This window comes from Notechis scutatus, chromosome 2, assembly GCF_049901735.1.
Source record: "Notechis scutatus isolate UNSWTSFEM ecotype Mainland chromosome 2, rNotScu1.2, whole genome shotgun sequence".
NCBI classification, from domain to species: domain Eukaryota; kingdom Metazoa; phylum Chordata; class Lepidosauria; order Squamata; family Elapidae; genus Notechis; species Notechis scutatus.
In genome coordinates this window covers 73,685,928-73,824,664 of record NC_142010.1, presented here as the reverse complement: position 1 = coordinate 73,824,664, position 138,737 = coordinate 73,685,928, and the positions used below count along the sequence as shown (strand labels likewise).

General features: G+C 37.8%; 3 protein-coding genes across 6 annotated transcripts; 1 reads left to right on the top strand and 2 right to left on the bottom strand.

The window, feature by feature from the left end:
* Positions 1-24,380: 24,380 nt before the first annotated feature.
* LOC113424230 (LON peptidase N-terminal domain and RING finger protein 1-like) lies at positions 24,381-60,401 on the bottom strand. The gene is made up of 12 exons (XM_087955117.1): positions 59,143-60,401; positions 56,079-56,197; positions 53,015-53,137; positions 47,810-47,944; positions 47,224-47,317; positions 45,522-45,654; positions 42,045-42,159; positions 39,604-39,725; positions 38,681-38,839; positions 33,675-33,837; positions 31,925-32,071; positions 24,381-26,538 (listed from the first exon to the last, which is right to left on the bottom strand). The coding sequence occupies exons 1-12, from the start codon at positions 59,447-59,449 to the stop codon at positions 26,374-26,376; spliced, it is 1,782 nt and encodes a 593-aa protein (XP_087811243.1). The 5' UTR covers positions 59,450-60,401; the 3' UTR covers positions 24,381-26,373.
* A 7,482-nt stretch (positions 60,402-67,883) lies between these two features.
* On the bottom strand, positions 67,884-107,702 carry FAM114A2 (family with sequence similarity 114 member A2). 3 transcript variants are annotated; one of them, XM_087955115.1, is made up of 21 exons: positions 107,578-107,702; positions 107,111-107,219; positions 104,546-104,739; positions 103,393-103,492; positions 101,892-101,987; positions 101,337-101,449; positions 99,593-99,727; positions 99,241-99,399; positions 98,675-98,804; positions 97,336-97,415; positions 95,307-95,441; positions 94,968-95,107; positions 93,070-93,142; positions 92,485-92,538; positions 89,064-91,305; positions 86,846-86,942; positions 85,589-85,680; positions 84,751-84,888; positions 80,832-80,950; positions 68,533-68,592; positions 67,884-68,045 (listed from the first exon to the last, which is right to left on the bottom strand). In XM_087955115.1, the coding sequence occupies exons 3-15, from the start codon at positions 104,723-104,725 to the stop codon at positions 91,204-91,206; spliced, it is 1,497 nt and encodes a 498-aa protein (XP_087811241.1). In that variant the 5' UTR covers positions 104,726-104,739; positions 107,111-107,219; positions 107,578-107,702; the 3' UTR covers positions 67,884-68,045; positions 68,533-68,592; positions 80,832-80,950; positions 84,751-84,888; positions 85,589-85,680; positions 86,846-86,942; positions 89,064-91,203. The 3 variants fall into 3 exon arrangements, with proteins under 3 accessions (XP_087811241.1, XP_026541594.2, XP_026541586.2); XM_026685809.2 differs by lacking the exon at positions 86,846-86,942; XM_026685801.2 differs by lacking the exon at positions 86,846-86,942 and having other exon boundaries at positions 107,596-107,702.
* Positions 107,703-107,774: 72 nt separating this feature from the next.
* MFAP3 (microfibril associated protein 3) lies at positions 107,775-115,178 on the top strand. Of its 2 annotated transcripts, none has more exons than XM_026685791.2 (3): positions 107,775-107,833; positions 110,476-110,879; positions 111,594-115,178. In XM_026685791.2, exons 2-3 carry the CDS (start codon positions 110,597-110,599, stop codon positions 112,349-112,351), a joined length of 1,041 nt encoding a protein of 346 aa, XP_026541576.1. In that variant the 5' UTR covers positions 107,775-107,833; positions 110,476-110,596; the 3' UTR covers positions 112,352-115,178. The 2 variants fall into 2 exon arrangements, with proteins under 2 accessions (XP_026541576.1, XP_087811242.1); XM_087955116.1 differs by lacking the exon at positions 107,775-107,833 and adding an exon at positions 108,708-108,908.
* The last annotated feature ends 23,559 nt before the right edge of the window (positions 115,179-138,737 follow it).

Genomic DNA, 138,737 nt, shown 5'->3' with positions numbered 1-138,737 from the left:
TTTAATATAGGCCTTAATTTGGGGAGAGGGGCTTAATTTCATTTCATGCCTATAAAACATGCTGGGACTTCCTATTGGGGGAGGCCATATTGTTGGAGAAACAGGGTATTATTATTGTTGTTGTTATCATTATCATTATCATCCTCTCCTCTCCTCTCTTCTCCTCTTTCTCCCCAGATTTAGTTAGCCAATATTGCAAAACCAATCCTAAAACAAGAATGGCAGCAAGGCACACAAAATGAGGAAGCAAAATGGATCAGGCATTCTCTGATTGGAACTATGAAATGTTATTGGAAACTAATTAAGGCAAGTGTCAATCTCCAAACTAGGCAGCCCATCTTCCCCTTTTCAAAGATATTTGAGTTCTGTAAGAAGGTTTAAATAGTCAACCTTGCAAGGTGGGCTGATGTCCTACATTAGAAAAACAGAAGGAGAACTAAAAGGTTGAAATTTATTTATTTATTTATTTATTTATATGTTTATTTGATTTGTATCCTGCCTTTATTATATTTACAAATAACTCATAGCAGCAAACATACCCAATATTCCTTCCTTTTCCTATTTTCCCCACAATAATAACCCTGTGGAGTGGGTTGGGCTAAGAGAGAGTGGCTGGCCCAAGGTTACCCAGCTGGATTTCATGGCTACAGCAGGACTAAAACTCATGGTATTCTCTTTCAGATCCTAAAGGAATTAAATGTTTTGACTGGCATGTCAGGGAAGTGTCTTAGTTGAAAAGTTTCTCGCTATCATCTAGTTTTCTATTTCTCTCCAGAGAATTTGAAAGACACTGAACATTTCATCATATGAATGTAGTAATGTAGTTTATATTAGACATAGATCCAACTTTTAATGAGTAAAATTCATCAATTGGTTAAAGCAGAGAGCCAATAACAATTAGTGGCAGCTGCAGTTAGGTACTCAGGGGAACTCTAAGCAAATAAAGATATTTCTATTCTCTGTGAATTCCTTTATGTAAGTTCTTTTAAAGTACTCTGAGTTTTGTACATATCAGTGCTCCTTGCTATCTATTTTTTTTTATTTATTGATTGATTGATTGATTGATTGATTGATTGATTGATTGATTGATTTGATTTGATTTGATTTGATTTGCTTTGCTTTGTCTTGATTTGATTTGATTTGTCAATCGCTTACAAGGTAATAGATATAAGTATAAACATGAGTAAGGATACAGGAAATAGGTATGAATAAATGGGGACAATAGGACAGGGGCGGTAGGCACGATGGTGCACTTATGCACGCCCCTTACAGACCTCTTAGGAATGGGGTGAGGTCAATAGTAGATAGTTTGAGGTTATGCTATCCATGCTTCTGGGATGCTCCCTTGAAGTCTGATTTACCAGCTTAAATGTTTCCTTCACTGTTTACTTCTGCATTTAGCAAAAGCAACTGAAGTCACAAAATATCCTCATTAATTATTAATCAAGACATTGTTTTCTCAATGTGATTTTTCTGGATTTGTGAAGCTCCAAAAGCAAGAATCACATAAATTACAGAAAGGCACCTTAAACAATAACCACAAGCTATCTGAATCTAGCCAACCAGAGTTCTGGGGCCAGTGTTTGTAATGTTGGTTCTTCCCACAATATTGTATTTGAAATACATCCTGTCAGAGGGAAAGAGAGATTCAAGCTGTTGTTTGCACTTTGTCAAAGTATCAGACAAAGCTTATGCATTAAAGTTAATTTTGTAGGGAGTTTTTTCAAGTAGCTCCACTTTTTGAGGTAAAGCAGGTAGTAACCTGAGAGAAGGATTCCCTGTAGTAATGAAAAACTGAAAATGGAAAATTCCTTTTCCCTTATGGGCTTCTAGTGCCATGACAATTACTAACACTAATTAGTGTCGATTAGGTTAGGCACATTTTTATTTTATTGCAAGATAACACATATTTTTCCCTTAAGTAATTCCCCAATCTTTATTCAAAAAATAAATTTATTGAATATTTATTCAATATTTACTCACAGTCTTACAAATTTGCTAAAAGTGCACATTTAATTTTTATCTTCAGCCAGTTATCTGCAATATATTTTCCAGCTATTTTTAAGGGGCCCTCTTCATATTTTGAATCAGAAGAGGGAAAAAGAAAAAATCCAGCTCATGATCTAGAACTAATTTTTATAGCTTTCTTAAATATTTAGGAAAATGTGTACCCTCCAATAATGGTCTCTAGAGAAATTCTATCCCAACTACTTTCAAATATCTTTAATTTCCTTGAGCATATGTTTTACAAGCATTTGTGAACTTGATAGTTGATGCTTGAGTTCATAAAAAAGTTTATGAAATGAACTGGGACAATAAATACATTGTTGAGAAAGTTGTAGTCAGCTCTGTCAATTTATTGATCTATCTTTCTACCCCAATCAAACCATGCAAAGAAGTTCCATCTGAGAGGCTACATAGCCAATTCTTTAACTTTAAAATTGATACCTCTTCCATTTGTCTTCATGCTCACTATGTAAGGCATCCAGAAAGTATCCATGATATCAATCACTCCGAGACATTTTCTCTCCAATTGATTTATTTAGAAACAGATCTGGCATGTCAAAGGCAATTTCCCAAAGTGAAAAAATTTTTGCGTGTTACACAGAATCCACCTTCTCTCCTCTCACTTCTACACTTCATAAATCATGAGAACCAATTAACTGCCACTGGAATTTCCTAATACGCCATACAGAATTACCTTGAACTTTTCAACTCCTCCAACTCTCTTAAGAAAAATATGGCAGCTGAATTTCAAAGCTGACACACTAGTCTGATTTCTTCATCTTCTGTAATGCTCAGCAATCCTTTCTGATTGAGTCCCTGTTGATTTCATCTTCGGCCTGACAAGCTACTGTCTTCATTCTGTCAATCAAGCAAATGACTGCTTTGTCAAAAGCAGATATATGGCAACGGGGTGGGGACAAATGTGGAATCTTCTAATTCATTTTTATGTATTTATTTCATACTCTTATACAGAGGTGTCAAACTGGTGGCCCACAGGCCAGATGCGTCACACACAGGCCACGCTCACCCCAGCTCCACAAATGGGAAAATGTCATGAAACGTCACATGATGGCAACATGATGCGGTGAGTTTGACACCTGTATTCTTATATCTGCCTTTTCCCTTCTCCTCCTGGATGTCTGTTTCTACCTTGCCTTTATATCTTCTGCCTCTAAGATTCTACAAAGTCTTCTTATAATTTTCCTCAGTTTTAAATTTTAATTTCAATTTATCTCCTGAAGGTTACTGGTTATGTGAAATATTGATGCCTCCTTAACACCCACTCCAAATCTTTTAAAGGAAGTCTGTCAGTTTTGAGAACAAAGACATCTAAACAATGGTAAAGGAATGAATAAATCAAAGCTTTAAGAAAAAGACATTAAAAAACAACAATCACCATTTTCTGCCTAGGACGGTAATGCAGCATATATAGACATATCACAGCTAGAACTCTTTGGAGATAAATTCCTATGTAGCCTGTTGCTATAGAATCTGATGAAGGCTCATATCAGTCTAATGTTCAATTTCTAGTAGTAACCAGACTAAACTAGAATCCTGTGATCTTTGCTCTCTATATTTTTTCCTTGCAAATAGCATTCTTGACAATACAGTATGAATATACTGTATCACTAATAGCTACTAAAAAGATTGTCACTCTGAAATTGGTTTAATCGTCACTTCAGTCATCTAAGTTGGTGATCACACAAATCTTCCAGATTGTATTCTATTCATTATAAAGGCTGTTTTTTTTTTAAAAGGTCCACATTTGACTTCTTTTGAAACTTTTATTGGATCATGCTGACATGGATGCATATGCACTGTAAGGAGAGAGGACAAGAGAGAGAAAAAACCTCCCACAATGTCATTTATTTTAATATCTCCTATTGTTATTCCTTTTCTAACACGAAGCAATCCAAATACTATCTCTTCATTTTCATCAGAAGAGGAAAACAGAGCAATTTCCAATTTTTAGGCTTTTATCCTCACCTCTAATACAAATCTCATACATATATGTTCCTACTGATTGATTAGCAGGAGATGGGGTGAGGACAGGAGCTCACTCTATCACATGGTGCTCCAATCACATGAGTTCCTGTCCTCACCCCAGCGCCTGTCAACCTAGCAGTTCAAAAGCATACAAATGCAAGTAGATTAATAAGTACCACTTTGTTGCGAAGGTAATAGCATTCCGCCACATTGACCACAGAAATATTTTCAAACAACTCTGGCTCAATGGCCTTGAAACAGAGATGAGCACCACCCTTACAGTTGGCAACAACTAGCAGAGTAAAGTCCGCAGGGACTCCTCTCCTTATATGTACCTACATACCAAATAGATTCACAAACATATACTCGAACAACAAAGACATGAATCTTTTACATCATTTGTAAATCTTGGTTCACATATTTGTCAAGCGTTGTTACATATTTTTCTAAATTTCGTATGTGCCCCTTGTCCTTCCAAAAATTTTCATGACATTTTCTCCCATATAAGACTCATTAAAGTTGACCTTCAGCTTACAAACTTATGAAATTGCCACACTTTTCAAATAAAGTACAGTAAAAAGCGCACACACACAAAAGAAGGGTGATAAAATATTATTCCCTTTTGTTTTAAATGGGATGTTCTTTTTTAACTTTATAAAAACTCCTGGACAAAGATAGTCTTAATAACATCAATTCAATCCTGCTTAAATGTTCAACTGTTAAAGTCCCTTTTCAGATTAATTGGCTATATTTTCACTCAGAAATACACCTCTTAATTCTCTTATCTTTCTGGGAGCACCTGGCACTGTGTCCTATTTAAATTTACCTACCCAGAGCTCATCTTAAATAAATAATACTCAGATTTCAGTCATCCATACCCCGACACATAAAAAGGTCTATATTTGGTCCATGTCGTTTCCATTTCCCATGGCATTTGTGAGAGAAATCCTGGGCGAGTATAAAAGCTTTTTAGATAAATTGAAAAAAATGTGACCTTGTCCAGTAATCTTCATAGCTATGAATTTAAGAAAAAATTAAGTTCGTCACTGTTTTCTTAAATGCTTTCTATAATATATTTAGGCAAAGCATTGGGAGGGTTTGGGGCAGTAAATCATTTCTAATGGTATTTGCTAGGACTAGAATGGTATGAAAGCACCTTAAACTAAGTAACTCTGGTACTTACTGGCTAGCAAGTGTTTTCTTCCCAGTTTCTTTTCTTTTGCACCACTTTTTGCCATTTCTCCCCCCCTTCCAGAATAGGTAAAATAATTATTAGACTAAATAAGACTAGCAGTTATACAAAAGGTTAAGTGTATTGCCTCAAAACTTCCTCTTACTGTCTTTGCACAAATACACTCTAGCCACAAGTCTATGGAGATTCTGAGTCATCCATGTCATGGTTGTCCCAAAGGTCCTTTTTCAGGAGGCAACTAGACTTTGATTTTTTTTTTCTTAGAAGATGTTTTGCTTCTCATCCAAGAAGCTTCTTCAGCTCTGACAGGATAGCGGGGAATGGAAGGATTTATATTCCTTGCAGACAGCTCCTCACTTGCATCCTTTTAGAGGGTTGTTGAAGAATTTTATCTGTGTCCTCAAGGTCACCTGAGTAGTGCTCCTGGTTCCCGTCATCTGCAATTTTTTCTCTCTCTGGAAATCCAATCCTACTCCCACACCATTCAAAGGGTGTTCGTTCCAAATTATATAGCTAAAAGTCTGTAGAGATTCTCAGTCATCCAGGTCATGGTTATCCCAAAGGTGCTTTTTCAGGAGACAACTGGACATTCTTGTTTTTTCTTTGAAGACATTTTGCTTCTCATCCAAGCAGTTTCTTCAGCTCTGACTGAATGGTGGGGAATGGAAAGATTTATATTCTTTATATAGCTCTGGCCACAACTTCTTATGATTTTATTTATTATTTATTTATTTATTAAACTTTTATGCCATCCATCTCCCCAACAAGGTGACTCTGGATGGTTTTAAAGCCCTCTTATGGAGCCCCAGCTTATTCCAGCCCATGACCACCATAAGTTGCATTGGTACAAAAGAAGCACTCTTTCTCCTATTCTGACAACATTCAAAAGCAGAATCCAGGTTTTATAATCTGTTAGGCTTTGTCACCTTTAGAAGGCAGCTGGGTAGCTGAAAGCCTTTGGAAGAGAGACAATGGAGACAGGATAGAAGTTGGTAATGGAGATAGCAAACTTTATGGTAGTACAACTCTTCCCAACTGATAAAGAAGTGGGCAGCAGTTCATCTCAGCAGTGAGGAAAAGTCCTTGGTCTCATGAAGACCTAACCTTGCACATCGTACTAGGTTTATTAGTGTAAAGAAGAAAATCTCTTGTCTATAATGTCAGTGTTCCAACCAAACTCTCCATCCCAAATTCAGCACTCAGAGACAAAGTCCATTTAAGTAAGAATTTATTAGAGAAGTCATATTGGCACATCTGGGAAAACCCGAATCTGAATTTCCACATTTTCCCAGCTACACTAAAACTCACACCCAGCCCCTTACTGATGACCCTCATTCTGAACTCCCACCAAGTCCTGTCACTCCACCCTCAACTCCAGAGACTCGACCTTGAGTTCTGGCAAAAGAATGTTGTTGTGGCTATCCTCCCTTCTCACTTCTCTCTCATTCCCAAAGTTACCCCCCGCCACTTGTGGCAGCCCTAAATCTGAATCAAGATGGATCCAGGGCTGACATATAATAGATTAGAGTCACTTTTTGTGAAATTGAAACCATACAAATATGACTGATACAGTAGACTGATACAGTAGAACCTTTGGTCATGCTTCTGACCATGACCAAATCAGGTTCTGACCAAAAAATTGACAAAATTTTTGAATCTGATCATGAACACATACTTGGGTGGTGATCAAACATGACCCCTGACCCAGAAATTCCTGTAGAATTAGAAGATGAAGAAATTGCCAAAGTTATGGAATAAATTATGGTTCTATTGTAAATGAAAAAAATAAATATCAGTTCCTTTTTCACTGCATGCTAGATATCCACTTTGCTGATTTCTACTACTAACAGTGCCTTTTTTTAATATGCCCCAGGGATGTTTTTTTTCTGCATAAGTGCCTTCTCCCAAACCTACAAAATAGATTCAGTTTGCATAGCAAAATGAGACAAGGAAACCACAATAAAGTTTTCAGGAATGAGATATTACAGTTCCAGGAGGTCACCCTGCTCTGTTCAACATGCTTTGTATTGGATTGCTTGGGTTGCTTTGGGAAGATGAAAAAGCATCCCCTAAGGAGGAACAATAAAACATTTCTATATTGTTGCCACTAAAATTCCACAGACATATCTATGAAGTCATTACAAATAAAGCATCTTGAAGAAGATTTTGTAGCCTGCTGATGCTGTCACTCACTGTGGTAGAACCACTGATAATTGTATTCTCAATGCAAAAGTCTCATGGCAAATTTGGAGGGAAAAGGGGGGAGGGGTTCCATCAAAGATAGTTGGAATATTTATATAGAGGCATAGTCAAGATTATTTTAATTCCATGCCATGTTTCCTGTATATTTTTCAAAGATAAACAAAATAGAGAAATCAATCTGTCCAAAACATCAAAGCTATTGACACAAAATGATGCCTAAGGCAGTTGGAAGTTTTTTTATTCCTCTGCATTAATCAAGAAGCTTTGAAAAGTCACACATGGCTTCACATGTAGAGTTCTTGTCTCTAATTGTCTTGGTTTGCCCAGATTGTGAACAACCACTGAATTACCAGGCTCTTCCAAGAGCATCCTTAAGGATATGTCCAAGTTACAATAAATGCCCTGCTGGAATTGTGCTTCCACACACACACACACACACACACACACACACACACCCCTTTCTCCTTTCACAAAGGAATCAAACTTCTTCAGCCAAATAGTTTCAGATTCCATTCATGTTAAGAATGGTTTAAATGGTTTTCATAAATTGATAAATATTCAACATAACAGAATAACAGAGTTGCAAGGGACCTTGGAGGTCTTCTATCTAGTCCAATCAAGCAGGATCCCTATATCATTTCAGACAAATGTTTATCCAATCTCTTCTTTAAAAAATTGTTTTGATTCTTATTTGTTTTGCTGCTAACATCCATAAGTGCTCAATGAATGAAAGAGATGACTCAAAAGTTGTTTAAGTAAAATTCACAGTGCTGGTATTCCCACCTTGAATAGTAAATTTAAGGTTATACTTGCCCTATAAACTGCTCATAGTAAAAAAAAAAAAAAAAAACCACTAACTTTCCTGCAGCCAAATCTGCTAATGCAATCTGTGGCAAGACTCCTTTGAAATGTCCATCTTATCAGTATTTATGTTACAACAGAATATTGAAAAAACTCAAGGAAGAATTTGAAAGGGTCCAAATAATTGGCTGTCCAGTTTCCAACTACACCTACCAACTACAGTCAGATTTGATCTAGTATGACTTTGGATATTCTTGTTCTGCCTCCATCACCACATGCTGCTCCCAACCAATTTCTGAAGGAATGTATTCTTATTTATAAAATTTATTTGCCACCCATCTCACCACAAGATGATTCTCAGAAATTCTTAGAAAATGAAGGCTCACTTTGGCACAATTAGACATTACAGATAGTCTGCATTTACTGATCACAATTGGGACTAACAATTCTGACACTAAGCTGCACCATTTTGAGTGTGATGTCATATGGCTGCACTGACTTACAATGTCAATTCCAGATGTGATCATTAAGTGAATCATTGCAGGTTGTTAAGCGCAATGTCACATGACCACAACTTGTGATTTCCTGCCAGCTTCCCCATTGACTTAGTTTGGCAGAAACCAGTTGTGAAGGTCATCAATAGTGATCATGTGACCAGGGGATACAGTAATAAATGTGCACTGATTTCCATGCACCCGAATCATGGTCATGTGACTGTTGAGATGCTGCAACAACTGAGCAAGTGGCCACTGAACAAGTAAGGAGAATCTGTATTTGCCTTCAACTTAAAGCCATATTTCACTCCTATAGAAAAATATAGGAAAGCATTTTCTTAGCTCAGAATAATAATAGATCACCTGCTTGTAGACCTGGGAACATTTAATGCTGTCCCTCAATTTCATCTTTTCCATTAATTTAGTTTCAGGGATGGGATCTAGGGGGTATGGGTGATTGATGCTCAGAAGAACATGAACTTGATGTGAGGGACCATCTAAATGATTCCTCTGGAATTATGGGACTGGCATCAAAAAAAGTATGTTGGGGTTGAATGAAATGTCCTACTATCAACCAAAGGGAATAAATGAAATCCTGTGAAAACTGGTTCATTTTCTTAATATTTTACTTCAGTTCCTGACAGATCTTTGATCTTAGTGCCTGTGTTGCATATGTATTGCTGAGGTATTTCATTTTGGAAATATGGGGGTCAGCAGGAAGCTAAACTCAGGTCATATTGTGTTCTGCTACAGTCAGCTATAACTGGCTTTATTTGCTTTATGTCTGCTTTATACTAGGTTGCCTCTTGATTCATTTGTTTCTTACTGTCAACTAGAAACTAATTTCTGCTTAAGCATCCTTATTTTCCCACATGTTCTGCTATTAGAATCTCTATATTTCCCAAGAAACCTATATATCCAAGAATAAACAACATTAACTTTCTGCCTGGGTTGCATTCTTTTGTCAAAGAAGTTCTGTATTTTGTCCTCATCTTTCTTAGCAAAGATGTCTGCAGGGTATGGTTAAAGAAATATCAAGATGGCAGTCACAATACTGCTGTTGAAGAACCATCTGTTTTTATGTGCATTGCTACTAACTTGATTTAAAAATTGTAGCTGATTGTATGTCTTTTTTTAGTTCGGTGCACCATCTAGAGTCCACTGGCAGTCAATTATAAATAAACAAGTAAATAAATAAGTAAATAAATACATAAATAAATAAACAAGCAAACCAGTGGTGGGATTCAATTTTTTCTTACTACCAGTTCTATGGTCATGGCAGGGGAAGGATCTCCAGTCAGAGGTGGTATTTGCCGGTTCTCCAAAGTACTCAAAATTTCCTCTAGCAGATCTCCAGAACTGGTCAGAACCTGGTGGATACCATCTCTGAAGCAAACCCTTTTTATCATAATCTGAGGACATCCCTGATCCTTAGTGGGACTCTCATTTCTTCGGCACTATGGCAGAGACTCTAGAGAGCTGATTAACATAACAGAAAGCAAACACTGAATATTCCTATGATGTGGAGAAAGTGATGAAGTTTCTTCTAGCCAGTCCCTTGAGCATTCAGGAATAGGGGTTGACAACAAAAGCAGACTCGTGGGACTTCAGCAGTCCAAAACAAGAGTTCAAAAGTAATTCTCAAAATATCTAATCAAGCAGTGTTATATGACAGTAGCAATTTGAGACTTCTGCTTTTCCACTAAATGGACTCAATATGTCTTCCAGCCTCAGCTATGCATATATAGGCAATTTCCTACTTAGGAAGTCTTGACTCTGACCCTTTACTTTTCTGTAAGAAAGCCTTTCTAGTATGAGGAATTAGCTCTATTCTGTGAAAATGAGCCAAATCTCAGCCAGTCAACTCAGAATTATAGGAGTTAGACCTTAAGCTTAGAACTTAAAGGAGTCGTTTATAGAGCACTGATAAGAGTGATCCACCAAGCGCTTTCTTTGCAGGGTTCTTTTTATTGTCCTCTTCCAGTAAAGACATCTGTCATCTTTCTCAACATTTTCTCCAACCCCCAGACCTGTCTTTTCCTTCAGAGCAGCCTTAAATGCTCATCAGGCATTGAATCTTCAGGCATTTATATTCTGCTGCTTTGGCTTACTCATAAGTCTCTTCACGAGGCTGGTCTTTTCCCTTCAACACAAGCACAGAAAATGCCTCCATTTTATAAAGTACATTTTAAAAAATCATCCTAGAAGGTTCTAAAGAGCGCCCTCACTTTGTTAACATCTTGTTCACAGCATTGTAGATGTGTGACATGTTTCAAGGCCTAAGGTTCAAGTGGTTAGATGGCCCATTGAGCAACCTTTAATTGTTTGGTTTGGTTTGGTAGCTATTGGAGGTTTTTTTTAAAAAAAATCTTTATGATTTTTTGTTTGTTTGTTTAACATGTATTTAGCTGCCCGGAATTGCATTTGTGAGATGGGAAGTCATATAAATTAACTAAATAAATTTTTTATTTTTTCTTTTCTTTTTTTTTTTTATAAAAAAATTATTTCTGTTTTCACAAAACATAATACAAGTAAAATTTCTTTTTTGAGTATAGCATGGTCCCGGGTTATCACTTCTCCATACAGACACAAATTCAGTTTCATATTCATCATTGTGTTCTATTCCATATCTTATTACTATTTTAACATTTTCTCAATAATTTTTCCCTTCCCTTAGTTTTCTCAATCTTACTTTTAATCATCTCATTCCTTTCTAAATTCAATTATATATATCTTTTTCTAATTCAATACCTTTCTAGTCATCATATTTATACTTTTGTCTGTCCTGTTTCAATTTCATATTTTCTTTTCTCATTAAACAAAATTTTCCCCTGCAGTTACTAATTGGAGTATGACACCCTTGTATCTTTTAATTTTTATCCATTCAACTCTTTTATCCATTCAACTCTTATTTAAACTTCAATTTATGCCTTTACAGTTATAACATTCAATATAACACATAACTTCCAGTCGAATTCTACTTGGTACATTCTTAAAATACACACTAAGTTCTTAAAGAGAAAATATATATATATAACAATAATAAATAAAATACTTATTCTATTCCAATTCAGCTCTATCATTAATGTTAGCTATAATCTTTGACATCTTTAACATTCCTTTTCAATAGGATATCATACTTCTAGGAACACTTATAATATTTCCATAATTTTTTCATGTTTCTTTCATATTTCTCTTCACTTAATTTTTATAACACATTTATAATAATTAAAATGTTCCCCTCCTTTCCTAATTTCATTCTCTCATTCTCTTTATTTCATTTATTTATTAAACATTCCATTATATTATGAGTATTTTATCTATCATTTTAATCACACTTGTTTGATATTTTCAAAGTTCATTTCTATTTCTAATATAACAATACTATCTTATGTACCCTTGCAGAATCCCCCTTTCAATTAAGTTTTCACCCATTATCTCTGTGTCTTGTACATTTTCCCTGTTTCTCTATGCCCTGGTTCTGTCCTTTATAATTTCTTTTCCTTTCCCTCTTCTCCCTCTTCTTCTCCCTTCCCTTTTTGACCCCTTCTATCTCTAATTCTGATTCTTTCTTCTGTAATCCTCTCTTCTGTTTCTTCCTAATGTTATAATTACTTTTCAAACTATTCTTTTTTGGGGTTGTTTTTTCAGATCTTAAATTTTTCACTCTCTTTCCCCACTTTCCTTTCTTTTCCCCACACAGAAATACTTGGTCATTGAAGATGGCTTCTTCTTTGTCCCGCCCTTCTTGTTCTACAGGCATTTCTTGTTGTTTCTCATAGTTCAGGATCTCCATTTCTAAAAATTGAAATATGAAGCCAAAAGAACCTCTTCCTTCTTGTGCATCTTCTTTCTGTTTTTTAAGTTCCATTCTCAATTCTTCCAAGAGTGATACCATTTTAAAAACTTTTAAACAACCATCCGATTAATTTTAGTCTTTTAGATCCAATAGCCAAAAATCCAAAAATCACCAAGTAATCCAAATAATCCAAAGCTGTTTCTTCTTGCTTCTTTTTCCACTTTCTCTTCCTGGGGTTCTCTTATCTTGTTACAAAGTTTCAGTTAAAATGTATCTTTTAGGAATCTTGTTAAAGTTTCACTGTTAATTCCTTTCACTTCCAGCTGGTCTCCTCCCTTTTTCCAGATCCCACCCTTTTGTTTTTTTTCCTTCTTTTAAAAGTTTTTGAGAATCCAGAAATCTTTATTATCCCTTTGACATTTTATTTTCAGCTTAAATACCTGTTACTGTCAAAGTGGATTTTTGCCAATTTCATGCTTAAATCTCTTAGTTGTCAATATAGGGAAGGAAAGAAAAAAACCAAATCCTTTCCCTTCCCTCTCTCATTTGCAGCTTCAAAGTCTTCTTTGGGAGCTATGTTGTTCTTTATAATTCAAATTCCAGGGTACTTTGTATTGTTGTTTTTCCAGTTTGACCCGGTCAGCTAAAAACTTTCTATTCTTATCTTCCTCCTGCACATTCTTTTCATGTTGAGTTCTTCTTTGAGGTGGCCATTTCTGATCACCGCTGCAACCGCCTTCGGGAAAAGGATTAATGGCCAGCTGGGGAGGAGCTCGACCCTGCTGGCAGTCTCCCCCCTCTTCACCACCTCTATGGGGTGGCTTAGCCCCGAAACCAGCCAGCTCGGGGCGCTCCAGCGGCGAGCACAGATCAAAACTGTGCACAATCACAGATTTTGGTCTGTCGCAGAAGAAGCTCAAACCACATCTCAAATTTTCTATTTTTTCTAAAGGAGGATACTAAATTTTCAAACCAATAAGGACCTAACAAATGATTATAGCAAAGTAATTGGCACTCCTGAGGAAAACTTGCTTTTTCATTCAAATTGCAGAGGGGTGAGGAAAATTCAGCTCCATTGGGGTATGCCAGGAAGTTCAAAATCTTGCTGAAATCAGACCAGAAAGGGACTCTGCATACCACCATTAATTCTTGATACCAGTGGGAGCCATAAAGATGTGGATGCAAAACCCTCTAACCAGGGGTGGGATTCAAATTTTTAACAACCGGTTCTGTGGGCATGGCTTAGGTGGTAGGCATGGCTTGGTGGTCATGTGACTGGCTGGGTGTGGCCAACTCAGCATCACTCACATTGAGGCACGCAACTCCTTGCCTGGCCTCTCATGACTGTGGGGATGCTGCAACAGTTGTAAGTGTGAAAAATGGTCACAAGTCACTTTTTTCAGTGCCATTGTAACTTTGAATGGTCACTCCCCACAAGCAAAGTACCAGCAAAGGAAGGGAAAAAAACTCCAGAGACATCCCTGAGACAGGAAGTCTAGTCCTGCCAAGAATGTAGTAAGGGTTAAGGCAATTTCTGTAAGCAACACCAGAATGTTGCCTTCCTTACAGGATTAGGCCAGTAATTTCTTCTAACAACCAGTTCTCCAAACTGCTTAGAATGTTAACAACCGGTTCTAGCGAATAGGTGCGAACTGGTAGAATCCCACCTCTGCCTCTAACCTCTCTCTCACACACACCGCATGTCATAAACTGAGACCAAAAAGCATGACCCAAAATTCAAAAAAAGAAAGAAAAAAAGAAAAAAGAGGGCAAGTTTGATAAGTCAATCTGCTACATAGGCTTGTCAGGGGCAAGTGGTTTATATCTTTTCTGTTCCCCCATCTATCTCCAGCTGCTCTCCCTTCAGTCTCCTACTTTGTGACATGCAGTAATAAATTAGCTTCAATAGTTTCGGTACATACCAGGCCTCAAGGCTGAAGGCGTGTACCAGGAACATCAATCAACAACACGTCACCATGGGCTAATAACTGGACTGCAAATGCTAATTGGCTACTTTGTACCCTCTAAACTGACCTTATGCACTGTAATTGGATGCAACTATGTGTCCACTAATATCTCTGCTCATGTAACAGAATGATTGGATAGAATTCACCGCTTATGACGTATCAGTATGTGTTTTTAATAAAAGAGCTTCCCGAACTTGTGATCGGGGCAGCTCACCCAAGATAGAGCCGGCTTGGTGTCTTTCTTGATGCATTCGACCACCCAGTGAGAAGCCTTCCTAATGCGGAGCAAAGCCGCAGTGACAGAACAAGAAATAGCTGGGATTGAGAAGAATCATAACATTAGCTGTCCCTCCATACCAACTCTATCCCTGATGTTAGGGTGGTCAATTACAAATTGGAAATGGTGACATTTGATCATAAGAAGCCTGGGCTTTTGTCTTTTTCTGTATAATGTAATTGCCTTTCTCTTCAAAGTTTGCTTATTCTGTCCATTGTGCTTGGCTTTAATCACCAGCATTTATAGGTTGGATGCTGCGTCCCCCATGCTGATATGAATGTATTCATTTATTGGGTACTATATTCATTTCATCTCAAAGTAGTTTTCAGCATGCTGTTAGTGATTTCCATACTCTCATACCTGCTTGCTTTGTTTGGATAATGTTTTTTTTCCCCTTCACTTTCTATTCAGATTAGTAATTCAGCTGTCTGGATGACTATTTCATGCATCTGATGAAATGAGTCACGGAGGACACAAGATTCATTCATCATGAGAATATCCTTTAGGATAGCTCAATACAACGGCACAGTTCACTATATGTAGTTAGGTCCAGAAATCCAAAATGATAGACACAAATAAATCCCTTCCTTCTTTAGTGCTGTTACCATTCCTACTGTGAAGTTTGTCGTTGTCATCTAAATGCATATCTCAGCCTGAGAAAAGATAGCTTTCCCAAGTTGCTATCATAAATCTACTTTTTAGGAAAGTTCCTAATTTTCCCCAGGCCAATTATAGTTTGCCAGCCATTAGGATGTGAAATTGAACTCTATCCCTTTCCAAAATCTGCTCATGTGCAACTTTCATTTGAGTTTTACTATACATAATTTATAACCTGTAATGATGATTTATACTGACAAAAGAACAAAAAAGGTAACTGATGAAAATGTTTTTCTGACAACTGATTCTCATACATTTGTGCCCTTCTGTTGTCCCTGCTTTTTTCCCCTTTCTATCTGGGAAATATAACCTCATCATCCAGATATCTGTGATTAGTTCAGTTCCTTAGAAGCCATCAACATAAAAGCTTCAAAAACAGATTAATTTATTTTGATTTATATATTTCTTCCCAAACTATAATTAATGGAGAGAAAACAAAATAAACCAAGCAACACTGAGATTACTAACTTTTCTAAGGGTAGAGTCACATTTTTTTAAAAAAAACTTTTTTAAAATTTAGATCTTAAAACAATCATACATACACTTTCTATTTTTTTTTCTATTAGTCATGTAAACATTACCTGTCTTTTGCTCACTTGGGCATATTTTGGAATAAACATCCCTAGAATGAATTGAGGATATATTTTACAAAGTACTCCAGGGGGTTCTTAAGGAAAAAATATAGATCATGCAATATAGATTGCTTCATTAGCAAAGGCTAATCCTGCAATAGTTTTAAGAAATGGTTGGAAGATTACAGATCAGTTCTGAAATTGATAATAACTTTCCCAAGATGGAAAAAGCTTGGGAAGACAATTACAATAGATACGTGCAGTCTGGTTCCCACATCACGTTAGATTAGTCTAATATTTTTTTATATAGGTTTTTATTTTTAGTCTAATATTGAAGTTGGGTAAACTATGGGTTTTTTATTGTGATCATCTAGTAATTGTTTTATGTTACATAAACCATGTTACTCAGGGGTGGGATTCTACCAGTTTGCACCTATTCGCTAGAACCGGTTGTTAACATTCTAAGCAGTTCGGAGAACCGGTTGTTAGAAGAAATTACTGGCCTAATCCTGTAAGGAAGGCAGGAAAGAAACATTCTGGTGTTGCTTACAGAAACTGCCTCTCCGTTAACCCTTATTACATTCTTGGCAGGACTAGACTTCCTGTCTCAGGAACTTCTCTGGAGTTTTTTTCCCCTCCTTTGCTGGTACTTTGCTTGTGTGGAGTGACCATTTAAAGTTACAATGGCACTGAAAAAAGTGACTTATGACCATTTTTCACACTTACAACTGTTGCAGCATCCCCACAGTCATGAGAGGCCAGGCGAGGAGTTGCGTGCCTCGATATGAGTGATATTGAGTTGGCCACGCCCAGCCAATAACATGACCACCAAGCCATGACCACCAACTAAGCCACGCCAACAGAACCACCCCTGATGTTACTACATTAAGCCATAATATGATTTTTGAGGGAGAAGGACCAGTCAGCTGCCCTTTATGCCCTTCCTTTTGCTTGCAGAAATGAAGCCATTCTTTCTAAGAAAGATCTATAATCTTAATTTCCATGTTAGTTATGGAACACTATAAACAAAAAGTGATTTCCCCTTATTTAGGACAATGGTTCCCTAAAAGGGTGAGAGAATACTTCCAGCTTCTTGGTTTATGGGTATTTGTTTGCTGGTGGTGTTGAGCTAACATTTCAAAAGGAAGAGGTGCACTGGAAGTTTAGAAATTCAATCAAACTGATTAAGAAGAATTGACAGGCCAATAGTGTCTATTGCAGGGATCTCCAACCTTGGCAACTTTAAGACTTGTGAACTTCAACTCCCAGAGTTCCTCAGCCAGCTTTACTGGCTGAGGAACTCTGGGAACTGAAGTCCACAAGTCTTAAAGTTGCCAAGGTTGGAGACTTTTGGTCTATTGGACTTCATGTGGACAGCTGATGCTAATAGAAGTGTGATTTATATAACATTGTGAGTTTGGTGCAGCTGAGATTCCTGGTCTCTTATATTAATATGATGCTGGGATTATAAATTGTAAAAATCCAAAATAAAAGATGTCTTCTTGTTATTTGGAATTTGGTCAATGGAGGGAGAGTTCAATTGAGACAATAGATTGTCACTGTAGTGACCCAGCAAAACCAAGAAACATTATCTTTGAAAAATGGCAGACTAGAGTAATTAACAGTAGCTCAGTTCATTCTTCAAATCTGATGAATATCAAATAATGAAGCCATCCTACACTGCAATTGATTGATTTGACCTTCATACTATGCCATAAACTATATTTTGGAAGCCACAAGAGAGTTTTTGCATAGCATGGTAAACCAAAATTTAAAAAATCACCTTATGGCTTAGTGTGATGCTTGGACCATGCCAAATGAGTTTATATTCAGCCTTGGAACAAAAGAGGCAATGCTAAAAATACAATATGGGAAGGAAAAGATGCTGAAGGCAAACCCTTGTTGTATCCCTGCATGGGAGACTACTTGGAAATCCCACACAGCTTAGAAACTCTGCAATCAGAGGGGCTGCATATAGCTGCCCCAACCCACCCCCACATATACACACACATTTATGTAAGTGCTCTTTCTTACTGATTTGTCATTATGAGTTAAAGTACTCAAGTGCTCCCCAGCAATTAGGCCCTGCTTCTCCCCCTGATTTTTTTCAGGGAAGGTGAAAGGAAGGTAAAATTCTCTGCCTCTGCCCACTGTTATCTCCTCAGCACAGCTCAAAGAAACATGAGTTGTTTTGTTCCCATCTGGAATGAAAGTGGGGGCGGGAAGGTTTTGGAATTAAGTAATTTATTTGGAGTTGTGATGAGGAAAGAAGAAGAGGCCTCTCTGTAATTATAGATAAGCAACCAAGCATACCATGCTATTAATGTCTGCTTGGTTCTAATGGGGGGAAAGAATGGGGAAACGTTATTTTTCTTTTAATTCTTTTCACTGGCATTTTTCAAGCCCCTGGCATTTAAAAAAAAAATCTAAACTCAGCCTTTTCTGTTGACCTCAGTAGAACAGAGCTGAGAGCATTATTTTAAAGACTATTGAAGAACAAAGCAGTGGTTCCTAGGCAGGCTGCATGTTTTCCTTTTCATGGTTGCCTCACTCCTGGCTTTCAAGCAGCAGCTAGAGATGAAAACCTTTGATGGTGGCAACATCTGGAAATACAGAGCCTCCAAAGACCTGAAAGGACAGCTTCAAGCACTGAGGCAGAATGTCAGCCCCCGGAAATAAGTGAATTTTAGCACCAAAACATTACAAGTGAAGATTGTGTGCTTTAATTGGCCAGAAGGGCAATGCATGACTTTAAGAGATTGTTAACTTTAATTTCTCACAAGGTGGCCATTCGAAGCAGGGGCCATTCAATACATTCAGTGTATTTTTTTTCTTTAAGTACACTGAGAGCTTATGCACCAAAGACAAATTCCTTGTCTGTCCAATCACACTTGGCCAATATAGTCTTCTATTCTATTCTATTCTATTCTATTCTATTCTATTCTATTCTATTCTATTCTATTCTATTCTATTCTATTCTATTCTATTCTATTCTATTCTATTCTATTCTATTCTATTCTATTCTATTCTATTCCTATTCCTATTCCTATTCCATTCCATTCCATTCTATTCTATTCTATTCTCTGGAAATTACCCTTTCCATATTGAATTATGTCCCTGTAGTTTCCAGAGTTGATTTGTCTAATGGGCTTTAGATGGGCAGTCTTCACTGGTTGTAACTTCAGCTGGGGTGAAAGGAGACTGGTCAGCATCTGACAGAAGAAAAATGTTTCCATGGTATTCCCAGTCTAGGATCATTCCAGATCCTAAAGTTATCAGATTTATATATCTGGAGGGCACTCAGTTTAGGAAGGTTGCCCCATAGCAACTTATGCATGGAATATCTTATGGCTAGTCTAAAAAAAAAGAAGAACTAGCGGGGATACGATAGAAGTATTCATATTTGAGAGGCTGCCACTCTCTTGGTTTATTGTCTGTATATTCCTATTAATTATTAAAACATCAGCCAGTTTCTTTTGTGTATCCAGTACATGTTTTTCAATATTATTCTGGTAGCCTATAATTTGTATATCCACTTTCAACTCAGCCTCCATCTAGGTAAAAGTTAGGTAAGACTTGTTCCTCTTCCATAATGTATTTTAGGCATAGTTTCCCCATAGAGATACTGCAGATATCTCTTTTGATACTATTAACCTCTGGGTCCATTCTTTAAAAAAAAAAAACCTTTAATATGTCCAATGTTAGAATATCTTGTTTCATTCTGTAAGCATAAATCAAGTTTATGTGTGTGTCTCCTTTGTGATTTTTAGTTACATTTTATTTGAAACCTATCTGGATCCCTTAGTCTGTCTGCAACTTTCTAAGATCAAAAACTTAACCACCCTTTTGCTGTTTATTAAAAAAAAATAAGTCCTTAAATTTGTAATTAAAATATTATTTCGCTAAAGATTGAAGGAAACTCACCTGGTGCCGTGAAGCCTGTCAATCCAAAGGTTTCTAATAGCTGCAAAGCAGTTAATACCTAATTTCCAAAAGTGATTAGAAAAAGAAGTTTGCAAAGTTAGCGTTGATTGAAAGATTCTGACTGCAGTTTGAGGAAGACTATTCCCTTGCCTTCCAGCATTAAACCTTCCAGAGAGTGCTATCTTGTGGTTTCAACATGAGAAAAAGCTGCCTGGAGTATGTGTGGGTGATCTCAAGTCCTGTCCTTGTCTAAAGAGGTGTTGAAGAGCCGCTCTACTCACCACTGTTCATTCTGCACTTCTTGCACTGCAGTATCTGCTCTACTTCATTCTATATACTCTTTTGAAAGCCAAGCTCACATTAAAATAGTAACTACATGAAATCCTTTCTCTATTCCCAGTCAGAGCTAACTTTCTCCATTTGTTTCAATGCCTTTATACAAAGAATGGCTACATCCAGAACTAACCAAGTATGATGTACAAGTAATCCTCAGTTAATGACCATAATTGGGACCAGGAACTCTATCACTAAGCAATACAGTCATGTTAACATTCACATGACTGCACCAATTTATATCAGAAGTTCCAGTTGTATCTGTAAGCAAATCATTAATGATGAACAAGTGTCACTAAGTAAGGACTATCTGTATTGCATTAAGTACTCAACGTTAAATAACTGCAAATTGTTAAATTAAGGGCATGCAGACAGCATTGTTGCCATAGGCTTTGAAGTCTGTGAAATCTGAGAACTTCCAAATGTTGCGGAACAACAATTTTATCTCCCTGAATCAGCAAAGTCAAAGGTGAAAGAAGATGAAAAGAGCAATACCGTAATACCAAGTTCTTCTTATCTCTCTTAGAAGGAGCTTCATGATTTTTGATTCGCAGTACGCTTAATTTTTCTTTGTTTTTGTCTCTGATCATCTTTGTTTTATATTGACACCTAGTGGAAAGAATTTTCATTGCCAAAAGCTAACAAATTCCCAAAACACAATCCTGTATTCGTATTTAATTTACTATTGTAGTTCTTTTCTCGATACATATTTACATTTGTTTTCTTCCCATATGAAAACACTGCAGAAGGTGATTTCTCTGTTCTTGCTGTTTGTCATAATTAAAACACTACTAATATATAAATATTAGAATCTATCCCAGGGCAGTAGCTCTTTTGAATTCTGCTGTATAGTGCAGTGTTGGTGTGGTGTCAGGGGTTTCCGGTTCAATGTGTGAAGGGTGAAGGATGTGTGTTTGTGTTTATTTTCATGGTCGTGGTCATGATGTGCACTGAAGATTGTGTTTGATTTCGTTGTATGAGGTGCAATAAAGTAAAGTAAACTAAATAAAGGAGCATACTGCTCTTCTAAGGCACGGGTGTCAAACTTGCAGACATGTGACTTTTCGTGACATTTTTTCTATTTGTGAAGCTGGGGTGAGCGTGGCCTGCACGTGATGCATCTAGCCCATAGGCCGCCATTTTGACACCACTGCTCTAAGATACTGTCTGTTCTAAGATGTACATCTTTCTGAGAACCAACAAATGGTTTGCTCAAACGACGTTCATTAGTTTGACAAAAAAACAGCAACCCAGAATTGGAAGTCTTCTAGTCCAACCTCCTGCTCAAGCAAGAAACCCTTTACCATTTTGGAGAAATGATTGTCCAATCTCTACTAAAAATCCTCCAGTGATGAACCACCCACAACCTCTGGAGTTAATCTTCTACTGATTTATTGTTCTTATTGTTGGGAACTTTCTCCTTAGTTCTAAGTTGGATCTCTCCTCAATAAGTTTCCATCTTTTACTTCTTATCCTGTCTTCAAGTCCATTGGAGAATATGTTGACCTGCAGTTCTTTGAGAGCCCTTTAGATATTGGAAGATTGTTATCGTGTCACCCCTAGTCCTTCTTTCCACCAGACTAGACAAATCCAATTCCTGCAGCCGATCTTCACGTTTTAGCCTCCAGCCCTAATAATCTTTGATGCTCTTTTCTGTATACTTTCTATAGCCTCAACATATTTTTTATAACGTGATGACCAATGCAATATTCTAAGTGTGGTCTTACCAAAGCGGTATAAAGCAGTACTAACAGTTCATGTAATCTTGATTCTGTCCCTGTTTATGCAGCCTAGGACTAAATTAGCTTTTTGGGCAACTGCTCTTATTTTTTTACTTTTCAAAATTCTTATCTTTTAAAACTAGGAACAGCCAGGAAGTCTGTGGAATAAACAAAACAACCAAAGTTTGCTTATTTGTCTAGGCAATTCAAGTAATACCAATTACTAAAACTTAATAATTAAAATTTAAAATTAAGCTTCTCAAATCACCTTGGCCGTCTGACAACACCAAAGCAAAATTTATAAGTTATCAGTAGGGAATTCTTTCCTAAATTGTATTTCAACAGTCATGTTGCAAAGAAAAGTATTTTCCTAAATGTGGTATATATTTACACAAATATATACCGCCACCCATTTACTGAGGAAGCCAGAATTTTCTGAATCCAGGATTCCAGAGACATATATTGTCCAAGCAGTTATAAAAGTTGAATGGTTAACAGATTGCTTTCATCATCATTGTGCAATCTTGCATAGCTACATTTGCAGGTACTAAAGTTTCAGACCAGACAAACAAGGGTATTTAATTCCAACCAGTATTTTATTTCATAACACATGAAGGAGCGCAACTTGCAAACATGCAATTTTGCTCCACCCCTTCAACACCATTTTATATCCTTAACTTAGAGAAGCTTATTATTCTGAGGAGGCATACTATACAAAAGAATGAGTTCAACACAAGTGGGTTAAAAAGATATTTGGAAGCAAGCAGAGAAATAAGCAGCTGGTGGTAGCATTACAAAATAGCCCAAAGGACTATTAAATCTCTACCATGTTCTATAAATATCAGGTGCCTTTTATTATCACTTTCCCTAAGATAAGGACTTAAGTGTAAGATATAAAAGTTGAAACTAAGCCTAAATTTTATTAAACATTTAGAATCTATCCTAATAGTTCCAAATAAATATAGAAAAATGGGGAAAAGCATACGGACAAAATGCCCCTATTTGGCAGTTGAATTCCTCTTCCCTTGTAGTACACAAAAGAACAGCAAGGTAATTTAAAGCAAGCAAAAGACCTTAATTAGAGAAATTATATTGTTTCCATTTCTCCATCCCAGCTTTACATTTTTTTAAAAAAACAACAACATGAAACTATATACATTATTCCTCCCTATGACAGTTCGATTGCTCCTTGCTGTCAGGGCTCCAACAAATCCACCCCCATTCAAATCAAAAGTCTCTAGCCGCATCTCAGAGAAAAGAACACTGATTTATTAGAAGTGGCCATGTTGGCATTTAGCTGAGTGCAACCAATACTAAATTACATCATACATTTCCCCCTTGACCCTGGTCTTCCCCCCACCCTCTGGATGTGACTTCTCCAATGGGACGCATCCATCTCCATCATGCTCTCCAATAACTTTCTTACGGCTCTGACAGGGCTGCCGGGGTGATTATCTAGGGCCTAGGCATTTAAGGAATGTCGTTTCCCCCCACTCCCCTTTTCTGGCAGCTAAAAAGACCAAAGGAGTATCTTTTTAGTTGACACTTTCTATTTGTGCCAAGATGCTTTTATTTTGCTGCAGCTGAAGGTCAACTGGATACTCTGCAGAAGAAGGGCCATTTCTTCAATTGAACCAATCCTTAGCATTAGTTCTAATAGCTTTTAAAGCTTTCTTATCTTGTTACAACAGTATAATCAGTGAAACAATTGTCTTGTTCACTCAGAATTCTGGTTTGACACCCCAAAGAAAACTGCTCTTTTAAAAAGTTTTTCCAGGTTTGCCTCATTTCCATTTATTTATCCGTTCTCATTAATAATTCCACCATTTCATTAATTTGTCATTTGAAGTAGAAAACCTTCACACTCAGCAATTAAGCAGCCAAAATAATCTACAAGGCCATTGAGAGGCTGCAGTGAAAGCCTTCCTCCTTTTATGTTTTAGGATGTTTGTTTGTGTATGTGTGTGCATTATTATCCCAAAGCAATTCATTGCAGAATGAAGCTCTCTTCATTAAAGGTTGTTGGTCACCATACCAGCCATTGTGCATTGGTGGATAAATGTTTTCAACTTCCTGAGTGAGCTGACAGTGACTAGCCCAAAGACACTGATCCAGTTTTTATATCTAAGGAAGCATTAAAATCTGGCTCTCCTCTGTCCAAGTCCAGTTTTTTAACTCTCTCTCCAAGTTATATTTTTAACATATCTCTTTAAGACGATCCATCCAGAGAAAAGAAAATGTCTGGCCATTGTTTGCCTGATACAGAATGGTAGGCAGGCACAAGAGGAATTGTCCAATGGGAGGACATGATAACCTATAGTCCAGATTGAATACTTTGCAATTTGTTGACAAAGTATCTGAGTCTGAACAGAATTTTCTTAAACCACTTAACAGTCAAACCAGAAGAAGCACAAGAGTGGAGCAGCTTCAATGATAATGTAGCATATGCCCTTCATCTACAGTGTTTTAATTCTTTTTGGCAAGCCAATTTTAAATTACATAAACACATTGTTATAAGGAGTGTACGTTTAAGTGCAACTAAAAGCAAACACAGCTATATATCACAGCAGGCTTAAAATCTGCCAAAAAAACAACAACATAGAGTTAGTCCTCAACTTAGAACTATTCCTTTAGGAACCATCTGAAGTTACAACCGTATTGGGGAAAAAAGTGGTTTATGGCTGATCCTTATGTTATAACCATAAGTTTCCCCAGTCATATGATTGTAATTTTGGAGCTGGAGAGCCAGCATTTATTTATCACAATTCCAGGATCCCAGGGTCATGGGATCAGCACTTGCAACCTTCCCAGTCAGCTTCTGGTAAGCAAAGTCAATGGGGGAAGCTGGATACATTTAACAATTGCTGCAAAAAAGATCATAAAATTGGGTAATTTTATGACATCACTTTAGCGACAGAAGTTCCAGTCCCAATTATGGTCATAAATTGAGGCCTACCTGTATTGTACAGTGCTGTTCATTCTCAGAATCCATATTCTTGAGGCTGGAGCACAAAAACATTTTATCTAAAAATAATTCTAATCTTTGGCAAATTTTACAAACCAATCGCTTAGCAGCTGTTTTAAAAATCCCATGACTTCTTAAACGTGAACGAATGATTGACTTTTCATGAACTATTCAGACATTCCCTATACTATGTGTACATGTTCAGTTAATATTACATACATGCATATCAAACTTTATATATTCACAGTAATTTGTCTAATAGTATGTACAATTATGCAGCAGATTGGTTCAGCTAAATACTCTGCCACCTTAGTGTCTTGAAACCTAGATTAATTCCTGAATTATACATTTTAGGTCGTAGTTACTTCTCTAGCTATTCACTTCATCCCATGAGAATTGTCTACAATTAAATTTTCATTTTCAGGTTTCCTTTTAGGCATTTTCTGTAAATTAAATCTTTAAAACGGCCTGCTTCAGACTGATGGGAAAGTATAGCTCTCCAAATGGTAAGAAATCATTGTACTTCCTGAACATCTGGGTAACTACACATTATCTGTCCCAATCAGCTTTTAAATCTTTTTTCTCTTATAGAAGTATTCTAATCTACCTTTTTCAACAGCATGTCATTGTATCTGATCCCTTTTGAAATTCGTCATTAAATAGCAATCAGAATAAAATACAGGAAAGAAAACCAGCCCTTCTGTCATGTTCCTCATTTCTGAGTTGGCTTTTACCCTACAATCAATAGCAGTGAGTTACGTAACTTAGAAAGAAAGAACATCATACATTATGAAAAATATGTTGAAGAGTCCCATGCAAACATCAATATATGATATAAGGCAAATTTCCTCAGGAAGTCCCAGCGTTTGTAGTTTTATTTCCTATTCTCATGGTGTAAGGTGCTTTGAAATATGTTCACTTGAATACAATTCACATCTTACTACTGAATCTTTTATCCCCGTCGGTCCAAAACCCATTCAAAAAAATCTTGCTACTACTACATACCATTGTAGTAAATCTTGCTACAACTGCAGACCAGTTTCAGGGTCCTCATTCAAGGACTACAACTGAAGTCAGTTTTAAAGTAACAAAATAATCACAATAAAGAGGGAAATAAAGATGTTAAGGCTTTGACCACCCTAACTTAGCATCCACTTGATGTGCTGGGATCACAACTTGTAGAATTTCCCAGTCAACCATGCTGGCTAGAAGTTCTAGGAATTGCAGTCCCAGGACCTCTGGAGGGCACCAGATTGGCATTATGAGGCGCAACTGTATAGAGCACTTATGGGCAATCTCAAATCTCTCCTTGGCTGGAGAAGAATTATGAAGAGCTGGTCTATTCGCCAGTTCATTCCTCTGTGGTTGTCAGTTCCATTTTTTGCCAAGCCATCTGCAGTTTGTCATTTCTTCTCCAGAAGTCCCACTTCCCTGCCTTCTATGTTATGTAAAACTTCCTTGTGACAAGTCTGAGTATTAATTGCTGTAGTCACGACTTTCCAGAATGATGTTCAGAATATGTTTTAGTTGGGTGAGGCGTGCCTTCAAGGAGGTTTCAGAAAAAATGGTCAACTTGTGGGTCAAGTCAAGGGGCAAGACAGATATAAGCCACCAACACCAAACTGGTCCATCTGGCGATGCCTAGTGAAAAGATAATAGAAAATATATCAATGCGTTTTGCATAATAAATAAATTAGGACCCTACTAGAGCTACTTGAGTGGATCCATCTTGATGACATCAAGATTCATCGTTGAAGTGTTACAGGAAATTTCCTTTATCAGCTGAAGACTTAATTCTTGCACTGTCTACTGAGCATGTGATCTTTTCAATATAATAGAAATCATTTTTTAAAACTCCTACAAGAAAGACTAAGGAGTAGGAAGAAAACAATGCCCCAAATGTTACATTGATAGATGTTATGTGACAGCATATATTTAACGATACAAGGTAAATTAAGTACCAAAGCAACCACCGTACTGGTGCATTTATATCAGCTGCATTCACAAACCATGCTTAATTGGGTTAGTTCAAAATCCAGTGTCTGAATTCACAACATGGTAAGTTTGGTTTGTTGTTGTTTTTAACAAATTGGTTGAGCAAATCTGGTCTGTTTGCCTGATTTGTGGCTTAATCCATTTTGTGAACCCAGAAAATGGATTCTGTCTTTGATCTTTCATGCTGATCATAGAAATATATCTGTGGGAGTGCCTCATTTCCCCTCATTATCATGAGACAGGTCACTGTGATCCTAAGATCAAGATCTTATTTAAGGCCACTGGAGCTGTTAGGATGATCTGGCCCCAAAAGCTATTGAATCCAGTTATATATGCAACTGAAGAGGTTATTTTTGCCTGCACAACCCTAACCTATTATTGCTTTGGCTGTATGAGACCCCCTGGCACCTTCTCTCAAAGCTTGATTACAGGATTCTGGAGCTCACTGTGATTGTTTTACTGGGTTTTTTTAAAGCTGGTCAAAAACTTGCATAGTTTGAGGTACTCTTGATGACACCACAGATGCAGAATTAATGCTGCTTGATAGCTTCTTTTTTGGATGCATTTCAATTCATAGCACAGGACATGAACAGACTTGCTGGAGTAGTTTGGTGTAAAGGTTAAGGTGCTGGACTGGAAACCTGAATGCCACCAATTCTAGCCCTTCCTTAGGCATGGTAACTGGTAACTCTGGGACAAGTCATTCTCTCTCAACCCAAACATTCCACAAGATTGTTATAGGGAAAACAGGAGGGAACATTATCTATTCTACCATGATTTGCACAAAATATATATCTACCACTTTGTCCTTGAATCCTTGCTCAAATTGTTTTGTAGCTTATAGCCAGGAATTATTAGATCATTGTAAATGTCTGCCAGGAGGAGAAGGCAGCAATGATTAGACTACTTGTATCTTTTGGCGATTACCAATTATAGGTTAATCTCTAATGTGACTGAGAAAACGAGTAGCCCTAAAAAAGCAGATTAATGCTGACTTATTAGCCTACTAGTTAAGCAGCTTCTTTAGATAGACATGTGATACTGTTGGTTCTTCTTGATCTTCCAGATAAACCAGTTAGGAAACACAAATAGGCAAATTAATTCTACTTTAAGGCTTATAACAGATTCTTGCATGTCTAAAAGTACAAACTTCCTGCCAACACTTTAAACTGCTTAACCATTGGAAACAGTCCTTTCTAAGTTTCTTTCTCCTGATAGTTAAGTCACTGGGGGCTTCTGCCTCTCTTGTTTGATTGCTTCCTAGCAAGCATCTCTTTATCTCTTTCCTCAAGGTCATATACATGTTCCATTATACCCAGTAACTTTCAATACATTGATCAATTTTAGATTGCCTAGGAAAGCTGGGAATAAAAAGCACTGTTTGACATGGGATTCCATCAGGTTGATCTCAAATGGTCCCTTGAAGATGCTTGAATTGCTCCTAGAAATGGAGTTATTACATGTGCTCTATTCTGTCTTTTTTCAGTATCTACATGAAATTATGACAAAGTATGGAGTTGAGTTCTCTCCATGTTTGCTGAGATCTAAATCTATTTCTTTAAAGCTGAAGAGACTGAGTGTCAAATAATGTTTGAAGATGCTCAATGTAGATGGTCACAGTTTCAGAGAGGTGGAAGACAATTCCATTCAGAAGCGTCCTGGGTGGAATCGTATTCTAAATGAGAATATACATGAGAATACTGCTGAATTCAAACTCGTTCTCTGTTTTCCTAAAATGAAGCCATGATCCAAAGTATCTTTTATCAGCTTGGTACATCAACTCCATCATTTCCTAGAAGAAAATGACTATGCAACTATGATACACATTGTAATAGCCTTCAAGTTTGATTTTTATAATATTTATTATAGTCGATGGGCTGCCTTTGTGTCTAGTTTTGAAAAAACAAAACAAAATTCAACATGTAGGCTGGTCTTTTGCAGAATTTGAGGTCATATTATACTTAACCAACACATTTCAATGGCTCTCATTCTGAGTGTTGAATTTTAATAGCCTAAATCCAGGTTATTTGAAAGTATACTTTTTTCTATATTTAGGATCCCCATGGTAAAAGTCATTAGAGGAAATGTGATTATTGTTGCCATAAACAACAAGTGCCCAGAATGTTGGAATATTCCAATTATTTGTTAAAACCCTAATTGCTTTGCAAATTTTTTTTAGAAAAAAGATCCTAAGCAAGCTTTTTAAAATAGCCCTTAACTATTTGATCTAATTACAGCTTTGTTTTTTAAATAATACTGGTTTAAATCAGATTTTGATTTTATTTCTTATTTTAAAGACTGAGATTTTGGAAAACAATAATATAACCATAGTTAAGGAATAATGAACTGAAACAATCAAGCATTGGGGATACCATAGATGCCTTAGAAGGAACATTTTTAAGAGGTGAAACGGCAAGTAATTAGAAATGAAAAGGAGTTAAGATTTGATTCAGTTTTTCACAGACAGGAAATTAAATGCTTGAGTAAAACGTATTTCTAGGCAGGAATAGATACATGATTTGCCATTACTTTCTTCTAGAATTTTTCAACTTCTCAATCCAGTTGCAGCCCTGGAATTTTACAGAGTCACATAGTTTGAAGGAGAGGTCGTCTCATCTAAAAACATTTCCCCGTGTAAAGCTTATCTCATAGATGATCATCTAGATTCTAGCCTCTTTGTAGACTTCTAATGAAGAAGGATTCAAACTTTCATATGGCAGTCAACATATTTACAATTGTTCTAGCCTACAACTGTTGTTCTGTTCCTCTCCCCTGTGGTAAATATGTCTACCCCCAAGGACAAGCCAGGAGCAACACTGCTTATAATTTTTGAAGGTCAGCTAAATACTGCCATCTTCATCAAGGTTACTTGGGTGATGACTGAAGTTAAGAAGCTTTCACCATGGCACTTCTGCGTAAGATACTGGATAAAACACGGCCGAGGTTAATTTTGTTATTTTTTTTGGTCAAACTCAAGACTGTTCTCCAGTTGTCCAGGCATTTTGCTCCACATTATAAGTTGCTTTAATTTAACCTTACGGCTCTATAGATGTTGCCAGTTTTATGGCCATCCATTCTGTGTGCCTCATTTCTTTTTATGGGTTATTAATTTAATATTCTTCAGTGTATGCCATTCTAAGAATTTTATAGCAATGACAATTCCTTAAATTATTCATGCAACTAATAAATGATATGGTGTAATATTAATACAGCCTACTAATATTTTAAATTAATATCGCTAATGTAATAGTAACTTAATACTGAAATATTTAGAATAGTCACCATGGCAAAATTGTACAAACTAGGATATCCTTTCTAGTCTTTAAAACAGAACCCAAACTTCCTATTTTAAAAAGCCCCAAAGACACAATCTTTCTTTTAGAGCTGTTAAGTCTCACTTATTAAAGGAGAAAGGTTTGCAGATTGCAGCAACTGAAGATCATAATTCTTATAATTAATTTATTTAGACAGAAAAGTGAGATTAATAGGCTAATTAATTCTAAACTAAATTTACTTTGCCACTGAACTTTGTTTATTACTACACTCCTGGAAAACTATGATTTTCAGGTACAAAATTCTCTTAAGGCCATCTAACTGCTTGTAGAAAGAAAAACATTTAGGGATAGTTATGATAATGCAGTATCTCTAATATTATTTACTTGGGAAGGCTGCATTTCTAAGATATGGATGGTTTGAGCCTTATAGTAACCTAATACCATGGACTTCATTTAAAGGGCATTACCTAATCAAATAGCTAAAATTACATTTTAAAAATTATATGAATGTACAAAATGCAAAATTTTAAACTGCTAACTTATTTTGCTAAAGCTGCTGCAAGTTCTTATCTGCCTTTGGCTGATCTTGAAAAAATATGTAATGATAGACCTGCATAGTACTGGATACTACTGGAAATCCCAGGGCAATAGGCAAATCTAACAAATCAACACACATCCTAAAAGATAATAGAAAATGACTTCCATTCCTGCCAGGGAAACTTCATGGATTCCATAGGTCCATATAATCATCGGATGTTGAGTTTGATTCCAGGGAATTGTTGTTTTAACAATTGCTGTTTCAACTTATAATGTACAAAATGCATTTATATACATGAACCTAAATCTGAAATTCAAGGCAATCTAGTACCTGGAAAATAACTTAAAAATGGCTTCTATGTTATCTACTAAGAAATGTAGGATTAAGATCCTGGAAAAGACAAATGAATGACAAGTTTCGATTGGCTGCATAGCATTTATTTATCTGTTGTGATATGGTTATTCTCAGGGATGGGATGCGACTGGTATAACTACCGGTTCTGTCTATTAGTGTCATGCGCGCATGCGTGAGTCACGTGAGTCGCGCAAGTGCAATTTACAACCTGCTGAGCTGCCCGGACAGCTGAGCAGCGCTGCGTGCAAGTGTGCAGCAGTTGGAAAAGCCCTTTTTTCCTGCTTTTTCAACTGCAGCTGTGTCACGCAAAGCAGCTGCGGTTGAAAAAGCAGGAAATAAAAGTCAGGTAAGAGCCCAGGCAAGTGTGTGGGCCACAACAGCAGCAGACATAGAACTGGTTCTATGTCTACTACTCTTCGGAGCAACCAGTTCTACAGAGGTGGACAGAACCAGTAGAATCCCACCCCTGCTTATTCTTTTTTTTTTAAACTTAAGAGTGTGAACACAAGATTATTTTTAAAAACCTTGTGTGTGCCATAGAAAGCCACCAAATATGACATGACTCATGTATCTAAGAAACAGTCTATCCATTTGACTACTAGTCAACACCAATTTGACGGCACATAATCAACAAATGGTCAACAAGGCTGTGGACACCTAATTTATCTAATGTACCACAATAGGCTATCAGAATATAGAATCCATGCCAGGACCAGATAATTAACAAATTGTTTATTCTCCTCCAAATTAGAATGGAATCTGAGTATTTTTATTGTTATTCTATATGACAGTCATATATCCCTTTTATCAGATCTTATTCCCCTGCAGATTACTTTATATTCCTGGTGAGAACAAGTCTCAATACCTGTATGTCTTCCTCTTTTTCTGGAAGTGGTCCATGATGCATCACAAGCTGTCGGAAAGTCCTGCCCCCATGTTCATAAAATCTCTGGGTTAGCTCATAGGTACAATCATGCAAATTCTGGAGCTCAGTCTGTTCTTCTCCTTCCATCTAGATCACAAGGTCAGAAGTTGAAAACAAGCAAAGGGAAGCACATTGAAAATAAAAAATGAAAGAATCTGAACAACAGTTGAGATCAAAAGAGAGCGTGAGAGAGAAAACATAACTACTAAGTAGAACGCAGATGTTGTTGCCATATAGTAGGGATTTGTAAAATATTGCATGCTTCAAAAGCCTGGTTTTGAGTGGTCTGTGCCAAAACTGAAACGTGTGCTTGGATGTTTTGCTCTACACACAGAATTGGTTTGGGCTGGGAGAAAAGAGAAGGAAATGCTCTTGAGGAAACTCCTCAGCCTAGTGGGAAAGGAAGGTGCTGGGACAATAGGGACCGGTCAAATGTTGAGACCTTCTTCCCTACCACCGAGTTGTAAAATTGCAAAAAGGAAAGGTACAAGTCCTTTTTATTGGCAAGAGTGACAGCTGAGCAGATGGGATGGGATAGAAGGCAAATTATGAAGCAGGTAGGCTGGTGCACAGACCATTAAGGGGAGCAAGAGGAGGAGATACGGTAGAAAGATGCATTTCAATTACCAAGGCTTCTTTAAAGAAAAGAGAGTCTTCTTAAGGCAGACATGCACTCATTTGAGAGCTGCCAGAAGAACAGTCTCACTTACTAAAAGGAGCAAGGTGAATAGAAGCTATGCATTAGTACGTTATCAAAGAAAGTTCCAGCTTGACAAGCGACTATTTTAACCAATGAATCAAAGAATTAATGCTGTAGTTGGGTGGGGGTGCAGTGATTATCCTGGCTTTGCTGCAATGTACTAAGAACAGGGAAGACATTTAAAAAGTGCTTTTCCTTCTAACAGTGGACAGCTGTTGACTCATAAATTGAAAGCGCAGACCCATAAATCAATATGATAGGTTTTTCTACTTGTTTTATACATTTATTGTACCAAAGTATCAATGAAAAAAAAACAGCAGAGGGCTAAGTTGAATATTCTATCTCCAATCATTACCATCTGTCCTATAAGATTCAAAAGAGTAGGCATGGTTCAAGTTATTATTTTGTAGCTCAGCTGTCTTAAATTTATTCATTTTAATATGTGTTTACTGATTACCACCTTGAATGCCATCTTTTGGTGGAAAAGTGAAAGATAAACTCAGGAACACCTGTAAATTACACATAGTCCTCAACTTACAACATTTCACTTAGTGACCATTCCAAGTTACAACAGCACTGAAAAAAGTGACTTATGATCGTTTTTCACACAACCGTTGCAGCATCTCCATGGTCACATGATCAAAATTCAGATGCTTGGCAACTGACTCTATTTATGATGGTTGCAGTGTCCCAGGGTCATGTGATCACCTGTTACCTTCCTGCAAGCTAAGTCAATAGGAAAGGCAGGTTCACTTAACAACTGTGTGATTAACTTAAGAACTGTAGTGATTCACTTAACAACTGTGGCAAGAAAAGTCTAAAATGGGGCAAAGCTCATTTAACAACTGTCTTGATGAGCAACAAAAAATTGGGGGCTCAATTGTGGTCATAAGTCAAGTATTACCTATATCAAGTGACACCCAATGCATAATATTCCTTTTGTTTTAGCCAGATCTTTAAGACTTTATTATTCACATAAGGACTACTCACCTTCTCGTCTTCCAAGTATTCAACATCTGCAGTGTGGTAGCCATCTCTGTGCCCTCGTCTCAAAACTCGAAACCTCCTCTTGCCGATAGTGTCCACCAATGATCGTCCATCAGGGAAAAATGCTATTTTCTGAATCTCCAGTATGCAGCCATAGTCAGCAAAGCTGAAAAGAGACAAGGCTTTTAATACAGGATAGAAAGAAGATTCATCTTTACAATTCTGCTTTTCTAATTCTGGTATGCTATGTAACCTGTGGGAAACGAAACAAACAAAATTTTAAAAAGTTACAATATTTATCAACAGTATCAACAGTAGAGACCTTCAAATTTCTAGGTTCTATCATATCACAAAACCTAAAATGGACACCTAACATCAAAAATGTCATCAAAAAAGCACAACAAAGAATGTTCTTTCTGCGCCAACTCAGAAAGCTCAAATTGCCCAAGGAGCTGCTGATACAGTTTTACAGAGGAATTATTGAGTCTGTCATATGCATCTATATAACTTGTTTGGTTCTGCAACCCAACAGGACAGGCACAGACTTCAGAGGATAATTAGGACTGCAGAAAAAACAATTACTACCAACCTGCGTTCAATCAAGGACCTGTATACTGCACGAGTCAAAAAAAAGGGCTGTGAAAATATTTAGACCCCTCACATCCCGGACACAAACTGTTTCAACTCCTACCCTCAAAACGATGTTATAGAGCAGTGGTCCCCAACCTTTTTTGTACCAGGGACCAGTTTCAAGCACAAACACTTTTTCAAGGACCGGGGGAATCCGAGTTTGGTGGTTTGCTTGCAGACGTTTCATTACCTGACTAGGTAACATCTGATGTTGTTACCTAGTCGGGTAATAAAACGCATCTGCCAGCAAACCACCAGGTCAGGGCGCCTCGGCCCTGCCTCCCTCAGCCCCTCAGGTGTCTCCCTCCCTCCCTCAGGTGTCTGCCTCGTTCCTCTCTCAGTCGCTCTCTCGCTGCTCCACCAGCCCAGGAAGAAACTGATTCAAAGAAGCGGGGGGTGGCTTTCCTGTCGCCGCAGCTCCTCCGAGCGCCCGTTTACCCCCACCCCACCCCGCCCGCCCGCCCGCCCGCAGTTCAATCCACAGTGCTCCGTTCTGCCTGCCTGCCTGCCTTCTTCGTTTCGGAGCTGCTTCGGCTGATAAAAAGAGGCAAATAGTTATTATTCTCAGCCGAAGCTGCTCCCAAACAACCAAACAGGCAGTCAGGCAGAACGGGGCACTGAATTGAACCGCGGGCGGGCGGGCGGGGTGGGGGTGAACGGGCGCTTCGGAGGCGCTGCGGCGACAGGAAAAGCCACACCACCACCCCGGCTTCTTTGAAGCAGTTTCTTCCTGGGCTGGTGGAGCAGCGAGAGAGCGACTGAGAGAGGAACGAGGCGGGAGGAAACCGAAGCCGCTGAGCCAGAGAGCAGGACAGGCTTTGGTTGCTTTCTCCCTCCCCTTCTCTCATTTGTGTCCTTGATCCCCGATCCCAGCAGCATTCACCGAAGGCGAAGAAAGCCACCATTTTTTTATTTTTTTTTCTTTGCGGCCCGGTATAGAGTGCTCCACGGACCGGTACCGGTCCGCGGCCTGGTGGTTGAGGACCCCTGTTATAGAGCACTGCACACCAGAACAACTAGAAACAAGGAGTTTTTCCCCAAATGCCATCACTCTGCTAAACAAATAATTCCCTCAACACTGTCCAACTATTTAGAAAGTCTGCACTACTATTAATCTTCTCATCACTCCTTATCACCCATCCCCTCCCATTTGTGACTATATGACTGTAACTTTGCCACTTGTATCCTTACTATTTATATTGACTGTTTCCTAGTATGATTTGATTGCTTATTGTACCCTATGACTATTTTATTAAGTGTTGTACCTTATGATTCTTGACTCTTGATGGATGTATCTTCTTTTATGTATGCTGAGAGTATTTGCATCAAGACAAATTCCTTGTGTGTCCAATCACACTTGACCAATAAAGAATTCTATTGTATCTATTTATGTAATTACTTGCCAAGCACATCTAAATTAAAGTAACTAAAATATCTTTACAATCCCCAAGGCATGTCACAGCTTTGAGCACCCCTAATATTTGGAAATTGAAAGTTGAAAAATTTGACCCACCCTACGATGGATGCTATTATGCAAATGCTTTGAATTGAATGGCTTGGGATGGAAGGATTCAGAATCAAAAAGAATGCAATTTAAATGTACTTAAATTAAAATTCAATCACTATCAAATACTGGAATAGCTTTCTAATACAGATTCACTTTCATTTGTACCAATTTAACTCTAGCATTTCACACCCAAGAAAAACTTCCTTATACCTTTTAGGTTTTACATTTACAGCATATCCAGCAAATGTATATAAAGGACACGCTTTTTTTAAATAAAAGTTTTATTTAAGTTTTCACAAAACATACAAATACAAATAAAATATGTTTTTTTGAGAACAGCGTGGCCCCTGGTTATCACTTCTCCATACAGACATAAACTCAATACATATTTATCTTATACATTGTAATCCATATCTTATAACTATTTTCACAATTTTTTCAATAGCTTTTCCCTTTCTTTGCTTCCTATAGCCTTATTTTAAATTATCTCATTCCTTTCTTAATTCAATTACATATCTTTTTCTAATTTTTAAAATCTTTCTAGTCAATGTTTTTATACTTTCGTCTGTCCTGTTTACAATTTCATATTATCTTTTCTCAAAAAAAATTTTTTCCCCTGTAATTACTAGACTGGAGTGTAACACTTTTGTATCTTTTTTTCAAATCTTATTTAAAAATTTAAGTTACATCTTTACAGTTATACCATTCATTTTCTAACCTCTATTTTATAACACATACCTATTTTCAATCAAATTCTGCTTGGTACATTCCCTTAAAATACACACTAAATTCTTAAAAGAAAAAAGTATATATGTATATATATATATATATCTATGTATATATGTATAATAATAGTAAATGGAATAATTGTTCTATTCAAGTACAGCTCTGCCATTAATGTTAATAACAATGTTTTACATTTCTATTTCTTTTAACAAACATTACCTAGTAATATCAGTTGTCTTTCATTTTAATCATCTATATTTCATATTTTATTTATTACTGTCTTTAAATAAAAAGCCAAACAATAGTTATTAACAGTAGTCAATAAAGTTATTATTCTTATTCAAGTTCATCTTATCAACTGATAAAAATCTTCCATGTTTCTTTTCATTTTTTTAAAACATTCTTTTTAAATCATTGAGAGCCTTATTCTCTTTACAAACAAATATTCCACTACACATCAATAGAAATTTTTTCTATCACTTTAATCATTTAACATATTATATAACAATGCTATTCCATGCACCTTTGCAGAATCCTCTCTTTAAGTTAAATTTTAACCATTGTCTCTGTGTCTTTTAAATAGGTTTATACATTTAATTCTTGTACGTTTTTCCTGTACCTCTATATCTTGTTTCTGTCTTTTGTAGCTTCTTTTCCTTTCTCTCTTCCCTCTCTTCTTCTCCCTCTTCTTTTTATTGCCTTTTCTATCTGATTCTCCCTTCTGTGATCCTCCCTTCTGCTTCTTCCTGATATTATGATTACTTTTCAAATTATTCTTTTTTTGGTTGTTGCTTCAGTACTTAAGTTTTTAACTCCTTTTCCCCCCTTTCCCTTTTTTACACCATTTAAAATTGCTTGGTCATTAAAGATGGCTTCTTCATTGTCCCGCCCTTCTTGTTCTGCCAGAATTTCTTGTTTTTCATAGTTCAAGATCTCCATTTCTAAAAATTGAAATACGAAGCCAAAAGATCCTCTTCTGTCTTGTGCTTCTTCTTTTTGTTCTTTAAGTCTCATTTTTAACTCTTCAAGGAGTGATGCCATTTTTTAAAAAAATTAAACAATTTTAAACAACCCCCAATTGATTTTATTTTATTTCATTAGGATCCTCCATCCAAAGTTCCAGGAATCATCCAATAATCCAAAACTGTTTCTTGCTTCTTTTCTCACTTTCTCTTTCCAAGGGCTTTGTTCTCTTGTAACAAAGTTTCAGCTACAATGTATCTTTTGCAAGCCTTGTTAAAATTCCACTATCAATTTTTTTTCCAGGTGGTCTCCTCCATTTTCCAGATTCCACCCTCTTTTTTCCTTTTTCCCTCCGCTGCTTTCTTTCTTTTTTTAAAGAAAGTTTTTAAATTATCCACCTCTACAGGGTGGCTTCAGCCCTGAGTCCGGGCGGCTTGGGGCGCTCCAGCGGCAAGCATGGATCAAAATCGTGGACGATTGTGACTTCAGTCCGTCGCCGAAGAAGCCCAAACCAGAAGTCTCCAAAAAGGACACGCTTTTAACGTATTTCTGGAATTCCTGCATAGTCCCAAATAATGCCATTTTCAACCAGATGCAGATGTTCCCTCTTTTTACACTGCAAACTCATAAAACACTACAAAAAGTCACCCTGCACGAGCAATAGACTGCATTCAATATGCAGATGTTAGAGCCAGAGCTGGCATAGTAAACAATATCTAGGAAAAGACCAGGTGACAATCTCTATTCTACCTACCATAGATAAGCACTCAGTGCAGGCTAACATGTAAAGAAGTATCAGTAAAAAAAACCAGATCAATATCCATTCATCTATTTGTTTATTTAGATTCTGATTATGTTCCTCCTGTTCATTGGTATCTAACACTGAAAGCTGATTTGCAACCATGGAGCTCAGTGGAGTTTTCTTCTTCACTTCTCTAAAATCTAAGTTTTGTAGGAGAGGGGGAAGAGGAAGAGAGCATTCAGTTACAATTCAAAAGATGACATTCTGCCTCAAAATACCAAGCAGAACCCATGTATAGAATTTCAGAAAAACAAAAATTACATTTATTCTTTTTAGTATGGTTTCATCTGTTGGTTCAATCAGCCCAAAATTGTGGGATTCAACCTCTACTGTAGAACCAAGTTTTAAAAAGTCGCAGCCTCAGTCTTCTGTGTAACTTACTTTTTTCCATTTTCATACATGCACATGCCAAACATCTTTGTGCCAGTCTCATGACATCTTCGCATCATGAGTCGATAGCGAGGTTCAAACACATGAAGAGGACAGACGAGACCTGGAAATGACATGGTGCACACAAAGATGGGGATATTCTTGTTTAGGCTGTAAAAGAAAGGGGGGAACTATAATCAACAAAAGGACTACTAGGAACTTGAAAAATAAACAGGAGGATTTCAGAGTAGAATATACCACTGGGTAACTTTTATGCGTGCACACAAGGACATCCAAATGAACTTTCCATGCCTGCCCAAAAAGATAAAAATGCATGTGGACTATTGAACCTACCAAGAAGCCAGTCATTGATTAGATTTACATGCCCATTTTACTCCATGAACTCTACAGAACTGCCAAAGAACTCTAAAGAAAAGTCATGTTCTATAAACCCACTATCTAGCTCATTTGTCCCTTCTAGCATTGCTAGGGACATTAATCAACACTGGGACCCTACACTGATAGAAAGCAAGCTGCATTTCTCTGAATGTGGAATAAGGCATAGGGAGACATTGCCATTACAGCCTTGATGTCAGATTACAGAAGACACAGAGAGAAAAAGGTTTGAAGACATGATGATGTGAGGCACTCATTATGAAGCAAGGGTGGCCAAGGAATAAATAAATAACTCAGGGTCACCATGATTAGTCATCAAAAGCTTACCTTGTATAGGGAGAAAGAAAGAGAGAGAGAGAGACAGAGACAGAGACAGAAGATAGAGAGATAGAGACAGAGAGAGACAGAGAGACAGAGACAAACAGAGAGAGAGAAGAACTGGATAAAACCGTCAAATATACTTTCCAATTCCTGTACAATATGTTTTCTGCTTCTGGGATTGTACACATAGAATATGCAGCCAAAAGGTTCATATTTACTTTGAAAGTTCTACCATTTCAGCTTGGTGGACTAGTTTCCTTTCTGCCAGTTGTGAAGGGAAGACTGTCGTCATCAGCTCTTCAAGCAGAATGGTAGTATTGTATTTTCCAGCTTTCAGATACTGGAAGGAACCAAACATTCATAATTATATCACCTTGATATATTTTACACATATTTACAGATATGTCTTATATATTCTAGTCTCGCAAAGCACATCTTTTGCAGAATGGAAGTTTGAAAGCCTTCAGCAAAAGACATTCTGTTCTCTGAGTTCCTCTTCTGGACCTAGCCAGTTTTTTTCAATATCCACTTCTGAATTGCACAGAACTGAAATCTCTTTTCAACAATGTCTTTTTCCAAAGAATAAAACTTTGGCTCAGGAGACCCAATGATGCAGTGGTGGGATTCAAAACGTTTTACTACCGGTTCTGTGGGCGTGGCTTGGTGGGCATGGAAGGGAAAGGATACTGTAAAATCTCCCGTCAGAGGTGGCATTTGCCAGTTCTCTGAACTACTCAAAATTTCTATTACCGGTTTTCCAGAACTGGTCAGAACCTGCTGAATACCATCTCTGCTCCGATGGCCTTTGCAAATATTTTACTCTGATAATCCCATACTCAGCACCTGTCAATATTTAATATTCACTATCTAATGCCTAATGCAAAAACAGTTTTGTACTAATTATAGCAAATACCTGGCAATAATTAATAAAACTATTTGATTTAGCACTTGGTAAGGAGCCTAGTATTTTTATGAGATAGTCTAAACCAGTGATGGCTAACCTTACTTAGCAGCGGTATCCCCAACCTTTCTCGGTGCGAAGCTGGGCGATTCTTTATGAAAGGGGAGTGTTTGCTAGCCTTCTCCGAAAAGCCACGGGACTCATCAAAAAGATGTGGCGCCACAACGTCAAGTAGGACTGTTCACGCTACCGGTCCGCGGAGGTGGTGGGGCCCTGGTCAAATTGCTCTTTATGACTTACTATACAAAATCATTCTCAGTGCTGAAGCTAAATTATTTTCTTTATTAAACTTGTTTGCTAGCCATCTCCATGCCAGGTGACTCTGGGTGGCTTACAACATCAAGATAAAACCGTGTGTGTGTGTGTGTGTGGTATTCAGCTTTGTTCGGGTATTTTCCCACGTCATTATAGTTGTACTTTTAAAGTTGTAGTGACGTTTCGGCAGAATCTCATCTGCCATCATCAGGCTTGTGTATTGTGTTCGTCTGTGAGTCAGGCTTTTTGTTGTAAAAAAAAAAAAGCTTTTTTGTTGTTGTAAAAAAGCTGGAACACACTTCTTCACTAGTCCAACACATGAAAGCCACAGGTCATAGCAACCCCTAGCCACTATAGCTAACCCCAGTTACAGAATTATCAGAGAAGCCATAGAGATTGAAAAAAGACCTGAAAGCATGAACAGAAGAGATGACTCCACCAGACTGTCAATTATCTGGAAGCCTGCACTCACAAACAAAAAAATCTCCACACCACAAGCCAAGCAAACACCTGGGTACAAACAGATTCCCCCCGATACCTCCAGCTCAAACACACCCCAACCAAGCACCCAGATGAAACTTAGCTTCATAATAAATGATAGCCGTCCATTTACTCGGAGCCAAGCCTCACTAAAAGCCTCCAATACAGGAACACAGTTGCCAGTCAATCAAGACAAAAAAAAAAAGCCACAAAACAGACAGAAGATATTAGAAACACCAATCAGGCAGAACACAGCAAACTCCAAGATCAATATACACAGACCAAGACTCCCAACCAATCAGGATGAAAAAAAAAACATTCTGGCACAGCAGTAGGCTAGCACCAAATTTAAAACAGAAACGGCTGTGAAAGTCAGACTCACAGACGAACACAATACAGAAGCCTGATGATGGCAAAGTTGTAGCAACGTTTCTGCAGAATCTCATCTGCCATCATCAGGCTTCTGTATAGTGTTCGTCTGACGAACACTATACAGATGAACAGTATACAGAAGCCTGATGATGGCAGATAAGATTCTGCCGAAACGTTGCTACAACTTTAAAAGCACAACTATAATGACGTGGGAAAATACCCGAACAAAGCTGAATACCATACATATAGATACCTGCGAAAACTTAAGAAAACAGATACACACACACACACACACACACACACACACCCAAATGTATAAAACCACAATAAAATTGTAGTAAAAATAAAAAAATTTACCTGCCAGGAGATGGAGAACCCCACTTTTATTACACAAAAAAATTCCATTCAATAGTAAAAGTCAAGGCTAAAGAACATGCCAACCTGCAAATCCAAAATCTGAAAATATTACCTAATTTAATATTCTTCAGATGCATTGGAATGACAGAACTCATGTACCATCTCCTTTTTTTGACTACATAAAGAAAAGCACCCAGCAGTTGAAAGCAACCAAGAGAAAATTGTCCCTCTTACCTCTTGCAGGCTTTGCTTGCAAAGTGGGCAGTTGGGTCGGTGGTCTAAGCAACGCTCCATACACTCTTTGCAGAAGGTGTGGCCACATGGTGTCGTGACAGGTTCATAAAACATACTGCAGAGAAAAAGACCATCTCTCGTTGGGCACTGACATGTTCATTGTTAGGGAGTTACTTAAGTTACTTACTATTAGGTGGTTGGAAAGAATATCTAACAAGACAGCAGTACATTTCTGAATAATCTTAAGAGGTTACAGAAATGAATAGAAAATGGCAGCATAACATTTAACTGAGGCAAAGGTTGAGTTTTTCACTTAGATCTCACATGCATAGGTTGAGTTATTGCCTAGTTTGGTAATGATACTTGCAAAAATGGTGACTACAAGCTAAATATGAATTAGTTTTTTGACAGGAGTAAAAAAGGGTAAACGCAGGAAGCTTAGGTTCAAAATGACAGAAGATCCCGCTCTGTTCAGATCCCATTTTAAAGACAGTCTGCAATTCCTCATTTAAGATAAAATGGAAACAATTCAGAGAAGAGCAATAAGATCATTAAGCAACTAGTAACTAAGTCCTAGGAAAAGAAACTGAGGAACCTGAACTTGTTTAGTTTGAAAGAAAATTATGATCAGAGGGAAATATTATTGTGTGTCTCATCATCCTTCAGAAGAATGGTTTGTATTCCACTATCCCGGAGAAAAGAAGATGGAATAATTGATAAATGGCAGGAAGAAAGATTCTGGTTGAATACAATGTTAAGAGCAAAACTAAGAGGAAGATAATGGACCGCATTTTGCAGGACAGTCATAGATGCTTTTTATTTGGATTTTTGAATATTCATGAGATTGATTTAATAGTATAAATCAGGTTTTTCTTAGCCTTTTCAGGCCATGGAGCCTGTTAGTTAAAATTATTGTGTTGTTATTATTTCTGGAACCCCATATCCAGAGGCAAAGTTCTAGTAATAAAGTGGCTGCATTCAAGTGAACTTTATTCTTAATCTCTCATGGAATCCCCATCAAGGATTTTGCAGAAGAGAGTTTAAAAACCCCAGTCCATATAGGCCATTCCAATTGCATCATAATTCAGTAATATCAAGAGAAATGTGCTGCTTTCTTGGGAAATATATGATGGAAAACATAATAATCAGTTCACAGGATCAGAAGAAAAAATTTGCAATGGTTTTGTAAACAGCCACCAGCAAGTTCTTGTGTTAACTTGAGATAAATGCCCTCTTCCGAGTTCACAAGAGAGAAGTTGCAAAGAAATAGAAAAAGTGTCCACCACAATGTAAGGTAAGATAAATCGGTTCTAAAGTGATAAGTGTTGAGTGCTCAAATTCTTGTAAGTCTAAATCTTTTCTTTCAATACAGCCAGTTAAAGACTTTGTGAATCTTTCTTGAAGATTGACTTTTAACTGAATCAGCTGCCAAGGCGCTAACACTAAGATTCCTATGACACCTGACGATTATAAGTAGTCCTCGGATTATAGCCACTTGTTCAACAACCATTCAAAGTTATGATGTAACTTTTACAATCAGTCCACAAAATTGTGGCAGTTGCAGGCCTGGCTCACAATTATGACATTGCAGCGAGCCATGGTCATGATTGCAATTTCCAATGCTCTCATTAAAATACTACAATACTTATATGAAGAAAAATATTGTTCTACAATTTCTCTATTTTTTTTTCCAACACCAGTCCCGAAATTGCTGCACTCCAATTCCATCACACTGGACCATTGTACGATACAGCCAGTATTTCTATTTTCCACATAAAAACATATTCTGCAAAAGATATTAGAATCTATTAAGGTTAACTGCCGAAGAGCCCTCCTTTCTTACTTTCTTTGAAATATTCATCTTCAGATGAAACAAACTTCAGTTCATTACAAAGTAGTACCACTCTGCAATGAATTGGATAACAATTTCAGAGGTCAAAGATGTCCTCTATTAAGTTCTGCCTGGACTTATTTTCCAGGCATTCCGTCCCTTTATTGTATTGAATACTGTCATGACATTCTAACCCAGTTTTAATTTTTGCTCATAGCCTTTCCACAGTAAATGTTCAGGCACTGAGGTCTGCACATCCATTTACTATCTTCCATTCCCAGCTCTGCGTTTCAGACCAGGCAGCATTTCTTTGCCCATGTCTCAAGGTTTTTCTCACTTACAACTGAGAAGAGGATTTAAATGGCAAGAACTACACTGAACCCAGAGGTGGAGAGTTTTGCAAGCAAGTTCACTTTGCCTTCTAGCAATAATTCATTATATGAGATCCATAAACTTCATGGTTGGGCTAGTCTTATATAAAGCATGCCTCAATGTTTAACTCTTTAGATTGTTAAAATTATTATTTTAAATTCTAATGACGAACAAAAACTTCGGTGTGTAATCATCACTATTTTTCTCCTCTTTTTTAACAGTCAAAAAAGATTTTCTGATATCATGCCATGCAATAGTGTACCACTTCATGTTTCATATGAGGACTGTCTCATTTCTGATTGGTGAAAACCTGACCATGCTTTTTTGCACATCATTAGGAAGCAGTCCTACAATATACACTGGATTTTAGTGCATGTAAGAATATTCGGGTTACAGCAATAGCAATAAGCACTTAGACTTATATACTGCTTTGACAGTGCTTTATAGCCCTCTCTAAGCAGTTTACAGAGTCAGCATATTGCCCCCAACAACTTGGGTCCTCATTTTACCCACCTCAAAAGGATGGAAGGCTGAGTCAACCTTGACCTTGGTGGGATTTGAACTGCCAAATTGCAAGCAGCCGGTAGGCAGCAGAAGTGGCCTGCAGTACAGCACTCTAAACCACTGCTCCACCGAGGGTTATCATGGATGTAGGTTTTTTTCTATTTACAAAAAATATATATAATTTTGAATAGTACTTTAAATAGAATAGATGTATTGAAAATATCAAGAGGAAGTTCAAATATGTTTCAAAACCTTTTCTTTATTCTTCAACGAATAAGGAGAGGGTTTATCCCCATGGCTTTTTCAGAAATCCATTGGCTAGAACATGGGTGTCAAATTTGGGGCATCACATTGCTGTCACATGACATATCATGATGTTTTTTTCCCTTCCCGGAGCTGGGGTAGGCGTGGCCACTGCATGATGCATCTGGCCCACGGGCTGCCAGTTTGACATCCCTGGGCTAAGAAGACACCCCGTGCTCAATTTGCATAGCACTTCAAAATCCTTTTCCTAGCAGCTCTTAACAGAATAACAGAGTTGGAAGGGACCTTGGAAGTCTTCTAGTTAACTCCCTGCTTAGGCAGGAAACCCTACACCACTTCAGACAAATGGTTGCCCAATCTCTTCCTAAAAACTTCCAATGTTGAAGCATTCACAACTTCTGGGGGCAAATTGTTCCACTGATTAATTGTTCTAGCTGTCAGGAAATTTCTCCTTAGTTCTAGGTTTCTTCTCTCCTTGATTATTCCTGTGCTGTTAATTAACTGACCGTATACAAAGGGAACATTCCAAGTCTGATGTAGTCAGGAAGCCCATGAAGTCTGGATAATAGTCTTTCACAGATTTTGTTTCTGGTGATCTAGTTCCTGAAGTCTCTGGTGAGGCCTCCTCTTCATCCAAATCTGGTTCACAAAAGGAAAGAGCAAAAGTCAGATTATGAACATTACACACTGACCAACTCCTCACTGAACCTCACTTTGAACATTTTTATCACATTTATTTTATTGGCGGGTCACATACTTGCAAGAAGCTATTTTGTGGAGTTCCCCTCCCCCGTAAGACCAAGAGTCTATTATGGTGTCATGCCAAGTGGCAATTGATTTCACACGAGCACTGGCTATTTATATCTATTCAGGGCTCTATTCCTACAGCCCAAACATGTTACTTTAAGTCTATAACCCTTTTCAGTGATGAAAAGAAGAGTCCTTCAGCCACTGTCTTCATTTTTTATATGCACTCCTGTCTCCCAGTAAAATTCATAAAATTTTCCAATTAGACTATAAATCAAAACTGGAAAAAATTTGTCCAGCAATAAAAGAAATTGAGCCACCATATCCTAGGCCAAAAATTGTGCGTGTGCTAGCACACTCGCATTCGCGTGCCAGCACCCAGAAGGCAATGTACGCCCCCCTATGTCCCCTACGCATGTGCGCACAATCCCCCCCACCCCGCCACCCCCTTACCTGAACTGCACCTCACAGCTGATTTTTGGCCAGTTTGAGGCCTTTTTTGGTCTCCCAAAGGCTTGAGAAAGGCTTCTGCAGGCTTCTACAAGCTTTGTACACCAAAATTTAGCCCTGTTTCATCACTTCCTGTTTTTCCGAAAAAAACAGAAGTAATGAAACGGGACTAGATTTCAGCCTGCAAAGCTTGTAGAAGCCTGAAGAAGCCTTCCTCAAGCCTTTGGGAAGCCGAAAAAGGCTTCAAACCAGCCAAAAATCAACTGTGAGGTGTACACATGTGCAGCGAGGTAAGTCTGCCTGCAGCTTGCGTGCCGGCACAAATGGCTCTGCGTGCCACCTGTGGCACATGTGCCATAGGTTCGCCATCACGGTCCTAGGCCATTAAACTCTATTCAGAGTAGGTTCAGATGGATATTATTATATTTATCTCCAGCTGGGGCCCCAAACCTCTAGAAAGATCTAGTATATACAGAAGCAGGACTCTTCTGTAAATCATGCTGGACTGAATGTAATGTAGCTAATTTGAACATTAAACTGGGCTGCCCTTCTCTACCCTATTATTTGATCAGCTGTCAGGATTCCAGCGATCACCCTAATTAAATCATGAATCTCGAGCCAAACTTGAAAAAACTTCAAAGGATTTATTAGGAGCAATATGCTGGCAGGACTTTATTGCCATCAGCATTAAAACAGCACAATCTAATCAGACCCTATTGATATACAACAGGCATGATTCCTTGGGGTTTCTTGTGATGGAACTTGGTCTTGAGAACAGACCAAGGTTTTGGGAGCATACTCAAAGTACCTGCTTAAGGTGATCCTGCTGGGCGTGTGTGTGTGTGTGTGTGTGTGTGTGTGTGGAGAAATAGTGATCAAATGACAGAGCAAGATTTTAAAGCACAGGCCAAAATAATTTATCATAATTAGGGCATCAATTATTTCTCCCAGCCAGAGACAAGAGGCTTATTAAAAAAACATGGACTCATAAACATTTACTGATATACTCGCCTTTCTTCCTCATCCATTGAGGCATGGGAAGTGCTGCCTGGCTATGATCAGGCATAGTTTCTTCCAGCCAATTTTCTTTTTGCATCTTCATATCCTATTTAATAAAGAAAAGTAAGATGTTAAACATGAAACCAAGGGTCACAAGTACAGATAGGAAAACAAAAAGATAACACTACATATTGTTATTGTTGCATTGTTTTTCCTACACTTTAATTATTTCTTGATTTATCTTTGTTTTGCTTTTTGTGCTATAATACATTATGGTACTTAACGTTTATTTTTAATTCTTGTATTTTTATTATTATAGATTAAAAGCAGATATTGTTTAAAAGGAAAGGAATTAATGCAACTCTGTGAAAGGTAAGTTCCCAATCCCTACAAATGTTAGCTGGTTCTTTTGTTTACAGGTGAATGTACAAGAACTTCTTTAAGTAAGAAAAACTAGAGGTGAGTGGACAGTCTTGATGTGGTTGAACATATGAAAGGGTTCACATGGAAATCCCTTTACCAATGTTCCACTACATACAAATACATATTTTTGTTACATCATCTCTAAATTTGGAACTGGTAAGACATCATCCCATACCGGTAGGGTTTCGCCTTCAAAACTCCCAAGAAAAGTCAACTGTTCCCTTGAATTACAACCTTCCAAATTCTGACTGCCATTGTTCTTTAACTCCATAACAGTACCAGGAGTAGGGGAGGCATCATTTGTGAGAATCTGCAACAGAAAAGATTTTACATTAGTTTATTTTGAAAGAGAACACAGTCCCAAAGGTAGTTTTTCAAGAAGCAACTAGACTTTCTTATTTTTCTTTAAATATGTTTTGCTTCTCATCCAAGAAGCTTCTTCAGCTCTTAGAGGTTTCTTGGATGAGAAGCAAAATGTCTTCAGAGAAAAACAAGGAAGACCAGTTGCCTCTTGAAAAACCACCTCTGGGACAATTATGACCTGGATGACTGAGAATCTCCAGAGACAATAGAATCTGACTTCTGAGAAATCTGCAAGGCTCATGTCTCTCAATTGGTTAAATATGAAGTTAGTCAGATACAGGCTTCACTTTCTTCGTGCTATACTTGACACAGCATCACATCAATATGATTTTTTTAAAAAAAAACTCTTTGCCAAGGCAGTATTTCTCAATCTTAGAAACATTAAAACATGTGAACTTCAATTCTCAGAATTCCCAGCCAGTCGGTTTAGACCAGTGGTTCCCAAACTTTTTCAGTCCACCGCCCCCTTGGTGCTACAAACTCATCCTCGGTGCCCCCCACCCAGGGGTGGGATTCAAATTTCTGTGGGCGTGGCCTAATTTGAGGGTGTGGCTTGCTGGTCATGTGACTGGGTGGGCGTGGCTTGCTGGTCGTGTGACTGGGTGGGCGTGGCTTACTCGTCATGTGACTGGCTGGCGTGGCTTGCTGGCTGGGCATGGCTTGCTAGTCACATGACGGGGTAGGTGTGATTTGGTGGTCATGTGACTGGGTGGGCGTGGCCAGGTGACTGGCAAACCAAATACAAGTGGTCCTCATTTAATGGCTGGTTGTTTAGCAAGTGTTCTAATTTATGACTGGCTTCCTCAGAGATCCTTGACCCGTTTTTGGAGTTTTCACAGCCATGCACACACATACACACACACTCCCTTCTAACCCTGCTGGAGCAGGTCATTGCACTAGAATCGGCAAAGCATCTCTGATTAGATTCTAGCAGTGAATAAAATCTAATCAGAGATGCTTTGCCGATTCTTGTTGATTTGCTTTATTTGTATCTCTTTATTTTATGTTGCTGAATTGCATTGACATGTGTGTCCCTTGTTGTGCACAACCCAGAAGCTTTTGTGATTCTTTGCAGCAAAAATTACCGACCTCTGGCTTTGCTCTACTTTTCAAACATGCCGACATTGCCGTGTTCTAGGTGCCGGCCCCACAGGTCCCCCCCCGTTGAGCCCACTGCATTGGAGGGACCTGCCCAAGCAAGTCAAGTCAATGGGATGAGCCTGAGAGAGGGAAAGAGAGAGAAAGAAAAGAGAGAGAGAGAGAGAAAGAGAAAAGGGAAAGAAAGAAGAAAGGACAAAGAAAGAGAGGGGATGGAAGGAAGGGATAGAAAGAAAAAGAAATAAAGAAGGAGGGAGGGAGGAGAAAGATAATGAGATATATATTCTAGTCCAATCACCTGCTCCAGCAGGGTTAGAAGGGGGTGTGTGTGTGTGTTCTCCTTGTAATTTATCAATACATTTTGGTTTTGCCTTCTTCAGAATTGGCACTGTAATACATTGGGGAAAAGTAATTTTTAGAATGGAGATCTGGTCCAATGGATCCTGTTTAAAGCCTCAACAAAATGTGAGAGCTTCCTGATAGTCTTGACCATGTTTTGTCCACAAAACCTTTAATTATAGAAGCCAAAGATGTTTCAATGTGCTGGCAAAGATGTTTCAATGTGGAAAAGGGCCTCAGTCTAACCTAGGCCTCATTTCAATCTGATGCATCAGGTCTCTCTCTCTCTCTCTCTCTCTCTCCCCCCCCCTCTCTCTCCCTCCCTCCCTCCCTCCCAGAATGGCTTTGGTCTACTTTCCCAATGTGCCTGCAGCGCTGGCGCTTCGAACATGGATAGATTGATGGATAGAGAGACAGACAGACAGACAGAGACAGGTAGGTAGGTAGGTAGATTGGTAGATAGGCAGGCAGACAGGCAGACCTTTTGGATGAATGTATGGATAGGTAGGTAGGTAGGTAAGTAGATTGGTAGATAAGTAGGTAGGTAGGTACCATGTTTCTCCAACAATACACCCCCCAATAGGAAGACTCAGCATGTTTTCTAGGCATAAAATGAAATTAAACCCCTCCCCCCAAATTTAGGCCGAGTTTAAAACATGCAAAATTGGGGGGTAGGGGAAGGCAGGGGGGTAACTTGCCATTAGGAGTGCCCTGTGGGCAGCTACGCCTCACCATCAGCCGCTCCTAACAGCCAATCATGGTGTAGCATGGAGGGCTCTCTTACTCCTTCCTTACCCGGGTCAGCAGGTGGGCAGCATCGGCATGGATGTCGGGCAGCATTTCAGCCGCTTCTCAGGCCTCTGTAGCTTCCATGGTTCTCACCCAGTGGCTGGGAGGGCATGAGAAGAGCCGAGTGAGCGTCTCTGCTGCTGCTACCCTTGGTGCTCCAGCCTCGGGCTCTGCAAGTTTGCAAAAGTCCTGGTGTGCAGCCCATTCCTGCATTCCAAGCGTCCAGACCGAGCTGCAGCTGTCCCTCTCTCGCCAGGGCTGTCTCCAACAACAGCAGCAGCAGCGGCGGGAACCGTGGAAGCGTTTCAGCTGCTTCTCGGGTGGGGGAGCCGCCTCTGTAACTTCCACGGTTCCTGCTGCTGCTGCCGCTGTTGTTGGAGATGCCTCTGGCGAGAGAGGGACAGCTGCAGCTCGGCCTGGGCGCTTGGAATGCAGGAACGGGCTGCGCACCGGGACTTTTGCAAACTTGCAGAGCCCGAGGCTGGAGCACCAAGGGTAGCAGCAGCAGAGACGCTCACTCGGCTCTTCTCATGCCCACCCAGCCGCTCGGGATTAAACCAAAACGCAGCGCACGGTGCTCCCAGATACCTCAAAATGTTTTTTTCCCCTCTTGTTACAGGGACGGGGGAAAAGTGGGAGCGACTCAGATGCTGTTGTTGGAGACAGCGCTGGTGCACGGGGGTGGGAAGAAATTAATTCACCCCTGAAAAGACGTCCTAGGCCTGGCCTTATTTTGTGAGAAACACGGTAGGTAGGTAGATCTATATTGGTACATAGGTAGATAGGTAGACAGTCAGAAAGACACGTAGGCAGGCAGGTAGGTATGTAGGTAGGTAGGCAGGAAGGCAGGCAGGCAGGCAGAGAGGCATTTTGGATGGATGGATGGATGGATGGATGGATGGATGGATAGATGGATAGATGGATAGATAGATAGATAGATAGATAGATAGATAGATAGATAGATAGATAGATAGATAGATAGATAGATAGATAGATAGATAGGTAGGTAGGTAGATAGGTAGATGGTAGGTAGACAGAAGGCAGGCAGACAGGCAGGCTCAACTTTTGGATGGATGGATGGATGGATGGATGGATGGACAGATGGACAGACAGAAAGAACGAATGTGACAGCAGTGGCACTTTGAGAAAGTAGAGCAAAGCCAGAGTGGGAATTGAAGTCCACATAAGTTGCCAAGGTTGAGAAACACGGGCTGAATATATCAACCCAGCCATTCTGGTTTAGAGTTTAGCATGCTGTTTGATTCCGGCTTAGTCAATGAATAAACCATGGCTAAGATCTTCCTGCTCCTTAATGCAGCTGCCCCTCTGACCCTTCTGCAGCCCCCTGCAGCTGCCCCTTCTCCAGCCCCCTGCAGCTGCCCGTCTGCGCCTGCTCCAGCCCCCTGCAGCTGCCCCTCTGCCCCTTCTCCAGCCTCCTGCAGCTGCCTTCTCCAGCCCTCTTTGGCATCTAATTTTGCAATGCCAACCTCCCCGGGGCAGCGATGCAACCGACCTCACTCTCTTTGCTTCAACCCAAGGTCTACTTCCATCATGCCAAGCAAGGGGAGGTACTATGCACACGCAGTGAAACATTCTGCCCATCTTTATGCTCCACCCGGGAGAAGGAAGGCGTGCAGAAGCAGCCCAGACTAGGGGAGGCGGAGGGAACGATCACTTGGAACCTAAGCAAGCAAGCAAGCAAGTGCAGGGCTCGGTTGGAAGAACCGGGCTGCAGAGGGAGGCTAGGTTCTAGGTTCAGGACAGCCACACAGAGCCGAAGCGAACCGAGCCACGCGCCTTGGAGAGCCGCAGCTGCACCCACCTGCTTCCTGCGCGCAAGCCTGGCTGGCTGGAGAGGCAGAGACCGGGTGGGTGCTGCGTGCTCCCTTGTTCTCCTCCGGGGAAGGGGGCCCTAACGCCGGACCACCCACCCCTTCCACTGCGCGCCTTGCGAGGGTTTTGCTTTCGGGCCCTCTGGCATGCCTCCGCCCCTTCCACCAGAGAGGGAAGCCTGCAAGCTAAGGCGCCCTCTTTCCACCACCTCCCACCTCTCCCCCCAGGCTTGGCAAGGCTCACCACGTGTGGGTTCCACATTCGAGGCGCCGGCTACGGAGCGATGAAACAGTCAATGGGCTGCGTGGCTGGCAATCAGTGAACCTGCGGGGCCGGCACCTCGAACGCCCCCCTGCCACCTCTTAGCGCCCCCCTGCCGGCCCCCTTGCCTCTTACCGCCCCCTAAGGCATCCCACCGCCCCCCAGGGGGTGGTATCGCCCACTTTGGGAACCACTGGTTTAGACCACGACACTACAGTACAGAGAGAAATGATTTCTGATAACTCTTACCAATACAGAAGCAACCTGCCTAACAATATATTTATTAGGGCTGAGCAAATACTATGGCCAAAATGTGATTCAGGCCACTGTGAACATGCCCCATACTTATTAGGAATGTCATAAACCTTTGCCAGCATCACACAAAAATGGCAAACTGTGTGCAACCATAGACACATCAATTCATATTTTGCCATTTAAATCTTAATTTCTGTGTAGCTTAACAATTCTGTATCCTTAACAATTCTCAAACAAAACACTTTTCTTAAAACAACAACAGTGTGATACCCAATTGGAGAAGCATGAGTAGATACAACTTCATCAATTCCATCATGTACAGCACAAGAATCTCATCTTCCTTTATTGAAATCTCAAAAATAAACCGCTGCTTCTTCCTATGCGAATCAATTAAGTTTCCAACATTTAATCTCAAGGTTCTTAGTCATAATAGTGCATTTACCTTTTCTATCTCATTTTGAGCAGCATGGAAACTGGAGTCCAGTTTAAGGCAATGTTGAAACTGCAGCAGGGCTTCTGATTGGTTCCCTAAATCCAAGAGCACTTTCCCTTTTCTAAAAAAGCCCTGAAAAGAAACACAAAACACATTTCAGTTGCCTTCCTGAAGTGTCACAACATTCTGCAGCAGCTGCAAATTGCTTTGCATAATGCCAAAGGCCGCAGGTTTAGTCAATCGATCAGTCAATCAAGTATATAGTCCTCAGGGTACCAGGGGTGTCAAAATGGCGGGCTGGAGGCCAAATGCATCATGTGCAGACCACGGCCCCCCACCTCCGCAAAGGCAAAAAATGTTGTGATACATCATGTGATGTCACATGATGCGATCGAGTTTGACACTTGTGATGTATCAGCAGGCAAGCTTTACTTAAATCCTCCTTCCTATGATTAGCAGAATCAAAGAATCACCCAGCTATATTCCTTCTAGCCTAGGTTGCCATTTTTCAACAGGGCAACAGTGAAAGATATTGCTGGAGCAATAAAATGGCAATTAGGATAGGGATCATTCTCCCCATCAACTTCCACAATCCCTGTGAAGCAAGAAAACTAAGAGCACGAAAACAGTCACTCATAAAATCTGTGAAACCAATGGTAAGGTCTCTCTTTCCCACCAACATTTCTGAGAATGGATGCTATATGGAGTTAATACATTCCCAGTTGCAAAACAAAAAGTATATCAAAAGTGTAGACTCTTAATACATCTAGCTCATACTAAGGATATGTAATGTCCTGTGTGTGTGTGTGTGTGTGTGTGTGTGTGTGTGTGTGTATTACAGAGATACTAAGAATGCTACTTAGGTATAATATTAGAATAGAACTGGGGAGACCCAAGAAAATTTCATGAATACATTCATTAACGTTGTGAGTAGGACTCAAAGAAAACTTAATTTTTAGTCTCAACAAGTGGCAGTACCTGATTAACCTACTCTGAGCACAGAACTTGGGAACTTAAAACAAAAAAAAATCTACTATAAAACAGGATGAAGGGGGAAAGCATATTTATGACGGAAGTATGAAATAACTTCAATTATTGCAACAATACAACTTCCCCACTTCTTTAATATAAAAAAGGGCTAAAACAAAAGAAAGCTATCTGAAAATGCAAATAAAATTGGCCTTACTCAAAATAAAAATATTCCACACCTATTACCATAAACCTTTCTTCAAAATGTTCATACCAAAAATGTAGCAAAATGACAATCGCACAGATTCTGTTCTTGCTTTGTTACCCTCATAGGCTGAAGAGCTTTTTCAACAGAGCCTAAAACAACAAGTCTGGCAAGTCTTAAAACATAATCCTTACTTCTAAAATTGTGATCAAATACAAAAATTCAGTGCTTTGTTGTAAAATGTGGTTAGCAACTGTCATAGTTGTGCATGTACCTTCAGGTAAGGTCAAAGAAATTATTTGGGAATACACAAATATCAAAAGACAGAAAAGAAGTTTTAAGAAATTAGGAGAACATATGAGACCAAGTTTGAACATACGATCAACTGAAGAATGTTAAGCACTCCAAAACATTTTCAAATTACTAATCATGATGATGCCAAACTAGCAAAACATTAATCATAGCCCCACAATGCAAGCTCTCCCTTTTAAACCTGCATTGTAACATCCCTCCGCACAAAATATGCAAGGGGAGGAGTTTGGTTTATTAAAAATATACAATCATAGACCAAATATACAGAAGTTAAAAAACAGAGTTACATAGCATCCAATAAAAACCTATTCATACTTGCACTAATTATATCTGGGGAAGCAATTAGGTCCACAAACCTGAAACTATCATAGCAATGGTACAAAGTTTGACTACAATTCTAGAGACATCTTAATCATTTAGTAGATAGCACACAGTCCCTATGTGAGGTTGGTCTGAATAGTTTGTAATTAAGATGAAAGGTTATCTCTAATGTAGATATTTCAAAAGCATGTAGACTATGATCTCAGTTTCAAAGTCTATGGAAATACACAAATGGTCCTGGAAAGGAATATTATTATATTTACCCACAAGTGCCATTGTGGGAAGTAGATGTATACATGCCAAAGTAAAAGACCCTCCTGTGAGATGGAATTAATTAATGATACAGATATTGTGGAACTGTAAAAGGGGACTGTCAGTAGATATGAGAAGTGTTGGTTCAGTCTCTATGTAAATCAAGATTTCAAATTCTCTGCTTGAACTCTCCATTCAAGCCTAGCACAGATACAGGTTGAGGGAATAAGCCACAATAAATCAGTTATCCAATATTTTTTTCTTCAAAGTAGTCTGGTATCTGTCAGAACAGGTTGGGCTAGAGATTTGCTTCCCTGACCATGATGTTACCATACAGTTTCATTATTCGTTCCTCCCTGTAGATATATAGAGTAGAAATTTTCTGGACAGCTCACTAGCACTTGTCTTTTAAAATATTATGCTGATTGGATGTGCAAACTCAAATGACCTATTCTTTCAAATTTACCGAGTGTTCCAAATAGTAAAGAACCTCTATTATCTAACTTTTGTGGAGAAATTTATTGTTAGGGAGCATAACATAAACATAGGGAAATTTTTCAAGGCAGCCTTGTAAAATTCACTAAGACCTCTCTGGTTCTCCACTATCAAAGCTCAAACATTCAGTATTTCTCAGAAATTCTCCAGACTGCAAATTTAGCCTACAGTTGGGTATTAATTGAAACATTGGTAAATTCCTCTTTGACTACAAGAGAAATCTGTGAATCTTCCAGAAGTAATTCAAGTTTTTCTTTCTGTGGATTTTAGCAGGAGAATGTCTTTTAATCATTCTGTTAGAGCATATGAGTCAATACTGGTTTGTACAGAACCAGGGAAAGCCTACCTTGTATTTAAATAAGCAACTATATGAAGGAACATGCTCCCTTTCTATACTACTATTGCAACTGAGTTCAAATGTAGCCTTGTCCAGAAAAGCTACTTCATCTCACCACTTAAAAGTTGGAAAGGACATATGCTTATTCTGGATCACAACACCCAGCTTTACACTCAACTCACTTCACATTCTTCTGGCTTCTGCTTGCATAGAACCTCCAAATCCTCAAGAGCCCCTTCATACTCCTGTAAAGCCACATAAAGCTCTGATCTGCACAGCCTTAATGTAAGATCATCTGGAGCTGTAGGAGGAAGCAGAACATTTCACTGTTGTTCCTAAGAAATAATAAAAACAAACATGGTACAGTTATACACACCAAAGTACTATAAGAAAATCTCCAAGAAAGGGACTTATTGACTAGAATCAGCTATGTTCATTTCCAATAAGTTTAGCCAGATTTTTTTTAAAAGTCACTAATTCTACTTTATTGACAAGAAAGTTGGCCTTAAGTATTATCCATCAATTAAATGGCCAGATGCAATCATCCAAAGGTAGCTTATTCTGATACTGTCAAAAACAATTCTCTGCTTAAGGAAAAGTTCTATTGTTTTTTAGTTGGAAATATACAGTCATACTTGTATCATTTGAGGATGGGGGATTATAGGAGTGAATGGTAAGAGAGAACTCGCCTCATCCACTGACAAGAATTAAAAAAGTTGTTCAATGGCAGAAAGCTCCTGTCAAAGAAGTTTCCAATACGGAGATGTTAAAAGAATGAGGAATAAAGAACAAGAGAAACAATTCAGTCGGCTATCTTTCACCTGCTGTGGATCACATACTCTAGTAGTATTTTTATGACCCTGTACAGGTAGTCCTTAACTTATGACTGACCACAACAGAGTTCTTTTTTTAATGTTTTCCCCCTATCTAGCAATGTATAATGGATGTTAAGGTACATCCATTGGTGAGAAAAAATAGGAAATCACAGCTAATTAGATTTTAACAAATTTTATCATCACCTTAAACAAGAATTTGGTCCAAAATCTTTCTTATATTATCACTGTTTTCAATTAAAAGAATTGAAAAAGGCCTATGTGTCAATTAATACAAAATGAGCAGGACTTACTCAAGATTAAAGTTTATAGATATTTATAAATGGTAATAGGTAAAGTCTGGTTTTAGAATGTATTAACACCTCAGTATTTCACAATTTGAGTAACATAATGTTGTAAATATTTTTAATCTCCAAAAAACTTTTCATGGATGTTAAAGTTTTTTTAAAAAGTGATTTTTTAAAAAGCCAAATCCAAGATTAATATTTGTAAGATTTGACAGCACATTTTCACCTCACCTGCTTTGGTGTTTATAAAGAAAAGTATAGTACAAATGGTAAAAAGCTGAAATGACGAAGCATTGTTTAATATTGCTTAATCATTCAGTTCTGACAGTCCATGTTATAAATGCACCTGGATTAAATTCAAGGATTGCTAGATTTGAGTTAGATCCCTATTAATTGAAGAAATCCTCCAACTGAAGTAAAAAAAAAATTCATCTAAAAAAAGTAGATGAAAATATTCCTGTATAAGTTCACTTGTTGATGGAAACACCTGTACTGACACTTGTGTCTGACTCATTGCAAAACAAGAGCTAGCATTTTATAACAGCACTATAAATGAGAGGGGTGTGTCAGCTTCCACGCACAGGAAAGTCTGAATCAGTAAAGAAAAGCCTGGTTCCTAATTACTCATTCCTAAATCCTAAAGTTTAAGTAGCATCAGCTTACCAGGTCCAAAGCTGATTTTAATGTAAGTTTTAAGATTAAAGATGAAATGAGATTATTTCCCCTGGGTAATAACAGATCATCTTTTCTTCCCTAACAAAGGCACTATGTGTTTAATGAGAGCATGTTAAAAAAATGGTATATCTGTCATCGTAACATCAACATAATAGGAAAGCAGCATCTGTTGAATGTCTGCCTCTTCAGTAAATGGTAAAGAAATAAAGACTCCACACAGCATACAAAAAAATTCAACATTGAGAATGGTGATCTGGAGGGTTAAGATTTCCACATCATTTGGGAAAAGTCACAACTGCTCATCGTTGTTACTTCAAAAATACTTTCAAGCCCTCAAATTATAGAAACATTATAAAAATCTGCTCTATTTTTTTATTAAATTTTTATTGGTTTTAAGACGAACATAGACAAACAAAACATAAAAACATCAAGCCATCTTCCATATATATACATACAGTATGCCGGTTGGTTTACAAATTGTTTTGTGCTTCCATTTCGTAGTCTTCAATTACAATTACATTATATATATTCTCATATTTTCAATCAAGTATTAAATACATTAATATCATTGTTAATCAATCATTTGACTATACTTTTATTCATTCATGTTTCACGAAATAATCATATTTTACTTAATTTGTTTTATAACAGTTCATGTAATCATCTCAAATCTATCCTACAATCGTTTTGTAGATATAAGAAAAGAATACATCTTTATATATTTATTATTTTCTAAGAATCTACATATTTCATTACCATGTTTTATTGTCTAACCATTGACAGAATAGATCCCAAATTTTATAAAATTGTTTATCATCTTGTTCTCTGATTTCAAATGTCAATCTACTCATTTCAGCACATTCCAATATTTAAGATCTGCTCTATTTTATTCCTGCTCTCCATGAACAGTTAAAGATGGCCCCATGGCCTTCCAAGGAAGTCAGCAAAGTTACATAACTCCTTTTTTAAAGGCTCCTAAGGAATAAGTCCAAAAACAACACAGTCCTATCATCATACACACTTCAGATTTAATATTTAATTTTCTGATGTGACCATTACCATTGGCAGCATTTGGTTTCACTTCTGTGGACAAAACTAACTAAAGTAAGCCCTTTTTTTACTTAAAAGAGAAGGAAATCACAAGATCTAGCAGCAAAGGCACAAATGGGAGATACCCTACACCCAAATACTTATATGGCCATAAAATCGCCAGCCTTTTAAGGAAGAGGAAACCCATAGCTGAAGTTAGTGAAAAGGGCTACCAAGAATTGTCCCTCGCCTGCTTACACAACGAGATGGTGGCAAGTTGCATAACCAGGGAGCACCTGGCGGTCAGTTCCGCGCATATCACCCAGCCTTCCCGTCGTTCAACCTCGCAACACTCTCCCCACCCCCCCCCCCGCCCCGCCACAAAAAATAAGCATCCTCTCTGGATAGCACGCAAACCTTACCCAAGCCGATTCCCTTCTGAAGCGTCCTGATCGCTTCCTGGAAGTCCCCGTTGCTCACCAGCTCCCGCAGGTCCCTTTTCAACCGGGCCACCTTGGCGGCCGTATCCAAGCCCTTTTCGAGCAAGTTCCCGAGCAGGACGTTCGAGCTCGGCTTCCGCGAGCCCAGGAGGCCGAGTTTCTCCCCGCAGAGGCAGCACTCGGAAGGCGAGGTTTCGCCCAGGCATCTCCTGCAGAAGGAATGGCCGCAGGAGACAGTCACCGGGTCCCGGAGGATCATGCGACACGAGGGACAGAGAACAAGCTCCATGCTTCTGCTCCGTCAGAGGAGAGGGGACGGGAAATCGCGGCCTAGACGAGAAGTTAGGAGGGCACCGGGCAAAGGTCGGCGGCTGCCGAAGAGCAGCAAAGAAAAGTGGCCGAAAGAGCCAGTGGGACACTTTGACAAAGCTGGAACTTTATTTCCCCCCCCCCTTTTTTTTTTGGTTTTGTGTCCTGTCCAACCAGCAAAGACGGAGCAAATCGCCGGCTCTTCAAGTCACAAACCTCCCTCGCGGTTCCCGATTGTTTGCCCCTTGGAGGAATTCTTCAATTTCCGAAGGAAAAGAGCTGCTCGCTCGCTCTCTCGCTCTCTCTCTCTCTCTCTCTCTCCAGGCACTGGAGCAAAAAGCAAACGCGCAGCTTCCTACCAACTTCGCGCGAAGCAAGCCGGGGTTGCTTTCCATGCAACGACCACTAAATCGACCGCTTCATGCTTTTGTTGTTGTGTTTTTTTTTTTCCTTCTTCTTTTAAAAGACCCCGGTGCTTGCTCGGTCTGAGCATCTAAAGCGCCCTCTCCGCCCACAGCTCCCTGGTTTCCTCCGAGGCTTAAAACTGTTGCAACTCAACGACGTTCTCGCGCCAATCAATCCATCCATCAATCAATCAATGGGCAATCGCTGGAGAAGACTTGATTCCCCTTCAGGGTGGTGGGCCCCCTTCCTGTCGCCCGGGGCGATCTCTCAGCCTGGGCAGGAGACGGCATCCTTTTTCTAGTTAGCGACAAGGAGGCGGGGCGGAGTGGGGAAGGTGTCTCGGCGTGGGACGAATAAAAGGAGGAGGAGGGGCCTCCAAACCAGTAACTTTTCAGCCTCCTTGCAGTATCGTCTCATTTATGCCGGATCGGTTTCAGCCCCCGGATTTCTCTGATAACCAACACACAAGCGTGTAAATTACCCTCATTCACCACCCCCAGGCCGGAATATTACATAAAATCGGGAGCAGCCCCGTGTGATGGCGTCGGAGAGCCAGCCGATTGGCTGCCGGCTTTGGCCGGCCCCCACTGCGAAACAGACGTAGCGAAGTGCGTTTCATAACCTCCGAGAGGGATGAAAGTTGGGAATCGCGAACCGGTCGGCTAAAGAAAAGGGGAGGGGAAGGGTGGGGTGGCGTCTTGCCTCCTGCTCCGGTTCTGCCCTTGACGTCCCAAAGAAGTTGCTTTCCTAAAGGGAGAAGTGTAAGCGAGAACGTTCCGCTTCCCGCTGCGTCGTTCTGAAATTAAAAGCAGCTCGTGGTTTTTTTTTTCTCCCTGTCATTGCCTTGGTCATATTATTATTCATTCCTCTGATGGAACGATGACATAAGAGGAATTTACTTGAATGCAAAACAGAATGCCACCGATGTGCAAGGATGGTCCATAAGAGCACAGCCCTATACAGAAAGAGCTGTACACTTGTTACCCTCGGGTACTGCCCTAGATGTAAACACTATTGCAATTGTGAAGGTTTTCGCTGGGTTTCATTTGGTCAGCTCGGTGGAAAAAAAGAAAGAAAAGAAAACACTTTGCTTCTAGGGTAACTTACAAGAATATTGTTCTCTGGAACAGCAATCCTTCGTATATTGCATAATGTGCGACAGGCATAAAGTGGTGGGCAGCAAAATTGACATTTCCAATCAATGTCTGTGGAGATTCTCATGGTTGTCCCAAAGTTGCTTTTTCAAAAGACAACTAGACTTTTGTTTTCTCCTTGAAGACTGAAGACGTTTCGCTTCTCATCCAAGAAACTTCTTCAGTTCTGAGTCAGAAGCTTCTTGGATGAGAAGCAAAACATCTTCAAGGAAAAAACGCCTTTGGGATTTCCAACCAATGCACACAGACATACGGGTACACACTAAACTAAAAGAGAGTTTTTTTCCTAAAACAATTGAGATTTAGTTTATCTTATGGTTTATGCTAGTTTTTGTCAACCTCAGCAACTTTAGGATATGTGGATGTCAACTCTCAAACTTTGCTCAGCCAGAATGATGGGAAGTTAAAAGTCCATCCATCTTGAAGTTGCTGTGGTTGAGAAGCATTAATTTATGCTATGAGCCGGTGAAAGTAAATCCTAGTCGATGAGTTGAGACAAGATTGATTTGGGTTGTTTTAAAACATGGGAAAAGTTAATGCTATTTATTATCATTATTAACTATTTAACTTTCAGGGATCCACACAATAATCCAGACAACAGTGTGGTTTAATATGCCATCAGAATGTGATCATGGTGATTTGCAATCTTTGAAGCCACCATTTAGAAGCTAGATTACTTGTCATCCTTCCCAAAGCTGCTATTTAGATCAGATATTGGACGAAATCTCCCAAATTTCTCTGAATTTGTCTTAGTTTGTGTAGAAAGTGATTGAGACTACAGAGTAAACCACCATTTCAAACAACAAAAACAACTTTGGAGTCATGATTATATCACCAGAGGGGAAAAAATACTTGGTAGGGTAAAAAAAATCCAACAAGAATACATCATAAAAATAGTTGAGGGAGCAGAATATTGAAGGAACATAGCAATTTAATTTGGGAGAATGGACCATACCCCCTTGTATTCAGTAATGAGATAAATAGATCATATGGCCTGAACCAATGCTCAGTAATGAGATAAATATTCTACAGATTGACCCCCTTTCTAAACAGCTCCCTTTCATAAAGAGGCTTCTGTGATAAACAATATAATCCTATCATTCATATTCTTTCGCTTAGCTAAAAACATGACAAAATGGCTAACACGTGTTGATCAACTTTCACAATATCATTATAGCCAGTGGTAATTGCCAAAATATTAGGAAATCATCATAGGTTGGTTACAACATCCCTGTAGAAGCAACCACAGCAAATCTTAGATTATGAAATCCGGTTTGGAAATCAAGAGTTACCCTGTTGTTTTCCTGCAGAATAATCTTTACCTCACAACTGCTGCTTTTCATTTTAATAAGTACGGTAAATGTCCCCCCAATTGCCATTTTACACATTACATTTTAGTTTAAGAGGTATTTATGAGATGTAATTTCAAAGAAAATCTGAAGAGCTGGTTGTCATGGCAATATACACACATCTTCCTGCAAATTAAGAACTCAAGATTTTTAAGAATCCCACAAATCCAATCATTTCATTTAGCCAGAGAGGTCAAATATAAGATAAACCATACATTACATGTTCCTTTGGTCCTGTCTTTTTCATTGCTTTTATAAGGCAGCATTCTTCATAATAATATCTAAATTATATGCAGGCAGTCCTTGCTTAGAAACCACAATTGGGATGGGCAACTCCATTGTTGAAAATCATGGTCAATATCATGTAACCACAATGGACTTATGATCTGCTGCAATAATTAAGTGAGACCTTATGTGATCATAACTTCCAATTTTATTGCCACCTTCTCCATTCTGCTCGTTGAATACCAGTTACAAAGCACACAAATGGCAATTATAGGAACACAGAGACACTGTGCAGATCATAAATGCAATGATTGGTTAAAAAGGTAATTTTTCACCCCATAATAAGTTTGAAGAGTTGCTAAACAAGATGGTTGACAAGCGAGATTTACCTATAATTCCATCTTCATGGAGATTGATTTGATATATTTTTCTGCCTGCTTTTTGACAAGCTTTTAAACAGGGAAAAACATGAGTTTCTAATTTGAAACAATTCGAGTTAACAAATGGCTGCTGTATTTCAAAATGGGGACCAGCCCTCAGGACAGCATTGTGCCATCAAATATCATCCTGACACTTGATATAAACATAGGTAAAATTATATAGTCAGCAGAGACTTAATATTAAAAAGCATTTGAATTTCAATTGCAGTCAATATAATGGCATGTCCTATTTCATTCTCACCCAATCCTGAGGATGTCTAAGTCATTATTTCTCATATTCTATCAATGTTGAAAATATGGGAATTGCCAAAACCCAATTTTTTCAGGAAATGTGTTTCCAATGAAGAAATCCAGGACAAATTCAGGCTGCATTCCCAAGTCAGCACAGGCCACAGTAGTTGCTGCTTGGACTGTTAAGTTCCACTTTACAGTTTGGTAAAATATATCTAATGTGCAAGATTTATTTAAAAATATGTTCTACCTCAAATGAAATAATGCTTTTATTTATTAGAGTAATTACAGCATTAAAATATAATACAAATAATCCTTGTTTAGCAATTGCCTCAGATAGTTGGCAATTATGAGTGTTTAAAAAAAAGTAACTTTGTGACCAATCCCTGAAACTGATTAAGGTCTGCTCAGTTTCCAGCAACTAGCAGTCTACCATCAAATAATTAAGATCAGAGCTGAGCTTGTTGACTTACCCTTAGCTTTTTAGGGAAGTGCAATCAGTCTATGGAAAAAAAGCACCTCAGGAAGAGATAGCTTGTGAGAGGGTAAAAAAGGTAAAGAAACCAGGTCAGACATAGAAGGTTGTATGAGAGGGCTTTATCTGAATGAGACAGAAGCAATTAGCAATTTTCCCAGCATCTTTGTCTCTCAGTCATGTGGTTCCATGTGGATCATTTTGCTAGAACCATTTTCAGTCACTAATTGAGGACTACATGTAGTTTAACCAGTGGCAGGAGCAGGATGATAGTGCAGATAGTGCAGATGTGAGACTTGCTGGAAAGAGCTACTCCAAAGAGCCAGAACAGAAGCTGCAATGTGCCAGTGGAAGCAGTAGATGGCAATCTTCCCTCAGTGTTGTAGACCAGTGTTTCTCCACTTGGCAACTTTTTAAGATTTGCAGACCTCAACCCCCTAAATTCACTAGCCAGCATGCTAGAGAATTCTGGGAATTAAAGCTCACACATCATAAAGTTGTCATGATTGAGAAGTTATAGACTGATTCTCTCATATACACAAAGAAATTCTATCATACCAGAGTACTCCATACCAAGAAGCCCTCCTTAAAAAGGTAAACTGTATCCTCACATCAACCTCTATTACCAATAACTACATAGATACAACTTTGCAGCTTTCTTGCCTAAAACTGACAACTGCCTTAATCAATCCATTCTCTTTCTGGAAAGGACAAGAGATTGACCACAACCAGTCTTCTATATACATTCTTACTACAGCAGCTTAAGGCTAGTGAAAACACACCTAGGAAACAGACAGGAATCTTTTTTTAAAATAGACTTTATTGAATTTTATTACATTAAAAACATAAAAAATATATCACTCAATAACAACAATTTGTAGTGCTTATCATATAACAATAATTCGTGCTCTACAGGTATTGATTTATGCATAATTACATTCTTGTTTTATCTGTTACTTATATTTGATAACTATCTATCTTTAATCTATCTCCATTCTATCCAGCTATACCATTGTTTCCACACCTTATAAAATATTGAAGCTTCTTTATCTTTTGAACTCAGCGTTAATTTGTCCATTTCAGCACAGTTCATAACTTTTTGTATGACCAGTTTCTCTGAAGGTATATCTGGTTGTTTCCAACATTGGGCAAAGGCAATTCTAGCAGCAGTCAATATATGTAATAATAAGTATTTTGTGCTCTTTGCATATTTTTTTTGAAGATCCCCAATAGGAAGAGTTCCGGTTCTAGGTCTAGTTGTTCATTAGTAATTTCCTGTAGCCAATCTTTGATTTTAAGCCAGTATTTTCGAGCCTCTGGGCAAGACCACCACATATGGTAATATGTTCCCTCTTTTTTTTTTTTTGCATTTCCAACACATGGGACTCATTTTGGGATACATTTTCGCTAATCTCAAAGGGGGTAAGTGCTACCTATAGAACATTTTGTGTGCATTTTCTTTGTATGCTACTGATTTTGTTAATTTGTGATTTCTATTCCATATGGTGGACAGGAATCTTTTAAAAGGGCAATTGATAAATAGTACTGTATATGGTTTAAAGGCAGAAAGTCCCTACGGCAGAACAATCTGCTATGATAGCTGATTGAAAAATGTGTAAATCAAAATGAGTACCAAGCGTTGTTGTTGACATGGCCAATCACAGCCTTATCATAAGGGTTACTTTTACTTGAGGAGATATCTGCCAACCATTGGACAAGATTTCTCCTCACATTATCATGGCAGTGTTTTTTTATTTAATTCACCTTGCTTGGGCAAAATTGTCTCTGTGTGTGTATCTGTGTGTATTTATGTGTTGATAAGGTGGACTGGTAGCCTTGATTGTTAAATATAAGGTTAAGACAGCTAAAGTTTAAAATAAGATGAGATAAGTGAAGAATGCTAAGAATAATGCTTCTTATTCAAAAATAGAAAGAAAAAAATAGTATATCATTAGTTCAGTATATCATTATATCATTATATAAAATAGTATATCATTAGTTCAGTGAGAGTGACAAAGTGGTACCATATAGCAAAGAATAGAGAAAAATAGTCTTTTCCTGCATCTGTCCTCCACCAGCAGGTTTTAGCTAGGTTTGCATACTCTGAAGCAGAATTAGGTAGTTAATATGAGTTTGCAAATCCAGTCAATGTGATTACTTTACTGCACAGTGTACTATATAAAGCAATTGAATTAATGGTGTTAACTGTAAAGGATGTAGGGAATGGCCTAGAACAGGGTCCCAACCTGCAACAAGACTAGTGGACACGACTCAGCCAGCATAGCTGGCTATCTGGGTTCCAAAGTCTAAAGGCCAGGTGAGACCTCGCCTAGACAAGGCTGTCAAACTCATGTCATCACGGCAGCGTCATGTGATGTATTGGGACTTTTTTCCCCTTTGCTAAACCGGGCATGGGTGTGGTCAGCATGTGATGCAAGGGTCTTGAGTTTGACAGCCCTGGCCTAGAAGGAGAAAGAGCCACTACCAAGGCAATGATGAGATAAGCACAGATTGAGTCCTAAATTCACACAAGGGAGAAGGAGGGAAAGACATCCAAACTTGCAAGGTTCTGATAATGCAGGTATTCTTCAGGTTACAGCTACTTGTTCAGCAATGACTTATGATGGTTCTAAATCAGGGGGAACTTATGACCAGTCCTTGGAGTTCAGGCCATTGCAGCATCCCTACATTCAGATGATCACTAATCATGTTTGGTGCCTAGCTGGCAATTACAATATTGCAACAAACAGCAATTATGTGAACAAGATTTCCCATGTTCTTTGCCAGCTTCCCACAAGCAAAATCAATGGTGAAGCTGACAGGAAAACAGAAGTCAATCAATTATGTGAGGTCCCTGCTTAACAACAACAGCAACCAGGACTGCCAGGACTGCTCTCACTAAACAACACTGCCACATGAACCATGCTGTATAACTATGTCACTTAATGATGGTAATTCCGGTCCTAATTGCCATTGTAACCTGGCTATAGAATTATTCCAATAAAAGCAGTTTCATACTTATATGGCTTTGATTTCTTAGTCTGGCCTATCTTACAAGGCTGATTTTAACCACGACTTCATATACTTATTTGATCATGGACCTACCATATTGCCATCAATACATTGTTCACACTGGTTATATGAGTGGTTCCACTGATCTGATTTTAAAACCATTTAAATGGCTGCCACCATATTTTGTAGCACCCAGTCCCCATATAAGATTACTTGTTCATGTAATCGCCAGGTTTAATACAGCCAACTGCAATTGCTATTTCAGTTCCTTACTTAAACTTCTCCTCATAAATAATGACATCACTGGTTCATTCAACACCGAGTTTTTATTTTAAGTAAATGTAATGTCCTGCCCCTGAATAAAGTCATCCTCAGAGGTCATGTCCTGCAGATCAACTATTCCTAGAGTAGAGCAGACTGAATATGATCATTAATGACAGACTATTATTAAATGGCAGAATAACCGATTTGGAAGGGACCTTGGAGATCTTCTAGTCTATGGGTGTCAAACGCAAGGCCTGCGGCCTGCAATATGGTTGTATCCAGTCTGCAGTGCATCCTGGAAAATGTAAGAGGCCAGCCCGCATCACTTTGGCCCTGTCTACCCAATGCGAACAGTCAATATTGGGCCAGCATGGCTTTGGCCCGGTCTGCCCAATGCAAAGAGGAAACATCGGGTCAGTGTGGCTTCAGCCTGGTCTATCCAACGCAAAGAGGAAACATATCAGCAGTTTGCAGAGTGGCATCAAGCTGGCCACACCTATCCTGTTGGTCACACCCACCTGGCTCCCTGAGGTCAACCACAGCTCTGACGCACCCCTCAATGAAATTGAGTTTGACACCCCTGTTCTAGCCCAACCTCCTGCTGAAGCAAGAAACCCTATACTATTTCTGATGGTATATGTCTATTGGGTAGAGGATGAAAAAGTAAATATGGAATTGGAATGCAATGACCTATATGAAGACAAGATTAGTTGGCTAACCTATTACAGTAGTACACTGAACAAGAGCATAAGTGTGTATCTTTCATTATAGGTTCCATTCATTTATTGATCATTCCTAACACAAAGCCTCAGTCAAACGAGCAAAAATGAAAAAATAAAAATAAAACAAGCACCTCATGTTAAGGTAAACCAAAATAAAGACATTTTATTTTGAAGAAAATGAACATAATTTTTGTTTCTCCGTCAAATTCCCTTCACTAGTTGAACTTCAATTCAGTTAGAAGGTGTGGGCTGCCTCAAAGTCATTTCTTTTCCTTTTTCTTCTTATCACCACTGTGAGTCTATATGATTAAAAGAAAAGCATCATTTGACCTTAAATCATTTATCCTTTCAATATGATACTCCTGCAGGGATGGAGGGAGGGAAGCACAAAAGCAAAACAGCCCTGACTCTGCTTTAGTGAGAATGGCTCACTTCAATTTAGATTTCTGGAAGTCAGAATCTGGATTTTGGAATGAGAGATGTTTCAGAGTTGGGACTTTTGCAACTTCAAATGTTTCTACACCGCTAGAGGAAAGTTGTTTTCTAGCAGGACTGCTGAAAGGCTATTAATAGTAGTAGCTAAAAACAGCCTTTTTCAACCGATAACATTTTATATTGATAATCCATCTTCAACTCTAATAATTCCACAAATCGCCCATCCTTGCTGTCTGGGAGTTGATGAAATCCCACACCTCTGGGAATACCAAGCTGGTGAAAATAACTGGCAACTCTAATTATTTATATATTTCTCTTCGATCTATCAAGTACCTATTCAAATTTGTTTACCTTGCCAGAATCACTGTCAGAGCTGCTGCTGCTGCTGGAGCTGTCATCATCTTGCCCATGCTAGAAAACAAAACCCAAGAGATTAGGCCAGCAGCAGGATAAAACATGGAATTTGCAAGTCAGCTTACACTGTATGTAGCAGCCTGCGCCTAAATGGTAGAGTCCTTATTTTTCACACAGAAAGTCAGATATTCAGGCACTGCCATCTACACTTATGATGGGAAAATAATCCTTCTTACAAATTTAGAGGGTTGATCACAGTAAAACTGGCAGTAATGAGCTTGGTGGAGAGAGAATCAGAGAGTTGGAAGGGGTCATTTAGGTCATCTAGTCCAACCCCTATTCAGTACAGGGATCCATATGAAAACATCCCTGATTTTCAGTCACTACCTGAATATATCTAGTGAAAGAAAACTCATGTTCTCTTCCAACTGTAAAACTACTCTTACTGCTGCGATTACTTTGTCTCTTGAAATAAAGCAGAAATTGCTCTCTGCTAATGTAGATCTATTATTCAGTTTCTTATGCTTTGGGGGTCAGTACAAACCATGCCTTGATTAAATTTAAGATACTTGAAGAATGCTGTTATACCATGTTCAGTTTTTCTTAAACATTTTCAGTTACTTCTATCTCTTGGGATAGAACTTAATTTCCAGGCCCCAGATTATACTCTTCTCTAAGCCTGTCCCGATTTATCTGAGTCATCTTAAAATTTGATGCTTAACACTGGAACCAACATTTCATAGAAGGATAAAGTAAGATAATTACTGCCTCCAATAGGACAGCTATACTCTGCAGCAACCTAAAATTGCTATGAATTGTTTTTCGGCACCCACACAACTCGCATTCAGTTTGTAACCAGTTACTTTTCCAAGATCTTTTTCTAGTATGGCTAAGCTAGGCACACCTCTTCTATATTTGTGCATTTCATTCTGACTCCTAAATGACGAACTCAAGAAACCATTTTATTAAGAAGTTCAGAAAAATGTGGAACATTTGAAGGTTTGGGTAATCTGATGATCTGGTGACACTCTGCCAAACAGCCTTTCAGTTTGATAAGGAACAATTAACATTCCTTCAGAATTTGAACACACACACACACACACACACACACACACAGAGAGAGAGAGAGAGATGCTGGGCTTGTCAATGAGAAGATTGACAATTTGAGACCCAACTGCCAACCTAGCAGTTCAAAAGCATGCAAATGCAAGTAGATAAACAGGTACCACTTTGGTCAGAAGATAACAGCCTTCCGTGTGCTTTGGCATACAGCCTTGCTGGCTACATGACCACAGAAGCATCTTTGAACAATGCTGGATCCTTCTCTTAAGAAACAGAGATGATCACCACCTCTTTGAATTGGACACAACTGGACAAGGGAAACCTTTATCTTTACCTTTTGTATCCATTTAACATTCATGAGCATTAAAAGAAGGCAAGGGGAACATTATGGCATCATGCAGATGATACAACCTAATAATAGAAAGAGATGTCATAATAACAACTATGTGAACATGTAATATGCAATGTTTCCATGATGAACGAGAGAGAGAGAGAGAGAGAGAGAGAGAGAGAGAGAGAGAGAGAGAGAGAGAGAGAGAGAATATAATTCCCTTGATTTTCAGTTACAGAATTGGCAATCTTCTGTCCAAATTAGACCTTAGGTGAGGCCAACACACTGTAATCTTTTCACAGAACAACATTGATGTAGCTAAACTTTGAATATATTATAATTTTCCTATGGCTCTTCTGTTCTTGTTCTATGATGTTATATTTTGCTGTAAGCCATTCTATTATCAGCCTACATGTATTTTACTTTTTACATGGGGAAATGCTAAATTTTAGCCCAGTATATCATCTCAGCCATTAGGCAAGAAGAATAAAGGACAAAAAAGTGTTGTTGTTTTTTTTGAAGTGCTATAATGGATCTTTCTTTCTTTTAAGAGGGAAAGCAATGACATTCTTGCCAGATAGTAATAAAAAAAGAAGAATATCCTGTCTCTGCTCTTTATATTAAAGATCTATTAGACTGTAGCATTAAGTGTCCCATAATCATTCAGTGTAAGTCTCGCTATTGAACTGTGAAGTGCAATAAATTAAGAGAGGGCAGATGTCACATTTATAGAAGCTATTACATGTATGTGTATGTAGTGACCCTCTTAAGATCCATTAAAGAGTCTGGTTATCCAAGTTGACAATGATAATGATTGGTTGTTGTATTATATATCAAGATAATATATTGATATTAATCATTAATTAATACTGTTTTTGGAATTATGAAGTAATTAAGAGTGAGAAATCCTTACCAATTTGTCACAAAACAACCAGAGAAGTACTGACTGTTGGGTTGAATCATGGCATGCTATTTTAGTTCAACTGAAAGATACAAACTGCATTAGCTCTTCAGCCCATTAGATCAGAAATAATTTAAAAAGAGATGGAGAAAAAACAATCTATAGAGTGTAAAAGAATTATGTTAGTTTCTTGAAACACTAAAGAAAGAGATTTTTTTAAGTTAATGATTTGCATATGTATAATACAGTATAATAAAATAGGCAAATAGAAATAAATTCTAATGGCTTCCGGTTTGAAGTTTCTTCGGCAACAGACAGAAATCCGCGATCGTGCGCGGTTTCGGTCTGGGCTCGCCACTGGAGCGCCCCAAGCCGGCTGGTTTCGGGCCTAAGCCACCCCGTAGAGGTGGTGAAGAGGGGGGAAACTGCGAGCAGGGTTGAGGAGAGCCGCATCTCTCCTCCTCAGCTGGCCATTACTCCCTTTCCCAAAGGCGGTTGCAGCGGTGGTCAGAAATGGCCACCTCAAAGAAGAACTCGACCGGAAAAGAATGTGCAGGAGGAAGATAAGAAGTGAAAGTTTTGGCTGACCGGGTTAAATTGTAAAAGCAACAACTAAGGTACCCTGGAATTTAAACTTACAAAAAAATAACATCGCTCCCAAAGAAGAGTTGGAAGCAGCGAAGGAAAGTGAAAAGGGAAAGGTTTGGGGTTTTTTTCTTCTCTCCCCTTCCCTATACTGACAACTAAGAGACTTAAATAAGAAATCGGAAAAATCCGCTTTGACATCAACAGGCAATTAAGCTGAAAATAAAACAAAATGTCAAAGGGATAATAAAGATTTCTGGACACTAAATTTTTTTTTTCATAAGCAGGAAGGGAGAGAAAAAGAATAAGGGCAGGATCTGGAAAGAGGGAGGAGACTGCCTGGAATTAAAAAGAATCTACAGTAAAACTTCAACAATACTTCTAAAACATACATTTTAACTGAAACTTTGTAACTAAACAGTAACCCCAGGAAGAGAAAGTGAAAAAAAGAGCAAAAAGAAACAGCTTGGGTGTATTTGGATTATTTGGTGATCTTTGGATTCTTGGTAATTACATTTGAATGACTAAAATTAATCGGGTGGTTGTTTAAAAATTTATACAATGGCACTACTTCTGGATGAATTGAAAATGGAACTTAAAAAGTACAAAGAAGATGCACAAGAAGGGAAGGGTTCTTTTGGCTTCGTTTTTCAATTCTTAGAAATGGAGATTTGGAATTAAGAAACAACAAGAAACGTCTGCAAAACAAGAAGACTGGGACAAAGAAGAAGCCATCTTTAATGAACAAGTAATTTTATGTGGGGAAGAAAAAGGAAAGGGGGGAAAGAGAATGGAGAATTTAAGACTTAAAAAAACAACCAAAGAAAAGAAAAATAATTCAAAAAATAAGTATAATACTGGAAAGCAACAGAAGAGGGGAATACAGAAGAGAGAAATAGAGGTAGAGAGACAAGGAGGTAAAAAGGGGAGAGAGAAGAAGAGAGGGAAGAAGGAAAGGAAAAGAAGTTACAAAGGACCAAGATATAGAGAAACAGGACCTATTTAGAGATAATGGGTGAAAAGTTAACTGAAAAAGGGATTCTGTAAAGGTACATAAGATTGTATTGTTATATTAGTAATAGAAATAACTTTAGAAAATTGGAAACAATGTATGATTAAAATGAGGGATAAAATAGTTAGTGTAATTTAGTGAAATGTTTGTGAATAAAATAAGTGAAATAAAATAAATGAGAAAATTGAACTAGGAAAGAATGGGAACATCTTAATTAGTTAATGATTATAAAATATAAGTGAAGAGAGGGGGATTAATTATGGAAAGCTTATAATTGTTCCCATAGAAGTATGATATTTAATTGAAAAGTAATGTTAAAGAAGTTACAATTTTAATGAATATTAATATTAATGATAGAATTGAATTAGAATGGAATGTGTTGTTTTAATTACATACATTTATAACTTTTTCTTTGTTTAAGAATATAGTGTGTATTTTAAGAATGTACCAAGCAGAATCCGAATGGAAGTTATGTATTATATTGAATGTTATAACTTTAGGGTATATATTGAAGCCTAAATAAGAGTTAAATGGATAAACTTAAAAGATATAAAGGCGTCATACTCCAATCAGTAACTACAGGAGAAATTTTGTTTAATGAGAAAAGATAATAGATAATTGAAACAGGACAGACAAAAAATATAAATATAATGATTTGAATTGAGATGAGATAATTATGAGATAATTAAAATAAAATTGAGAAAATTAAAAGAGGGGAGAAGCTATGTAGAAAATGTAAAACAGTAATAAGATATGGAATAGAACATAAAAATGAGCATGAAGTTGAATTTGTGTCTGTACGAAGAAATGTAACCCGGGATTACGCTACTTTCAAAAAAGATGTTTTATTTGTATTTTTTTTGTGAAAACTCAAATAAAATTTACACAAAAAAAATAAATAAATTCTAACTAAAATGTATAAAACTAAGCCACATGCCTGGGTTTCTAATTCTGTAAAAGACTTTTAATCTACAAAAATGAGCAGAACATAAAATCTGTTAAACCTATCTACAAGACTAAATCAATCAAACTTTTAAAGGAAATCAGTTCTCTTATACTGTATATTGGAACTAACATTTATGTCACAATACAATAAAATATTGTGCATAATTCATAAAATCTGTTCAAGTGATGTCTAATAAAGATAAATGCGACACACAGATTTTATATTCTTACAATTATATTTGAAAGTCTATTCCAAAGCAGAATCCCTCAAATAAAATCTATGTAATCCTTGCTTTCTCATGGAAGGCTTAAAATTCAGTTTGTGGGACAATACAACTCACACCACAGAGAGAGTCACAGTATGCATAGTAACAAATACATCGATCTACTGGCAAACTGCTTATAGTTTTCTTGTTCCCACAATAAGAAATTAGGGATTTGTACATGTAAGGATGAAGGTTAAGAAGCCCAGTTTGCTCCTTTCCCTAAAAGGTACTCTCTGTTCCCCAGCTCCACTTAGTAACCCTGAGTTTCAAATGAATCACATGGACCTCTTCCCACAATTCCCTACCTTTGAAAGAACACTGGGCAAAGAGCAACTATTTATGAAATAAATATTTCATACACATAAACAGTAAAAAAAATATAGGGAGGAGACAGAGACAATCCCTGTTATAACAAGCTCTATGTTTGTTCCCCACCTCATTTAAAAATAAAACCATCTCAGTGTATTGTCCCTGTTTTGTTTTTTGTTTTGTTTTTCTGGTTGCTTTTGCTTTACCCATCCTTAAGTCAGGTGGATGGGTAGACAAGATGGAGACTGGAGCCGGGGGAACAGTGCTGGAGTGGAAAAGTAAGTAGGGAAAGAAAAAGTAGAGCGAGGGAAGATAAAAGCAGTAGAAGGGGATAAAGATTGGATGAGAGACAGGAGTGGCTGGAGTAGAATAGGTAGAAAATGGCGCCAGAGCCACAAATGCAATAAAAATTGAGAAGAAGGGAGCCTGGTACAGACGGCAACAGCAGCAGCAGGAAGCAAAATAGGGACAAATGGAGATGAGCCAAATGAGTAGATATGAATCAACAGAGGTGAGAAGGGGAACCAGGACTATCGCTGGTATCAGTGAAAAAAGAGGCATAAACATTTAATAAATAAATAAATATAGTTCACCAGAGGAAATTGCTCGTGCCTGTTGGCAGATATTGTAGGACAGGACACACAGTCAGGTTTAGAAGGTGGCTCATCCTGTCCCATGTTTGACTTACCCAATTTTGTTCTCTAGCCCAGTATGCAGCTGGTTTAGGGAAGGGTAGAATGAGGTGGTGGCAGCAAAAATATAGGATAGCAATAGCAATAGCACTTTGACTTATATACCGCTTCACAGTGCTTTACAGCCCTCTCTAAACAGTTTGCAGAGTCAGCATACTGCTCCCAACAATCTGGGTCCTCATTTTACCGACCTCAGAAGGATGGAAGGCTGAGTCAACCTTGAGTCGGTGAGAATCGAACTGTCAAACTGTAGTCAACTGGCAGTCAGCAGAAGTAGCCTGCAGTACTGCACTCTAACCACTACGCCATCACGGCTCTTACATAGGATAACATGGAGCAGATGGCAAAGAAAAAAGAAAGATGCAGGTCAGAGAAATGGTTATGCCAGGTTGGAAAAACAATGTCATACTGTGCTACTTTAGCAGAAGCTGGGGAAGGGGATTAGGGAGCTGCATGGTTAGAAAAACAAGTAAGAACTAAAGTAGAACCACAATGAACTCTTAAGTAATTGTCAGCAGAAAAGAACAGGTTGGTAGTGCAACAGAGAACAGAGAATGGAAAGGCTTAACATCCAACTCTGAAAATAACTTAATGGCAGAGACAAACCTATAAACAGTGCATCCTGTGCTAAAGGAAACAAGAATGTTATTAAAAATAGAATCAAGAAGCTTGCTGGAACACATGTGAGGTTCTGCATCTGTCTCCCCAAGACTAAAGCTTGGCCAACCTAGTAGTGGGATGGCATGAAGGTTTGAATGTGTGATGAAATAAGTGTGAGCTGATTACTGAAGCTGCTTAAATGACTCTTTTACTACTTGGTTTTGTGTTTAAGGTCTCAAATTACTATTGTACAAGAAGCCAAAGCTCTTGGTATTAATCTTGGAATACAGCTGTCCCAACCTCTTGCTATAGAAAGCAATGCAATTCCAGTTACAGCCCTCAAATTCTTTATTAGCACTTTGGGAGGAGCAAAAGTGGTCCATGGACTTTGGATGGCATCTTTCTGTATTAAATAATACTCAGATATTATCCATATTTTGAATCCCAGACTGAACATAGGCATGGGTTACCCAACTTTACCTTCAGAACAAGTTTATAAGCTGATCTAGACTCGTTGGCTGGATTCACACGGCTCCTAAACTTTAAGTCTCAGTTAATAAACTACAATGACTGCATACATAGCACAAGTTGTATCCAAAGAAACAAATCACATCATGGCTTAATGTGAGGGCCTAGTTGTTCACACAAATTGTTAAAACAATAACTGGATTCCTGAAAAAGCAAAATCAGAAATTACCTAGAGCACTTAACACTGCTGAGCATGTCATGCAAACCTGCCAGACAATGACCTGCCCACGCCCACATGTACTGACCCTTTGTGATTATAGAAGTTAATCTAGGACTCCCCAGCCAAAGTTCAAAGTCCCTTTTTTCAATGTCCCTTTTTGCCAGCTCACACTATTATAGTAATTAGCTAATTTAAAGGGAGGGGTACCTGTGGAGAGTTGTAATTATGGGACTTTCCTTGTGACAGGATGATGCTGGCTATCATGAGGAGCTCCTGTATGCTAGAATTTATCACTACTAAGTTGTTAAATGGGTGTGATCCTTTTCTCAGCATTTTTTCCATGTACTTCATGTACAATAAATAGAAAGTTATGTGACAGTTATTAAATGCAGTGACTAATGAATATATCTCACTGAGCATTTGTTAAATAAACCAAAGTTGCCACACCCCTTCAGAGGAAAAAAAAGGAACTGAAGCAAGCCATCCAGTACCTTTTTTCCCCATACCTTCAATACATATTAGCATGCCCTAGGCCATAAAATGCTGTGGTATAAGAAGGTGAATGTTTAAAAGGCAAATTTTCTATCTCACTCTTACTCTACTCTGAAAGCTCATTTACAACGTATCCTTTGAATGACTTCCTTCTTTAATCCATGTTTTGCAAAGGAAATTTTTACATTGCCTCTTCCTACTTAACTTTTTGTTTTAGTTAACTTGGCTGGGTCCAGGCTGACTCATATTCATAACAGAGAAGAAAGAGCCAACTGAACTTGAATTGTTCATACAAGATTTAAAACAATTCAATGCTGAGTCATGGCTAAGATTAATGCTTGGCTTGTTATCACAGTACATAAAAATTCAATACAAAAGTCAGGCTTCGGATTAGATTAGCACACACTTCTTCTCCACCCCTACCAAGAATCTGTCTTCACTAACTGATTTTAGATGCATTATTCTAAAAGGGTTTCTGCATGATGCCTACTGCACTTAGACAATTTTAGGCAGTTTTCCTCCTACTCTAATATCTGAGGCATGTTTCATATACCCTCAAATATGCACACAAAAGGGATCACAGTAGGAAACAGATCCAGATGTGCTTGTCTGTTGAGCTTTCTTCCTGCCAGAACCTGATCTGGAAAGTTAAAGGATCCTATGGAAAGATTTTGGGGGATTCATGGGTGGAGGGCAGGTGGAGTGAATATTAATCAGTCAATATCGGAGGCAGTTTGTCTTGCACGTTCTCTTCCACCATAATACCCAAGCATTAATGTGAATTGAATATGAGAGGTTGATCCGCACATTAGTTATTAAATCTGCTTACCAATGCAGTCTTCCACGTTTTTGGAAAATGATATGTGACAATTGGGGAAAATTTGCTGACCGCAACTATCACACTGCACACACTTTCCATTGTTTCAAATTCCCACAGTGTATTCCTTCCATACATATTGAAAACACAGAAGTTTTAGTTCTCCACAATTCAGAACATGTCTAATATTTAGCCCCAAAAACATATTCCTGAGCGTCACAGATTTCATGAAAACATTGAGGAGAACTGAGACAATCAGGAGAAATAGAAGAGAAACTCTACCTTGATCTAAACATGAAAAAGCATGGAAAATATACTTTTTAAAAAGATATTGATGTTTCTGGTGTTTTGAAGCACCCTTGCTGATGATCTGCCTTTTTCTCAAGGTCTCTAGTCATCTTCATTTATCTTAAACTTTCACTGATTTTTCACCTTTCAATCCTTTCTCCTTGCCACCCAGGACAATTTTGAGTAAGAAATATTAAACTGTCTCAGAGAGAAACCGCTGCATTGACAGCATTGGTCTCAGACATATTTATCTGCATATATTTACTCCTTGTAGAAGATACTTGCTGCCTCAAATATGAAAGTTCTGGAGGCATGAAGATTAAGTGAAAATTTCAGTAAAACCTTGCCACTGTGGCTGATTTAGAATGTAATTATTGGGCTGGAAGAGGTCCTTCAGATTGAGCCCAACTTTCCCTGCTCAGTGTAGGAATGCAAAATATTAGTTTCCCAGACAAATGGTTGTCTAAACTTCCACTTGACAACATCCAGTGAAGAGGTATCCATCATCTCTCTGGGCAATTGGTTCACCTGTCAGAATGCTCTTACTATTAGGAATGGGCCCCCCTCCCACCTAACATTCAACCAGAATCTGTCTTCTACTAACTGAAATTCATTATTCTGTCTCCTACAGTCTGGAATGAGGGAGAGCAAGTTTTGATCTTTTGCTATGAGATATTTCTTCAAGTATTTGAAGAATACTATTTTATCTCCCTCAGTTCAGGATTACATAAAGCCAGCTCCAATCTCTCTTCACTAGTTTTAATTTCTACTCCAATCACCTTTGTTACCCTTCATTTATCCCATTCCATTTTCTGAATTCTACAGGTATAATGTCCAGAACCAAGGCAATAAAAATGGGCTAAAGCAGCACAGATTAAAATGAGTACTTGGAATGGAAATTTATACTTTCGTTGATGCAGTCAAAAAATTGAATTTTCTTTTCTTTGCAGGTCTCATATTCAGTTTGCATCCAACTGTAATTCCCAAATCTTTTCTGCAAGCACTGTTATTGTGATAGGTATATTTATGCATTTGATCTAAACTTTGCACTTGTCTTTGTTTGCAGCTTTCCATTTTTTATCCGTATTACTACTTCTTGCTTTTTACCTGCTTTTTATCTGCTTCTTCACTAATTCTTATTTTTCTACCAGCCCATTTCTCTTGCTTGACATCAGTTTATTCCTTTTTTTCTGAAGTCCATGTTACTGTGGACTTCACTTGGAGTTTCCTTTAAAACCAAGAACTACAAGCATTACATGGCTGCTTTCCTCCAATGTTCCTCCTACTTCCACTACCCAACTAATTATTTTCTATTGATTAGATCAAAACAAAGATAGTTTATTCTCTTTTTCCTCTTTTACTCTGTCAAGGAGAAGACAAAAGGGAAAGTGCCCATGCTTAGCAGGGTTTTTTTCCCAACAGATGCCAGAGCAATTTCCCCATCATTACTAACTTCAGGTCTCTCTGAACTTTTTTTTTTTTTTTTGGAAGACATCATCAATATTACCTTCTTCGTTGGCTAGATAGACATAACAACAGTGTTGCCTTTACTTGTCCTTCCATTCAGGTATTTTCCCACATCTTTATAGTTGTGCTTTTAAAGTTGTAGCAACGTTTCGGCAGAATCTCATCTGCCATCATCAGGCTTCTGTATTGTGTTCGTCTGTGAGTCAGACTTTCACAGCCGTTTCTGTTTTAAATTTGGTGCTAGCCTACTGCTGTGCCAGAATGGTTTTTTTTCATCCTGATTGGTTGGCAGTCTTGGTCTGTGTTTATTGGTCTTGGAGTTTGCTGTGTTCTGCTTGATTGGTGTTTCTAATATCTTCTGTCTGTTTTGTAGCTTTTTTTGTCTTGATTGGCTGGCAACATTGTGTTTCCTGTATTGGAGGCTTTTAGTGCAGCTTGGCTCCGAGTAAATGGACGGCTATCTTTTATTAGGAAGCTAAGTTTCATCTGGGTGCCTGGTTGGGGTGTGTTTGAGCTGGAGGTATCAGGGGGGATTTGTTTGTGCCCAGGTGTTTGCCTGGCTAGTGGTGTGGAGATTTTTTTGTTTGTGAGTGCAGGCTTCCAAATGATAGACAGTCTAGTGGAATCATCTATTCTATTCAAGATTTTAGGTCTTTTTTCAATCTCTATGGCTTCTCTGATGATTCTGTGGCTGGGGTTTTCTATAGTGGCTAGGGTTTTGGTGCCATTGAAGTTGATGCTATGACCTGTGGCTTCCATGTGGTGCTGCTGATTCTTTTGAACAAATGGTCAGCTCTATCAAGTTGACAATTTAGCATGGCTAAGAGCCAAATAGGAGGAAAACAGACAACAAAAAAAGTGAATTAAAGACAAAAGATTTTCCTGCCACTTCTATAGGTATTTGTATTTGTAACATGGTATGCTTTTATACTGTCTTCTACTTCACCAGAGGAAATTGACTAACAGTGAGGAGTGTAACTATGATTTAACAAAATTCACATTCATTTGAACACAAATGAATTAAACATGGCCCGTGAACCCATAAAATCCCTTCCAGTCCTTAAGATATTTGTGAAAACTACCAATATTGTAGTTTTAAGACATGTCATGTAATTTGTTTTGTTTGATATACAGTATATCCTCGGGGCAACATTCCTTCCTTCAGTCTTTCCTACAAGAAGGAAATTATGTGAGCTGAGGTCAGAGTTGATGGCTAGATCAAAAGGCAGTCCTTGACTTACGACAACAATTGAGCCCAAAATTTCTGTTGCTAAGCAAGGCAGTCATTAAGTGAATTTTGCCCCTTTTTATGACCTTATCTGCCAAAGTTTTTAAATGAATCACTCTATTTGTTAAGTTACTAACATGGTTATTAAGTGAATCTGGCTTCCCTTTGAATTTGTTTGTTAGAAGGTCTTACATGACCATGGGATATTGCAACTGTCATGAATAAATGCCAATTGCTAAGCATCCAAATGTGTATCATGTGGCCATGGGGCTGCTGCAATGGTCATAAGTGTGAAAAACAGTCATAAGTCACTTTTTTTCAGTGCCTCTGTAATTACAAATGGTCACTGAATAAATTTTTGTAAGTTGAGAACTACCTGTAACCAGGGAGTTTGCATAATAGTGAATTTGAACAATACAAAATTTTAATTTACATTTTTATTCTTAATACAACACCTTCACCTATACATTACATTATAATGAAAGGAGATAAAGAGCTGAATGAGGTCTACAGAAAATGTTATGCATTAAAAGGTCACCCTCAAAAAGTAATGGAAGGCATGGACATTTTTTTTTTACCTGGAGCCATTTCTATTCCTCCATTCTCATCTTACCTTTTTCTCCTTTTTCTCTTTTTTCTTTTTCTTGTCCTTTTTGTCTCCATCTTTATGGCCTTTATGTTCTTTTCCTTTATCTTTTTCATCCTTCTTGTCTTTGTCTTCTCTCCCAAATGCTGGCAATGAGATTTCAGAATATAAGGAAATCAGCTGGGACATTCACAGATCAGAAAAGTAGAGAACTAAGGGAATAATCTATCATATGCCTTGATTTCCTAACAAGGACATTTTCAAAGGCTTTTTCAGTGCAAGCCAACATTTTACTGCACGCTATAGTGTTGTAGTGCTGAACAGCTATTCACACTTCATAGGACGGATACAGCTCAAGGGAAAGCTTTGAGGACAGAAGACCACCAACTATGATTAATTTGGTAGATGTAACTATTGCTTGTGGGAAACAGGTTAGTGGCAATTGAAATGAAAAAAAGATTACTCTTTGATGGAAAAATAAGCTTTATCTAAGATCTCTAGTTAGGCCCAGCATTGCACAAAATCATTATTATATTGAAGGACAATGCTTTCTCCAGGTACAATATAATCTCATGCATTAAAATAGCTTTAAAGTACATACAGATAGGGTTTTTAAAGGACCACAGTCCCTATTTCCATGGACTTATAAATGGGAAATTTACACTACATTGGAGACTAGTCTAGGTGGAAAATATGGCATAAGTCATTCTACCTAATAAAGACACAGCCCTGAAACTGGTGTATGAAAGGCATTCAGTATTATTAACTATGTAGCTGAACTTATCTCAAAAGTCCTTACCTTCTAGAATGACTTCTATTCCAAATGTCAAAGTTAAGTAAACCTGCTGAACCATGAAAGAGGAGCAAGCAAGAACTTGGCCAAGTTTGGCTAAGCTACTGTATATTCAGCATGAAAGCAGCATGTGGTTTTATGGTCAGACTCTGAATATCTCTGAGTACCCTTATCCTGAGTAGAATATACTCAACTGGCAGGAAAGAGGGTTTGCTGAAGGTCCCAGTACTAAAGGAAGGCTACCTCTAATGAGATCCTTCTCATTAGAATTATTTACTTCCTGGATATTCAATGGTCTCTCTCCAAGAAAGAGAGCATAGAGTGTAATAACATAGCTCTACAGAAAGGTATTCCATGGGTCTATAGATTAACCTACTGCAAATTTATGTATGTATTTGAAATGTTTGTATGTATTGTATAAAATATTTGTAAATATTTGTGCTCATCTTGAAACAACAGTCCTACACTTAGGCAAGAAAAACCAAAAGTACACATATAGACTGGGTGAAACCAGGCTCAATAGCAATAACTGTGAGAGGGATCTTGGAGTCTTAGTGGACAACCAGCTAAATATGAGCCAGCAGTGTACAGCAGCAGCCAAAAAAGCTAATGCAATCCTAAATTGTATTAACAGAGGGATACAATCAAGATCAAGGGAAGTACTAATACCACTCTATAAAGCCTTAATAAGACCACACCTAGAGTACTCCATCCAGTTTTAGTCACCACACTATAAAAATGTTGAGACTCTAGAAAAAGTACAGAGAAGAGCAACCAGGATGATTAGGGGACTGGAGGAACTGGGCTTGGCTAGTCTAGTAAAGAGAAGGACCAGGGGCGACATGATAGCAGTCTTCCAATATCTGAGGGGCTGCCACAGAGAGGAAGGGGTCAAGCTATTTTCTAAAGCGCCTGTAGGCCAGACAAGGAATAATGGATGGAAACTGAACAAGGAGAGATTTGACCTGGAAATAAGGAGAAACTTTCTGACAGTGAGAACAATCAACCAATGGAACAGAAGTTGCCCTCAGAAGTTCTGGGAGTGCCATCACTTGAGACTTTCAAGGAGAGATTGGACTGCCATCTGTCAGAAATGGTGTAGGGTCTCCCGCTTGGGCAGGGGGTTGGACTAAATGACCTACAAGGTCCCTTCCAATTCTGATTATTTGTTAACTAAAAATAATTTAAACAATACAAACAGTAACAACCAATAGCAATAAAACTAAAACAGAAAAACCTGGCACCATAACCACACTTCTCTGATGCACCTGTATTCTTATTCCACCCCGATGCCTGAGGCGAGCCAGGTTTTAAGTGTTCTCCAAAAAGATGGAAGAATAGGGGCCTTTCAAATCTCAGTGAGGTGGGTGTTCCACATGCAGAGGCTGCCACAGAAAAGGCAAACTTCTGAGGACCCACAAGATGGCAATGTTTAAGGGAAGCATGCCCAACTTATCAATTCTGGTGGGGCGGGCAGATGTTCTCAGGGAGAGGTGGTCCCAAAGATATCCTGGTCCCATGCCATACAGAGCTTTGAACATAATAACCAGCACTTTGAATTGTACACAGAAGATAACTAGGAACCAATGCAGGGTAACTGGTATAACAGGTGTATAATATGATCAAACTTAGAGATGCCCAACACTGCATACTGCTGCATTCAGAACCAATTGTAAATTCTGGGGCAGCCCCAGATAAGCAGATGGCAAGAATCCAAATGACAAGTGTCCGTGGTGCAGAGTTACTATGATCAAAGCTTCCCAGCCCAGGACGGAAAGAGCAAAATTGGTGCATAAGACAAATGTGCGCAAAGGCCCCCAAAGTCATGGTGGCTCATCAGATTGATTGGTTATTGTTGTATTAATTGGTTTAGGTTTTTAATCCTATTATATTAAACTTGTAAGACACTTAGCGTTAATGGAGTGGCATGTAAGTTAAATGAATAAATAATATAAAAACTAAAATGTTAACAGGGACAAAATCCATTCTTCGTTTTGTTTTTCTATAAGGATCTAGATTAAAAGCAAAAAGAAACTAGTAGAACAGAAGTTAATCTGTTATAAGAAGTAAATTACCAGAGGCTCCAAAAAGTCAAATGTAACTGTATCTTTGTCTCCAGCACATTTTGTTGGTTGATTGGTGGGTTGGGTTTGTGAACCTCATTACTTTTTTATACTGAGGATAAGCTTATTTCATATAGAATAGATTACACCTCACTTTCTCTAAGATTCTCATTTTCTCTAAGAACCTCGCTTTCTCTAAGAACTTGTGCTTAGAAGTCTATCCATTCTGAGATATTATAGTAACAAAAATTAAATTTAAAAAATAAAGGAACAGAACCTCAAAAAAGGTGCGACAAAGTATTACTTTGTATATTTATGGGACTTTCTAGACACGTAAAAGACACCCATATTTTATCCTTGAAATTTCCACAATCCTTCCTTGGGAAAGAACAAAAATGGATGAAATGATGAAAAAACATAGGATTTATATCACTGGACCATGAAATCAGTGAATAAAACTAAGGTGACTACTGTTTAACCTTTACTACTATTGCTCTATTATCTGTTAATTGCTGAAGTCCAGTTTAATGATTAACTTTGTTTTTTCATCTGCAAAGAAATTACAGTATTCTGATGGAGACTAAATGTCTACTGAAAGTAGTGTCTTTTGCTAATGATTTGGGAAGAATGTTGAAACCAGCTTATCAGTAGAAAAATAGAGATACAACAAAATGAAACACAAAACTAAAACAAAGAAAAAAAATTACCCTCTGAATAAGACAAGAAAATAGAAGATGAGTTCCAAATCAAATTATATGGGTCTCCAAAGATTATAAGATATAGAACTAGCTCAAGTGAGATAGGAAGGAACTGAGGAATTCAAAACTGAAAACTCCCACTGAATAATGATGCTATTTTTATTCTTTAGAAACATTCACATTAACAACTGCCCATTTTCAGCATATCATATAGTAGTTCATGCATAGTTACATATATAGAATGCAAGGGAAGACAAAAACACAATAAAATTCAGTATCAGTGCTAAGAAATAAAAGGATTGTTTATTTACATCTCATATGACACAAATAGACTCCTAGATTGATTTGTTTTCTTTCATTTTCTTTTTCCAAATGAAAAAAAGGGAACCTACCTTTTAAAATTGAAGACATTGTTCGGTAAAAGTACAGTTATTACAAAATATACAATTAATTTGTCAAGGCTTGACACTAAGTTTCTTAGGTCAGATCAGTATTAAATTAAGATGTATCTAAGAAGGACGGGAAGATACCTAGGATAAAAGGAGTAAAAATGGTTATGGACTTATTTTTTGTCTCTAAAGAAGATACCAAAATTCTTGACGTGAAATAAACATAGAGTGACTTAAAAAAAGAACTCACAAGTCTTGCTTTAGAAGACTAGATAAACAAAACTATCAGATTTCAAAACCTCTGTTTAAGAATCTGGTTTCACCAGTTTCTTTGACCTCACCCATTTTCAGCCCCATTACAAACAATACAGAGAATTTGTATAGGTTCTCTATGCTTAGGTTGTTTATGCATAAAATTCAAATATGATAAATAAGATTCTCTAATTATGAGACATTAATGGGAAGAGTTTGGTTCCTTATTCATCTTCCTTAATTGTGGAGCAAATAAGCACTCATACCGCTACTACAGATTTATAAACTGCATGAGTTTTCATAACCACTATTCATGTACCAAATAAAATTTGGCAAGCCATAACATTGATTTCTCCTATGGTCTTGCTCTTCCTGAGTTTTAAGCATTACTGAAATCATTGCTTGCTCTCCTGAAAGCTGAAGAGATTAAACATCAAAACAAAATATTTTCACTCTGATTCATGCAGAATCCAGTCCCAATCAAGATGCGGTCTTCTAAAGTGCCTTCTATCTATAAAGCCAGCTGGGTTGAAAAAAAATCATTCACAGAAAAGACAGAAAGGTACAGTATACATGAAAGCTCTCTCACCTGAGGAAGTGGAAAGAGAAGCAAACCTTTCAATGCAGACTTCATTAGCAGAAGTGTAGCTCCTGCCACGGAGATTCCTCCCCTTTTATGATCTGGGAAAGAAGAAAAACTGGTTCCAGCCAGCACCGGGGTTATACGTCCCACATAAAATGAATGGGCAGTATGCTCAGACTAACTTCATTCTTAAATCCTGATTATTCCAGCCAGTTTTGTCAGGCCTGATTGTCCAACAGGTTGTCTTTATTTGACCAACTTACTTCACAAATGGCTATTAAATCGTATAATCTCATTGAGAATAATTCAATGTAGAATTTACAGTGAAGCACAATAAGTTGACCAAGAACTTATCAAGTGCATCATATTAAAAATTGCCTAAATTATTTTAACATCTAAGGGAAAAAAATCCAGCAATGCCTCTTTTGGACTAATATATAATAATATTCATAATCACAACTTCAGTTATGATTTATCATGTTCCTTCATAACACCTAAAGTCACACCTTATTTGCTTTTTACAATGTGACCAAAATAGTTTTCACTCAAAACTGAATATACTGTATATACTCGAGTATAAGCCTAGTTTTTCAGCCCATTTTTTGTGCTGAAAAATCCCCCTCGCTTATACTCGAGTCAGATTCCCTCTGAAAAAAAATGGTGTGGAGTCGCGGCCTCCGGCGGCAGCGACTCCCAACAGCCCCAGCCAGGAAGGGAAAGGCAAAAAGCGCTTTGCCTTTCCCTTCCCGAGGCGGCGGGACTGGGGCCGCGCCGGCGGTAGTGACTCCTGACTCAGGGGCCTCCGAGGAGGGGAAGAGAGTGACTCCTGCCTCCGCTGTCATCATCATCTTCTTTTTTGGGTTAGTGAATCAATTAAACCTTTCATGATAGTGAGATCGCTTCCCAAATTAATTATTTTTATTTTTGAAATTTACCAGTAGCTGCTGCATTTCCCACCCTCGGCTTATACTCGAGTCAATAAGTTTTCCCAGTTTTTTGTGTAGAATTAGGTGCCTCGGCTTATATTCGGGTCGACTTATACTCGAGTATATACGGTAGATTGATTTGAGAAGTAGTAGTATTTTCCCAAATGTCTCATTCACTATTCTAATTTTACCTTCCTTTTTTTTCCTAAGAGATTTGACCAGACAAGAAAGAAAACAACAGAGAGGTTACTTGATTGGTCAAGTGAGGAGGGTATGTTAATTTCAGCAATCATTCAAAATGTCAGCAAGACTTAACAAGTAAAACATTTCTACACACATATCTTGAAAGCAATTGATTTTGTAACTGAGATTCTTCCACAGAGATAAGAATTCCACTGAGTTGAGTCAGTCCTGAAGAAGTGTCTTGAAGATATCTACAGGAATATATACATGTGCAAAGTTACATATCACATTGAGAGCAGAGTAGGCTTTCTGGAGTAAATAATAATCAATGTCTTATATAACTCAGAGGTGACATTCAGCAGGTTCTTACCAGTTCTGGAGAACCAGTAGCCGAAATTTTGAGTAGTTCTGAGAACCAGCAAATACCACCTCTGACTAGAGATTTTACAGTATCCTTCCCCTGCCACACCCACCAAGCCACACCCACAGAACCAGCAGTACAAAAATTTGAATCCCACCGACATAACTACATGATTGATCATATTAGTATTCCAAATTAAGCCATGCTTGAAGTGTTCGATTCATAGTATAAATAAAGAATAGTATAATAATTGAGAACCAGTGTATACTTTTGTAGAATGAATAAGGTGAAAATAAAAGTATAAATAGTAAAAGCCCAATGATATTAGAATTATGTTGTTTTATGAGCATTTATCCATCAATTTCCCAGAGCATCCATGAAGATTCTTAATCATTCAGGTCATGGTTGCCCCAAAGGTGCTTTTCAAAAGGCAACTGGATTTGATTGGGGTTTTTTTCCTTGAAAAAGTTTCTCTTCTCATCCAAGAAGCTTCTTGAGAACTGAAGAAACTTCTTGGATGAGCAGTAAAACATTTTCAAGGGGGGTGGGGGGAAACCCAAGAAATTCCAGTTGCCTGTTGAAACGCACCTTTGGGACACTCAGAACACTTGCCTCTTAAAAAGCATATTTGGAACACATCCCAGAGCTGCTTTCCATTTTTTAAAAAGAATAATCATGGTTCACAGTTGGCCTTCATTTTTAGTAGTAAAATTTACATATCCAATATGCCAAAGACCAGGTTTGAAAGGATTGCTGCCCACTTTCAGCCATGAACAAGTGTTGCCAGAAGCCAAGATAGAGACTGATGATCATGCTGTTAGCATATGTTTGAAGTGGGCAACTTGTGCCTCTTTTGGTCTTGCAATTATTGCTATAATAATTTGTGCAATTGGCTTCTCCTGCTACATTTTGTTCTGCTTGCTCAAGTCTACTTCATAAAACCAATTTAATTATATTGTTTTTGAGCAGTTATTTAAATAAGTGATGAGTTTTTTCATTTTTTGATACAGAATTATTCATTTTTTTAAAAAAAAGACTTAAAAGTTCACTCAGTTCAACCCTTACTTGTGTTGCAACCACAGGATCCCTAACAATTGTCTTAGAGTTGAGAATTTGGCTTGCACTATTTCCTTAGAGTTGTTTTTATTCTGTATAATCCAAACTTGTTAATGTTATTTGCACTGACAAATAACTATGAGAATGTAATTATGGAGGCACCGGATCCTAATTATCAACGGCGGGAAGGGAGTAAAAAAAGAAAGGGAAAAAAAAATTCAGAATTGTTAATCAAGGGAGCTCCGGTTCCAGTCGCCGCTCCAAGCTCTTTTTTTTCCCCTCCGCACGACTTCCCGCAGGGGAATTTTCCGGTAAATGAACATTGCTTTCGCTCTCCGGAGGGAGCTGCAGCCGTCTGGCTCTTTCCACACCTCTGCATCCCCGGGAAACCTCCCTCCTGCCCCATGCCACCCCCGTCTTCTTCCCTTCTCCCGCCTTCCCCTGCCTCGCAAGGTAGGTAGCCAAGCCGCTGTTCGGCTCGTCCGCTTTCCTAACCCCGGACAGAAGCACCATCATCGCTTCCCGCCAAAGAGCGCGAGGTCCTGAGCTCTCGCCTCCTTGTAGCGCTTATCTCCCGAAGCCAAAGGGCGCCGGGTAATCCAGCGCCTCCCTCCCAGTTAAATAAATCTCGAGGAATAAACGCGGAGATCCAGCGGGAATGTCCAGGGGGAAAGAATGAGGATTGGGTGGCAACATACAGTCATCCTTGCACCTTAGCTGAATAGCTCTGACCATTCAAAACGAAGTCACACTTATCTGGGGGGTGGGGGAGACACACTCCATTAGAAGAAAAAGAAAGGGAAAGAGGCAAAACTTTGCAACAAGGTTCGCTTCCTTCCCGCATTTGCTCCTGTGTCTCCACCGCCCGCCCCGCGCACGCTCTTTCGGGGCTGGCCAAAAGAGACCCTGCACCGCGTGCCAAGAAATCGCACACACAACACCAACACATACACACCCTTCCTTTCCAGCCAGTGGTGTGGATCAGCTCCGGAGCTGGGCAGCTGCTTCCCTGCTCCTGACTCAGGGGGCCTCCGAGGGGAGGGGAAGGAGGAGAAGAAGGGGGGGAAGGGGGGGGAATGAAAAATCGGAATTCTGATTTTAGTCGGAAGAATATCATGTATGAGAAAATGCGCAATTGTTCCATTTGAACAGACAGCTATTCTCTTCTATTACAGTAAAACAATATGATGGAATCTGCATATTAAGTTTAAGCATAATCTTTACAGATAGACAAACAAAATGCATGTATTCTTCGCAATATACTGTATATTCACCAAGTATGCTATCACTCCCACTATTTTGAAACAATGCAGATTTCTTCTATACAAGAATAAGCAAAAAATGAAAGCAGCACATGGCAAAATATTGATTTGTTCACCTGAACATTAATAACTGTATGTATTCAATGGGCAACCTATTTAATAAAGCAGCCATTTCCTTATTGCATCATAAGACATTTATTCTCTGTATACAATATAGTACATATTCATATTTAGAATAGATAAAATAGATTTTTTGCTAGAAATTAAACTATCTAAAAAAACCTAATGTTTGTAAAGTTACTGGGTATTTTTACCGTGTGTGTGTGCGTTTGTGTATGTATATATGTTTATATATTTATAAATGCACACACACATATGCACACTTATAAACCCATACACACATGTATGTGATGCATTATTTCAATATGCCTTGCTAATGCTATAATATGGTAATAACGTAATTTACTAACTCTAAGACCATCAAGCAACCAGATGGAAATTCAGAATCGGAATTAGAACAAAGACATGCTAATAAAGGCAAAAGCAAGGCCATTCACTAAAGTAAAACAAGTTGCAATTCATTTTTTGTTTCTTTGCTGAAGTGATATTGAGTCACTGTAATCATAGCAAGCTGCTTGTTCAAAACATAAAAGTTGGTAGAATTTCCCTGAGCAGATTCTAGGAAGGAACAAGTAAACATATACATTATGGAACAAGACAAAATTGTACAAGTAACAACTGGACCAAAAAGACAAGAGGAAACTGTACTCTAAAGTCTTTGGAGTTATGATATGAAGAATTAAATCACAATTTGGGAATTCAGGCAAAGTTCCAGAACCTCAAAAATTATTTTCATAGAAGTATCCAGAGTCATGAAATAGGGCTAAAGGGGAAAAAGATGCTGCATCCAAGTTGTAAGCTTCCCTTGACAGCTTCATTTTATTTATTTATAAAATTTATAGGTTGGCCATCTTATCTCAGAGCATTTGCCAAAAGCCTTACTTTTCTTCAAATCATGTCATCTCCTTCTGGCTCCTTTTATTTACTGCTAAGGAAGTAGGACACTGAAAATCTATTGACTAAATGAGGTCTAGCAAAATATGTTTATTTAAACGTCAAATGCTATTATGTAAAAGTTTTTCTTTAAAAAAACAACAACCCAAATCTCTAAACTAGCACTAGTAGAGAGTGTACAACAATAAAAGATCAGATTTGTCTAAAACCTTTTCACACCTGAAACATAATCATGTTTAATGGGGAGCAAGTCAAGATATATAAATGCCCCTTTTCTCCTTTCAAATAACCTTAGCTGCAACCTTAGCGGGGTTTTTTTTTTCCCTTTGGGATCTCCAGATCTTAGAATAGACAGTTGAAAAAACACTCACATGTCCTGAAACAAATTTTCTCAGTATTTGGAGTGCTAGGCATTTTACTTAAAATAGTATTTCAATGTGAGTATAATGCAAGTTTGCAGCAGTTACTGACTCCAATAATCTAAGGTCTCATGCCATGAATTGTTATGCTATGTGTCCCTTGCACTAAAAGTCTTTCCTTCATAATGCTCTAATCTCAAGGAACATAATGCAGAGGGTCTAAAGAGCAGAAGCAGACAGAACATTATCCAGCAAAATGACACAAATAAATTGCATTACAAACTTCCTATGCTGCCTATAGGTCTTATCTACCGAGGTGCATCATGGCCTTTCAGCATCTTATTCTGGTCAGTGGTAAATCACATCTGTCTTAATTTATATTAAGATGCTTTCTCATTTTCTTCTGGAACTTCCATTCAGGGCCATTGGAAGTGATGTTCCAAGTCAGTCAGACTTTGATTTATTGCTGAGATAATTCTTTCTGAGTCTGGATATGCGAGATCTGCAGCACTGGCAAAAGTAGTTGGAAGGCATCTTGGATATAGGAGGCACTGTTAGAAGCCTTTAAAAAAGAATGAAAAGGTTTGTCATATGAATAAAGAACATTCATACATTCTAAAGATCAGAGTTTGACTGGCATATGTCTCTAATTAATTGCTTTAGTAAAATAAATAGTGAAGAATAGATATATAAGTAATTTGATTAGGACCTGGGCATATTACATGAACAAGTTGTTCCATATTCACTTAAAAGCCATCCATCTGTTTTTACATTATTTCAGTTTTGTTCTAATCTATGGGAATTAATTATATATTTTGTCAGTTGGATAGATATTGCAGAATGGAACATTAATCTTCATTGTTACATATTTAATCTGAATAAGGTTATGGTATGAAGAAAGTGTTTGCTCATAATCCTTAGTATCTAGGGCAGTAAAACATGTGACACTATCATATTTTAATAGGAATTTGCAGTGTTTCAACTCTGAACTGCCATTTTGAATGTTTGAGCACAAAGTCCAAATCACATGGACATTTGTCTGAGTTCAAAATAAAATGTGATTGTTTTAAGCAGCAAACACGAATTGTTCCAATCACAGAAGAGAATTCTGAAGTGGATCAGTTCTAACCTAAACTGTGTTATAAACTCAGAACAAAGTGTGATGTTTCAAATGTTTTATTTCTTCAATTTGTTCATCTCAAGTTGGATAGGATTGTTTTTGTCCTGAGAAAAAGAACATCCCAAAACATTGGCCATTTTATGTACTCTCCTTCTCTCTACACAATAAAAGTTCAGAAAAAAGTACTATGAACCAAATACAGGCAGTTCTCAGCTAATCATCTTTTATTAAGTGACCATATAAAGTAACAATGGCAGCGAAAAAATGTTATTTATGACCAGTTTTCACACTTACAACCATTGCAGCATCCCCATGGTCACCTGATCAAAATTTGGGTGCTTGGCTACTGGCATGTATTTATGGCAATTACTCTGTCCCGGGACCATGTGATCAGTATTTATAACCTTCCCAATTTAATTGGAGAAGCCCGATTTGCTTTATAACTGTAGCAAAAAATGTCATAACTTACTTAACAACTATCTTGCTTAGCAACAGATATTTTGGGCTCAATTGTAGTTATGTCAAGGACTACCTGTATTAGTTTCACAGGTATATTAGGCCAGTTGTGAAAATGTTTTTTTCAGAATCCATCCCTTGCAAGCATTTGTATATTTAACTGACCTCCAAAAACACTCCTGTGATTAAAGGGTTGAGCACATCAGCCTTCTCTTCCACCTGAAAAAATTGGACATATTATTAAGTTGCATTTAAAAACCAAGCCAGAAAAAAAAGAAATTTTTTAAAGAGAATACAGGCTGCGTATATCTAAAACTATACCAAAACCTTTGATTTTTGATCAGTTAGATAATTTATTCCCCATGCTACTGAAATGAATATGTATAGCATTCAGAGCCAAGGTAGAAATGATGCTAAATATCTGGCATGGATCCTCTCATATTAGTAATGTGAGCATCTAAATCAAAATAGAGAAAACAACTGATATGAAGAAATCTATGAAAAAGTCCAACCTTAGTAACCATTTCTGATTTATCTGGGGGGGGAAATCCTTTAAAAATGGTAAACTCTAACGTCTTACTAGTAAAGCGAAGTAAAATACTTTTCTGATAGTAGCAGTTACAGGAAATGGCAGGACACCCTTCTTTAAAAATAGCATAAAACTAAAACAGTAATATGTGTCCTGTAGGCTGAATCTTTCTATTTTCTCATGAAAAACTTTTTACCACTAGACATCATAGATCATCTTACCCCTGCAGTTGTTAAGCATGTGGCAAATTCTTTAGAGAGAGATGATAATTCTTTGCACAGCATAATGGTCATTCTAAAACAAAAGAACAATACATCATAAATAAAATATATATCTTTTTCATTTATTTTACCATGTACAGCACTAAGGATGATCTATAAGCTTTCAGTCAGGCAGTCTCTAAATACCCTGCATAATTTGCAACTAGTATGCCTGGGAACCTACTAGGGGTATGCTCTGGTTTGTCTGCTATGAGCTGATTTGAAAAATACATGAATAGAAAGTCAAGCCTTTCTAAAGCAGGTTCTTGGTGGTTTGAAGGGATATGAAAACACAGATTCCAATTAACTTGCAAATAGTTCCTTTAGCTCTGTATGGAAAAAAGAAAGAAAAAAAGGTGCTGAGGACAGGTTTAGCTTCTAATCACAGTAAATTCTTTCCGCAAGGTTCTCAAATTGACATACTTTCTGAGAGAGATGTTGAAAAAAGGATGGTGCAAGATTCCTGCCTTATTTAATGCTCTTCGTGGGTTCCTTGGTCCTCTCTGATCTTGGTTGTTTTCTTGCAAACATTTCATTACCCAAACTAGCTAACACAATCAATGCTATGTTGTGCTATGATGTTACCTAGTTTGAGTATTGAAATGTCTGCAAGAAAACAACCAAGCTCATAGAGTACCAAGGACCTCTCATTTAAACCCACAGCTACAAATATTCTTTATCAATTAGTGTTCTTTATTACTTTTTTTTCCTGGAACAAAGAATATTTTTTTTAAAATACTGATGCCTATGAAACCTGAGAGGGTGTTTCCTTGAAAGCTGCTCACCCATGATTCTCCTATTGTTGGTATCAAGCAAAATTATAGAGTATATTGCTTTTTATTTTGCATTTAAGCCCTATACCTAGTAGATTTCCAACAATATACTGCCACTTCTCATTTAGCAATTACCTCACTGATCATTCATAAATATGACAGCAATAAATGGTAATTAAAAATTCATTTTCTAACCAATGCACTCATTTAAGACCAAATTTTGGGCATCTGACAAGAAAAGTCTTCAGTGTAAAACTGATTAAGGTCTGGTCAGTTTCACCAATGGGCCATGGAGCTGAATTGGCTAATTTGGGTTACCAAATTTCGGGGAAGCATTGAGCTCTGAAGAAAAGCAGCTTAGGAAGAAAAGCTTGTTTAATCTCTCTGCCTCTGGAGGAGGCAAAAAAGGGGGGAAATGGGTCAGGCACAGGACACTGTACAATATAACTGTATCTGAATCGCATAGCAGCCAGTGATCTTTGTAGTGTCCCTCTCTCGTGTTCATTTAGCAACCATTTCACTTAATGACTCTTGGAATGGAACACTAATCAATAAATGAGGAAAAGGTATACTCATTTCTTAATTTCCAGTGATAGATAGTAAGACATGGAGACTTTGATTCCCATATCAAAATTTTGGATTCAGAACCTGGTTAGAACTGGCCACTCTCTGACTGTTAGAGATAAATCAGGCTGTTTTTCAGTGTAGGCTCCATTCTATATGCCCCTTCCTCATCTCATTCATCCATTATTTTGACTGATCACTTCCATTACTAAAGAGCAATAAGAAGGTTCAACTGAAGGAAAGCCTTCAAACTGTGCCTTGAAAGAACTCTATAACCTCTTAGAGACACAAGCAAGCACGAGAAGGCCTGTACAATTCCTATAGCAAGTACTGGATTAGCCCATGGTATTGTGTTATACTAGATATGGACAAACAGAAGTAAAGAATAGTGAAGGAGATTCTTTGGGCTTTTATTCCACTGCCCTAAACAAGACTGGCTAGCAGGAACCAGGTATTTGTTACCTTTTTACATTTTTGAGAAGAAGGGAAAGAAATAGAGAAGACAGGCATGATTAATCTTACTGGGAAAGGGTTTTAGCTCGGTTTATAGCCAACACATCATCTTTTTGTCCATGAAGAACGAGTGCTGCAGTTTTGTGGAACATTTCAATGGAATAAGCTGTCAATTCAGCCAGGCTTCTGATTGCAACCATGTGAATATCCTGCAAAGTTAGAAATGGATATTATTCTATTTTCTTTAAAAGAGGAAGCCATGATATTAGTTTCACATCCAATTCCACCCCCACCCCACCCCCCAGACTAATGCAGAGCTCATAGCTTGAGGATGGATATGGAAATAGCTCTTCAATGGATGCATACATTTAAACTGTAGTGCAGCATTCTTTTGATTAAAATTATTACCTCCACTGACTTTTTATTCTCTTGTTCAGTATCACCTGAGCCCACTTCCTGGTCTCCTTCTCCTTCATGCTGTTCTGCTTCTTTGACCACTTGCACGCTGAGGTTTTTAACTAATTCATGAGCAGAGTTCCTTGCCTACCCAAGAGAAAAAAAAAGAGATACATCAACAAATTGCTGATCAGAAGAATGCCCATATCCAGGCTCAGCAGAGAAAAAGTAAAAGATCCCAGTTCATAATTGTTCTCAAGTGATGGTGATAACAAAATGTCAAAGGCCTGCTACATGGCAAGGAAACTGATTTCTTTAAAGAAATACATCATTTTCCTTACAGAGGAACGGGGAATGTTTAGCCATCCAGATGCAGCTGAATTACCAGCATCCCCCAGCCAATATGACCAGTAGATGCCAGAGAGAATATCTATAAGGCTTTATGTTCTCCACTCCCAATTTTCAGCAAAATTTCAATGAGATTTTGAGGAGAATGCAAACAGTGTATTTATACCACAACACATCTCCCTATAAGTAATTAGTCACTATTCATAGATTACATGAATTGCTCCCTACCTTCCCAATTCTAGCCACTGGAAATCAAAAGTGCTTGTATCTGTACAATGCCATTATGGTTCTTTAGTCATAGTGGTATAGAATGAAGCGTTGGAAAATAGATGTGTAAATGCTGAAGCATAATGCTGAAGTCTGTAATCTTTCCCATTCAAGACTGAAACAGCTCAGTCCCATTTTTCTTGCTCCGCCTACAGACTCCTCACATCCCGGACATAAATTGGAGGTTTGTCATTCTCTCCTGGAAAACACTGCCACTTACTGTTTGTACACATTACTACAAGGAAGTGTGTCTGAATTTTGAAATATTCTGACTGGAAAAAGTCTACTTTTCAAGAATTTTAAGACTGAATAAAATCTGGTCATTTTGAATTGTGGTATTTGAAATATTTCAAGCACCACAACAGTACTTCTGTTTTGTGCTTAAGGTGACAGATGCATGAACTACAATCCCCCTTATTTCTCTGGCCCGCTTGTAAAACACAAGGGAGCAGGAGCCAGCCCTCAGCATTGTTTCCTATGGGTGAAATCAAAATATTTCCGGGTTTTTTTTTAGAACATTTAAACAATTCTGACTTATATTGCAGGACAGAATAGAGCAGAATATTCATATGAAAGTTCAGCTACAGCTGTTTTATTTGAAATTCAAAACAAAATGTATTTTCTGTTTCATTCTATTTCTATTAAAATCTTCTTAAAGAAAAAATACTTTGATTATTGCCTTAAGCTACTCTTTAAACTTTACCATATAAAAGATAACAAGCTAATATCCAGAAATCAAGTTTAGTTAGCTTAGATTCTGGATATTTTAAAGAACTGCAACAGTATGACCACTAACAGAGCCATCTTGAAGGATTTATTTATTGTTTGTTTGTTTGTTTTTGTTTTTTAATTTATTTATGCATGCCACCCATCTCGCCTAAAGGTATTGGAAAAAGATGTCCATTACTGAAAAGCACTTCTAATATTTGATAGCCACTCTTCTTCTTCTTGTCCCATATCCGTCATTGGATGTTGGCAATCATGTTGGCAATCCTATTTTTTTATCAACAACTGCATGAAATAAGTGTTGCTGATTTTTGTCCAAACCAGTCCCTTAGATTTTGAAGCCATGATGTTCTTCTTTTGCCTGGACCTCATTTACCTTCAATCTTTTCCTGGAGGATTAAGTGAAGTATGCCGTATTTTCCAGGTGTCACATCACATGTCCAAAATATTCTAACTTTCGCTTTTTTATGGTTTTGATGATTTCCCTTGGCTTTCCCAGGTGGAAAGTCTCTAAGTTATAAAATTCCTTCAGTTGCTGTTATATATCACTAATTATTAATCAATTTAATATAAAGTAATAAAAATAAAAAATTTAAAGTTAATCTAGTTAGTACAAGTTACTACAAATTTCAGAAGCCCAAACTACATCCAGAATAACTCTATACATAATCTTAAAAGCTAAAAACAAGCATTTACTCACTTGGAGCAATTTAGCTGGTTTTAGAGAGATGCGCAGCTGTGAAAAGAGTATGCCCACTTCAATTGTGAAATCTTCGTCTTCTGAAAACAACAGGATGTAGATTGTGTGTTTTCATTATAATTACATATAGGGCTTGTTTGTTGTTTTTCATTACCTAGGTGGGGCATATCTCTGTTCTTCAGAATATGAGCACTCTTTTTAATAATCTTTGTGATCGAAAGATAGGGATCTCTAGATGCTTTCTAAAGGTAATAGGTACATGCCAACAGCTGTGCAACCAACATAATACTAGCAATATAATGGAACAAGCATGAGTGTTTTTTGTCGTCTTCTTTTTCACATATAAGTTGTCTGATCTAGGAGCCATTATAAGTCTCCTCCCTAAGGTTCCAATCAGCCACTGTGACCACCAGGTTTCTCTCTACATTATAGCAATAGCACTTAGACTTATATACCGCTTTATAGTGCTTTACAGCCCTCTCTAAGCGGTTTACAGAGTCAGCCTATTGCCCCCAACAATTTGGGTCCTCATTTTACCCACCTCGGAAGGATGGAAGGCTGAGTCAACCTTGAGCCTGGTGGGATTTGAATTGCCAAATTGTAGGCAGCTGGCTGCAGAAGTAGCTTGCAGTACTGCACTCTAACCACTGCGCCACAGAGGCTCCTTTAAAAAATATAAAAAAAAATATAAAACAAGCCTTATGTTAATTAAGGAAACCCATGCTGTCCTTTGATCATTCATTTAAATGTACAGGTAATTAAGGCTCAGAAAAACAGAGCCTTAAAATACAGGTAGTCCTCGACTTACAACTATTCATTTAGTGACCATTTGAAATTGCAGCAGCACTGAAAAAAGCAACTTACGACCGTTTTTCACATGAACCCACTAAGCATTCCCACAGTCACGTGATAAAAATTTGGATGGATGGCAACAGGCAGGTATTTATGACGGTTGCAGGATCATGGGATCACATTTGCAACCTTCTGACAAGCAAAGTCAATGACAAAAGCCAGATTTACTCAACAACTGCCTTACTAGCAATTGCAGTGATTCACTTAAGAACTGTGACAAGAAAGGTCATAAAATGGGGCAAAACTGTCTTGCTTAGCCACAGAAACTTGGGGCTCCATCGTGGTCATAAGTCAAGGCCTACCTGTATGTGGAAGCTTTTAATATCTATTATTTATTTCACTTGATTAATGAAAAGCTAGAGCCTCTAAAATATAAGCATTAATGACTGAATGCTACAGAATGTTAGAAAGCTACCTCACCCCACATCAAGAGGTCTTTATATACTGTTGCACAGCCCATATTCAAGTGTTGGATCCACCAAATTACCTCTTTTTTCTTCATCGTCCTCTTCATCGTCCTCAAATTCAGCTAATGAAAATGCTTCTTTCAGCTTTTCCAGCTCTTCCTTTAAAGTAGCAAACTCCTCACCAGAAAGTGTACTTGTAACAGATTTCACCTGTTTGAAAGATACAGTAAGAACTTGGATCCGGGAGTTTCTTATCTGATATGACAAATACAGCAGAAGTATTTTTTTAAAAAAAGACTTGAGTAACAAAAAATGCTTTTTGGAAAATGGGAGCAAAAAACAAAAAGACTTCCCATATACTTGTGTTTCCGCATCATACAATGGAATTGATTTTCTTTGGCCCATCCCAGTCAGATTACAACATCTGGGAATAACAAACCTTTTTAGGCTTATTTAAAAACACACTGACTTACCTAAAGCAGAGAAGAAATAGGTGAGCATAGGAAGTCCCTTTCTCCTGCTTTGATTGGCTTTTATTTACTGGTGCTGCAAAGAATCTGTAAATGGATTCACCCCCCAGAGTTTATATAGATCCCTATTCTTATTCTTCCTTGATCATAAAAAAAAATTGCTTAAAGTCATTTACCTTTGATTCACTCTCTCTGGAAAGCATCTCTAAGGCTTCCAAATGAGAAAGCCCCTGAAACTCATCAAAAAGCAATCCATAATGTGCTTTCTTCTCTGTAGTCATGGAAACATCAGCAGCTGTCCTCTGTTGTTCTCTTTCCTTGGCCTCTCGCAAGACCTACAAATAAAGAAGTTGAAGTGTGACAACAGCAGCATTAAAAAAAATGGCATGGAGAGAGAAAATGTTGCAGCTATAAATTAGGTCGTGAACTATTCTGTTGATTGATAATTTATTAATTATCAGAAATTTATTAATTATCAGAAAGGATCAGAAATTAATCGCTCCCAGGTTTCCTAAGGGAAATCCATACCTGAGATAGTGTGGAATTTCTGTTCATCAAGCCTTTTGTTTTCTTAAATCCAGGATCACCTTCAGCTATCACGTCCATAGTCTTTTTACCAATGTATTCTAATGCATCCAGACTTCCACTTATCACTGTTTTCCCCTAAAAGAGAGAGAGAGAGAGAGAGAGAGAGAGATTTTTGCACTTTTTAAGATATAGCTTTGAAAGAAAGAATTTTTTTGTTTTATGATAGATATACTGTAAGTGCACATTTGAACTTCCAGAAGCCAAATGTTCAAAATACAAGATTGATTTATATCATTTTCCTTGGGAAACAAGGTAGCAAAGCGGGGCACAAATAAATAGTAGTGAACATGTGTTGACAGAAAGAATTTCCAGAGTATGGTTTTATAACCCTTGAACTGGCTACATAAAAAAGGCTCAGCTATGAGCGTATATCATGAATGTCAAATTTGCATCACCACCACCCATCACTGCCGCCCATCACTACCTCCGTCCATCCCATTTTTGGCCTCTGTGTTTTTGGCCTCCGTGTGTCCCATTTTTGGCCTCCGCGTGTCCTGTTTTCAGCCGGTTCTAGGCAGCAGGGATTGGCGGGGATCAGCCACCTGGAACGGGCCAAAAATGGAACATGCAGAGTCCCAAATGGGGTGCGTGGAGTCCAAAAATGGGACATGTGAAAACCGCCAATCAACTGCTCGTGCTCAATCAGGCTGTGCTGAAGCTGACCAGACTGTTTGCTGTTTGCTGCAAGGAGGCAAATTGCTGGGAGGCAAAGGCTAAAGGGCGGGAGCCGACGGGTGGGCAGGGCTTCAGCAAAATTCGCTCTAAGATACACAGACATTACCATCCACTTTTGCGGGGAGGGAGTGCGTCTTATAGTGTGACATTTACAGTAAGTAAGCTACTTTTAATAAGTATTTTATCCCATTCTGTATTTTAATGATTTATTATTATTACATCTTCAGTATATCTTGACATTTTAAATGAAGATATATTTTGCTTCATGAGAATTTCTGTTCAGAAAACCAAGTTATAAAATAACATGAAATGATAACAACATTCAAATACTAGTGTTTTATAAATGCATTACATCTTCATCCCAAACCAAGTTGTATATTTCAACAACATGACTAATTGTTAGTGAAATTCATAGCCTATTAAGTTTATATATCCTTTTCACTCTGGTCCAATTAAATTTCAAATATCAATTAAAGAATTTGCTAAAGTTTAGTCTAATTCTTTATAATAGGAAAAGGCTTGTAATTCAAGACCCCTAAACAGATAATATAATTTACTGGCAATCAAATAATCAATAATTTACTGGCAATAAACAAAGCGATTATTAAAGATAAAGTACGAAAAGAACTGGATTCCCGACTGACAACGTAATGAACCTTCACAGAGCCAGGGAGAAGGTTGGAGAAAGAATCCAAAGACTGTTAGGGAAGCACCAGGTGCAGAAGGAATAGCGGCTAAATGTAACCAGGACAGATAAGGTTACAAAGAGACTCAAAACTAGTGTGCACCTCCAACTCTCTGGGATGTAAGAGGGAAAGAAGGAAAAACACAGGCAGACTAGCAAGGTCCTATTATTATAGCCAATCTCAAACACAGGATGTATACTTCTAGTTTTTGGTGGCATCTATTTCCTGATCTGGTCTACTTTAAAGGGCTGACAGGATAAACTGAGGACACAGCAAGATCAAACTAAGATATATCTTAACATAACCCTTTCAATCTCACTCACTGTGCTCTGAACAGCAGAAGAAATAGTAGAAAACATTCCAAAAGCACCACTGAGAGGTGAAGGATTTTCAGTCTCTTTTCTGTCATCACTTACTTCTTCAGAATTCTGGCTTTCTGAAACAAAAACATTCATTTAAGGGTTAAAACTGCCCTTGAATATTTCAAAGTATCCTAAACCCTCTGTAGGCATATAAAACTAAAGAGAGCAATTCTCTGAACCTAACCAGTAGTTCCTGCTGTCAGTTATAAATATCCATTTCTATCTAGACTGGTGTCAAAAACTGAAACTCTGCCATCTTCACACTGCACAGAATCAATGGTTAATCCAAACGCAGGTGTAAGTTTTATATCCTGAACGAAGTACAGCAATAAAAAAGTTGCAAGTGCTTTTCCTTCAGGATATTTCTAAGATACTAGCAACACCAATATTTCTAAGTATTGTTATTTGGCAGTAATATGACAGCCTGATGCTCAGCATATCTTCCATAGAGCATAGATCCCTTCAAAGGTAACAAAGGTCATTATATATAAAATATTTTATGTGCTAAGATATGACCTTTTATTGCATCTCTGGCATCAGATGATAAGTCAGTAGGGTTGGGAATCCCTAGGGATGTTTCTGCTTTTTCAATGACATTTGAGATTCCATGACCTAGAGAAAGAAGAGATCATGTTAACCCTGAGGGAGAAAAAAATAAGACAAATTGCCCAAGCAAGTAAAATCAATAGGATGCAAAGAGAGAATTTTGGGGGGGCGGGGCGGAGATGATTCTAACAGTCTTAGACCTGTACAAGGAATGTGTCTATAAGGAATCTATTAGCACCAAAAACTCTAAGGAGTTCCTTAAGAAACTACTTTAGTAAACAAAATTTGAAATAAAATTAAAATATAGTACATCCTGACTAGGATCCACCAGTAAGAGCTGAAAGAAACAATCAGTGCCTGAGCTATAAATGAGATAGTAACTAAAATTACATAAAACGTAACATGTAAAATTACAAGATTACGATTTCTAAAATTTACATGGAGTGAGATAATATCTGAAGTTGTATAAAATTTGATAATATCTAAAATTACATAAAATACTTCTTTGGAGCAGGAGCTTGACCTATCAAGGTCCAGATCTTCCATGCTGCTACCTAAACTTAGCCATATGCACTGCAATAAATGGCAGCTCATCTGTGCTTAGGCCAGGTCAGAACAATCAGGATCACTAATCAGAGGAAGAATCAATCTGGTTTGAATGGCTCTTCAAAAGGAGTAACAAAGAAGAACGTGTTCTAGGGTTTCCAGAGCCACAGTGCTGCAATGGTTAGAATGCAGTATTGCAGGCTAACTCTGCCCACTGCCAAGAGTTCAATCCTGACTGTCTCAAGGTTGACTCAACCTTCCATTCTTCTAAGGTCAGTAAAATGAAGACCCAGATTATTGGGGTCAATATGCTGGCTCTGTAAACCACTTACGAGAGGCCTGAAAAGCACTATGAAGTGGTGCTATTGCTATTGCAGCTCTCCTGAACCACACTTGTACTATTTTATATTTGCCATCCGACACTGCAAAAGAAAGAGAATGGCAAGAGCAAAATTTCCTATGGCTGTGTGACAATGTGTGACAATGCATCTATTGATGCATCTATTGATGACAGGAAGGCTGGGGTCCTCGTAAATCTGTACTGTCCAAGCAAGCAAAATAAGTCAATAAGATGTATTCTACTGTTTTGTTTTGTCTAGCCATTAGCTTGATCTCAATTTTATACGGTTCCTTTATATTTTCAATTAGAGATAACATATCAACCTTTAAGAGCTTGTAAAAGCTGTGTAGGTTTGAATTGGTTGAGTGATGCATAATCAAAAGACCAAGATATACTTACTGTTCTATAAATACATATTTTTTTAAAAAAAAATTGATCTTGCTCTATATTTTTCTTTACTTTTTGTAAAGAAAGCTATTTTGTGGTTGCCCCATTAACTTCTAAAGAAAAAAAAAACTAGAAAAGAAAGTTAATTGGATTTGTAAAGTAGGTTCTATGAATCTGCTAAGTTTTAGCTATCCTTACCAACAGTGGCCATTGTAGCAGAAGCACTTGAAAGCAATGATTTCCCCCAGTTTCCCCAATATCCCCATCCTGTTTGAGTCTTCTCAATGGGACCTGAGACCTAAGTAAAAGAGAACAAGGTAAGCAGTTATTTTTTCCTTTTTTAAATAACCAAACTATTAAAACTAATTTCTAGCAAAGGAAATATATGGAAAAAATAAATAATACATTTTTACATCACTATTTTACAGAACATTCTTTTCTTTCTGTTAGCAAATTTGAATGCTTAATGGGGAAGCTGATAAACATTCAAATAAAAAATAATGTTCTGTTCCAAATAAAAGGGGATTCTTATTAATACAATATGAAGCATTATTTAAAAACATTAAACATATAGTAGTATTCAAATTTATCAATACTATGAGAAAAACCATTTGTATTTGTTAACTATATTGTGTTAATACTACTCTTCATCTCATGTGAATCAATTTGGTCAAGAATAGGAAAATATTCTCTTAATAAATAAACTGTGTATTTATTTCTATGTTTCAGCAGTTATAGTCACCTATGCAAGCAGACCTATAGTAACAGAATGGTTACAAAATGCTTTCAAATTAATGCCATAAAAAGTAAGGATATATATTTTATTTATATTATTATTCTAAGTTCCTAAAATAACATGTAATTAACTTGATTGCACATGATGTATTTATCTTTCTTAAGAACTCAGAAGGATACTCAATACACCAAGAAGAGCCTCGGTGGCGTAGTGGTTAGAGTGCAGTACTGCAGGCCACTTCTACTATTAGGTGCCTGCAATTTGGCAGTTTAAATCCCACCAGGCTCACGGTTGACTCAGCCTTCCATCCTTCTGAGGTAGGTAAAATTTGGACCGAGATTGTTGGAGGCAATATGCTGACTCTGTAAACCACTTAGAGGGCTGTAGAGCACTATAAAGCAGTATGTAAGTCTAAGTGCTATTGCTATACAATCCAACTGCAGATTAAAATTGATAGATTCCATTTAAATTACAGAGTTACAATAACTTACTTTAGACAGCACACCCCCTGCCCCCCCCCCAAAAATGTTTCACTTTGGAAGATAGAGTGAATATTTTGAGATAAAACTGAAAATTATTGACATATTTTAACATAAATAGTAATATATTTTGCACCTGGGGCTCTTGTGCTCCACTGAGCTCAGTGATTTTGGCTTCTGGTTTTTTCTGGGTCATGCATGTAGGTTCGACTTCCTCACCATTATTCTTGATCACTTCTTCATCCACTGTCTTCTGCACGTTTTCATCAGGTTCACCCACATCTTCTCTCAGTGATTCATTTTCCATTTGGGACATGACCAAAGCATATCCTTGTTTTATAAGTAATTGTTATAATTATTTATTTAAGCTTAATGCAACATATATTTTTAACTTAAATTGAGCCCATTTGACTAGTTGAAAAAAGCACATCAGTACAGTAAAACAGTTTACATACTACTAAGTATGTAAAATCAGATCTGAGTTTGGAGAACACAGAAAGGTTTCCAGAAAGCCTATAGCACAATTTATCTGGAAAATGAGATTGATAGAAATAGTTTATTATTTGCTAGATTATCCAGACAATCTAAACATTAGCTAATTTTGACAATTATAAATATTAAAGCACATGCATAATACAATACTATGCATGTTTACTCAGAAGCATCTCTGATTCAGTGGTTTGCATAGGGATATCACTCAAGCAAGATCAAAAACAGGCATATTAGAATAATTATTTGTTATTTCAATTCCATTGAGAAAATATAATAATAAAATAAAATATTTTACTGAGAATCTCTAGATTCAACATTCCATACTTAAATAGCTATTTTCCTCTCCCTTAAGCTAGCAGGAAGAGGAGAAAAATAGTAAATCCTTTGTTTGGCATATATATAAATTAATAACTAGAATGGCTTTGAAATTAATTGCAAAGCAATTAGATAACAAAACGCATTATTTATTTTGCAGAAATAATTTCAAATGAAATAGAGCTTCCCACATGATAGCAATTCTTAAACTCTACATACTCCTAAATCTGGAATATTGTGAACAGCTAAGTCGTAATAGGTACAATTACTCTTCCTAGTTTTGATCCCGCTTATATATGTGCAGCTATGGCTAGAAATGTCTTTGTCCAATTTAGTCTACAATACCAGTTTCAAATATTTCTGACCATGGTGATTAATAATTGGATCATTTCATCACTTCAAGTCATTTCACATGAAGCTGAATATTTTCAATGCCCAGAGGTTTCAGACCATAATGGCAAAAAAGCTATTAAAACCAAAATATGATTCTAAAAACACATCACTATATTGCTAAAACAATGGCTTCATATTTCTTTTAAGGCCTTATATAGGTTACAGTGTTTATTTTTATGTGTTTAATTATTTAATAATATCCTGCCTTATAGGATTCAGGACCAAAGTATCTTCATGTTTTCTACTTTTTTGCTTATTTAGATTGATTACACAAATTCTGCTATTGTCTCAATGTTTAATTAAATACATTTAGAATAAATACAACCAATTATTTGCATAGAACAAAGCATGTTCTTGTCTTCTACTTCACACAGACTTTGAAAATACTATAAGTGATCTATCTTGTTCCCTCTTTGCTAGCTTTCCACCTTATTTAAATTAATATGAGCTTTTGTTACACATTCTGCACTTATTGGGCTGCTGTTTTTTTGTTTTGTGTTCATTATCTGAAAGTGGAAGAATATGAATAATTTGCATAATAGATAGCTACTCTATGACTCTTGAGACAAGTTTTATACAGCTTTTCATTTAATATGTGGATGATGACATCATCCCAAGGGGATATGCCAAGTTGTTTTAATAAGAGTGGGAAAGTGTTAGAAACATGAGCATTTGAACAACAGAAATCAAAGGCCAACACTCAGATACATTATCATTTCAAAAAATACAAAAGTAAAAGCATGTAACAGTATTCTGGTTTAACTAGAAAAATAATGTGCTTCTAATGTATCAAAAAGTGTGAAAAACCTCGGTCTATTTTGAGAAATAGAAATGAACTGGTGTTTCAAGGTAATTTATATTATCAGATTCCTACATTCTTTCCTGCTTTTGCCCCCTTCTCCCCAACCTAATTGTAGGATAGGCCGATATATCTGAGTATAAATGTGAGATGAATCATAATTTCAAAGAAATAATTGCCTTTACTCATTGGTTACAATGAGAATTACCTATTTAGTGTCTTGCAGTTAACATATGAACTCATGCTAGAATTTTGTTTTTTATAAAGAAAACCAGAGTTAATACAACCATCCCTCACTTTTCTTTGTGTTTCCTTCAGACAATCTTCCCAGTGTAGCATATGATGCCTATCTTATTTTCCAGGCCCAGTGCTGTTATTATGCATACTTACTCATAGAGTATCCCACTTATCCAAATGACCTTTCAGCCAACTGTTGATATTTAGAGTATTACATCAGCATTGCATAAGGTTCAAAGACTTTAGTCATACAATTTTACATAAGAAAGGCGGAAAAAGAAGAAGAAAACAATGTGGAGAAAGGGATAAAGTTAAGTTTATTAAATGCAGCAATCAAGAGGGAGGAGGAGGAAATAGTAAAGAATAGGTAAAATGTAAGTAGGAGTAAGTAAAGACATGTTTAACTACAAAAGCCACTTTTGTTCCAGGATGCAACCACTGGTATGAGAAAGAAGAGACACCTACCTGAATTTAGAAGATCGACTCCAGCCAAATTGTAATTACCAGTCCAAACTCAGCTACTTCTGTCGGATTTAAAAGATCAAAATCTAAAACAAAAGGATCTTCTGAGAATCTGTGGGCAGGGCAAGTAAATACAGAAATCTTTTATTACTCTTTCTCTGACGCATATGCACTCCAGCAAATCAACCTTCTGTTGAAACACTGAAACAAAACACGAAAGACTGCAACTACCATTCTCCCTCCCTAGCCAGAAGCCCACTGGGAGTTGTAGGCAAGGAAAGCGGGGCGGGGGGGCTCGGAATATATTCAAGAAGGAAGGACCCTCATCCCGAAGGGAAGATTTATTCCACTCAGCTTGCATGGATTCTAACTGGCATCATCACTAAATGAAATTTATGGGAATAAATGTTCCTAACCAGAGCAAAGCAGCAAAGGCATAAAAAAGGCATTTTCAAGTAAGAAAAATACACCTTGTTATAGAAACATACTCGAAGCGCGGGGACTGTCCACTCCGGACTCTGCAGCCTTTTCTCCACTGAAATATCACACCAGAAACAGCCACGTCTCTATGGCCTCCAACACGCCAGATTACTGTACCTCAACCATGGAGAGGAGGAGAGAGCGTCACTGAACCAGAAGTCAGGTGACCTCGCTTTTTTGTTGTTGCTGTTGCCGGATATGACGAATTTGCAAGAAAAATTACCGACCCGGCTGGTAGTTGGACAGGTAGGGCTGGTTGTCTTAGGGGAGATGGGCATAAGGCCCGAGAAGGGAATCCGCCGCCGACGCTCCTCGCGGCAATCAAGAGGGGCGGGGCGGAGGGAGAAATGGATTGACGTTGTGGTTTTGATAGTCTTTGCACCCCCGGAGCTCTGTTGGTGGGATCGCTGTCCGCCAGGAGTGCCGGATTATTGCGCCGCGAATAGGCCAGGCTGTTACTGCTTCGCCCGTGTATTGGAGAAGTAATGCAGATACAGTAATTGGGTTAGATACTCTAACTCTGAGGTGGGGAACGAGGGCCCTTTTATGACTTGTGGACTTCAACTCCCAGCATTCCTGAGCATGATCTTGGGTGGCTCAGGAATGCTGGGAGTTGAAGTCCACAAGTCATAAAAGGGCCCTCGTTCCCACCTCTGCCCTAACTCAAAAAGGTCGGAGAAGGAGCCTGCGTGCGGCTATCTCAGTCTGGTTTCTCAAGATGAGCTAGGGCCACAGATTTTTCAGGCAGCTTTAACTCGAGGCAGTCTCACTTTGCCTCTCGATGGAGTAATGATAACCATAGTAGTAGTAAACCCTGAGAAGGATGTAGCCGGTTTGGTGTAGTAGTGGTTAAGGCACCAGGCTAGAACCTGGGAGGCCTGCAGTTTTATTTCCGGCTTAAATATGTAGCCAGCTGAGTGACTTTGGGCCAGTCATTCTTTCTCCCAGCCTTAGATCGATTAACAGAGTTGAAGGGACCTTGTAGGTCATCTAGTCCAACCCTCTGCCCAAGCAGGAGACCCTACACCATTCCTATCCGATGACAGTCCAGTCTCTTCTTGAAAGCCTCCAGGGATGAAGCTCCCACAACTTCTGAAAGCAACTTCTGTTCCATTGGTTGATTGTTCTCCCTGAAAATTTCTCCTTATTTCCAGATTGAATGTCTCCTTGTTCAGTTTCCATCCATTATTCCTTGTCTGGCCTTCAGGTGCCTTGGAAAATAGCTTGACCCCTTCCTCTCTGTGGCAGCCCCTCAAATATTGGGAAGAAGGCCAGGGCAACCACTTCCAAAGTTTTCTTGTCAAGAAAACTGCAGGAACAGGTACAAGCAGTGTCCAGAGTTAGTCACCCCAAATAAATAAATGAATAAACTCAGAAGAATATCCAAAGAAAGGGTGTATAAGAGCTTCAGTCTACAATTGGACAACAAGCATTCCAAAAATTTAACACCAGAGATTCCAGAAACATCTGCATTGTGATTTCGATCTCTCTACACACACACACACACACACACACACACACACACACACACATACACACACACCTTGTTTCTCCTAAATATTGTCTGTGCCTACCTCTGGATTATTTCAGTAACATGAAATATGAGTACCCAGTGATATCTTTGCTGAATTAGATTCCAGAGTTGTTCAATTATCTTGAATTGCCTGAATAATTGCATTAGTTATTATGAAAGCTGGTGTTGTGATGCAGTTAATCCTAGTAAGTATAGCTAATAATTCTTAAGAAACCTTTGGGGACTGGATGTAAAATGTCAAGCTCAGCTCCTTGTTGCTTCCTGCACATATTTGTTGCCTTCAAAAATATTTTTTATTTAATCCAAAGATTAATTCAAAAGTATGTTTTTAATTAATTGTTGTGTTTTATATTAGTTGTTAGCTAATATGTAATGGTAATGTACAAAATAATTTAGTAGTGAGGGATTCAGTTTGTAAGGTATGGAAAATAACAGCAATCACTGGATTAGGAAAGATTAGATAGCAAAAAAAGTGAGGAACAATGAAAAAAATCAGTAGCATTCAAAACTATTGTGTGTTATGCAAACTTGGTCCATATCTTAGGGAGCATATGCAATTGGTGCATATAATTACCTCGAGCTTCTGAAAGCTGGTTATTTTCTCAGAAATAAGAGACTAATTATCACTTCTGATAAGATTCTATGAGGCTTTACTAAAATAAATAAAATTGGGGAAGGCATTTATTAAATACCTAACACTTCTTAAAACTAGTAACTCAAGCATCATATAAGTCTTGGGTTTTTTCAGTATTAGAATTATTTTAGACTTGAGATCAGTTACTAGATCTTTTGACTTATCTTTCATTTCCATTTAGCAAATAATAAAATACAAATAGGAGCTGTATTGTTATTTTTCCCCCCAAAACGTTGAAGGAAGGTGTTATGTGAACTAATCAGTTATATGCGAACTAATCAGTTTAATGTAATGTGAACTAATCAGTTATATGGAGTTGATCAGGGAAGAATCCATGGCAAATAAACTACTAAGAAAGCTCAGGTAGGGAAATAGGGGAAGATTCTTGCTTTTTTGATACCAACTTCCATAGATAGAAGGTATTTGTTCCATTGATGTATGCATATGTATGTATATGTGTATCTAGTCCTATAATATAGAAATGAAAATGGGTCATGTTGCCACCACAAATCAGCTACTTGTGTAAGAAAAATATTCTTGCATTTCTTTTTCTTTTGTCTTTTTTGGTTACTAATAAATAAGACTAGTTGCCGTTACGCTGGTTCTAACTCTAATATCCTTTTCATAAGCTAAACAAACCTGTATAGTTTTGTATTTTTAATAACTCGCATTCATATTTTTTAGTATTTTAGTTGGGTTTCTCATGTACTTGTTTTTTAGGCATCTTCAAAGACAATGGTTGATGCATCACTCAATATCTTCTCTGGTGATCAAGATAATGCATATTGTTTCAGTGTCTTCAGTGATTAAATTCAACAAAAGAATCCCTTTATAAGCTTCCATGAAGTTCAGCTGCTGCCTGTTGATTGTGGTTCTTAACCTCAGTGTTTTTGCTCAAGAAAATGTTACTTCCAACCTGACATTTACTGTGGGATCAAGGCCCCTGCCTCTCAACATATCAGTTCTCCCTATCTTTCAAGTCTTGACAAAATATCCAGTTCCTCAGAATATCATAGCAAAAGAAGGTACCTGTGTTTTCATTGAATGTAATTTGAACATTAGCCAGCAGGACACCATATTCTGGTACAACTCAAAGGGGCATCTTCTGGAGCAAGGTGGAAGAGGTAAGAGCATATTCGTCTAAATTTACAATAAGCTTGACCCAATGTATAATGCTCATAGAGGTTTTCTTTGTCACATTCTGTAAAAAGTACAAAGGGGAAAAAAATAACAGATGTGAATCCCATCTGTAGGAATCAAGTTTATATTGTATAGACAAGAGTTTTTTAAGAAAATTGAAAGCTTAAATCAAAGTTGCTGCAATGATTTAATGTATTGTTTAAAGATCATTATTTTGACTATTACAGACTCTGGATGAGAAAATCCCATTGCATGCAGGCATTAAAATATTTTATCCAAGTATCCACTTTCTGTTATTCTCTATAGAATTTAACTACAATTGCAGTGAAAATATTCATAATTGGATATTTTCATAGGGATGAAAAGGAAAATAAATGCATAACATTAATCCAAAATAAAAAGTAATTGTAGACAATCTGGTACAGGATATTGTTTTCCTGCTAAGCTTCATGTGATTTATATTTGTTCTACAGCAGTTTTTAAAATTCAGAACAGCTACCAGAATTAAAGGCAGAGTAGAATAAAAGAATACTTAAAATCAGTTTATAAATAATTAGAGAGAAATTCTGGGCATATATTTATTGGGAGATAGGACCATAACTGAAATGGTCCCATCTTTTGTGCATGCTGCTCTAAGAAACATAAAAGCATAACTTGAACTTGCAATGTTTTTTAAAAAATTCTATTTGTGTCTTTAGATGGAAGACTGGTGATTTCTGACAATATCCTCAATATCACAGGTGTAATATTTGCTGACCGGGGACGATATACTTGCAGTGTCACAAATGAAAATGGCACCTCTTATTATTCAATCACCCTCAGAGTGGTCTCCACCTCTGGAGACATGGGCATTTATTACATGATTGTCTGCCTAGTTGCTTTTACCATCATCCTTATCTTAAATATTACACGCCTGTGCATGATGAGCAGCCATCTTCGTAAAACAGAGAAAGCCATCAATGAGTTCTTCAGAACTGAAGGGGCTGAGAAACTACAGAAGGCTTTTGAAATAGCCAAACGCATTCCTATTATTACCTCTGCCAAAACTCTAGAGCTGGCCAAAGTCACCCAGTTTAAAACCATGGAATTTGCTCGATACATTGAAGAACTTGCCAGAAGTATCCCTCTACCACCTCTAATCCTTAACTGCAGGGCCTTTATGGAAGAAATATTTGAAGCTGTGCATGTTGATGACCCTGATGAAGTAGGAGATGGAGTGAAACAGACCCAAGCACTTGGTGCCCAAGAGGGACTGTATCCCTCAAACCCAGAAATAAAGCGCAGTAATTCACCAGCAGGAGATTCAGATGATGGTTCAGTGAATGACCACTGCAAAGAAATAGCTGTGGAGGTATCTGTCCATCTTCAGTCAGAAGCACAAAGCATTGATACTGTTTCTCACGATAGTGTCCCCTCCCTGCCATCAGAGGATGGTCTGAGGGCTGAATCCAAATAGAATAGCAAAGCTACTTGTATGATGTTCCTTCTGATTTGGGAGAATGCTCTCAAAGAGAAAAGGGAAAATGCCACCATAGTCTCAGATGCATGATCCCTGTTTGTTTTTTGTTTTAACTTTTGTTAGGTGACTGTAAAATCAGCGTAGATGAAGTTATTTTAAAATTCTTATTATGACTAATCTTAGAAGTATTTTGCAGCAAGAAATCCTTTCTATCAATTATTGATTACTCCAGTTATAACAGAGTGGACAAACTTTTGTTGGCTGGTGTAGTACAGTTTATTATATTTGTGAGAGAAAGATTGCAGCAAAGGGGGCACCGATGGCATGATACCATGAAAAATAACGGGATTTTGTGAGACACCCCACCCCCCCCCCATTTTCAGTGAGCTAAGACTAAAAGAGGTACACACCTTTGCTTGCCCCTAAAAACTAAAATGAAGGCTGATGAGTTATCTGTTCATGAGATACAGCAAAGTAATACATTGATATAAATCGTTTTTGTCATGTCTACCCAGAAACTTAAATTCTTATATGTGCTCAGTTCTTTTATTAAAAGAACTTCTTTTATTACAGTTCACAAGTGTGTTGCATAAGAAATTATAGGTCTTTTGAAAAAAATGCTATAAGGAGACTGTGATTGCTATAACTGAAAACTATGTGAAAAACTTATGAAATATCCAGAGATTCAGTTGTCTGTATTTGTGTTCCTATTAAGTGTTTGCATTAGAAAATAAGAACCCAAGTACAACCTTTGCATTGCAGTTAAGGACAAACCACTTAAATATTTTGCTAATTGCCAAATATTTTCATAAATGAGGATTGTTTTCTTGGTTTACTCACAATATCAGCTTTTAGAATATTATTTCATTTCATTGCAGTGCTGAAATGACAAAATCTTTAGGTTCCCTCTGTTACTATGATAAAAGCAGTGACAACTTTGGTACCGGTGACTATTTTGAAGTGTCTGTAGCAACCTCATTTACAATTTCAGCTTTCTTCTTGGAGCAGTGTGTTCTTAATTGTTAATATTAAGTGGCCAATGTTGAAGACAATGTCATTCCATAGCAGTTATTAAGTGTTCCATGAAAATCACCTGGGGGAAGCTGTTAACATGAGCCAATGATAATTTGGATGAAAAAGCTGCACAGTTAGAAAAGTAGGCTGAGAATTGTTATCTATGGAGTAATATTTGGCCTGGCCCCAATAAAAATCCTGGGGAAACCTCAAATAACAACACCATTATGCAACAATCAACTTTAATACAGACATTTGGCTGATTCCGCATGTTCAGCAGTGTAATTGCTTACTAGAGCTTTGTTGGCACAGCAGTTATTCTGCTGACTGCCAGGAGTTCAATCCTGACCAGCTCAAGGTTGATTTAGCCTTCCATCTTCTCAAGGTCTGTAAAATGAGGACCCAGATTGTTGGGGGCAATATGTTGACTCTGTAATCTGCTTTGAGAGGACTGTAAAGCACTATGAAGTGGTTTAAGTGCCATTGCTACTGCTTGAGGTTATAGATATGAAATAATATAGTTAAATTTCACAAACAGACACAAACCTTGTAAATTCAAAACTAAATTGTTGAGGATTTAGTTTGGTCAGTTGTTGCCTGCTGTTCCCCTCACATAACTTTGTATGAAGCTTTTAGCTGTCTGAAAAATTACTTCACATAACTGCAGTGATGCAATCCATTATATCATCATCTACTATAAGCAGATCTTCCTTATACTTTGAGGTCACATTTGCTAATGAAATAAGATTGTCCTTTCTCTTCCAGCCATTTGAATTAACCCAGTTCATATATGCTTTTTTTTTTTCGCATGGGGGCAACAGCCTTAACACATAATTTCCTTTTTAGCTTTAAAAAAACTGACAAATATATTTGACCCATAATCTAGAAAGTTAAAATCGTGCAAGTCTAAATTTATGATAGATATGAAATCCCTCTTGCTCTAGCAAAAGTTGAAGAAACATAATTTTTGAAGGAATCTGTTATGTTTATAGCACATGTGGGTGGCAAGCAGTAGTAGTAATGGCACCTGGGAGTTGGAGTCATTGGCAGTAATACCCATCTGTTTAGCAGATTGTTTAAGAAAACATTTACCTCACAATATTTAGCTTAATTTTCTTAATATTTGTTTCTGTTTCTGAAACAAATTAGATCGTGCAGGCTTAAGCTTGGCAAAGGGATATGTAAATGTAGAATGCTATTCCTTTTTGTCCTATAAATCATTTTTATGTATAACCTGTAAAAAGAGAGGATCTTGGTTTGTATCACTTTCTCTGGAACAAAGGCAGGACGGAGATGAGCAATTAATTTAGATGGATTAGATGTAAAAAACATGCATGGTAAATATTGTGCAGTGTGGATAGTTGTTTTTTTAAGCATATATTTTTACCAAATATTCTTGTAGTGTTATGAACACATTTGGAGAACTATTGTGGGTGGTATGTACTTGTTTAAAAAATTGATGTAACATTATGAAAAAAAACAATGCAAGACTTCTCAAATGGCCAACAGATTTTTATGAATAATTGGGGAAAAAGCCCAGCCCTAAAGGTATTATTACCGAACATTGATTGGAGTTTCTGCCTGTGTACATTTTGTGTGTAAACTAATTTATGTTAGTAGACATGAAGTTGTATTCTCATTTCTTTAGCTGTAGTGCTTTGTGAAAGTATTAGAAAACTTAATTCTGTTCACCAAAATGTGGTTTCAGCATTACATTTGTAGCTTGGGAGTTGCCACAGTTGTATTTCATACTTTTATATAAAAGTAACATGGTGCTTTCTTTCAACAATAAAATCTACTATTAAATGCCTGAACTGTGTTTCTGGTTTTATGTATTATTATCTGTAAACTATATCCTATATGCCATTTTAATGCCTTAAAACCCTGCAGCCATATGCAATCATTTACATATGTTATATATAGAAGTATTTGTAGGCTTCTGCCATTTTCGCCAGTTGGTCCTCTGTAAGATATGCATTATTAATTGATTTTCTATCTGGTTACATGAAAAATAAGAAAAGCAACCATTATATATAAATCTGCTTTTGAAATATCTAAGCATTACATGATGCCTATAACAATAGGGATTTAAAATGCAAAAATAATCAACAAATAAGCTTGCCTGAATTTTGCTTTAGTGTGTCCATATCGAAAGAACTGCAAAAAATAGAAACTGTAGCAGCACCAACATTCTGGTTTTATCTCACAGTCTAATATCATCATATAGTGTTTCTTTGTCTGATATCTTCCAGACATACTGAACTAAAGTTTCCATTATAATTGAGTAGAAAACCATTGTATGACCTCCTTCTCAGAGATCACAGCGGAGCCTCAAGTACCATGCTGCTTTTCTGCTTTAAACTTCCCTTCCATTTTCTCATTTCTTACACAGTACTCCTCTGTTGTATCTGAATATTGATCACTGAGGAGCACACAGTTGCTTCCTTGTCATCTTATTCCTGTTTTGAAAGCCCTTGCAGCCCTTCACTCTTTGGGCAGCCTTTCCATACAGTTCTCAGGTGAAATCTTTCAAGGGTTCTTTCTCTAGGATTTGTTTCTTGAGCAACATCTTATCCTGCCTTTACCCTAGCTTCATAACTTTTTTTCATCCACAACACTCAGCCCTTAGCTTAAATTTGCTAAGCACTATATATAATACTACAGAAAGCTCCTACCTATTCTTCATTCCTAAATCAAGATATAGCACAATCAACAGTTCACTGGAGGAATCTTTATCAAAATAAAGTGCTGTGTATACATACCGATCGCCCATCCTTGGATAAGCCAACCCTCTTTTTTAAAAAAAACCAAAATACTGTGAAAAATGTGCCACTTGTGATAAACTAACCCTCAAAATTTATATACCTTTTAATCTTCACGGTTGACTTATCTGTGGGTGGCACATTTTTCACGGTATCTGAGTTAAAAATTCAAGGGTTGGCTTATCCAAGGAGGAGCTTATCTGTGAGTACATACGGGTACTTTAAAATAGTATTACTGTATCTGCTTTCATTCCATTCACACTGTTTGATCATCTAATACAATTCAAGAGGAGACAATTATATAGTGGTTGACAATTCTAAACAAGCCAGTAGAATGTATAATGTGTAATACGAATCATTAAATAATTGGGTAAATTCACAATTCTTGCATAATAGCAAAATCCAAAGAGAATTTAGTGGGCTTAGAGCACCATTAAACATATAAACCCTTCCAACCTAAGAAAAATATCTCTATAAAGCATTTGTGTCTATCTTTTGTTGGTTATCTGCACATATGTATTGGGGGAGACACAACATACTTGGATTTCATTTATTTTTGTGGGGCTTATTTTCAGCTAAATTAACTCACCCATTTCCTTATAAAGAATCATTGTAGACTCAGCCAATGATGGAAACTTGCTGGTAATCATATATTTATATTCAGTTCAGCCTTTCTTAAATGTAAGGGGTTTTTTTAATTGTAATTATATGCATTTAACGCTAGAGGCAGCTGTTGTTTTGAGGAACATGGAGACAATATCAAGTCAGCCAAAATATATCTATTTTTTTAATAAAAAAAAAACTAGCAACCTTGAACTATTTTACTTAGCTGGACAAATAAGTATTCAAGTTTATTATATGTTCATAAGATTATGATTTTGTTTGATATTGGTTTTTGTACTGTTTTATATATCATAACAACCATGTACATAATCTTAGCTAGATAAAATTAGCAGCAGTACTCATTTCAGACATGACAGGAAACTAAAATTAGTTGAAGATCAAAACAAATCCTTCTCTCTTCTTCTTGTAGGTGTGCTGGGGTCCCAGGTTTATCCACATCATTGTAATCAAAGTGTTAGTTTTATGTCCTAGTGCTGCCAGAGAGATATAAAGCAAATAGAGAAAGGGTGAGAAGTAGGAGGAGATAATGATATGGATTAAGACTGTATTCTGATCAAAGAAGTCCAGGTTCAAGTCTGATTAGCCTTGGAAGGTGATAGAGTATTTTGGACTATCAGCTGCCTCATGGCAGCACAGTTGTCCTACACAGAGGACTCATCATGAAGGTCAAGAGGGACTCCCAAGAAAGCCTTAAATCGTACATGGTGACTTGAGGGCCTAAATCTCTTCTACTACCCACAATGAGCTGCTGCCTCAGTGGAGAAACTGCAAGCTGGCCTGCTGCAACACATTGCATTGCAATGGACTTCTCAAACAATTATGGTTAGGTGGTGGTCATTTTGCATTTTATAGGGTGTGGACTAGAACCATGCTAAGTTTCCAAGTTTCCCATGTAAAGTCTGCCACACCAGTTTTCTGAGCACAAAAGGGCACACACATATCCAAAAATTGCAAGCCAATGGCCCAAGCATGAGTTTGATGGTGAAGAGGATGGATAATCATTGTTAATCTGGATTCATTGTGCCGCTGAATCAATTGGTATTGATGTTTTCTTCACATCAGATGTATTTACTGTTCAACTAACATGTGTGCCTGCTTTGCTTCTGCTGCAGAGTCTGTCTACATACAATGACCAGGAACCTAGTTAGTTCAGACACATGCCACGTATATAAGCCAGCAGTAACATACAGATTTTGCATATATATATTCCCAAATGAAGGATATTAAAGTGTGCCTCACTGCTTACTGGTCAGAGAATACAATTAACATTCTATAGTATCCAGATATAAATGCCACAGCCTTTATTTATGAAGGTTCAAGGCTTGGTACCAAAATGCCACCATCTGAGCATCAGGGAGAGCTATCATAAAACTTCAACCAAAAAACTCAGAAGTGTCCATGTGACCCTTGAGTGATACAGGTACTGAAAGTCAAACATGTTACATGGGGGCAATGTGGGGGAAAAGAAGGGCAGGAAGTGAGAAACTGGGGACCTTTCAGATGTTGCTGAAGTGCACCGCCCAGCATCTCACATCATTAGACCGGTTGGCTGGGACTCCAGTACTCATAATCAGAATAAAAACTTCAGCATTGAACGTGACTTTAGCCCTGTCAGTTTGACCTATGGAAAAGTGACTTGCAGGACATCACAGGTAATGTCAATGGGGCTTTCAACAGCAAAGGGTTAAATATCATTTACAGCTGGAAAAGGAAGTAGAGAAGGCAGAATAGTGAGGCAAAGTCACCATTACAGTATAGAGGAGGGCTGGGAGTAAATGATGGTGCATGTAAGGAAACGTTTTATGTTAGGCTGATACATGTCCTGGACTACAAAGGTCAAACTCACTATAGTCTGGTTTAGAGACCTAGCAGTAGCAAATGCTAAGAGCGACAATATTGGTAGACCTCTCCTGTGTGGGAAAGTCTTCTCTAATTTGGTGTTCTCTAAATGTGCCAAAATATAAATCCCATTATTCACAGCTACCATAGCAAATAGCCACATCAGCCAAGTATGATCACACTGAATTATGAATACTTGGTTGATTACAGTTGGGGGGTGCTAGGGTCTGTGGCCAGGAGGGTGGGAATTAGCAACTCTTAGAATCTTCATACTGTAGAATGACTGACACCCTCTTAGATTTCAAAATGCTTACAGCTTGAGAACGCCCTCATAAAAGAGATAGTCTGCAAACTCCATCATACATAAATAGGCTGGAGGAAACAACACTGGACTCATTTCAAAAAGTAAAAGGAATCATTGCTTGGGGCTTGTTTGCTAGCCTTCCCTCTCCTTCCACCCTGCCTCCTTCCATTTGTGCAGCATTTCAAGTGTGAGTAGAACTGTTGGCATATATATAAAATATCAACTACAAAGGCCATAAAGGCTAAAAAGAGAGAAATGCCTGAAAAACACCTGCTGACATCCAGAGTGAGACAGGCATGGAATATATACAATGCAGAATAGCCAGCCATTCTGAAAGCACAATGGGAATACAGAAGTTGTGAAAGCATTAAATGGCCTTAGATTTAATCATCCATCCATGCAGAGAAATAATACTGCTTCAGATCTGTAATTGGATCTGCAGTATCATGGTAAGCCAGTTGAATAAGTCAACAACCACATAATTTCAGCACCACTGCCTAAGAACAACTGAACTAGCATATTAGCTCAACATTGTTTGCTTGCTTGAGTAAAATGGCCCCTTGGTTCCTATTAAAATCTTGGCTTCTAGTTCTAGGCAATGTATTTCCCTCTGTGTGAGACTCTGACCAAATTGCCATTGTGCAATGACTAGAATTTCCAAAACATTAAGATGAATATGTTCCCTTTGGCTGCAATCCTCTGTCCAGTCATGTCCTCCGATAGTCATCTATTTCAGTAGCCATTAAGCATACATAAATATGGGCATCTGAACCAGAAATTAACGATGTCACTTTATAACCTGATGCAGAGGGAAATCTAGAATTGTCGTTTCAATAGGAAGCTGCAGCCAGTCACCTCTCTCAGTAAGCATGCCTGAATGATACACATATTTGCTGCTTTCATATTTTCAGATGCCAATCTAAACAAGGAGCAGTCAGTCTTGTGACCCAAACAGAACACTTTCGAAAAGCTAAGGTCAATCATTTGTCTTTGTGAAAAGCAAAACTTAGGAATCACTTTTGGTCTATAGCTATTCCTTCCTTCCTTCCTCTCCCTTCCCTCCCCCTATTATCGCTTGCTACAGCACTGCAAGATGATGATCATATTATTGATGATCCATGACAATGTCATGTGGGCTCATCCTGGCTCCATTTCTTACGAATTGATATATTTCTTTGAAAAATTGCAGGAATTCAAATATGCATCCTTCAAATAGCTTTTTCTCATTTCTCTCCAATTACATGTAAATGAATGCAGTGATTCTCAACAAGGTTCATCCCCCTCAACACACACACACACACACACACCCCACCGGTCTCAAGATAATGAATGGTAATGGGTTTTTCTGTCAATGGGTTTTTCTAGCAAATCCTCTCAAGGCAGAATACCCAGTTTGATGCAAAAAATATGAGTACAACGCAAGGTTTCCAGAGCTTGAGTGTTTGTGTTGTTGTTTTAATTTGCCTTTGTCCTTCAGAGCAAAGATATGCAAACCTCTGATTTGTTTCTCTGTCTACAGAGGGAATTACAAACAGTGGGGAAAAGAGAAAGGGCTGTTAAACTGCAGTGAAGGTGGAATTACAAGAGAAGGGTAAAGGTTCAGAAGTATCAAGCTTGTAGAAATGAGGGAGGAGGGAGCTTAGTGTAGCTGCATTGGGAAAGAGTCCCAAAAACAATTTACAGCCTGCCTATGTTTTGCAAACAGCAGGAATTTAAAAGCAGTTTAAAAGAAGCTGACTTGAGCCAAAGGGACACTGTAAAAATAATAATCCTGACTTTGGAGAGCAAAAACAACAGCATACCACAAAGAAAGGGGGGGGGGTATTTTACTAAGTAAATAGAACAATGTTCTGCCTTATAGCTGCATGGCAAAAATGACCAAGTTCCTAATTTAAAAAACCTACAGTCATTGAAATGTGATTTCCTTGTTTTTATTTTTCCTCAGTGAAATAGTTTTATAAAATTCCAAGACTCTAGTGTAATTCTTGAAGGCACCAGGCTAAAAATAAGATGACTGTGGGTTCTAGTCCTACCTTAGCCACCAAGCCAGCCGGGCCACTTCGGGTCAATTATAGCAGGGGTCACCAACCTTTTAGACCTCAGGAACCACCAAACTCATAATTTTAAATCCTGTAGAGCACAGACCCTGGGAAAATCCCCAAAAAAGTCTGCAGGAAAATTCCCCACCCCATTTTCCTACCAATCAATCATTCTTTATTTGGGATCACAGGATACCGTCTCTAGCTATGTTCTCGGGGGAGACTTTTGGCTTCATTCAGCAGAAGGAGCAAAAGTCTTTCTTTCTCTCCCCCAAATTTCACCAGAAATGAGTCTTTGTGAGACTTGTCAGGCCGGCGCAGCCTCTTCGAACAGGATGCCTTGCAGGGTCCCAAACACTCAGTTCTGGCGGAGAGAAAGAAAGACTTTTACTACTTTCCTTGCATGCAGCCAAAAGCAGAAGAAAGAAGCGGAAAGAAGCAGCCCGGTGGGCAGGCGAGGCATGTGGGGCGAGTGGGGCAAGTTCCCCCACTCCTGCCCTTTTCTCTCTCCCCTCACTACGAGTTGTTTACAATGCAAGTGGCACAAGCCTTGTGTTGCTGCGGGCCATGTGGGCGGCGCAGCCTTGTGTTCCCATGCAGCTTAGATTAATTGATTTGGGGGGTGTTTTGGGGGTGACATTTCTCTGTAGACCACCAAAAATTTCTCGCAGACCACCGGTGGTCCCCAGCCCACTGGTTGGCAACCACTGAATTATAGTATATTCTCTCAGCCCTAGAATGAAAAAAAAAATAGCAAAACACTTCTGAAAATGTTGCTAAGAAAACTGTGTGGACTTGTCCAGGCTGTGGTTAGGAATCAAGACTCACTTAAAGGCACAAATAAAAATTCTATCATTGTTTTTTATTTGGAGAAATAGACTAAAATGTAATTAATAAAAATGAATTGTATATTTACTTCTTGTCCATCTTTAATCCCAAAGAAATCATTATTAGCTTTATGGTTCTTTTTAACTGCATTTAAAAAATGTATAAAATGTGAAGAAATGAAAACAAAAAACCATTCGAGGAAAGGGAAAAAGAAGGAGAAAAAAGCAAAATAAGGGAGGCAGTCAAAGAGGAAAAGAGCTGTGAAAGAAATTAATTCCAACTTTGTCCAGTGCAAACACAAGCATAAAATGCAATAATATTTTGAACTATGTTATATCATAATATATAATACTTCTATAATCAATGAACAAGTCCAGTCATCAAATTCCAAAGTTAAATTTTCATTTTCCATTTTGTCCAAATGTCCAAGGATGCTTTCCAAGTAAAGAAAGATAAAGTTAAACTTTTTAATCAAATCAAATCAGTCAATTTTGGTATCTCCATCAACTCCATTTTAGTTTCCCCAATCCATAATTTTTCTATTTGAGGTACTTGTGATTCTTTCCATTGCTACACATAAAAGAAGTCTGATACTGCTGTTATCATGCATGAAAATAAAGTTTCATATTTTTTAAAATCTGTTTTTCCATTAGAGCTAAAAGTAAAGCCTCTGGCTTCATTTATACATTCCAGCTTAAGAATTCTCTGAATTAAAATACAAATCAGAATTCAGTCATTCTTAGTTTTCTTACATGTCTACCAGAGATGGTAAAAAAAATCAGATTGTTTACATTTGCAAGATACAATTGGTATGCCAGATATAATATTTTCAGTTCTTAGGTACCAATGATATATCATCTTTTAAAAAGTATCCTTCAAATTATAATTCAGTGTAAATTTCTGTCTTACTGCACATACTGTCATCTTGATCTTACATTATATAATAATCAAAATTGCCTAATTCAAAATTGTTTGCCCATTTAATCATACAATCTTTTACATATTCATCTTCAGCATTCATTTTCCAGTAGTTTGTACAATTTAGAAATCACACAATCAGGATTAACATATAAGTCTAACTCAGCATCAGTTTTCTCATTGGTAAATACATAACTGTGATGTGACACCCAGAAAAATACAGCATACTTCACTTAACAGATAACAGATAACAGATAATCAGAGTTGGAAGGGACCTTGTAGGTCATCTAGTCCAACCCTCTGCCCAAGCGGGAGACCCTACACCATTTCTGACAAATGGCAGTCCAATCTCTCCTTGAAAGTCTCAAGTGATGGCACTCCCACAACTTCCGAGGGCAAGCTGTTCCACTAATTGATTGTTCTCACTGTCAGAAAGTTTCTCCTTATTTCCAGATTAAATCTCTCCTTGTTCAGTTTCCATCCATTATTCCTTGTCTGGCCTTAGGGTGCTTTGAAAAATAGCTTGACCTCTTCCTCTCTATGGTAGCCCCTCAAATATTGGAAGACTGCTATCATGTCTCCCCTGGTCCTTCTCTTTACTAAACTAGCCAAACCCAGTTCCTGCAACTGTTCGTTGTATGTTTTAGCCTCCAGTCCCCTAATCATCCTGGTTGCTCTTCTCTGTACTATTTCTAGAGTCTCAACATCTTTTTTATAATGTGGTGAACAAAACTGGATGCAGTACTCTAGGTGTGGTCTTACTAAGGCTTTATAGAGTGGTATTAGTACTTCCCTTGATCTTGATTGTATCCCTCTGTTAATACAATTTAGGATTGCATTAGCTTTTTTGGCTGCTGCTGCACACTGCTGGCTCATATTTAGCTGGTTGTCCACTAAGACTCCAAGATCCCTCTCACAATTACTGCTATTGAGCCTGGTTTCACCCAGTCTATATGTGTACTTTTGGTTTTTCTTGCCTAAGTGTAGAACTTTACTTTTCTCTACATTGGATTTCATTTTATTAGATATGGCCCAGTGTTCTAGTCTGTCAAGATCCATCTGGATCTTGAGCCTATCTTCTTGGGTGTTAGCTATTCCTGCCAGCTTAGTATCATCTGCAAATTTGGTAAGTTCCCCTTCTATTCCCTCATCTAAGTCGTTAAAGTCCTTAATCCTCCAAGGAAAGATTGAAGGCAAACAAGGTCTAGGCAGAAAAAGAACATCATGGCTTCAAAATCTAAGGGACTGGTTTGGACAAAACTCAACAGCACTTTTTTGTGAGGCTGTTGATAAAAATAGGATTGCTAACATGATCTCCAACATCCGATGACAGATATGGCACAAGAAGAAGAAATACATTCCTTCTTATCCAGTTTAAACCTCTCTATTAATTGAGCATAAGCAAATTATTATTATTATTAATTTTATAAAAGAGCCTGGGATTAATGTATTTTGTCCTAAAATTTACAATGCCTTGAATTGACTGCATTGCCAAATTTGGAGGGGTTGAAAAATAACATGTGTAAGTAATATTAAATAATTTGCTCAGACAAAGTGGTTTTACTTTCACACCAGTCTTGATTTTGGTTAATACTGGATATTAACCTCAGAACATTGCTACTATCTCCCTGGATGTGATAAGAAGTTCTAGAATCAATAGTTATCTGGACTGAGTTTCCCTATAGAAGGATGGGATTAGTTGCTTCCAATGTCCTATGGCATATACTTGTTATCTTAATTGCAGAGCTGAATCAAACATCTCTAACAAAAACTTAAAATCTTCATATTTTTGTTTGAATGTTCATTATCTCCAAATATAAATATTTGATACTTATGTGTATGTAGTTATTGGGACCCATTAAAATTTAAACAAATAAAAGTTTTGAAGCTGTATTACCAATGCATCTCCTCTGTCAGTTCTTGTCAGCTATATTACATATCATAACATGTCAGTTATGAAATGCTTCTAAATATAAAACAACATTGCTGATCAAGTATCGCACTGCAATGAAAAAATAATTCTCTATTGTATTCATTCTCAAGTTGAGTGGCAGGATAAATTAACATGCTGTAAGAGTTATACAAGAAATTGTAAACAAATAATTAAAGTCTACCCTGCTAGCTCTGGATACACCTTTTTTTTTTCCTCATCAGGCTATCTTTGTATCTTTAGGAAGAGGCATTTTTAATCTTAGAAGGTAGCAGTACTTGGCCCATCTTGTCTGAGTTTAGAAGTTAAGTACTTGTAGGAGAGATCTGCAATGAATACCAGAGCTGTAGACTAGACTAAGGGAAGACAGAGAGAGACAGAGAGAAAGAGAATGCAAACGACTTGCATATTGCTCCCAAGAAAACTGCATAGGTGAATATATGAAGTTAAAGGAAATTTTAATTATCTTACTTGACATTTGGTTAGCCTGCATTTCATATGGGGTCTAGAACATTACAAGATTTAATTTGTGGAGATTTTGGTGCTCTGTGACCTTGGTGGTTTGCTTGCAAAGGTTTTATTATCCAACTAGGTAATATCAGTGCTTGCTTGTTTGGATTTATTTTCAGATAAAAACAGCACTATGCCTCCAATTTTAATCTAGAAGAATTGTATATGGAAATATGACAATACCACTTAATAATCACCCAACATTGATACTCTCTGCCTAATTTGTATGCCAAGAAGTGCTCCAAACTTGATGACTGTCAAGTTTGTATGCAGCTATAAGTAACTCTTGCAATTAGGCAATTATTGGTAATGAATAGAAATATGACATACAGGAAATTCCATGCTGTCCTATATTTGAACATCTAATTTAGTGCATTCAACAAATGTTTATAATGAATTATTACACTTTTTTATTCTGTTGATGGTCTTGCATGTTTTTTTCTAATTGTTATAACTGTACTGTATTTTATCTTTGCCTGCAACTGCTTCTACTTCATGCCAATTTAGAAATTGTCTTACTAAAATGTTTACAATAAATGAATCAGTGAATATTTCGACATTCATTTCATGCATGGCTATATTGGTAGAAAAATGAATATTCATTGCAATCCAATTGTACTCACTGGAGTGTAAACTGCACTGAATTCAGTAGGGCATAATTTAGAATAAATAAGCCTAGGGATAGATTGCACATTTGTTCTCTGGGTACAACTCTTACTTTAATGAAAATGCTCAAAGTAACCTGGCTAGATTCAGAATAACTTTTCCTCCCTGACCTTAATTTTCACTTTACATAAAATGTGCAATTGATAGGATAAACCAAGTAGGATGGATTATTTCTTTGCTCAGGGTAGCTTTTAAATAACAGGAAGCTGCTGTTAATTCTCTAATTATTTCATAGCTATAGGCATTTGCGTTGCCTTCTTTTAGACATTTCCTCTTGATTCATCTAACATTAAGCACTTGTCTTACAGTAAAAGGAGTGAAGAAATCCAATTTAGAGCCACTTACGGAATTTGATTTCAGGACCACCACAGCATAAATAGATAAACATTCATCAAGCTGAGTGATTCCTATTGATGTAGGAAATTAAACCTCGTTTGATTTTTGATGATGCCTTCCTCCATGCAAAATGTGAATTAGGGATCAACGCTGATATTTACTTAAATAATATGCAGCTGATGGCATTTAGAAAAAAGCATGGCCTTTAATTTCCTTACTTTTATATGTGTATGTGGTCCTAAGGACATCAACATGATTTTTTCACCTCCTTTTCCTCCTGGCACAACTTGCGTCTTTAGCTGGGGGAGCAATGGGAAAGGCAAGGTTAGTATGAGGTTCAGTATAAATTTTCTCATAAAGCTACAGATACTCATTAGAGGACATCCAGAGAGAGCTCTTACTTCAAACTTAACCTTCCCTAGCAGCAACTCTGTTTTCCACATCAACATGGGACTATAACTCCACCAACAAACCTACAAACATAATTTGGCATTCCCCCTATTCTTTGTGTCAATCAGCCCAGCCCAGCTTGGTCCAAGAGGTCTTGGAGCTCAATTCCCATAATTTCCAATCAGTATGACTGGAGGAAGAAGCAAGACTGGGCAATAAGGATTTAATATATTGCTTACATCCTTTCCTATTTTTCTTCAATTTATACATTGTATGCCCAATGCTCATTATAAGGTGGATCAGCATGGCAAATTCCAAAGATGGATGATAGCATAATGCCAACACTTTTATGTGGGGAGGGGAAACTGCCAAACTTCCTGTTCTGTGTTTTTTTAAAGATATTTTTAATTTTAAAAATGAATGGAAAGCTAACTGCTACAAAGCAAAGCGTGTGCCTGAATTTTAACTTTGTTCCAAATAGGGCTGGATGCTAGAAGCATTCTTAGAAAGAAGAGCAAGGGACAGCACTCTAATGCCTTGTATAATTATTAGTATTAGCCATATCCATCACAGCATTTTGCAAATGGGCTGGTAACATGATCTCAACATTTTAGACATCTTCACTGGCACAAAAAGGTTGAAGATTCAGGCTTCATGAATTGATTGTGCTATTTTTTGCCAACTGAAATGAATCATTCATTCTCCTCCCCCTCATAAATCACTTACCAGAAATGAATCATTGTTTATTTTATTGCTGTGCTTTCCAGTATTGTGATTGTTATTGGGTCTTTATTCCAGTTTTATATATCTGCAGGCTATTTTTGTGGATAAATTTAGCATAACAATATTTAAAAGTTGAATGTAGAGCTATATTTCTGAAGCTGGTAGGCATATGTGTGGTCACTGAGAAGTTTCTCCTGGAGAAAGGGCAGCCTTAGCTGCATTAGTGAGATGCTGAGCCCAGGGGGCATGATATGGAATGGCAAAATAAAAGCAGGTCTGCCTTTTAAAACCCTATTACAGTGCTCAAGTTAACCTTTTACAGCAAAAATGAAGATTCAGTTATGAGAAATACAGTCTATGTACAATATTGAGAATGCAATCACATGTACTGGTGTTGCTTTAAGCACCCAGAGTTCCCAGCAATACTAGCACTGGCTATTGTAGGATAATGCTCCATTTTTAATACTTTGATGTCAGCTCATCATTTTAGCCATTGCTTATCCAGTGCAGCATGAAGGCCTGTTCTGCATGTTTCCAACCAATATGGTCCTGAGCTTTCTTTTGCCAATTGGGCCCGCAATACGTGCTGATGTCATTGATCCATCTTGTTTTGGGTCTCTTTCACGGGCACTTTTTATCAAGTGGGATCCATTCTATGACTGCCTGAGTCCACCTGCCATCAGTTCTTCTTGCTATATGACCAGCCCATTTCCATTTCAATTCTTTTAATCTCTTGATGATATTGTATACTTTCGTTTGTTCTCTAATCCATGTACAGGTCTTTGTATCTTGACTTGTAATGTTGAACATGTATTTTTCCATGGCTCTTTGCACCACTCATAGCTTTTGTATCGATTGTGAGGTTAGTGTCTATATTTCACTGGCATATGTTAGAGTAGGTAGCACATACTGATCAAAAACTTTTCTCTTCAGGCATAGGGAGAAATTGTTCTTGAAAATTATGCTTAGCTTGCCAAATTCTGTTGTGGGCATGGCCAGAGAGGGTGTGGCCAGCTCAATGTCACTTGTGTTGGGGGCACCTGTGGTGGCCCGAGCACTCTGCCAGCGAAAACAGGCTCCCGAGCTCTGTTTTCACAGGCAAAAGCACTGTGGGCTGGTGCTTTGCTGTTTTTGCTGGCAGAGGCGTCGTGGGCCAGATCTAAGCATCCCGCGGGCTGGATCTGGCCCTGGGCTTTGAGTTTGACACCCCTGTTCTAGAACATTTGAACTGAAGGCCAGAATATGGTTGAATAGAGGAAATGGCTTGAGGAGAACCATTATTTAATCCAAGAACAATTAATCAGAAAGCCATGTGATTTTGAGGTGGAATAATCTGGAATGCCGCTGAGATACAGAAATGGATGCACATGAGTTGACTGCCAGAAGTGAAATTTGTGATACAAACTTTGTGACAAAAGGAAAAAAAAATAGTGTAGGAAGTTATCACCCAACCCTCTCCTAGAAAAATGAAATATCCTAGGAAATATTAAAAAGGCAGAATATTTTCCCTAAAAAGAGTAGAAACTTACATCAGAAGCAGAAGCTCACCCCCACCTTTGTTAATGGGTGGGCCATTAAGGCCTGGGCCAGAATATTTTGCATAACAAAGGTCTCCAGGTAGAGCTATAATAGAAATTGCCCAAAGCCCTTTCATTACATCATCATCCAGCAAAACTCAACCAAGCCTGGCACTCAGGACAGTCTACAGAGTTGCCCCTGCATGGCCCCATGGGAGTCTGACAAACAATCAGAATACAAGCTCAAATTCAAATCCCAACAGAGGGTATATAAGGGACTCTTAGCATCTCAGCCTGCCTTTCTTTTCCTTCACTCAATATCTTGAAGCATGTGATCATCCTTTTCACTTTGGAGCTCCAAGCCATGTGCTCCTGTCCACCATTAAACCATCTTTCCAAACAGCCTCCATGTTTCCAGTGTCTTTTTTCCCCACTTGGAACTGAACCCAGAAGGATATTTCTTTCAACAATAGACTTCCTGAAATTAGTTAAAACAGAAAACTAGAATAGAGGAAGGCCAAGAAAAACATTAGCTATAAAAACTTAACCAGTCAAGCTGCATGAATTAAATTAACATAAATAAGTGTTCCTTAAAGATACTGTTATCCTTTTACCTTGACATTTGGATTGATTTTATGGCTTCTGTTCCTAATTTAGCTCTTGATTCCTGCTTTCTCTTAATCTATTCATTTAGTCTTCTTTGACCTTCAAATAAAAGTTCTGACTACTGCAATGCCCTTTCTGCATTTGTTGTGAAATTTAATCTTCATGCAGCATACTGTAGAGTCGATTCTTCTTTCTCATCCATGTTTAACAGAGAAAGGAAAAAATGCCAAACACATTATTTCGCTGTTAGCAAAACTAGAGATTAGATGGTCCAAGCTACCAATGAAATCATCGCAAACATCCAAAGTAGGTAATCTATTTCAGATGACTGTCATATTCTATCATGGGATTTTATATCAAATGCCATCTGGAACTGCTACAGTGTTGAGAAGCTTTCAGAAGAATAAGTGTTTCTCATCATTATATTCTATGAGGATTGAGAAAGGAATTTGCCAACACTTGCCACCAGATGTCTAGAGTTCACAGGAGCTTTTCTGGCAGTCAGAAGCACAAAGGACTAGATTAACTGTGAAACACACAGTAGAGTTTGAATCAAATTATTTCAACACCTGGTGAAGGATTATTTAAGAGTTGCCCAAGATGGGGAGTATGGTATCTGGAGGTTTGCATAGACCTTTAAAAAAAAAAAGAGTAGATTAGAATATACCGATATAATTTCTTAACAAAAAAGTAATGTAACCTAATATACTCATAGAGGTTAATCGAAGGGCAATTAAGCCAAGTCAAACACCTTCCTGTCAATGCAGGTCATGCAGTGGTGAAATTCAACTACCTCGAACCACCTTGGGAAAGGTGGTAGGGATGATTTGAATCAGTTTGGAGAGGTGGTAGGGACAATTTGAATCAATTGGCCCTGCCTGTGCCCACCCACCTTCTTCCTTTTAGAAACTAAGTCCTACCAAGCCACACCCACCAAGCCATGCCCACAGAGCAGGTAGGGAAAAATTTTGAATTTCACCCCTGGGCAGATGTATAGGAAGCTCTTGTAATAATAGAGGTCTTCACATAGCCAAGCACAATTTTTCTCAAGCCACAATAAAGAAGCCAAGCATTCACACACTTAAATGACTAAGCCAGAGCACAACTAAGGTTGAAGCCAAGAAGATGAAAGGCAACCCTACATTTAATCCTCCACACTACATTTAACCCTACAATCCTTCCATATCAGTGTGATATGGAAGTGATGTGGAGCCAACAGAAATAGGAACCATAATGTTACAGTATTTCATGTAGCACACATGCAAGTGGGACACACCAGCAGGATTCAACATAGCACTACAAAGTGAGAAAGTTCTTCAAAAGGATGGGGCTGATGAAAAAAGATGAAAAGAAAGAAGGCCAAGTCATATTACTGCAATGATTTGGTAGGTGGGGTGGGGTGGCAAAGAGAACTGATAGCTACTTGTAAAAATGGCAAACCGTGACATTTGCTCTCTTCCTGACCCAGCTCCTTTGATAATTTTAGCCATTCAGATCTGGCTGGAATCCTGCTAAGTGATAAGGCTAAATAAAAAAGGTATCTTAAAAAGGAACTTCACAAAGAGGCAGCGGAATTAAAGCTTATATAGACAAACCAATACAGCAGGAGCAGCACTTCTTGTCTCAAGAGGATGCTCAAAAATTATACCCAGTCCTGGAAAGGGTTTGGATTTTGATTCAATAAAAGATAAGCTTGAGCAACTTAAGAAAAGCTAAAAGTCAGCTAAAGAGATGTGAAAGGATTTGGTGGGTATGGTTGAACAAATTAATAAACAACTGAAATGTATGTCTTATCAAATATCAAAGGTCAATCAGATGACTGGTAAAGCATTTGACACTGCTATGAAAAATGAGCTTGATATTGGAAAACTTCCCCTCAAAATTACAGACATTAAATTAGATTTGATAGATGTTTAGGACCAGAATAGAAGAAATAATTTGAGATTTAAAGGCATCAGAGAAAATGCAGAAAGTACTTAATTGGATAACTTATCTCGAAGATTAATGCCCTTTGCTAGACTTTCAGCCTTCAGATAAAGCTGTGCAACTTGCCTATAGGTTCACCCGAATGCAAACCCAGAGAGATGACATAATCAGATGTGTGAATCCCATTTGAGAAACAAGAAAGTGCAAAGAGCTTATGACCCGGAAGAGATAAAGTGGAACAGAGATACAATGCTGTTTTTAAATGTGTTAGCCCTGTTAAATTACAGGGAAGGAAAGCATTTAAACTTCTTACCAAAGAATTGTTTTTTTAAAAAGAAATCAGAATATTGCTTGAATGACTAATAAAACACAACCTTGGACTTCCAGCATCCTATATTTAGTAACTTTCCAAAAGATAATAAGATAAAAGAACATTTTGTGGCTGGGGAAATATAAGAAGATTCAGAAGTGTTACAGAATAAGTGTTCAATGTTAGTTGGGAAATGTGAGGAAAAAAAATAAAGAGAAGAGCTGGGTATATTGTAGGAAGTAATATAGAAGCACAATTGGCTAGGGAGTGGAGAGACTCAAGATAGAATCTCTCCTTTTAGACAAAATAGAGAATTCCTCTAACTAAAACAATCTGGAATAACCTCCCCAGCCCCAGAATATGATTAGCTCCAACCTTGTGAGCCTTAATTTTTTCTTGGGCTTTAAGGCCAGGATGATTGGAGTTCCTATCCAGAAGTAGATACAACTATGGATCTCTGATTATCCGTTAATGGTTGATTGGATTTAAATTGAAATGTTATATTTTGTTTTGTATTGGATCTATTGTATGCTGCCCAGATTCACAATGTTTGAGTTGGGCAGCCCTATTACTAATTACTTAAATAAAGAAATGAAAATAAATTTTAAAAGTAGTTATTTACATATTGCATAAGGAAACAGTGGAGCAGGGTAGAGATTTGGATTTTGAAGATAGGATAAGAATAGAGAACAAATAGTGTTTTGAAGAAGTATAGTTAGTCAGAAAATAATCCCTATATTTTCTATTAGAAACCAGTTTGATTATATGATAGATTTAGCTAGAATAAAAGTGACTGTGAGTTCTAGTCCCACTTTAGGCATGAAAGCCAGATCTCAAAGGATCTAATAGTGCTTTTTCCAATTAACACATTTTATTAAAAGTGTAAAAGTGGTGTAATAGTTAAGGTGCTGGACTAGAGACTAGGTGACTGTGAATTCTAGTCCAGCTTTAGGCATAAAAGTCACATGGATGACTTTGGGCCAATCACAGTCTGTTAGCCCAACCTACCTCACAAGATTATTATTAAGAAGGAAGGAGTATCAGGTATGTTCACTGCCTTGAGTTATCTATAAACATAATAAAGGCTGAATTTAAAAAATCTAGATAAAATCTAAGAAATAAATGAAAAATAAAATATTTTTGGTAAGCAACACAGGAACAAAACATATTATGAACTGGATGAAGAGCAGATGATTGCTTGTTTGAACCAGTGGTTAGCATAAAAAAGACAACATTTATTTCAGAAATTTATTTTTATTGAAGTTTTAGAATAAAATTGTAACACTGATTTCTGTAAATGCACCAAACCAGAATTAAATTGAATGCATGCTGAAAATCATTAAAGATTTGAGTAAATTTGGCAGGAAAAATTAGATTCTAAAAAAATATTTCCATGGCAATGCATGTATATCAGGGGTGTTAAACTCACGTCATCACGGTGGCGTCATGTGACATATCTGGACTTTTTCCCCCTTCGCTAAACTGGGCATGGGTGTAGCCAGTGCGTGATGCATCCAGCCCGCAGGCCGGGAGTTTGACAGCCCTAATGTATATGGTTTTTGATAAAAAATATAAGACAACTATTTGAAGTAGTTTTCAAGTATTTGAAAAGCTGTAAAATTTATGCAAATATATAGACTCATTGGTATTTGGGGAGCTATGTATCCCTTAATGAAGGGATTTACATATTACTCAGGCAGGCATCAATCTCATTCAAGGCTGTTTTGTATTTGGGCTTAATATATCTATATTTGTTTTCTTAAGTTTTCGTGGGTACTTACATGTATGGTATTCAGCTTTGTTCAGGTATTTTCCCGCGTCATTATATTTGTGCAATTAAAGTTGCAGCAATGTTTCGGCAGAATCTCATCTGCCATCATCAGGCTTCTGTATAGCGTTCGTCTGTGAGTCAGACTTTCACAGCCATTTCAGTTTTAAATTTGGGGCTAGCCTACTGCTGTGCCAGAATGTTTTTTTCTTCATCCTGATTGGTTGGGAGTCTTGGTCTGTGTTTATTGGTCTTGGAGTTTGCTGTGTTCTGCTGGATTGGTGTTTCTAATATCTTCTGTCTGTTTTGTGGCTTTTTTGTCTTGATTGGCTGGCAACATTGTGTTCCTGTATTGGAGGCTTTTAGTGCAGCTTGGCTCCGAGTAAATGGATGGCTATCATTTATTAGGAAGCTAGGTTTCATCTGGGTGCCTGGTTGGGGTGTGTTTGAGCGGGAGGTATCAGGGGGGGGATCTGCTTGTGCCCAGGTGTTTGCCTGGCTTGTGGTGTGGAGATTTTTTTATTTGTGAGTACAGGCTTCCAAATTATTGACAGTCTGGTGGAATCATCTTTCTATTCATGCTTTCAGGTCTTTTTTCAATCTCTATGGCTTCTCTGATAATTCTGTGGCTGGGGTTTTCTATAGTGGCTAGGGTTTTGGTGCCATTGAAGTTGATGCTATGACCTGTGGCTTTCATGTGTTGGACTAGTGAGGAAGTGTGTTCCAGCTTTTTTACTGCATTTTTGTGTTCATCCAGGCGGGTACTTATTCTCCTATTGCTCTGTCCAAATGTATGTGGCAGGGCATGATGCACAGGGGACTTCATATTTGCCTTGGTTTTCCAGGTCAATTTTATCTTTGGGGTTTCTTAGGATGGCTGCTATTTTTCTGTCTGTTTTGAAGGCAGTCTTGATGTGATGCCTGTGTAGTATCTTACTGATTTTGTCTGTAGTACCTCTTATGTAGGGCAGGACAGCTGTTCCATAGGTCTGTTCATCTTCTAGGTCTCCATTATGTCTCAGTGTGTTTTTGTGGATCAAGTCAGTGATTTTGCTTTTGTGGAAGCCATTGGCTGTCAGTACTTTAGTCAGGGTGCATAGTTCAGTCTTAATGTGTGTCTTGTCTGCCAGGCATTTGGTTCTGGCGATTAGTGTTTTGGCCACGGAGTTTATCTGTGCTGGGTGGTGGTGGGATTGGGCGTTGAGGTAGCGGTTGGTGTGTGTTTTCTTCTGGTATATGGTGTGTCCTAGTGTGCCATCTGTTTTTTTGTAGATTAGTACAACTAGGAATGGTAGTTGTTTGTTTGTTTCCGTTTCCATGGTGAACTTGATTTTGGGATGTGTGCTGTTTAGGTGTGTTAGGAAATTGTTTAGGTTTTCTTTTCCATGGGGCCAAATCACAAATGTGTCATCGATGTATCTTAACCATAGTTTGGGTTTGTGGGTGGCGTTAGCCAGGGCTCTGGATTCAAATTCTTCCATGAACAGGTTTGCAATGATGGGTGACAGTGGTGATCCCATAGGGGTTCCTTCAATTTGCTTGTATCTTTGTCCTTTGTTTATGAAATATGTGTTGGTTAAACAGTGTTCTGCTAGTTCCATGAGGTGTTTAGCTGGTTGGTATTTATTTTTGATGATTTCAAGAGTTTCTTTTATTGGGACTTGAGTGAATAGTGAAACCACGTCGAAACTTACAAGCAGATCTTCTTGTTCCACATGTAGATCTTTGATCATTTCCAAGAAGTGGTATGAGTTTTGTACATGTGAAGCTGCTGTTTCAGCATGGGGCTCTAGCTGTTTTGCTAAGTGTTTAGCTAGGTTTTGTAGTGGTGCTCCTCTGGAGCTGACTATGGGTCTGAGAGGTATGCCTTCTTTGTGTATTTTTGGGAGGCCCTATAGTTTGGGGCATCTGGAAGATTTTTCTCTTGGGATGATCGTCTGTTGGATCTCTTTGCTCACGTGGCTGGTTATAATTTTCTTCTTGGTTATTTTTTCCAGATATGTGGTTGGGTCCGTGTTTATGGGTTTGTATGTGGAGTCTTGGAGTAGGTCTGTCAATTGTGTTTCATAGTCTTTTCTATCCATTACTTGTCCAGCAGACAAAGGGAATGCCACAGTAGTAATGCCCACAGTATTGTACAGAAGCCTGATGATGGCTGATGAGATTCTGCTGAAACGTTACTACAACTTTAAAAGCACAACTATAATGACGTGGGAAAATACCCGAACAAAGCTGAATACCATATATATATATATATATATTTTCTGAATCAACTGCAGCAAACAGAAATTATTCCAATGAATATTTCAGGTCATGCTCCATTGATTTTGGAGTGTTCCTGAAATGGAAGCATCCCATTTTCTCATTTGAACTCCAGCCAAGTGAAACAACATTAAGCTCAGGTTTTGACATTAAAAACAACAAAAAGAAACAAAAATGCTGAGAAGCAAACATTGTTAATAGCAAGATAGGTCACCATGAAGGCAGTCATAAGAGTGAATATATAAGCCAAATGATCAGGATTAAAAAGAATATTATAGAAGTGACAAATGTAAAAAGAATATTATAGAAATGACAAATGTATTACATTCAGGAATTAAGAGCATATGGATAGAGTGTAACATAACAATATCAATAAATATATTATATGAAAACAATAGAAAGGAAAAGAGTTTGGAATTTTAGAAATAGCTAAAGTTTTTAGTTTAATTTTATTCTTAAAGCAAAAATATGAAGATAAGAATTCAAGACTATTAACAAAGAAATTAAAAAGAAAATGACAGAAGGTTCATCAAGATAGTAAAATTCACTAAATGTGATATTATTTCTAATACTAAATATATTAATAAATATGTTCTCACTTTTTTCAGTTATATATGTCTACAAATCCAACCGTGGAAAAAGTGCTTAAATTTTCTTGGAATGATTGATCAAATTTATAGTGTTACTAATTATGATTCAGAATGATTCTTAATCTTGAGTTGTATTAGCAGACTGCTCATTATCCCATTTATTTTTTAATCTTGTTACTGAAATATTAGCAGCAGCACACTGTGGCAATGGTTGAAAGAGTGAAAAAGATGAAAAATAAATATTTATTAACCTATTTGCAGATTATGTAATATTTACATTTTCCTTCTAGCCTTTCAGTCAAATATATTATGAAAGAGTTGAATGAACTGCAGAAATATCAGGCTTAACTGTGAATTTTCAAAAATCGTAACTGGAGTTCTTCTGGACTCTTCCCAAAATAATATTTATGCTCAGATATATATTTTTTCAATTTAGATTCAGAAACTTGTATCCAGTTTTGAAAATATATCTGAACATAAACATTATGAAAATATTAAAATTTGTTCACAACTTTATTCCAGTTTGAAGAAAGAAAAAAAAGAAATGAAAAATTGAAAATAAGGAATATCTAAACATACATACAGGGTTCAGATAGTGGCAGTAAAATGATAGCTCATTCAAATTTGGAGTTTAAAAAAAAATTCAATCTCTTCTAGTAAAAATTCCAGATAAAATATGCAATGATTATGTTATCCATTCAGTCAGGTCCAACTCTTGATAATTCTATGGACCAGGTGTCTCCATATCTTCCAGTCTTACGCTACTGCTTTGAGTTGTTCTATGCTCTGGCAAGTATCAGGTTTGATAGTGCCACTCAGTGGGGGGATTAAATTTTTTTTACTACCGGTTCTGTGGGTGTGGCTTGGTGGGCGTGGCTTGGTGGGTGTTGCAGGGGAAGGATACTGTAAAATCCCCATTCCCTCCCCACTCCTATGAGAAGGATACAGCAAAATCCCCATTCCCTCCCCACTCTACTAACCTGCTTTCCAGCTCTGTTCTCCTACACAGGGCAACAAAAGAAGACCCAGCTGATCAGCTGGGACTTGGGAGGCAGAGAATAGATAGGGGTGGGGCCAGTCAGAGGTGTATTTGCCAGTTCTCCAAACTACTCAAAATTTCTGCTCCCAGTTCTCCAGAACTGATCAGAACCTGCTGAATACCACCTCTAGTGCCACTGTGTTCTTTGGTGTCCTGATTTCCTTTTACCACAACTCCTCCAAATATAAGTGCATTCTCCAGTGAATTCCTCCCATGACACAAATAAAATAAGTAAGACATGGTTTTGTGATAAAATATGCATGCTATGGCAAAGAAAAATTAATACCTTTTACTTCTAAACAATTAAGAGTTAATAGAAACATTATTTGACTCAGGAACAGGATGAGGGAATCCCAGAGTTGCCTGAATTGTGAGGTAGGTGGCAAATCAATTTGATAAATAAATAAATTTTTATATTACCAAACAGCAAATTTGGAATATATTATCACTCCATTTACATGGGAAGATTCCATAAAATAGGGAAAGACACATAGAATACATATGAGGGTTAGATAGATCTATAAGGCAAATGAGAGATTCTGCTTTTTTCTTCCTAAGAAACTCATTTTAAAAAGTTAATCTAGATAATATAATTCCAAAAACTATTTTTCAGGCTTGGAGAAATCAACACCCAGCATTGATAGAAGATATCTCCACCTCCATCCAAATATGCTTAATGAGATCTCCAGGTATTAATGAGCAATATAGAATTGCCGAAATTGATATCATGGAGTGACGATAGTCTTTGTAGGAAAAGATGTTTCTATAAGGAAGACAGTGAGTCACATAAATTGCGTGTGGGTTTCTTTAATAAACAAAATAAACAGGATTGTGTTGGTTAACATAGCTCCAACTTAAATCTTTTTTTGAAGATGTAAGGCAGTCAACATCTTACTATTCTTAGACTTTGAAAAGTTAATAATTAGTTACTTCTTACAGCCTAAAGGAGTATCGTGTGCATGTTTGTTATTATTGTAAAATATAAGATCTCCCTGTAAATAAAAAAAAACTTGGAATGCATACCTATGGAAACAAATCAGTCATATGAAACGGTACTAATACATTTGTGTCAGAAGCACCTACCAAGGCACTTACCAAAGGCTGAAAGGATTAGCTGGTGACATCACCATTCCCAGGAGATGCCCGAGGGGGCTCGTTTCATGTCCCCGGTATTTTCCCACCGAAGTGGTACCTATTTATCTGCTTGCATTTGCATGCTTTTGAATTGCTAGGCTATCAGAAGCTGGGACAAATTGACAAGAGCTCATTCCATCATGTAGCTCGCACTCTCACATATTGAATTTCCAAGCTGCCGAGCTCTCAATGGTCTTCTGACAACATCTTAGCCACTGAATCCTCATATCCTGAAATGGTAAACAATAATGAGAAATCAAGAGGCAGTTTATCAACTTCTATGCAAGAGCTGTGGTGGAAGAGAGAACAGCAGTGTCGTTAACTCCAACTACTGTAGTATAATGCTAT

Bases quoted from the DNA above. Each gene is read 5' to 3' on its own strand.
- LOC113424230 (XM_087955117.1), bottom strand. From the start codon at position 59,449: ATGGAGCTTGTTCTCTGTCCCTCGTGTCGCATGATCCTCCGGGACCCG. The intron at 45,655-47,223 runs GCGAGTATATCA...TTTGTGAACCAG, and splicing joins TCAATGGATGAGGAAGAAAG to ATTTGGATGAAGAGGAGGCC. The intron at 33,838-38,680 runs GTAAGTTACACA...GTCTCTTTTCAG, and splicing joins ATGTATGAAAATGGAAAAAA to CTTTGCTGACTATGGCTGCA.
- MFAP3 (XM_026685791.2), top strand. From the start codon at position 110,597: ATGAAGTTCAGCTGCTGCCTGTTGATTGTGGTTCTTAACCTCAGTGTT. The intron at 110,880-111,593 runs GTAAGAGCATAT...TTGTGTCTTTAG, and splicing joins TCTGGAGCAAGGTGGAAGAG to ATGGAAGACTGGTGATTTCT.
- FAM114A2 (XM_087955115.1), bottom strand. From the start codon at position 104,725: ATGTCCCAAATGGAAAATGAATCACTGAGAGAAGATGTGGGTGAACCT. The intron at 103,493-104,545 runs GTGCAAAATATA...TCTTTTACTTAG, and splicing joins GTGGAGCACAAGAGCCCCAG to GTCTCAGGTCCCATTGAGAA. The intron at 98,805-99,240 runs GTAAATGACTTT...TCTTTCAAACAG, and splicing joins CCAGAGAGAGTGAATCAAAG to GTGAAATCTGTTACAAGTAC.